The sequence below is a fragment of the Haematobia irritans genome, chromosome 1 (assembly GCF_050003625.1).
Source record: "Haematobia irritans isolate KBUSLIRL chromosome 1, ASM5000362v1, whole genome shotgun sequence".
Taxonomy (NCBI): Eukaryota; Metazoa; Arthropoda; class Insecta; order Diptera; family Muscidae; genus Haematobia; species Haematobia irritans.
The window spans coordinates 202,438,280-202,576,654 of record NC_134397.1 but is presented as its reverse complement, the minus strand read 5'-3'; the positions used below and the strand labels follow the sequence as shown (position 1 = coordinate 202,576,654).

At 30.2% G+C, this 138,375-nt stretch overlaps 7 protein-coding genes, 2 long non-coding RNA genes and 1 other non-coding gene across 12 annotated transcripts in view; 3 read left to right on the top strand and 7 right to left on the bottom strand.

The window, feature by feature from the left end:
* Ppcs (phosphopantothenoylcysteine synthetase) overlaps positions 1 to 3,926 on the bottom strand; it is a 90,827-nt gene extending 86,901 nt beyond the window's left edge. The window contains exon 1 of the mRNA XM_075292585.1: positions 3,772 to 3,926. The gene's annotated coding sequence lies outside the window, so the exon portion shown is untranslated. The remainder of the gene's footprint in view (positions 1 to 3,771) is intronic.
* A 593-nt stretch (positions 3,927 to 4,519) lies between these two features.
* LOC142222445 (uncharacterized) lies at positions 4,520 to 8,216 on the top strand. Its single transcript, XR_012718313.1, has 2 exons — positions 4,520 to 4,613; positions 7,736 to 8,216. It is a non-coding gene; the product is annotated as an uncharacterized LOC142222445 (long non-coding RNA).
* Positions 5,962 to 6,409, bottom strand: LOC142219412 (uncharacterized). The gene is made up of 2 exons (XR_012717560.1): positions 6,249 to 6,409; positions 5,962 to 6,181 (listed from the first exon to the last, which is right to left on the bottom strand). It is a non-coding gene; the product is annotated as an uncharacterized LOC142219412 (long non-coding RNA).
* LOC142222443 (uncharacterized) lies at positions 7,990 to 46,422 on the bottom strand. The gene is made up of 4 exons (XM_075292586.1): positions 45,882 to 46,422; positions 34,739 to 34,833; positions 9,497 to 9,861; positions 7,990 to 8,585 (listed from the first exon to the last, which is right to left on the bottom strand). The coding sequence occupies exons 1-4, from the start codon at positions 45,943 to 45,945 to the stop codon at positions 8,447 to 8,449; spliced, it is 663 nt and encodes a 220-aa protein (XP_075148701.1). The 5' UTR covers positions 45,946 to 46,422; the 3' UTR covers positions 7,990 to 8,446.
* A 228-nt stretch (positions 46,423 to 46,650) lies between these two features.
* On the bottom strand, positions 46,651 to 46,734 carry TRNAL-UAA (transfer RNA leucine (anticodon UAA)). The gene has a single exon. It is a non-coding gene; the product is annotated as a tRNA-Leu (tRNA).
* A 1,350-nt stretch (positions 46,735 to 48,084) lies between these two features.
* Positions 48,085 to 51,617, bottom strand: LOC142222437 (uncharacterized). Its single transcript, XM_075292580.1, has 5 exons — positions 51,126 to 51,617; positions 49,715 to 51,060; positions 49,260 to 49,650; positions 48,406 to 48,929; positions 48,085 to 48,339 (listed from the first exon to the last, which is right to left on the bottom strand). Exons 1-5 carry the CDS (start codon positions 51,354 to 51,356, stop codon positions 48,177 to 48,179), a joined length of 2,655 nt encoding a protein of 884 aa, XP_075148695.1. The 5' UTR covers positions 51,357 to 51,617; the 3' UTR covers positions 48,085 to 48,176.
* An 8,944-nt stretch (positions 51,618 to 60,561) lies between these two features.
* LOC142222444 (ATP synthase subunit s, mitochondrial) lies at positions 60,562 to 61,548 on the top strand. Its single transcript, XM_075292587.1, has one exon. The coding sequence runs from the start codon at positions 60,746 to 60,748 to the stop codon at positions 61,361 to 61,363; it is 618 nt and encodes a 205-aa protein (XP_075148702.1). The 5' UTR covers positions 60,562 to 60,745; the 3' UTR covers positions 61,364 to 61,548.
* A 318-nt stretch (positions 61,549 to 61,866) lies between these two features.
* On the bottom strand, positions 61,867 to 63,739 carry SerRS (Seryl-tRNA synthetase). Its single transcript, XM_075292583.1, has one exon. The coding sequence runs from the start codon at positions 63,619 to 63,621 to the stop codon at positions 62,116 to 62,118; it is 1,506 nt and encodes a 501-aa protein (XP_075148698.1). The 5' UTR covers positions 63,622 to 63,739; the 3' UTR covers positions 61,867 to 62,115.
* A 1,344-nt stretch (positions 63,740 to 65,083) lies between these two features.
* Positions 65,084 to 66,423, top strand: LOC142222440 (uncharacterized). Its single transcript, XM_075292584.1, has one exon. The coding sequence runs from the start codon at positions 65,215 to 65,217 to the stop codon at positions 66,310 to 66,312; it is 1,098 nt and encodes a 365-aa protein (XP_075148699.1). The 5' UTR covers positions 65,084 to 65,214; the 3' UTR covers positions 66,313 to 66,423.
* Positions 66,424 to 70,599: 4,176 nt separating this feature from the next.
* On the bottom strand, positions 70,600 to 136,342 carry jar (Myosin heavy chain 95F jaguar). 3 transcript variants are annotated; one of them, XM_075292577.1, is made up of 20 exons: positions 135,960 to 136,342; positions 99,512 to 99,700; positions 85,834 to 85,907; positions 85,570 to 85,699; positions 85,307 to 85,468; positions 84,979 to 85,241; positions 83,068 to 83,474; positions 82,270 to 83,011; positions 81,559 to 81,991; positions 81,249 to 81,490; positions 81,083 to 81,181; positions 77,483 to 77,604; positions 77,191 to 77,421; positions 76,820 to 76,864; positions 72,842 to 72,883; positions 72,354 to 72,474; positions 72,166 to 72,283; positions 71,991 to 72,095; positions 71,822 to 71,917; positions 70,600 to 71,233 (listed from the first exon to the last, which is right to left on the bottom strand). In XM_075292577.1, the coding sequence occupies exons 1-20, from the start codon at positions 135,994 to 135,996 to the stop codon at positions 71,088 to 71,090; spliced, it is 3,804 nt and encodes a 1,267-aa protein (XP_075148692.1). In that variant the 5' UTR covers positions 135,997 to 136,342; the 3' UTR covers positions 70,600 to 71,087. The 3 variants fall into 3 exon arrangements, with proteins under 3 accessions (XP_075148692.1, XP_075148693.1, XP_075148694.1); XM_075292578.1 differs by lacking the exon at positions 72,842 to 72,883 and having other exon boundaries at positions 135,960 to 136,341; XM_075292579.1 differs by lacking the exons at positions 72,842 to 72,883; positions 76,820 to 76,864.
* Between the last annotated feature and the right edge of the window lie 2,033 nt (positions 136,343 to 138,375).

Genomic DNA, 138,375 nt, shown 5'->3' with positions numbered 1-138,375 from the left:
TATATATATATATATATATATATATATATATATATATATATATATATATATATATATATATATATATATATATATATATATATATATATATATATATATATATATATATATATATATATATATATATATATATATATATATATATATATATATATATATATATATATATATATATATATATATAATATATATATATATATATATATATATATATATATATATATATATATATATATATATATATATATATATATATATATATATATATATATATATATATATATATATATATATATATATATATATATATATATATATATATATATATATATATATATATATATATATATATATATATATATATATATATATATATATATATATATATATATATATATATATATATATATATATATATATATATATATATATATATATATATATATATATATATATATATATATATATATATATATATATATATATATATATATATATATATATATATATATATATATATATATATACATATATATATACATATATACATATATATATACATATATATATATATATATATATATATATATATATATATATATATATATATATATATATATATATATATATATATATATATATATATATATATATATATATATATATAGGTTTTTTTTTTGGTGGTTCTTAATCATTTCATTTTAAATTTATTAATTTTCGGATGTAAATAACTGACGAGTACTAAATAAGCAAAAAATGTATGCAATTGCGATACACATATTGCATTTATTTTTTTTACAAAAAAATCTACATTATGGTGTACCACATTACCTGCACATTTTATGAATCCGTGCTTAATGTGTATTTTAATAAATTCGCAAATATATCCGAAATTATGGGTTTATAATTTTTCGCTCATAGTTGCGTGGATGGCTAACACTAGTAAAATGAATGTGGTAAAATCTTAGCCTCGTCGGAGAAAAACAAAAAATTTGGCTTTCGAAAAACAAATGGGTATACCACATTTGCTGCACTTACCCTATATTAATAAATGAACTAAAATATGAAATGGTTCTCATGCCTATTTTTACTAATAGACAATGATGAACTCTAATATGAAGTAGATATAATTCTATAATTCTTTAGTTATTTTCTGTATTATACATTTTTGCAAAGTAATTTCTCAGTATTAGTTTTTCCTATTATTTATCTATTTATAATCATTTAATCCTATATTCTCATTTCTAGACTATAAGCTAAGTAATGTTGAATGGTTATTTTTGTCATTATTTTATTACTTTTTTTATATCATTGTAATTCTATTTATATTCTATTATTTTAGTAAATTTGTTTGTAATATCAATTAATCGAGACTATAGAGTAGCCGGCGAATCTTTTTATTATATTTTTTATTCTAATTAATGTTATAAATTAAGTCAATTATTCAAAGAATTGTGTAGTTTTTGGGTCATATATGGTCTAGCGACTTGACTCTTTATGAAATAAATAAATAAATACTATCGGACTTAAATTCAATTTTTATTTAAACTTCTTATCAAATAGAACTGCGTTGCCAAAATTTAAATTTGTATGTTTTAAGGTTAAGGATATATCGCGAAATGAAAATATTGCGATTCCGAATGACGGAACATAGCCCAATAACAACGTTTTTATGTTCAGCTATTGCATTTGAAAATAGTACTGGCTTTATCAAACCTATAAAAAATCAAATCTCAAATCTAACAAATCGTTGTATAAATACATATGCCTTTATTCAAAATTCTGCTTTAAGTAATATAGGCGTTTACGAAGTGGACAATTTAAACACTCAATTTTATATCCTTTATTAGGGCCATTATCCCTAAATCTGAATATCATTTTAAAGAATTCATGATTTTCTTTAAAACTACCATGGAGCAAATTCGTATTGAATAGATTTCCCTTATGCCAATTCAGAAATTTTTAGTACAAAACTATCTGATCACACATGGAGAACAGTATTCTTTAAAAGGCATGTGATATGCATGATTTCTTTAATTATCCTGTTGCTTCAAGAAATTTAAACATTTAATTTTATATCCTTTATTAAGGTCATTATCCTTTAAAAAAAAATTGAAGATCATTTTAAAGAATTCATGGATTTTCTTTGAAACTATCTTCGAAGAAATTCGTATTTAAACGCTTTCCCTTATGCCAATTCGGTTGTGAATCAACTAATCCATATCAACATTAATACCTCCATTACTCATTAAAAGCATTACACTTTGATCTTACATGCATTTATTAATAATAAATAAATAAATAAATGCATTTTTAAAAATTGTATGGCTTTAAAAAAAATTATAAAAAAAATTGTTTAGCAAACATTGTTCCAATGTTAGGAATTTCTGGCAGGGATTTTCTTTACTTGATGATTTTGATTATTTTATTAATATTAGAGATCAGCTTGAGTTAATGTTCAATAAAATTGAATTCATTAGTTGTATAAGAAATATAAACGATTTTATCCAACATCCATGTTAAGAGCTTTGGAAATTTTCATTTTGCCATTTTAACTCTAATATCTCATACACATTAGGCTCAAAATCTTTTAATAGTGGATTTGAAATCCCTTATTTATAAGGCAAATGAGGATAAGTGGATTTTGGAAGTGTATTGTGAATGAGACATAAGATTATAAAATTAAATTTTTAGTAAACTAGATGCCTTTAATGCCGAGTTTTTCGTTATAAGAAAGTAAATCCTTTAGATTTCGAATATCGGACCATGAGGAATATCCACATATTATTTTAAATAAACATATGTTCTTCATAACAATCAATGATAGTGACGTTCTCTTACCGTTTTCCTATTTTGAATTTTATCCAGTATAGAATATTGAAGACTTGTTCCAAGTGTTGACGTGATGGACAACACGTGATAGCGATTCTAATGGTTGACTATAGCTATACAAGCGAACACATATGAACTAAACGATACATTCATCTGTTGTCCAATGTCAATCGTTGATATAATCCCATACAATTTCAAGAACAAAGGATAAACCACACCGCAATATCTACATGCAACCAAATATGAATTCAGTTTTACCGATACATAAAAGGGACAGAATGATTTTTGGTGGCATGAGATGTAGATAATAATTTTTATTATTAGTAAAACCAAAAGACCACCATTAAATTATTCACTGACCTATGCGAATCCTATTACTTGAAATCGGAAATTATAAGATCCAATATTTAAGAAATACCGACAAACCGACAACACATTGCTTTCAACAACTTAGTTAATTTTCGGATTCAACCGAGAACGTATATTGTATTTTTAGTTTAACTACAATACCACACGACGAGTATAGAACACCTTAAGACAAGAGCCAACTGATAACTGACCGAGTCGAATAATGTAGACAGTGAAATAGAATGCACAAAACCCGAAGAGGAAATGTAATTCCAAAAACCTATGTTGATGGGGTTGGTTGATTAAGGTTTGGAGCAGGTTGATTCATTGAAGACGACGACGACGACGACGCAACAACAAAAACCGAAAATGAAAAAAAAAACACTTCTATTTGGGAACAGTTTGCATTAGTACCATTGGGAAATCCAATATCTTGTGGGCCAAGCACAACAACAACAAAACATGACAAGCGCATTGCCATAGATAGCTCTCTTTTTTCTCTTTGGCCACAAGTTCAAAGTTCCCATCCAGAAATTATCAATGAAATGGAAAATCCTAAATAATTATAATAAAAGTGAAATAAAAGCTTACCTATAGCGGTCTCATTTGCAAAGAAGGCCACCAATAAGAATTTCAAATATATTTGACCACGAAAAATTCCACAATAATGGAGAAAGATATTGAAAATGGTAACAAATGATGCGGTTGGTTTCGTTTTGTATGTGTGGATTTTCCCAATGTCACTGTCAGCTGGATACAAGTGATACCACATCGTTGCATTATGAATACGCACCTGTTACATCTTAATAATAACAAGATGGCAACCACGAGTGCGTTTATTTAAGAGAGAATGAAAAGACAAGAGGACGAAAATTTCTCTTCTACAAAAACAACAAATATCAACCGTATAGATGTCGCACAATGCCTACAGCTATGGTATTACCGACGTTGCGGTCGAAGCGCTGTTTTGATAAATTGTTTATAAAGGCATCGGCAGTTATAATTTCAAATTGTCTGCCAAAAATTTAATGGAATGAAAACATGTATAAAAAAGAACATTTGTTACTACAAAGTAGTTTTTAAATCATATTTTCTTTAAAGTCGGCAGAGAACTGAACTGGGTGTAGCCGACGCAAACTGTATGATATTTGAGAAAAGGGCCGACAAAAACTGCATGATATTAGAGAAATTTTCCTCATGGCTGCCATCTACTGACGCAATTTCGCTTCACAGTTTCGTTCTCTTGTGTATTTATTCTCTCTGTTTATTTCAAACTATTATTGCCACGAAAATTGTAGAGGTTGAATTACATACCATGCGTTCAATGGTTGGGTTGATTTTTTTCTGTTTGTGGCAGACTGTTCGAGCTTCTGATTTCGAAGAGAAATGTCAACTCTTCAATCATCAGACGCGTAGTACGCATTGAACGCATGGTATGTAATTCTACCTTAATGTATTTAAGTACAAATTTGTGTGTCTCCTCCAAGTAATTGACTATTATTTCATGTATTTGTGTTAAAAACTCATTGTAAACTATTTGTTCTTTTCATCCCCAATTGGATACACACACCTACTACACAAACACAAAAAGTCGACCGACGGAAACAAGGAAAATCGCGAACTAAAACCAAATTGTAGTTTGTATTAAGATGTAGATTTGTCATTGCGAAATTGAACCGCTAGATGTCTCGACAACAACATTTCATGAAATTTACTTCGATGTGGCCCCAAATGTTTTTCAACTGCGTCGAACGTTTGAGTGCTTGATAAATTTCTGAATTAAAACCCACAAAAACAACATGAAAATGTTGACGAAAAATGAAAATAGAATGTGTGTTTAATAGAGGTGTGCACGTGATAAATATTTTACTCACGCACACTCACGACGGAGATCTCTTATTCACGCACGATATTTTTGGTAGGACTCAAGCTCACGAAAAGACACTTTGTACTCACGCACACTCACGCTCGAAAATCTTTTAAATGTCGTGACTCACGAGAAACCTCGCGACTCACGAATAATTTTTGAGTAATTTACCCATAGAAACTGACTGAAAATATGAGTATGATTAAAATCGAGAGCGTTATAAAACTTTTAACACCTAGGATGTCACTAAAATTATATATGAATTGAACTCGTAAGCATTTTGTGTTTGTAAGCGGGATTATTTTCGTGATCGTGTTTTTCCGAAATTTTCCGAAATTCGTCACGTGTGAGTCACGAAAATTTTCGTGAGTCACGACAATTTCGTGTCACGTGCACACCTTTAGTGTGTAAGGTGAATATTATCTATCCCCCTTATTCTGATATTCGGAATCGCAAACCGCAAGAATTTAGTTTTCTTATAAAGAAAACAATTTAGATTATATAGGGCTTAAATTCAATTTGTGTTTGAACTTCTTATCAAAGAAAATTAATATTTGTATTATCCCCAAATGAAAATTTTGGGATTTGCGATTCCGAATATCAGTTATGTTTGAAGACATAATCAATACTGCAGCTGGTTAATGGGATCGATAACACATTTATCGATATTTTACTTCCCTGCCAACATTTTTTGAATTTGGGGGCGCTTCTGAGAATCCCCAGTACGTTGAAAACAATCATATACGATATCAAAAACTCGCCGGAAAAGCGCCGTCACTATTGAGAAGTTGAACCACGCCAAGTTACTACAAAAAGGTTTCGCATGAGTGCAATTATTAGGTGCCTTTATAGATCAATTTAGAACGACGCCAATAAGAGACCCTCCAAACAATCAGAAAAAGCACATTTTAAGATAGTGGTAAAAGAATCATTGTGGTCGAGTAAAACACGTTTGTTTAGATATTTAATAATTTGATTAATTATTTACAAATTCTTAAAAATATAACATTTATACCACTATCACATCACATTTAACATAATTTTTTGCATTAATGATGAGGTAGAATTACAAGTAGCGAGTTACATGTTGCAGCGTCTATCAGCCAGTGTTTTTATTCGATGGAGGCAGCGTGTCTGTAAAATATTTGAAAAACAATCACTTTATTCCATTTGGAAAATCAAAAATTGTTCACCAATATACCTTTCACAATTTTAAGCGTAAAATCTATGTTTTCAGAACTTTATTTTCGTTTTTATTTAAATAAAATATAACAAGCTGGTTGCGCTTGGCGTTTCACAAAAAATAAAATGGCTTTTGTAAAAGTAGTGATGGCAAAATACATGTATGAAGTACATTTTGTACTTTATGATATGCTGCCCCCCATCACAGTAGGATGGTTGTAGTGACATTTACGAGTCTGTGGTAGCGATGAAGATGAAATGGAACTTTGTAATGCTGGCAGGGGCGTTTCACAAAAAATAAAATGGCTTTTGTAAAAGTAGTGATGGCAAAATACATGTATGAAGTACATTTTGTACTTTATGATATGCTGCCCCCCATCACAGTAGGATGATTGTAGTGACATTTACGAGTCTGTGGTAGCGATGAAGATGAAATGGAACTTTGAAATGCTGGCAGGGTTACCGCCTAGATTTTTGAAAAATTGTTTTGGTTTGATTGTGGTTGGACGGTTCAAAATATTATCCGAAAATGCAATTATGAATATTTTTTACCGATTCAAATCAATATTTTTGATTAATTTGCGGCTAAATTTCTATAATAACGAAATTACTGTAGAACTTTAGTATTGAACTAGTGTGGTAAAATTATTATTATTTTATTATTTATTATTTTGGAGCAGCATCGGAATCCATTGTTAAACGGAAAAAATCCCCTATTATTGTTTTATTTGCATTCTCCATTTGTACCGCAATATTCCAATTGACCCGTGTAATGAAAAGTAAATTCGGATGAATTCCTGAATGAGTGAGAGCCACCTGTTATGCATTTTCTACATCTCAAGTTCTGCATCTTGGGAAAATTTATGTCTTTGATTTTAATGATATCGAAGACATACACCAACTGCAATGGGTAAATATATTAGTTGATAGGTGGCTTCTATAGCAAAGCGACATCTCAATGTCAGGTTATATAATGTATTGTTTTATAAGTGATAAAAATGAAGCATATTTTAAGGGTTGCCTACATTTTTTGTACTAAAGACAATGCCCATCAAACATTATTATAGTAGTAGTGAGCTATATAAATGGAGTAAATGTATTTAGTGCCACTAGAAAAAAGACCTTTTGGAAAAATGGTAGAAAATTATACATATAATTTAAAACAAAATTACATTTCATACACGAGGAAAATATTAATCTTTGAGATTGAAAACAAATATTATGATGCTTGATGAGAACATACTCATATAAAATTTAATATGAGAATACAAAAAAATTTCTTCGCGTATGAAATTATATATAACTTTCGACCATTTTTCTTAAAGGCCTTCCTTCTAGTGGAATTATTTAAAAAAAAATTTCTTAGGTAAACCACAAAAGAAATGTTAATTAACTAAATTTGTCAGCTATGAAATCTAAGGATCGTTTACCCTGAATGAAGGGCTTCGATTTATTATTAAAAATCCAAAAACCCACAAATTTAATAAATTGAAATTATTTTTTCAGGATCCAGAAAAACGGGGATTCGAAATAAAAAAATCCCGAGGTCGGGTGACATCTCTATTGTGTTTGAAGAAAAACTTATTAAGTGGTTAATCCTGGAATGTGCAGTTTCAAGTAAAAGTATATTTGAAATCTCGTTGAATTAAAATCATTTTCAAATGTTTGTATTTATTTGGCAGATTGGAAATAAAAGAAAATTTGTTTTATTAAAAAATATGTATGTATATATGAATCATAAGTAAAAAATATAAAAGAAATATAAAACACATGTTACAAAAAATCTTTATTGTCATTTCTTTTTTAAATATTGCATTCCGGTTAAAACTAAGCACATAAAGCTAATGTGAAAGTATTTCAAACTACGTAAAAACCAATATTCAAGCACATATAAATTATATCACAGACTTACAACTAATTGAATTGACTTGAATTTTCCCAATCAAATCGACTGAGAAAACGATAAAAAATGTGATTCTTATGAAAACTTACTTAACCAAAAACAATTATCGTATCAGAATAAATTATCGAACTAGAAACTAAACTATTTTATAAACAATGGGATTTTTTTGTTTTAGTTTTTTACTTGTATTGTGGTTTTTGTGAAATTGTGTGATTTTTTGACTAACTGCATAAAGTTTCCGTCTTGATGTGACTTGAAGCAATGAAATAATTGCATTTCAATTGCAATTACTATGGAATACAGAGTAAGATACTCTATGCACTTGAATGTTGTTGTTGTGATGAGGAGGACGATGAATGGTGTTGAGACGGGAAACCTGAATCTGTCATATGTTGAGGCCAATAATCTTGATTATCGTTGGTGACTAGAAGTTCGCGCATGCCATAACGTTGCCTGCAATAACGTATAAGAAAAACAAATACGATAAATTAAATTTAATTAATATCAATTAGCAAATCAACAATGAACGGGATTTGCCAAGTGTCAAGCACAAGGTCCAGTACACTGAGAAAAAAAGCTGTATACAATTTTTTTTTCACTAATATTGAGGAAATGAAATAATTTCATAGATATAATAAACAAACATTTAATTTCGTACAATTAATGAAAATATTCATAGTCTTAATGAAATGTGATCTTTAAGTGGGTGGTCCGATAACTCCATAGACCTGAACTATAGATGCTCTCATATTTTATGTTATTTGTGCCTGACAAGTGAATTGTTTTAGTTTGTGCCTAATCTTGAATTCAACGTTACATCGGCTCAATAATTTTTGATAACACAATCCGGCAGTCCATGTGAACTAGTGTGTCCAAGCAACCGGTTTTTTGAAAAGGTGGTTTTATCCGAAAATCCCAACTTTTTAAAAATTGGTTTCCAGTTTTTATTTTTCCAAAAGCGGTTAATCCGTTAAAACCAAAAAAGAAAATTAGAAGGAAGAAACTTATGACAATATAGATAGAAATGTCATTGTCATACAGAAAACCGGTTAGCCGATGGTCAAAACCCGGTTTTTGCATTTCACCGAAATGTCAATTTTACGGTTTGCTTAATTGAATCCGGTTAACCGCTGTTGGATTTGGACACCCTAATGTGGACTTATTAAACCAAGAAAACTGTGGTCATAAGCTTTCAGACGAATGGAAACAAACTGAGCAATATTTCGGTAAAAACAAACTGAGTGAATTTTCAACGATAGCAATATAGTTTATCGAGACAAACTTGGAAATCTTCATTGTCTTAATTTTAATGAATTTTTCTTTGCATGTAATCTATACCACATTCCCCCATTCGGATAACTTACTCAATATGACTGCGCCACATGACCAAGGCCGCGTATAAACTTATAGATATCAAGGCAATAACTACTAAAATAATACTGAGAATCAAATGTGTATTGGCCAAAGCTTCTTTATCGGCTCTTTCTTCATCTGCATTCATTTCGATATTTTCATTTATAAATTCATCTGTGTTGATAACAATGGCTGGACCCCGATAACGTTCTTCGATTTCATTGTCTTCTTTCTTTGCCAAATTCTCATTTGATTCCAAAATTTCAACATCATATTTGAGATTTTTGAAGACAGCTGTCATTTGGCCATTATCCAACATATCTTCATCACGATGATTGTAACTGTTGCGTTGCGAGTCCAGCATGGATGATGAGTCCTAAAACGGAGAAAAATTAAATATTAATTATTTCTCATATATCTTGTGTTTAGCATTTGACTAAAAGTTTTTAATTATTTGTGTGCCCATAGAAACTTCTCTGGGAGATATAGCAGTTGGCATTTGCTGTTATTTTTTGTGTAATTTTCTGTCTAGAAAAGAAAATAGTTAGGTTGTAAAATACACCCAACGGATATTCAAAACCTAACAAAAGTTTTTCTTATCTTGCAAAATTTCTATAGAAATAAAATTTTGAGAAAATTTTCTATAGAAATAATTTTTTGACAAAATTTTCTATAGACATAAAATTTTGACAAAATTTTCTATAGAAATAAAATTTTGACAAAATTTTCTATAGAAATAAAATTTTGACAAAACTTTCTACAGAAATAAAATGAAAAAAAAAATTATCTATAGAAATAAAATTTTGATAAAGTTTTCTATAGACATAAAATTTTGACAAAATTTTCTATAGATATACATTTTGACAAAATTTTCTATAGAAATAAAATTTTGACAAAACTTTCTATAGAAATAAAAATTTAAAAAAATTTAATACAGAAATAAAATTTTGAGAAAATTTTCTATAGAAATAATTTTTTGACAAAATTTTCTATAGACATGAAATTTTGACAAAATTTTCTATAGAAATAAAATGTTGACAAAATTTTCTATAGAAATAAAATTTAAAAAAAAAATTTCTATAGAAATAACATTTTGAGAAAATGTTCTATAAAAATAAAATTTTAACAAAATTTGTTATAGAAATAAAATTTTGACAAAATTTTCTATAGAAATAAAATTTTGACAAAATTTTCTATAGAAATAAAATTTTTTCTATAGAAATAAAATTTTAACAAAATTTTCTATAGAAATAAACCTTTGACAAAATTTTCCATAGAAATAAAATTTTGACAAAAGTTTTTATATAAATAAAATTTTGACAAAATTTCCTATAGAAATAATTTTTTGACAAAATTTTCTATAGACATAAAATTTTGACAAAATCTTCTATAGAAATAAAATTTTGAAAAAATTTTCTATAGACATAAAATTTTGACAAAATTTTCTATAGAAATAATTTTTTGACAAAATTTTCTATAGACATAAAATTTTGACAAAATTTTATGTCTATAGAAATAAAATTTTAACAAAATTTTCTATAGAAATAAACTTTTGACAAAATTTTCCATAGAAATAAAATTTTGACAAAAATTTTTATATAAATAAAATTTTTGCAAAATTTCTATAGAAATAGTTTTTATATAAATAAAATTTTGACAAAATTTCCTATAGAAATAATTTTTTAACAAAATTTTCTATGGACATAAAATTTTGACAAAATCTTCTATAGAAATAAAATTTTGAAAAAATTTTCTATAGACATAAAATTTTGACAAAATTTTCTATAGAAATAATTTTTTGACAAAATTTTCTATAGACATAAAATTTTGACAAAATTTTCTATAGAAATAAAATTTTGACAAAATTTTCTATAGAAATAAAATTTTGACAAAATTTTCTATAGAAATAAAATTTTGACAAAATTTTCTATAGACATAAAATTTTGACAAAATTTTCTATAGAAATAAAATTTTGACAAAATTTTCTATAGAAATAAAATCTTAAAAAAATTTTTCTATAGAAATAATATTTTGAGAAATTTTTCTATAAAAATAAAATTTTAACAAAATTTTCTATAGAAATAAACTTTTGACAAAATTTTCCATAGAAATAAAATTTTGACAAAAATTTTTATATAAATAAAATTTTTGCAAAATTTCTATAGAAATAGTTTTTATATAAATAAAATTTTGACAAAATTTCCTATAGAAATAATTTTTTGACAAAATTTTCTATAGACATAAAATTTTGACAAAATCTTCTATAGAAATAAAATTTTGAAAAAATTTTCTATAGACATAAAATTTTGACAAAATTTTCTATAGAAATAATTTTTTGACAAAATTTTCTATAGAAATAAAATTTTGACAAAATTTTCTATAGAAATAAAATTTTGACAAAATTTTCTATAGAAATAAAATTTTGACAAAATTTTCTATAGACATAAAATTTTGACAAAATTTTCTATAGAAATAAAATTTTGACAAAATTTTCTATAGAAATAAAATCTTAAAAAAATTTTTCTATAGAAATAACATTTTGAGAAAATGTTCTATAAAAATAAAATTTTAACAAAATTTTCTATAGAAATAAACTTTTGACAAAATTTTCCATAGAAATAAAATTTTGACAAAAATTTTTGCAAAATTTCTATAGAAATACAATTTTGAAAAAATTTTCTATAGCAATAAAATTTTGACAAAACTTTCTATAGAAGTAATTTTTTGACAAAATTTTCTATAGACATAAAATTTTGACAAAATGTTCTATAGAAATAAAATTTTGACAAAATTTTCTATACAAATAAAATTTTGACAAAACTTTCTATAGAAATAAAATTTAAAAAAAAATTGTATAGAAATAACATTTTGAAAAAATTTTCTATAGATATATAATTTTGAAAAAATATTCTATAGCAATAAAATTTTGACATTCGTTTTGTTTTTTATTATTGTTTGTTCTTCAATCAGATTTGTTGTTTTGATCTCAGCTTTTGCGTTGACTAAACTACAAGCAATTGCGTTGACTAAACTACAAGAGTAGCTTAACCAACAGAGGAAAAGAATGTTTGTCAAAATTTTATTTCTATAAGAAATTTTGTCAAAATCTTATTTCTATAAAAAATTTTGTCAAAATTCTATTTCTATAGAAAATTTTGTCAAAATTTTATGTCTATACAAAATGTTCTGAATTTTTTTTTTCTATAGAAAATTATGTAAAGATTTTATTTCCATAAAAATTTTAGCCAAAATTTCAACATTTTATTTTATTTTTATACAAAATTTATGAAGTACCTTTTAGTTGGAGAGGAATATTTTGCAACATCTACCAAAACATCATGGATTGTACCAATCTACCCAACACTAAAAAAACTACCATTTTTGGTCGAATTCTACCAACTGTGGCAACCGTGTTTAAGATGTCATCAATATATAAAAATAGTTTCCAGCTAAACCAGGCAAGAGTTACAAATACATATTTTATTTTTTCCAAGAAAGTAAAAAAGATCACAGATTTCCCAAAACCACAATGATAATTATTTTTGTATTAATAAACATTTTACCTTTCGATATAAATCAAATTATTCACTTTCTTTAATCGTTCATTGTTAACATGGATGTTTTGTTGTTAATTCCTTGCAATAAATTAAAAGGTTTCGTAATAAAATCCTAAAGCCATGGGTGCATTTTTGCATGCATTTTATGGATGGCTGTCCTCTTTGCAGACAATTTTATTCAATATTTCTCATTTTAAGACATTTTTATCTTATCTTAAATGTGGCAAGAGAGGTTCATGCAAATACAAAAGAATGCTTAACCACCAATGATATTGTAAAACAAAAAAAGAGCCAGACAGTGATTTACAATAAACTTTACCCAGTTTTAAATATAAACATACATTTTATGATCATTCATTATGGAATGTATAAGGAATAAGTTGTAATGTTAAAAAAAAGTCTATACGGCCAGGCCGAAGCTTATGTACCCTCCACCATGGATTGCGTAGAACAATGTTTCTTAAACTAGGGGTCGCGACCCCCAAAGGGGCCGTGAAAAAATTACGAGGGGTCGCAAGAAACAGGATGTTATTACTTTTAGTAATTGCATGATTCATCGCGAAGCATTGGTGGCCAAGATGCAGTTAGGATCATCAACTTTATTATTTGGCACATATATTCGAGAAACTGAACGAACTAAATTTGTCTCTTCAGAGGACGTACAAATATTTTTAATTTGGGCAATAAAATCCAAGCATTTGTGGAAAAAATAAATGTATGTAAAAGTTTTATCACAAATTACAGATTTGAAAAGTTTTCATACACGAATGATTTTGCTACTGAAAATGATTTGGATTGTAATTTTATCATTTGGAATCTTTGGAAGAACAATTCAAGAAATATTTTCTGCCAGATTTTGATTGGGTGCAAAAACCACTCAATGAATCAATTCAAAACATCACACATATTCCTTTAAAAGCTCAAGAAGAATTCGCGGAACTTTCGAGCGATACAAATTTAAAGCTAGAATTTGCTCAAACAAACTTAAATACTTTTTGGATCAAGGTTAAAGGCGAATTTCCAATACTGTCCAACTTTGCGATCAAGATGCTACTGCCATTTGCTACCCCATACTTGTGCGGATCAGCGTTTTCAACGCTTGTTGCAATTAAATCAAAAAATCGTTCTTGCCTTACTAATGTTGAAACAGCCCTGAGACCTGCGCTATCTGAAATAATCCCGAGTTTGGATCTACTCTGTAAATTAATGTAAGCACACCCATCTCATTAATTATATACTTTTTTGTTTTTCTTCTGAATTTTGAACTAAATTTTAATTTTTACATGGACATTCATACGCATTTTTCGTTTGGTTTCTGAAGTTTGATATTAATTTTAATTTTTTGTAATATGAAATTTATAGCAAATTAATCTGAATACATTCTTATTATTTTAAATACATTCTATATAAAATAATTAGAACCCGCATTTTCAAAATTAAATTATACTTTGTTGGGGGTAACTAAAAATTTCGTATTACGAAAATGGGTCACGTAACAAAAAAGTTTAAGAAGCCCTGGCGTAGAAACTGATTCTAAACACTGCCATCCACAATCGACTTACTTGAGTTGCGGTAACACTTGCCGAGTGCAAGGTATCTTAAAACCTCCTAACACCGTCTTCTAAATTGTAAGTATTTTATTTCAATAGAAATGCAATTTTAACAAAATTTTCTATAGAAATAAAATTTTAACAAAATTTTCGATAGAAATGAAATTTTGACAAAATTTTCTATAGAAATAAAATTTGCACAAAATTTTCTATAGAAATAAAGTTTTGAAAAAATTTTCAATAGAAATGAAATTTTAACAAAATTTTCTATAGAAATAAAATTTTCTATAAAAATAAAATTTGCACAAAATTTTCTAAAGAAATAAAGTTTTGAAAAAATGTTCAATAGAAATGAAATTTTAACAAAATTTTCTATAGAAATAAAATTTGCACAAAATATTCTATAGAAATAAAGTTTTGAAAAAATGAAGAAATGAAATTTTAAAAAAAAATTCTATAGAAATAAAATTTCAACAAAATTTTCTATAGAAATAAAATTTTGACAAAATTTTCTATAGAAATAAAATTTTGGTAGATTATTTTTGGCTCGAGTGGCAACCATGGTTATGAAGCGATATGGACCAATTTTTGTGTGATTGGAGATCGGCTATATATAACTATAGAACGATATGGACCAATTTTTGCATGGATGTTAGAGACCATATACTAACACCACGTTCCAAATTTGACCCGGATCGGATGAATTTTGCTCCTCCAAGAGGCTCCGGAAATCTGGAGAACGGTTTATATGGAGGCTATATAGAATTATGGACCGATATGGACCAATTCTGGCACGGTTGTTAGAGACCATATACTAACACAATGTACCAAATTTCAATCGGAATTTGCTTCTCTTAGAGGCTCCGGTGGTCAAATCTGGAGAACGGTTTATATGGGGGCTATATATAATTATGGACCGATATGGACCAATTCTGGCACGGTTGTTAGAGACCATATACCAACCTCATGTACCCAATTTCAGCCAGATCGGATGAAATTGTTTTCTCTTTGAGGCTCCGTAAGTCAAATCTGGAGATCGGTTTATATGGGGGCTATATATAATTATGGATCGATGTGGACCAATTTTAGCATGGTTGTTAGAGACCATATACCAACACCATGTACCAAATTTCAGCCAGATCGGATGAAATTTGCTTCTCTTAGAGGCCTCGCAAGCCAAATTTGGGGGTCCGTTTATATGGGAGCTATACGTAAAAGTGGACCGATATGGCCCATTTGCAATACCATCCGACCTACATCAATAACAACTATTTGTGCCAAGTTTCAAGTCGATAGCTTGTTTCGTTCGGAAGTTAGCGTGATTTCAACAGACGGACGGACGGACATGCTCAGATCGACTCAGAATTTCACCACGACTCAGAATATATATACTTTATGGGGTCTTACAGCAATATTTCAATGTGTTACAAACGGAATGACAAAGTTAATATACCCCCCATCCTATGGTGGAGGATATAAAAACTAAAAAGTAAGACATTTTAATGGATAAAATTATAGACAATAGAATACAACTCAATTGGAAAATCTATTGTTACAAAAAAGTTTAGAATTCAAAAAAAATTTTCTTAATGTCCCACATACTCCCAAGAAAGTATAATATTTCATACATTTTATATATGGGAAGAGAAATTTGTGTTAGTGTCACAAAGTACCACAATGTATTGTAATCTGATTTCAATAGATTGAAAATCGGATAAAAGTCATCATTAATTCATTCTCTATCCCATTCACTTTGGAAAAGTCGTGCTAAGCCTTTTTTCATGCGTTACTCTTTCGACCCACTAATCCATGGAACAAAGGGAAATATAATCAAAATATTTATATGTATTTTAAATAAAGCAATACGATATGTTTTATCTAAATCAGTGTTATCGCACTGAGTCCGTGGGCTTTTTTTTGTTTGGGTTTTAAGATTGCTTTTGTAATTCTGGCTTAGGAAGTAAATCTCTGATTACTTTGTAACGAAAATGGAGGTGTTATTTGATGTCAAGTCAAATTTTTGTTAAGATTAAAATTGAAAATAATGTTTGATCAGGTGTGCAATAAAAATAATTACATAGCGGCCATGCGACAAATTGAGATATATCGAGATTTAAATTTATGCATACAGTGAAACCTCTCAAACTTGGACACTCTGAAAATCGGACACCTCCCAGAAGTGGACAGTTGTCTGGGGATGTTTACCATATTAAAATTAAACTCGCATAACTGGGTACTGGCTCTCAAATGTTGACAAAATAGGCGTATTCTAACATTGTCATTTCGTTTGTAGCACATCGAAATATTGGTCTTATACCCCATAAAGTAGATAGTAGCGTGCAAAACAGAGCATATGTTTTTTAGTTGATGTGCCTATAAAAATATTACCAACCAAACTTAGGGCTTTTTCGTTGTTACATCGAAAATATCCCATAGAAAATTCGTGATCGATTCTGAAAGACGGCTAAGAAAATGTCCACCAAAGGTTACGGCAAATTTGCGGAATCGATTTTTATAAATCCCGAAATTCAGGATTTCAAAATATTGGATCCCGGGATTTTCCGGAGTTTTTCGGGATTCTTTAAATATTCTCAGTAATAACAATATACAGCATTAAAAAATTGTAGCCCATCAAGCAAATTTGGTTGAATTCAATTTTATTAACAAAAACAAAAAAAAATTTATCAAAACATACGAACACAAAAATAAATTGAAAGACTACTTCATATTGCTTTCGTACTAAAAAAAAATTAAGAATTTTCTTTCATACTTCATCGTTTTAAGTAACCTCTTAAAAACATCAAGACATTCAAAGTTTAATCAGATATAGGCGATTCTGAATGAAGACACTAATTTATCAAAAACAAGTAAGGAAAGTATAAAGTCGGGCGGGGCCGACTATATTATACTCTGCACCACTTTGTATTGGCGGAGTTAAAAATTGGCCTCTGTGGTCATATGAGTGTAAATCGGGCGAATGCTATATATGGGAGATATATCCAAATCTGAACCGATTTCAACCAAATTTGGCACGCATAGTTACAATGCTAATTCTACTCCCTATGCAAAATTTTAACTAAATCGGAGCAAAAAATTGGCCTCTGTGGGCAAATGAATGTAAATCGGGCGAAAGCTATATATGTGAGCTATATCTAAATCTGAACCGATTTGGCTGATATTTTGCAAGTTTTTCGAGACTCATAAAATATTCGCATGTACGGAATTTGAGGAAGATCGGTTGATATACACGCCAATTATAACCAGATCGGTGAAAAATATATATGGAAGCTATGTCTAAATCTGAACCGATTTTTTCCAAAATCAATAGGGATCGTCTTTGAGCCGAAACAGGACCCTATACCAAATTTTAGGACAATTGGACTAAAACTGCGAGCTGTACTTTGCACACAAAAATACATCAACAGACAGACAGACAGACAGACGGACATCGCTAAATCGACTTAGAATTTAATTCTAAGCCGATCCGTATACTAAAAGGTTGGTCTATGATTACTCCTTCTTGGCGTTACATACAAATGCACAAACTTATTATATCCTGTACCACAGTAGTGGTGAAGGGTATAAAAATCCTACAAAGCTGCAAATTTAACAAATTTAGATTATTTTTTCGGGACCACGAAACATCCCGGAATTAAGGTTAAATCCCGTCCCGAAAATCCCGGAATTTCGTGACTGGATTAATTCCTACACCAAACATGTTTCAAGAGCAAAATGTTACCAATTATTTCACTGCAAGAAATTTGAGGATAACTGCCAACAAATCCTAAGCCAAATCCTGAGGATTCTCGGGATCACATTCGACAGTCTTTCAAGCCGTCTGCCCATTCCATTGCAAATTCAACCACCTCAAATCGTTTGCTGGCAGAACTTGGTGTGCGGACAAAGAAACGTTCTTGACTACCTATAAGGCAATGGGCCGGGCAGTGGTAAACTATGCAACGCCATTGTTGACACCTAAGACAAGCGAATAACTTACAGACCTGTCGGAACGCTGTCCTTAGAACTGCGACAGAATATATCCACAGTACACCCTGGATCACCTTTATTTCTATTGAAAATTTTGTTAAAATTTTATTTCTACAGAACATTTTATCAACATTTTATTTCTATAGAAAATTTTGCCAAAATTTTATTTCTATAGGAAATCCTATCAAAATTTTATTTCTATAAAAAATTTTCTCAAAATTTTATTTTTATAGAAAATTTTCTCAAAATTTTATTTCTATAGAAAATTTTCTCAAAATTTTATTTCTGTAAAAAGGTACTCACACAAATGTTTTTTCTGATTCGATCACGAAATTAATTGATCCAATTAATTTTTTAATTGAAATGTCTTCAATAACAGAAATGAAATGGTATCAATTTAAAAATTAATTCAATGCCAATTGAAACATTAATTGATACTATTAATTTTTGTGATAGATTTTTATTTCAATTAAAAATTTTATTGAATCAATTAAATTTTTAATTGATTTTTTATACCATCCACCATAGGATGGGGGTATATTAACTTTGTCATTCCGTTTGTAACACATCGAAATATTGCTCTAAGACCCCATAAGGTATATATATTCTGGGTCGTGGTGAAATTCTGAGTCGATTTAAGCATGTCCGTCCGTCCGTCCGTCTGTTGAAATCACGCTAACTTCCGAACGAAACAAGCTATCGACTTGAAACTTGGCACAAGTAGTTGTTATTGATGTAGGTCGGATGGTATTGCAAATAGGACATATCGGAGGAGCAAAATTCATCCGATCCGGTTGAAATTTGGTACATGGTATTGGCCAACATCGGTCCATAATTATTTATAGCCCCCATATAAACCGATCCCCAGATTTGGCTTGCGGAGCCTCTAAGAGAAGCAAATTTCATCCGATCTGGCTGAAATTTGGTACATGGTGTTAGTATATGGTCTTTAACAAACATGTACAAATTGGCCCACATCGGTCCATAATTATATATAGCCCCCACATAAACCGATCCCCAGATTTGGCTTGCGGAGCCTCTAAGAGAAGCAAATTTCATCCGATCCGGCTGAAATTTGGTACATGGTGTTTGTATATGGTCTCTATCAACTACGCAAAAATTGGTCCACATCGGTCCATAATTATATATAGCATCCATTTGGTACATTGCGCTAGTATATGGCCGCTAACAACCATGTCAAATTTGGTACATATCGGTCTATAGTTATATATAGCCGATCCCCAAAAATAATCTACCAAAATTTTATTTCTATAGAAAATGTTGTAAAAAATTTATTTGTATAGAAAATTTTGACAAAATTGTATTACTATGCACAATTTTGTCAAGATTTTATTTCTATAGAAAATGTTGTCAAAATTTTATTACTATACAAAATTTTGTCAAGATTTTATTTCTATAGAAAATTTTGTCAAAATTTTTTTTCTATAGAAAATTTTGTCAAATTGTTTTTTCTATAGAAAATTTTATCAAAATTATATTTATATAGAACATTTTGTCAAAATTTTATTTCTATAGAAAATTTTGTCAAAATTTTATTTTTATTTTATTTTATTTTTTGTAAAAATTGTTGTAAAAATTTTAATTGTATAGAAAATTTTGTCAAAATTTTATTTCTATAGAAAATTTTGTCAAAATTTTATTTCTATAGAAAATTTTGTCAAAATGTTATTTCTATAGAAAATTTTGCCAAATTTTATTTCTGTAGAAAATTTTGTCAAAATTTTATTTCTATAGAAAATTTTGTCTAAATTTTATTTCTATAGAAAATTTTGTCAAAATTTTATTTCTATAGAAAATTTTGTCAAACTGAATTATTTACGTATTTAATCGGCCTTTTGTTTGTTTAATATATACCCCGTATGGACTAACTTACAATTGAGAAGACGGTGTTAAGAAGTATTAAGATACCTTGCCATCGGCAAGTGTTACCGCAACCCAAGTAATTCGATTGTGGATGACAGTCTTTAGTACAAGTTTCTATGCAATCCATGGTAGAGGGTACATAAGATTCGGCCTGGCCGAACTTACGGCCGTATATGCTTGTTTTTAACTCATTTAAGAATTTAATTGGAAAAATGTTCTTAAAATTTTTTTCTGTGTAGTTGGAGATGAATCTTTTACAAAATCTACCAAAACATCATGAATTTTACTAATCTACCAAACAGTAAAATATCTACAATTTTGGTAGAATTCTACCAACTTTGGCAATAGTGGTAATAACACAATACTCTGATGCAACAACAACAAGACTATTCACGAAGGTGGCTCTGCAGTATTTTGGCCCACTCCCGGCAAAGTGCCGTCTTGATATGATCAACTACTCAATTTGTTGAGAGAATCCATTGTCGTCGACGAAAACCAAATAGTTTGCCTAGCGGTTTAGAATTGGTTGCAGTACTTATCAGCCACACTGTTGATATATATATATGAGGAATGTGAATCATCGGAAAATTGAAAATACGATACCAACTCATTTTTATTTCGAAATTATTTCCTCAGAATTGCACGGGGATTCTTTTAAGATTTTCATTTGTTTTGAAATATTTTTGGTTAAGCAGACAGGTAGTATACCATGTCTGTTGAAATTTTAATGCTTAACGTTTTTTTAATGAGTCATTAATACTAAATACTGATGATTTTTACGCACAAAATATGAATCCATGCATTTAGCCAGCGAATCATCTTCACTGTAAGAAATGTATTTATTTTTTTTTAATTTTGGTTTTGATGCATATGTCATTTGTTCATCCAAGAAGTATGAGCAATATGTACATTAAGAATGGTATTACCATCAGATTAAAATTAGCATACGCGTAAATCGACATTTATATACCCCATCTATAGTACATTGAACTATACATTACCTTGTGGTTAGGGCTTTGTGCAAAGTAACAGGTTGGCTGATAAGTCCCCGGTCTGACACATAGATGGCGTCGCTGGTATTAAATGCATATTATTTTTATATAGTACCAACCTTAAAATGATTCGTGTCAAAATTTGACCTCTGTAAGTCAATTAGTTTGTGAGATAGAGCGTCTTTTGTGAAGCAACTTTTGTTATTGTGAAAAAAAATGGATAAAAAGGAATTTCGTGTTTTGATAAAATACTGTTTTCTGAAGGGAAAAAGTACGGTGGAAGCAAAAACTTGGCTTGATAATGAGCTTCCGGACTCTGCCCCAGGGAAATCAACAATAATTGATTGGTATGCAAAATACAAGCGTGGTGAAATGAGCACGGAGGACGGTGAACGCAGTGGACGCACGAAGGAGGTGGTTACCGACGAAAACATCAAATAAATCAACAAAATGATTTTGAATGACCGTAAAATGAAGTTGATCGAGATAGAAGAGGCCTTAAAGATATCAAAGGAACGTGTTGGTCATATCATTCATCAATATTTGGATATGCGGAAGCTCTGTGCAAAATGGGTGCCGCGCGAGCTCACATTTGACCACAAACAACAACGTGTTGATGATTCTGAGCGGTGTTTGCAGCTGTTAACTCGTAATACACCCGAGATTTTCCGTCGATATGTGACAATATTTGAAACATGGCTCCATCACTACACTCCTGAGTCCAATCGACAGTCGGCTGAGTGGACAGCGACCGGTGAACCGTCTCCGAAGCGTGGAAAGACTCAAAAGTCCGCTGGCAAAGTAATGGCCTCTGTTTTTTGGGATGCGCATGGAATAATTTTTATCGATTATCTTGAGAAGGGAAAAACCATCAACAGTGACTATTATATGGCGTTATTGAAGCGTTTGAAGGTTGAAATCGCGGCAAAACGGCCCCATATGAAGAAGAAAAAAGTGTTGTTCCACCAAGACAACGCACAGTGCCACAAGTCATTGAGAACGATGGCAAAAATTCATGAATTGGGCTTCGAATTGCTTCCCCACCCACCATATTCTCCAGATCTGGCCCCCAGCGACTTTTTCTTGTTCTTAGACCTCAAAAGGATGCTCGTAGGGAAAAAATTTGGCTGCAATGAAGAGGTGATCGCCGAAACTGAGGCCTATTTGGAGGCAAAACCGAAGGAGTACTACCAAAATGGTATCAAAAAATTGGAAGGTCGTTATAATCGTTGTATCGCTCTTGAAGGGAACTATGTTGAATAATAAAAATTTTGGCAAAAAAATGTGTTTTTCTTTGTTAGACCGGGGACTTAGCAGCCAAACTGTTATGTAACGCCATTGGCTCTTTTTTATGTCAGTCCGTCTATCAATATATTTTAGGTTCCGGAAACAAATCCCTTTAAAATTTGGAATATGACATTTGCAGATGGTGTCAGCAACCGAAAGTTACGGAAGACTCGTACCACTTCCTGTGCCAATGTTCAGTATTATCCTGCGCTCTCTTCTCTTTCAGGCGCACACCGATCTGCGGGAATGTAGTTTAAGGAACTTACACACCTTTATCAGGACCTTTGGTTAGATGTTTTAAGCAACTTTATATTACATGTTAGCCTGATACCGAAACAGGCAATTGACGTCCAAATGCATTATATCTAATTATACAATTATTTTTCGAGCTTTATGGACAGATATAGATTAAGGAACATGGTTAATAGAGCCATTGAAAAGAAAACGCCAGATACAAATCTATACACGCCTGGACTGTACATGTTTCGGTTCGGGCGAATGTACCTTTCCACAGCCTTTAGTATAGATCTGGCTGGGAGAGATAACTCAATTTTGGGCCCTTTATGCTAACTCCTTATGGAGAAAACATTTGGGAAATTTCCTCTTACAAATTGAATCATCTTTTCTCCCACTGTACATCATCTTTTAAGCAACTTTAAGAAAGACGGATAGATGGAAGGCCTTCAACGATTTTAAAGCAAGCCACCAAGTTGAGAAGAACCGAAAGTTCAAATGCCGTACATGCCGACTTGTTTATAAAAGAAGTCTCTTGTCGTTGGCCTAAGCCAACGGCCTGGCACTATACCTAACCTAACCTAAGAATGACTAAAAACGACGTAATCCGCACTTCATTTCATCCACACAATGGCCATCCAATTCACCAGATATCAATGGATTATTAGGCGATTTCGGAATGCAAGTAGAAAAAATTCCAATATGAATGTACAGCGTAAAACCTTTGTACGAGAATTGGCAAATAATTCCGGCAGATTATGGCCTTGTAGCTTGAAACTCAAATCAAGCAAAAGTGAATGGATTTTTAAATTGTTATGAATTGTACAAATATTTGTCATTTTAATCTATTAATAATATATGGTAATTTGTATCAGAAACTCCGCATATATTCTAGCGGAGTAAATCAAATAAATTTCATTATTATATTGTATGTTACACCTTAATGGCAATGTTCCTCCTTTCCTCCCAAGTAAAAATTCTCCATTTGAATGTTATAATATGTGTTCAACAATTTTCAAGTCACGATTTGTCTCATTTTGGAATATGAGTCTGTCCTCTCAATTGGGAATTGATTTCAAACAGAAGCTTAATTTATCAAATGAGTTTTTATTTAAATTTGTTGCATCATTTGTTATAATTAAAAATATACAAATTCATATTTGTATTACTCAATTGCATTATGACATAAAGGATAGTGAAAACTAGAAGAAGAAATTTGTAATAACTTGTTGGCAAATATTTTATAAGTTACAGTACTTCACAAATTTTCTCGAGGAATAAAATGTTGACCAAATATTCTATAGAAATAAATGGCAAAATTTTCTATAGAAAAAATGTTGCCACAATTTTCTACAGAAAAAATTTTTGACAAAATTTTCTATAGTAAAAAATGTTAATAAAATTTTCTATAGAAAAATTGCAAAATAAGTTTTTTTTTATTTGGTACTATTTTGGTAAAATTTTTATCAAATTTTGGTAGATTATTTTAGGATCGAGTGGCAACCATGAGCACCATACCGCTCCGCCACATGTTGCAAACCCCGTAAAAACTTATTTATGATATACTCAAATGGGAAGTCCCTCCTCACGCACCATGTAGCGTAGAGATTGGTCCTCGATAACACATAACCTGGTTCTTCAACAAATGATCATTCCTGCGTTTTCAACAGAACTTGTTAGTTTTAATCTGTTACACTTCGGAGATGATATGTAACCACATGCATACATGGTGGTTTTAAAACCTCAGTGTCATTTGTTTCAGAAAAATTAGTATTATATTAGTATTGGATGTGAATCAATGGATTTTCTATCCAAGGATATTTGAGAAATCAACAAATAAACTTCCATTCTATGTCAAATTCTTCAGAACTTCATTGGAATTGCTTTGAGTTCTCGATGTGGAATTCATTTGTAGTGATGAAGTGTTAATACTTAACGCTTGCGTACTCACACTGCACTTAAACTATCTAATTAATGAGTCATTTGTACTGAATGCCTTGGAATTTTATGTGTAAAAATTTATTCTCATTTTGAAGAGCAAAAAATCTCATTTGTAGTGAATGGAATGGGTGTTAATGATTTCAATAATGAGGAATTCCCTCCAAAGCAAATGAATTACAATTTAACAAAAATTGTTAGACAAGGTTGATTTAAAAAAGTGGCTAAAGTGATAGTTAACTAAGAACGTTCAAATATCATTTAAGTTCACAAAAAAAAATATTTTTTGTTTTCAATCACGAAATTAATTGACCCAATTAATTTTTAATTGGATTGTTTTCAATCATAGAAATGATAGTATCAATCACCAAGGTCAATTAAAAAATCAATGGATACTAAAAATTTTTGTGTTTGATTTTTGTTCCAATTAAAAAATTTGTTGAACCAATTAAATTTTTAATTGAATATTTTTAAAGCTCGATTAAAATTTTAATTGGAAAAAAAATTCGTGATATTTTTTTCTGTGTATATATTAAATGTGGCAGAAGAATTTATTGCCAACCTCTTATTGGTAGAGAACAGTTCAGCACTGTAGTATCATAATGGGATGCCACTAGACTTAAACTAATTTTGACAGTTCATCCATACACTGAAAAAAATATTGTCGTGAGGCCAAAGATTTCATGCCCCTAAAATCCGAATGAAAATTTTTCTTAGAATAAAAGACGCATTTCTCTAATATAAAGTTTTTTTCCTTGTGCAAAAGTCGATAAACTTTTCAATGAAGTCGTATTGTCCTTATAATTAAGTGCTTTTACTTAAAAATAGGTATCATAATATGAAAGAAAAAAATTTTGGGGTAAGGTCAACTTGACTTCAATAATTCAGAAAAATTTTTTAAAATAATGAAATTATCTTTAAATTTGTTGTTTTTTTGCATCTTGACTACAAAGCAAAAAATCGTTCAATAATAGGACATGTTTTTCAACACTTTATTTTAAGGATGTTTTTTACTTGAGACATAGCATAATTTCTACTGGAAGTCGAGGCTGAATTTGGAAAATAAAGTTATCGTTAACTCGTTATTAAAGGACTTTGATAGCATATGAAGAAAAAAATCTGAAAAAACGAAAAATCAAAATTTGCTTCCTAGAAGCAAGTACACAAACCCCAAAAAAGAGAATTGTGTCTTAAAAGTATCCTTATTTGTATTCTCCGCTTATTTGGATCGGAATCAATACCAAATTTTTTTAAGTAAAGACAAAATCTTTGGAACAGCGCATGCTTTTTTTTCAGTGTAGAAAAAATCATGAACGGCGTGGTCATTTCGAAACGATCCGGTCATGAAAATGAATCAACACACATGTGTTGTCAAACTGAGAACAGATGGGTTAAATTTGACAAAATGAAACCATACGTTGTCAAAACAACAACCAACGTTTATGATCTGAAAACGTAATGGTTACGAATTTATAAACAAAATTTAAAAAAAAATTTCCGCTAAAGTGACTCAAACCTGTGTTGCCTGCACGATACGCGTTATCAGCAAATTGCACCAACGGCGTAGTCGCCATAACAACGTCTAACGATTATTTTAAGAGTTTTCAGGCCAAAGAAAAACGAATGCCGTTAATGAAATCGTGAACGTCCGTGGAAGAAATCGTGAACATTCCGTTTTGATTTTTTGTGAACGTTTCCATTTCATTTTGACAACGTCCGTTCACGATTGTAAAATGCAATTTTTTCTATTAGTGTTGCACCTACTATTTTTTGGGAGTTGTGTCACCCGGCTAATTGGATAGACGCAATCGAATTATGGCAGATGTAACATTGGTTGTGTTAACCGTTGAAATTGGTCATTGCTACCTTCTTCATTTGGTTCTATCATCCAAACTTAATAACAAATTTGATTTCATGAGTGTCATGGAGGAAGAAATTTCCTCCGATCCTGTTAAGATTTGATAGTATGATGTCAGTATATTGTCTCTAAATACAATGCATAAACGAGTATGAATAGTTTAAGCATTATTTCATAATAAATAGATACATTTCCCCGCAAAAAAATAATTCTTCCTTCCCAAACTAAATTTTAGACAAACAAAGTTCGTTTCTCATTTGCTTTTCGCTGTAAGGAAGTGTATTTGGGAGAAAAGTATATACTTTTTGTGATAAACGTTTATTCTTTTCCAATTTCATAAAGACAAACTCAGAAGCAAAAAAAAACATTGTTTTCTTGCTAATTGCATTTTCCCTCACATCCACGACGTTTTTTAGTTCTAAGCACCTTTTTCCTGTAATACCAACAATGTAGAAGAAATTATACGATTTTATAAATTTTTAAAATTTTTTTACCTTTCGCCTGGACGGAGAATCGAACCGCGGACCATGCACTTTGTAAGCCAACACACTAACTACTGAGCTATGTACCTGTTATGGTCATCAATAGATAAATATTCATATAAGTTATATTTATATAGCATAGCTTGCGGCGCCCACGAACCGAATAAACAAAGTTTATTTAACAGAAACAAACACTTAGTTTGGCACCGTGGAGCAGTGGTTGCTACGTCCGACTTGCATGCCAAGGGTCGTGGGTTCGATCCCTGCTTCGACTAAAGTTTTTTTTACATGTATTCCAGATATGTTCGATATTTTTTCGGAATCTTCCTTCAACATTACATTGTAGTATATTAAATTTTGAACTGTAAAATGTGTCTTATTAAAGACCTAAAGTCAGAAAAGAACAGTGTTTGATATAAACGAAATGAACTGTGTTGTTGTTTCAAAAATAACTTTTTTTATTGAAAAAATAAAAATATTGTAACCAAAGAATTTTTTTGGTGATAAAAGTTTAAAATTTTCGAAGCAATTCAAAAAACTCTAACAAAAGAAAAACGTTTTCCAAACATTTTTTTTCTTTGCGTGTAGAAATGTATAATATATATTTTTTCTTCAATCACGAAATTAATTGATCCAATTGATTTTTAATTTGAATGCCTTCAATACATAGTTGCCCCTCGAGCCAAAAATAATCTACCACATTTTTAAGAAAAATTTTACCAAAAAACTACCAAATAGAAAAATTTTATCTCGCAATGTTTGTTAAAATTTTTGTGGTTATAAGTCAAAATTTTATTTCTTTTATAGATAATTTTGTCAAAATTGTATTTCAATTGACAATTTTGTCAAAATTTTATTTCTATTGACATTTTTGTCAAAATTTCATTTCTATCGAAAATATTGTTAAAATTGTATTTCAATAGACAATTTTGTCAAAATTTTATTTCTATCGAAAATTTTGTTAAATTTTTATTGCTACAAACAATTTTGCAAAATTTTATTTCTATAGAAAAATTTGTCAAAATTTTATTTGTATAGAAAATTTTGTCAAAATTTGATTTCAATAGAAAATTTTGTCAAATTTTATTTCTATAGAAAATTTTGTCAAAAATTATTTCTATAGAAAAGTTTGTTAAAATTTTATTTGTATAAAAATTTTGTGAGTACCTCTTAGTTGGAAAGGAATAATTTGGAACATCTACCAACACATAAACAATTCTGCCAATCTACCGAGCAGTAAAAAATCTAAAATTTTTTGGTAGAATTCTACCAACTGTGGCAATCGTGCTTCAATCACCAAAGTCAATTAAAAATTTAATCGATCCAATTAAAGAATTAATTTTGTGATTGATTTTTGTTTTAATTAATTTTTTTTTAATGTGGTAAATGGATATTTCTAAAGATAAAAACAGCGGTTGGGCTTCTCTGTATAAAAAAAAAGATTAATTCAAGTCAAGGAAAAACAATTAACAATAACAATAAAGAAAAAAAAATATATTCTCAAATTTGAACAAATGATTTCAAACCTACTATTAATAGAATATTTATGTTGACTTTTCTTGGAACAAAGTAGTTTCGTAAACTAGTTTTCCAACAGAATGAATTCATTTTTTAATTGCATTTTTTTTTTTAAATTTAAGTAAAATTTTAATTGGAAAAATTTTGTTGATATTTTTTCTGTGTATGTATGTAGTTGAAAATTGTAGTTGTAAGAGTTTAACAAGAATTAGTTAAAAAAAATTACCAATAACCCCTGGACTATTAAGATACCTTGCAATGGGCAACTGTTGCCACAGAACAGAACTTTGTGCGCAGTCCCCGGTTGAGAGTGCATATTTTCTTTTTCTTTTCTTTTATTTTCTTTTTTTTTCAAAAGAGGGACATTTAGTTAGAACTTCTTAATCAATATATGTGTAATATTAAGAAAAATCAGGCTAGATGTTCCTGATTTTCCTTCTATATGTGTTAAATATTAGTAATTCTGTATTAGTCTTATGTCCCCATTTCAAAACATCTATTACCTTTACTTATTCAATAATCAAAAATTTACATTTCCTGAAAAGTTGAAGTTGTTGAGTAATGGGAGGCCCTTCTACGAACGAATAACAAGAATTTTTTATTTTCCTAAAAATTTTAAATAAATAGTTTCATCCGCTTCCAAGATTAAATATTATATTTTTATTAAAGTAATTTTCTAAGAATTACATTTTGAACAGTTATTTGTCGTTTTGTGACATCCGCGATGGTTAATTTTAAATATTTTTTGTATTAATAATAAACGAATATTACGTGAGATTCCCACGGAAGTTAAGACCAGTTAACATTTCGTAAATAAAAACGGCATCATTGTCTCGGCACAAGTATTCATTATGAATGACAATGTACGTACTTATTAAAATTACAATAATTTTTTTTTTGTGCTGAAATAAACTGATCACAATATAGCATTCAATACACACGCATTATTTTTATTTTATGCAGTGAAAGTTTAAAACGTGCTGCACATTGGTTGTGGAAAGTTATTGCTTGTTAAAATTTTGAATATTTTTGTATACACTCAAAGAAGTTTTTCATTTTCAATGAAAAACGAAATTCTGGTTTGTCAAAAAGTGTTAACTTAAGGACCAGATAATGTTAAATTTATGGAAATCAAACCAGCCTTACTTGCCCTAAACGAAATAATTTTGAACACACAAAAAAAATTTGTGTTCGATCACGAAATTAATTGATCCAATTAATTTTTAATTGAAATGTCTTAAATCACAGAAATGATAGTATCAATTAAAAAATTAATTGAAAATCAATTAAAAACTTATTTGATCCAATTAAAAAATTACTATTAATACTATTAATTTTGGTGATTGATTTTTGTTTCAATTAAAAAATTTGTTGAATCAATTAAATTTTTAATTGAATATTTTTAAAATCTCAATTAAATCTTTAATTGGAAAAAATTTCGTGAATTTTTTTTTTCTGTCAACTTACGCAGAATATAAAAAAAAGTCTTTCGAAACAACATTTTTGACTAACGAAGCAGTAAAGAATCTAACAAATGGAAAAAATTAAGGACTTTTGAAAATTCTGAAATGTTGTTACGAAATCCTTATTAGACATGAGTTTCGGATTGACAGAATAATTCCTTGCCACACCCGGAGGAGGAATATGAAAATGGGCCATATCGTATAGCCCCCATATAAACCGACGCTCAGATTTGGCTTGCGGAGACTCTTGGAGGAGCAAAATTCATCCGATCCAGTTGAAATTTGGTACACTAATAGAAAAAATTACGTTCCATAGTCGTGAACGGACGGTGACAAAATGAAAAGTCTTAAAATAATCGTTAGACGTTGTTATGGCAACTCCCCCGATGGTGCAATGTGCTAAGGCGATGTTAACGAGTATGGTGAGAAAACACGGGTTCGAGTCACGATAGCGGGAATCTTTTTTTTAATTTTGTTTATAAAGTCGTAACCATAACGTTTTCAGATCATGAACGCTGGTTGTTGTTTTGACATCGCATGGTGTCATTTTATCGTTGTCAGATTGACACCGCCTGTTCACAGTTTGACACCACATGTGTGTTGATTTTTGAAATGAGCACGACGTGCATGCTTTTTGCTATGAGTGTACATGGTGTTTGTGTATGGTCTCTCACAACCCTGCAAAAATTGGTCCAAATCGGGCTATAATTCTATATAGCCCCCATATAAACCGATCCCCAGATTTGGCTTGCGGAGCCTCTAAGTGAAGCAAATTTTATCCGATATGGCTGAAATTTGGTACATAGTACTAGTATATGGTCTTTAACAAACATGCAAAAATTGGTCCACATCGGTCCATAATTATATAAAGCCCCCATATAAACCGATCCCCAGATTTGGCTTGCGGAGCCCCTACGAGAAGCAAATTTCATCCGATCCGGCTGAAATTTGGTACATGGTGTAATTATATGGTCTCTAACAACTGTGCGAAAATTGGTCCACATCGGATCATAATTATATATAGCCCCCATATAAACCGTTCCCCAGATTTGGCTTGCGGAGCCTCTAAGAGAAGCAAATTTCATCCGATCCGGCTGAAATTTGGTACGTGGTGTTATTATATGGTATCTAATAACGATGCAAAAATTGGTCCATATCGGTCCATAATTATATATAGCCCCCATATAAACCGTTCCCCAGATTTGATCTCCGGAGCCTCTTGGAGAAGCAAAATTCATCCGATCCGGTTGAAATTTGGAACTTGGTGTTAGTATATGGCCGCTAATAACCATACCAAAATTGGTCCATATCTGTCTATAGTTATATATAGCCGATCCCCAATCACACAAAAATTGGTCCATATCGGTTCATATTCATGGTTGCCACTCGAGCCAAAAAAAAATCTACTAAAATTTTATTTCTATAGAAAATTTTGTCAAAATTTTATTTCTATAGAAAATTTTGTCAGAATTTCATTTCTATAGAAAATGTTGTCAAATTTTTATTTCTATAGAAAATTTTGCCCAAATTTTACTTCTATAGAAAATGTTGTCGAAATTTTATTTCTATAGAAAATTTTGTCAAAATTTTATTTCTATAGAAGAAATTTTACTTCTATAGAAAATGTTGTCGAAATTTTATTTCTATAGAAACTTTTGTCAAAATTTTATTTCTATAGAAACTTTTGTCAAAATTTTATTTCTATAGAAAATTTTGTCAATATTTTATTTCGATAGAAAATTTTGTTAAAATTTTATTTCTATAGAAAATTTTCTCAAAATTTATCAAATTTAATTATATACGTATTTAATCGGCATTTTTTAGTTTAAGAAGACGGTGTTAGGAAGTTTTAAGATACTTTGCCATCGGCAAGTGTTACCTCAACCCAAGTAATTCGATTGTGGATGACAGTCTTCAGTAGAAGTTTCTACGCAATCCATGGTGGAGGGTATATAAGCTTCGGCCTAGCCGAAATTACGGCCGTATATACTTGTTTTCCTTCAAACTACAAAATTTTCTTTAACAAGTGAAAAATATTATTTATGCCTAATAAATTTTCTTGGATTTGTAGAAAAATATTTACTTATTTTTGTGATATCGACGTGATGCCAGTGTTTGTAATACTATTTAATTAGAATTTTCTAAAAATATTCAAAATTTTCTAAACTTAACCAAAAGTTTTCTTCGTAGTGGGTTCACTGTTTTTTCAGTGTAATAACTCTTTAATCGAGGCACTATTTAGATAAAATTCAGATATAGTTTATCCAAATCTATCAATTAGAAAATTATATTTGAGGCCATTTTACTCAATATCAAAAGTCGATTACACAGAAAAAAAAGTCCTTGCTAAACAGAAGCTTAAACTAACTCATTTATCTAATTTTACAATTATTAATCGAGCTTTATGGACAGATTTAGATTAAGGAACATGATTAATAGAGTCATTGAAAAGAAAACGCCAGATACAAATCTATACACGCCTGGACTGTACATGTTTCGAATCGGGCGAAACATAATAATAATTTTACAATAATTACGCGATTAATAATTATAAAATTAGATATAATGCATTTGGACGTTAATTGCCTGTTTCGGTATCAGGCTATCATGAAATATAACTAATTTATTTATATTAAAAAAAATATTTTGTTTTAGTATTTTTTTTATTTTTTAAGTAATTTTCCCTCAGCCCAATGAAGTTTTCTTTATTTCAAGTATGTCTCAGAAATTTGAATATAAATGTGAATATAAATTTCAATGACCGTACAAATAAGTTCAAACCCTACTAAAGCAGAAGAAAATGTTTGTACACTTCTCAAAAATAGTTAGAATGACATACGGCGTGTTAATATAATCTGGCACCAATATTTTTTCTTTATTTATACTTCATTTTTGCTTTTATGAGGAGGAAGAATTTCGCACTCAAAACAAAGTGAACCCTATATTTCACTAAATTTAAATTCTATTTTAGTTCATGGAATTATAACGTTTTAAGAAAGTTTCCATGACATTATTAATTTTCTGCGTACGTTAGTTAAATTAACTAAAACAGAGGAAAAAATTTGTTATACACAAATGAAGCCTAAAAATTGACTAAATTCGTGTCTCCCACAAAATAGTTCAGAATTTTTTAATATTTGTAAATTTTACCAATAATGAGACCATCTTGAACTTCGTATAGCACTAAAGACATTTCTGCAATTTTGAACTCCAATTTTTTCCGTCAAACTACGAAATTTTCTTTAATAAGTGAAAAATAATAATTTTGTCCAATAATTGTTCTTGAACTTGTGGAAAATTATTTACTTATTTTTGTGAAATCTGCGTGACATATGCACTGAAAAAACAGTGAACCCATCAGGAAGAAAACATAGTTATTTTTAGAAATTTTTTAATATTTTTAGAAAATTTTATGTAAACAGTATTACAAACGCTGACATCGCGCCGATATCACAAAAATAAGTAAATATTTTTCGACAATTCAAGAAAATTTATTAGACATAATTAATTATTTTCACTTTTTAAAGAAAATTTTGTAGTTTGAAAGAAAAACTTGGAGTTCAAAATTGCAAGAATGTCTTTAGTGACATACGAAGTTCATGATGGGCACATTTGTAATAAAATATAAATATAATAAAATATACAAATTTAAAGAAATAATGAACTATTTTGTGAGAAGCACGAATTTAGTAAAACTTTTTACTTCATATGTGTATAATTTTTTCCCGTTTTTTAGTTAATTTAACTAACGTAGGCAAAAATTTATTAGAGTAAAGGAAACTTTCTCCATATATAATAATTCCATGAACTAAAATAAAGTTAAATTGGCTTTAGTGAAATAGAGAGTTCACTTTTTTTTGAGTGTGCGTTTCTAATACAGTTTTTTTAATGAATCTAATGTTTCTAAAATTAACTACAATTGTTTTTCTTAGTGGGTTCACTGTTTTTTTCAGTGTGTCTATTTTAGAAACGAATTATGGACATCTAAAAAAAGAAGAAAAAAAGTTAAATTTTCACAAGAGACAGTTTATTCTTCCCAATTCTTTTTTTTTTTTTTTTTGAATTTGAAGATTTTTCTTTGTGATAAAAGAAATGGATTGGTCTAAAATTCAATTTTCGACTTTGTACCCATAAGCAGAGGTTACATTTAAATATTATGGGAAAGGCATAATGGCTACTATAACTTCTTCAGAATTAATAAAATCGTCTATATTTTTTTTTTTTGGTATATTGCCTAGAAAATTAAAAAGCTTTCAACACTTTCTTTTAGAGGCAATTTTTACTTAAAACATAATATAATTTCTACTTAAAGTCGAGTCTGAATTTGACTGGGAATCAACACCAAAAACATTAACGTAAAGACAACTAATTTGAAATCGGGCAAAATTTTGTTCAGTGTAGAATATCTTATCAAAATCACGTCATAATTCATTATTTCTATAAAATAAATAGTTTACATCTATTTCCAATACACTTGATCGTATCACGATTCTCATATCTTACCCTCAATATAGCACTTTCATTTAAATCATTAAGTTCCTCCAAACTTTCTTTAATCGGATCATCTTTCACAACTGTCGTGGTAGGACCAGCAAGACCTGTAACAAATGACAGAAAAAATGAGTATTATAATATATATAAATAATAAAATATCACAAAAAAAAACAAAAATGATCCAGACAAAAATATTTCTTGTAAAAAAATATACTTAGTTGGTATTTATAAGGAATTCCTTCTCATGATTAAAGTGAAATGAAATAAACACATATGGACGAACATTCATATACATTTCACTTAATTTATAATATTATAATACTAAGCAGTATTATGTAAATTTTAATTTTCTTGAAATGAAAGCAAAGATAAATAGATAACATAGACGACACAATGTGAATGGGGTTGAGAATTGGAAAATACTATAACACATTTGTTTAAATTTATTGCATATATATTCTAAGCGATGGCGTTTATTTTAAAACTAATTGGTATTCAAATGTTCTCCCATAAATGGGGATTGAAATGTTCATTAATATGATTTCGATATGGAATGATAGAAATTATGCGAGACATCATGAGGAATAAATTATTGTTGTTTTTATACCCTCCACCATAGGATAGGGGGTATGTATATTAACTTTGTCATTCCGTTTGTAACACATCGAAATATTGCTCTAAGACCCCATAAAGTATATATATTCTGGGTCGTGATAAAATCCGGAGTCGATCTAAGCATGTCCGTCAGTCCGTCCGTCTGTTAAAATCACGCTAACTTCCGAACGAAACAAGGTCGGATGGTATTGCAAATGGACCATATCGGACCACTTTTATGTATAGCCCTCATATAAACCGACGCTCAAATTTGGCTTGCGGAGACTCTTGGAGGTGCAAAATTCATCCGATCCGGCTGAAATTTGGTACATGGTGTTGGTAACAGGTTGGCTGATAAGTCCCCGGTCTGGCACATAGATGGCTTCGCTAGTATTAAATGCAAATGATTCGTGTCAAAATTTGACGTCTGTAAGTCAATTAGTTTGTGAGATATATCGTCTTTTGTGAAGCAACTTTTGTTATTGTGAAAAAAAAATTGAAAAAAAGGAATTTCGTGTTTTGATAAAATACTGTTTTCTGAAGGGAAAAAATACGGTGGAAGCAAAAACGTGGCTTGATAATGCGTTTCCGGACTCTGCCCCAGGGAAATCAACAATAATTGATTGGTATGCAAAATTCAAGCATGGTGAAATGAACACGGAGGACGGGGAACGCAGTGGACGCCCGAAAGAGGTGGTTACCGACGAAAACATCAAAAAATCCACAAAATGATTTTGAATGACCGTAAAATGAAGTTGATCGAGATAGCAGAGGCCTTAAAGATATCAAAGGAACGTGTTGGTCATATCTTTCATTAATATTTGGATATGCGGAAGCTCTGTGCAAAATGGGTGCCGCGCGAGCTCACATTTGACAAAAAACAACAACGTGTTGATGATTCTGATGATCGTAATACACCCGAGTTTATCCGTCCTATGTGACAATGGATGAAACATGGCTCCATCACTATACTCCTGAGTCCAAACGACAGTCGGCTGAGTGGACAGCGACCGATGAACCGTCTCCGAAGCGTGAAAAGACACAAAAGTCCGCTGGCAAAGTAATGACCTCTGTTTTTTGGGATGTGCATGGAATAATTTTTATCGATTATCTTGAGAAGGGAAAAACCATCAACAGTGACTATTATATGGCGTTATTGGAGCGTTTGAAGATCGAAATCGCGGCAAAACGGCCCCATATGAAGAAGAAAAAAGTGTTGTTCCACCAAGACAACGCACCGTGCCACAAGTCATTGAGAACGATAGCAAAAATTCATGAATTGGGCTTCGAATTGCTTCCCCACCCACCGTATTCTCCAGATCTGGCCCCCACCGACTTTTTCTTGTTCTCAGACCTCAAAAGGAAGCTCGCAGGGAAAAACTTTGGCTACAATGAAGAGGTGATCGCCGAAACTGAGGCCTATTTTGAAGCAAAACCGAAGGAGTACTACCAAAATGGTATCAAAAAATTGGAAGGTCATTGTAATCGTTGTATCGCTCTTGAAGGGAACTATGTTGAATAATAAAAACGAATTTTGACAAAAAATGTGTTTTTCTTTGTTAGACCGGGGACTTATCAGCCAACCTGTTATATCGACTCAGGAGCCCACCCTGAGCATTTTTGCCAAAGACACCATGTGTCTATCTCGTCTCCTTCTGGGTGTTGCAAACAGATGCACTAACTTATAATACCCTGTTCCACAGTGTGGCGCAGGGTATAAAAAGTTTGATACATAGCATCTCTGCTGATCACCCTTAAAGAAAATTAGTTTTTATTATTAAATATTTTTATATTATATTTTATATTTTTATTATTATTTTATATTACAAAAAATATTTTTACTATGGTAGTTCTGGGACTTTTCAAGTGGCATGTGAAATGTTAATGCAATTCTAATTACTATCACCCCAAAAACTATTTGGTATATTATTGTTAGTTTTAATAGGTTAATATTATGCAAATTCCATAGGAATATCTACGGTATTTGTTTTAATAAAAACAAACTGAAACGTCATTTTATAGTTTGATTTTATCGATTGAAAAAAAAAAATGACGATAGGTTTAAACAAACACCTGCGGCATTTCTAATATACCTGCCCACAAAACTTGAGGTATAACCATAACATTTAATATTCCATGAAGATTATGTGCTACGGTATTTCAATTTTAACATGAAATCGTTAAAGTGATAGCAACATTTCAGTGTAAATTTGAAAATAATTTGTGGTGAGAGAAGTTTTCAAAAAAAAACTAAAAAACAGAATAAAATGTTTTGATATGACTCATTGGGCACCCGCTTGGTTGACAGCTAAATGGCTTCTACTTTATGGTTTTTATGTTTGAAAAGGCTAAAAGGAAATTTTGTTATTTGTCATATTGCTAAAATTATCATTACATTCATTGTTTTTGATTAAAATATCAACGCATACAGAATGGGGAAATAGACTCTTGTTAAATAAAAAAAAACACACATATTATGATTGATAAGATTTCAGTAGAGAACAAAGTAGATTTTATTATAGGCTAGACATATTCGATATGGAATTTCTTATCAATTATTTATCGAGAAACTTTTGGAATTTACTTAGTCTTATATTAATGAATACAACTGAAATTGTTCTATGTATGTTAACAACCTTTGCTTCTTCTGACCATTTCATGGCGGCTTCAATACCATTGGGATTGAGACTTTTTTAGCGAGTTCTTCAGCAAGAAAGAACAAAGAAGGACGGTAAAATAAATCTGAAATCCCAAAACTCCTGGTGGTATTTAATTTTAGTTAATGATGATCACTATAAATGATGTTTTTATCCGTCTGTCCATCATAGTAACCATGGCTAGCCATTACATTTTTTTATGGCCTCAATGGTTGTATCTTATCTGAATATGGGGTGTTGTAATGGAGCAGGTTTGTTTACTTTGGTGTTCTTCTTGCAGCCAAGTTAAATGTCATAAAATAGTCAAAAGGAATACCATTAAAGTCTTAATATGTCGTTGTTGTAAATTTCGCCATTAAAGACTACAAGATGATGGTTTTATAACACGGATTTAACATGCAAGGCATTTTAAAAATAGATGCCAAAGTAAAAGAGTTCTAGAGGAGCAGAACTTTTTTTTGTTTATGGCCATTTAAATTTTAGGCTACACTAAAAAACAAATTTGATTCATACAAACATATATGTGAAGCAAGAGACAGCTACACACAAAAAAAAAATAATTCTTTGGTTCGAAACGAAATTTTAAATAAGCGAAATTTTCATTTATTGCTAAAGTTGTTTTTTTGTTTATTATACCCTGCGCCACACTGTGGAACAGGGTAATATAAGTTAGTGCATATGTTTGCAACACCAAGAAGGAGGCGAGATAGACACATGGTGTCTTTGGCAAACATGCTTAGGGTGGGCTCCTGAGTCGATATAGCCGTGTCCGTCTGTCCGTGATCACATTTTTATAATCAAAGTCTAGGTGGCAGTTTTAGTCCAATCGACTTCAAATTTGGCACAAGTATGTGTTTTGGCTCAGAATAGAGCCCTATTGATTTTGGAAGAAATCGGTTTAGATTTAGATATAGCTCCCATATATATATTTCGCCCGATATGGACTTATATGGCCCCAGAAGCCAGAGTTTTACCCTAATTTGCTTAAAATTTTGCACAAGAAGAACAATTAGTACTATAGTCAAGTGTGCCAAATTTTATTGAAATCGGTTCAGATTTAGATATAGCTTCCATATATATCTTTCGCCCGATATGGACTAATACGGTCCCAGAAGCCAGAGTTTTATCCCAATTTGGTTGAAATTTTTCACTACACACAAAAAAATTTTACGAACATTTTTTCAATTAAAATTTTAATTGAGTTTTAAAAAATATTCAATTAAAAATTTAATTAGAAATTATTACAATATTTATTCGAGCTTATTGGACAGGAAGATTAAGGGAATTGACATCATTAAGTTACTGAAAAGAAAATGCCAGATACCCATCTCGCAAGCCTGACTATACATATATGTTTCAGTGTTGGCCACTACACATTTCCATAGTCTTTAGCGAGATCTGGCCGGGTGAGATGATTCAATTTGGTTCTTTTATCTTAATTTCTTATGAAATTTACATACGAGAATTATTCTTCCCAAATTTAACCATTTTTCACCCGCACTGTGCATCATCTTTTCGTATAACTTTACAATCCCTTAATCTTATTTTTAGATTTCGATTTGTTACTACACTAATGTACCAACAAATCGAAATCTATTTTTAAAGACATTGCTGAATTCACCTGATTGGCGAACGATCACACAATGTCTCGTTTCTAGTCAACAACAATTACTGTGATAACTATATGAAACTGGTTTCTAAGGACACAACAACAATTCTAACGACAATATTAGTAATGTTTTTTTCCTTATTTACGACGGGCTCCTCGTAGCTTACTATTTTTACGTTAGCCTGATATCAATGCAGGCTGGTTCAATGTACAAATCATTTAAACTAGAAATTATTACAATATTTATTTAATTGATTCAACAAATTTTTTAATTGAAACAAAAATCAATCACAAAAATAATAGTATCAATTAATTTTTTAATTGGATCAATTAACTTTTCAATTAATTTTTTTATTGATACTATCATTTCTGTGATTGAAGACATTTCAATTAAAAATTATTTGGATCAATTAATTTCGTGATTGAATCAGAATTTTTTTTTTTTGTGTAGGAGTACAATTAGTAGTGTAGTCAAGTGTGTCAAATTTTATTGAAATCGGTTCAGATTTAGATATAGCCCCCATATATATCGATTGACTACAGTGGCCAATCTTTTACTCCGATTTAATTGAAATTTTGCACAGGGAGTAGAATTAGCATCGGTTCAGATTTAGATATAGCTCCCATATATATCGTTCGCCCGATTTACACTCATATGACCACAGTGGCCAATCTTTTACTCCGATTTAATTGAAATTTTGCACAGGGAGTAGAATTAGCATTGTAGCTACGCGTGCCAAATTTGGTTGAAATCGGTTTAGATTTAGTTATAGCTCCCATATATATGTTATTCTGATTTCGACAAAAATGGTCAAAATACCAACATTTTCCTTGTAAAATCGCCACTGCTTAGTCGAAAAGTTGTAAAAATGACTCCAATTTTCCTAAACTTCTAATACATATATATCGAGCAATAAATCATAACTAAACTTTTGCGAAGTTTCCTTAAAATTGCTTCAGATTTAAATGTTTCCCATATTTTATTACTAACATTGTGTTCCACCCTAGTGCATTAGCCGACTTAAAATTTGAGTCTATAGATTTTGCAGAAGTCTATCAAATTCTGTCCAGATCGAGTGACATTAAAATGTATGTATTTGGGACAAACCTTTTTATATAGCACCCAACACATTTGACGGATGTGATATGGTATCGAAAATTTAGATCTACAAAGTGGTGCAGGGTGTAATATATTCGGCCCCGCAAGACTTTAGACTTTCCTTACTTGTTTTTTATTAGGTTTGTTTATCACAATGTTTGTTTGGGGGGAAAGAAATTTATATGAAATGAAAACTTCGTTAGTCTAAAATGTTGTTACCCATAAGAGAAAATCGGGTTTTAATTAAATACACTGGTAGAAAAAGTTTCGTTAATACGATGAATTTCTATGTTGTATTAACGAAATTCTTCATTAAAAGTCAGCCAACGTAGCATTTCGTTATAACAACGTAATTTTACGTTATATTTACGAAACTCTTTATGGAATACATTTCTTAGTATTAACGAATAATTACGTTGCTATTACGTAGCGTTTTCGTTGTATTATCGAATATTATTCATTGTATGAATGAAATTTTTTCATTGTATGGATGCAGCTTATACGTTGTATGAATGAAATTCATTAATTGAATGAATTGCGAACGTTGTATAAATGAATACAAACGTTATATTAATGAAACCTAAGCAATTATTGCATTTGAGTGTAGTCATCGGTAGTGTATTTATTTTTTTTTTTTTTTTGACTTTCACTTAAGAAAAACGTGTTTCATTAATATAACCAAAAACCAAAACACAAAATTGTCTTTTAACGATTGATTTCGTTGTATTAACGATCACTTTCGTTCTTATAACGAAAACTTTCGTAATATTAACGAAAAATAATCAACGAAGCCCGTTCGTTAATAGTACGAAACATTTTTCTATCAGTGTAAATATTTCATTTTAAAATGGAATTTGTTTTTCTTTTTATTTATAATTAGTAAGAAAAGCATATAAGTTTTTTGCCACATAACTTTTTAACAAATTGGAGTAATATCGATAAACCTGAATTTGTGATAATCGTTTCAACGATTGTCTCTAAATTTTTTTATTTGTTTTTAAAGAAAATTTTATACACTAATAGAAAAAGTTTCGTTTTATTAACGAAATGTGTCGTTAAAAGTCAGCCAATGAAACAAATTCGTTAATACAACAAATTTTTTCGTTAATATACCGAATTTTCTGCAAATCAACGTAACGTTTCGTACTATTAACGAATATTTTCATTTTATTAATGAAAACGTTTCGTTATATCAATGAACATTTTTCGTTGACTGACTTTTAATGAAATTTTCTTTGTGTGTAGCGTCAAAAATTAGCTTGTCTAAAAATTCGTTACCCAGAAACTAAAAACAAATTAAATAAAGAAATACGCCCGATCACATTATTAGAGGAATATTTATGACGCACAGGAAAATTTTACAACTTCAACGGAACTTCTTTGTATTTTCAAATAAGCAATTGCGTACTTTTTATGAAGAAATTTTAACGCAGAATGTTTCGTAATAACTTCTTAACAAAAATCATGAAAAAATTCATTACAAAAATTAATGAAAATTTCTTTGTGTTAATGAATAATCTACAAAGACTAGTTAATGAAGTAAGTCTCGTCAAATTTATGAAGAGAATTCTTCCGATGTAGCCACATTTGTGAAGACTATCGACAACACTTTTCAATTTTAACTAATACCACAGAAATATATCTTGCGCCAAAGATAAAAATCTTATTTTGCAAAATTTATTTCTATAGAAAATTTTGTAAAAATGGGAATTCTACAGAAATTTTTATTTCTATAGAAAAATTTGTCAAGATTTTATTTCTATAGAAAATTTTTGTCAAAATTTTAGTTCTATAGAAAATTTTTTCAAAATTTTATTTCTATAGACATTTATTTCTATAAAAATTGTGAAAAACCTGTTAGTTGAAGAATATTTTGAAACATCTACTAAAATATCAAGAATTCTACCAATCTACCATACAGTAAAAAAATGAACCATATTTGATAGAATTCTACCAACTGTGGCAGCCGCGTTTGGTACCTAGCAAAAAAAGAGCTTCCAAAAAAGTAGTTTGAATCTCCAACTTGTGATCCGGAAGTAGTGCAAACGTGGATACACAAAAACAATTTTACGAAAATTTTTCCAATTAAAGTCTTATTTTAATTTAATTTTAATATTTTTTAAGACTGTTAAATAAAAAATTTAATTGATTCAACACATTTTTAATTGAAACAAAAATCAATCACAAAAATTAATTGATTTTTAGTTGGATCAGTTAATTTTTTAATTGACTTTCAATTTAAAATTTGATCAATTAATTTCATGATTGAAGACGAAAAATATTTGTTTGTGTGTAGTCTCCAATGAATTTTACATGGGCTTGTCATGGGACGGAAGTACTTTATTTTCGGATCCTTTGAATGAGAAAATTAAAAAAAAAAATTAAAATTAAAATTAAAAAAAAACAAGCAAAAAAAATTTCGCCGAATTTCACTTTTTAATTACACATGTTTTATTACACTTCTATATTCTAATATGATCGTAATATGACACCAAGGCCTAACATTCTAACTACTTCTCGAGATGTTCTTTACTAGTATTAAAGAAAAAATAAAAAAACGGTTCAAATTTTTTATCAAATATTATTTTATTCATAAGACTTTTTTTGTTTTTTACATCGTTTTTATTTTATTATTTATAACTTTCAGTGTATATATTTGTAGAAATATATATTTTTTTAACTCAATAAATAAATTGAAAATGCTAATAATTCGCAAACCCTTCTCAAAAGAACTTCCATGGAAGTGGAAAAGTCAATAGGTACAAATTCGAATACCCACGGGTGTGAAATTTTCCATTTTATTTTCTTTATTTTTTTACTTTTTTGTTAATTATCTATTCATTTTGCAAAATTTAATTGTAAAAATTTTAAATTTTCGCGTTAACCCGCAAAATATCTTATTTTCTAAGACTGTGTCAAAAGAACTTCATTCGAAGTGGAAAAAATTGATAAATAATCCCGGGGGACAACTTCCAATTTTTCGCTGGGTATTGATTCTGAGCCAAAAATGCAGCTTATTTAAAATAAAGACATTTGTACAAAAAAAAAATATCTACCTTTAAATCTAGGCTATATAAATTTAAAATTGGGATACACATCCGATTTATCCAATTTTCGTTCACTTTTTGATTAACAAAGGTATTTATGTATTTATACCAATAAAAATCCAAGTTATAGCAGATAATTCAAGGCAATACATGGTTTTTTATTAAAAAAAATTAAAAATTAAATTAAAGATGCAGAAATTCTCAAAATAAGTATTAACCTATTTTTGAAGTTTTTTTTATTTTTAATCCAAAGATTGAATATAGCAGTTAATTTAAAGATTATTTCTTAAATGAAAAACTTGTGTTTTACTTTAAGGCAGGGCTGCCATTTTGGTTTGATGGGACCAAACTTGGTCCAAAAAAATTATTAATTTTTAAATTTGGTCCAATGGTCGGACCAAATGGAATTTGGTGGATTTTAGTCCATTTTCATTCAAATCGGTAATTTTTTTTTAAATTTTCTATGGAAATAAAATTTTGACAAAATTTTCTGTAGAAATAAAATTTTGACAAAATTTTCTATAGAAATAAAATTTTGATAAAATTTTGACAAAATTTTCTTTAGAAATAAAATTTTGACAAAATTTTCTATAGAAATAAAATTTTGACAAACTTTTCTACAGAAATACAATTTTAACAAAATTTTCAATAGATATAAAATTTTGACAAAATTTTCTGTAGAAATAAAATTTTGACAAAATTTTCTGTAGAAATAAAATTTTGACAAAATTTTCTATAGAAATAAAATTTTGACAAAATTTTCTATAGAAATAAAATTTTGACAAAATTTTCTGTAGAAATAAAATTTTGACAAAATTTTCCATAGAAATAAAATTTTGACAAAAATTTCGGCTTAAATCTACTTTAGTACAAGTGGTCCGATTGGTCCAATTTTTGGTCAGCGTGTAGACTTTTCGATTCTAAACACAAAATGTAATATATACCACTTTTTGGCGGAAAGGCCAATTTTCGGAGTTACGGGCCCCTAAAGTTTCATTGCCACGTATAATGGATTTAGTATCGCACATAATCATCCTAAAAGTAATATATTTAGAATAACATGGACCCGGAGAGGTCCTGGGTTCGCGTTAGCCCACTTTGGACTCTGTACATAGGAGAAAGTCTCAAATCCGGTTAGACCACTTTGGACCCTGTCCATAGGAGAAAGTCTCAAACTCCGGCCGAAGGTCGGCTACCTATCCTCTTTGGGTTCGCGTTAGCCCACTTTGCACCCTGTCCATAGGAGAAAGCCTCAAATCCCGGCCGAAGGTACGCTCTTCCCACAAAATTTTTACTTAATATTTTCTGCTTAAAATGTACTATTTTTACCAAATACGCAAAAAAACTGAATTTTGTTCATTTCATGAAAAATTGCTGTCAGAATTAAGAAAATTATAAAGGATTTTCAGATGTCGATATCTCGAAAACTAGGCTTTTCCGCCAAATTTTTTACTTTACATTTTCGATTAAATCCCTTCTCCTACACTCAAAAAAAATTTTTTGTTTATTTTTAACAACTTGTGCTAAAGTAGATTTGTTCCAAATTTTCTATTGAAATAAAATTTTGACAAAGTTTTCTATGGAAATAAAATTTTGACAAAATTTTCAATGGAAATACAATTTTGACAAAATTTTCTATAGAAATAAAATTTTGACCAAATTTTCTATTGAAATAAAATTTTGACAAAATTTTCTATAGAAATAAAATTTTGACAAAGTTTTCTGTAGAAATAAATTTTTGGAAAAATGTTTGTCCAAAATAAAAATTAATTGTGGCAACGCTGCTTTATGGGCATGTTTGTAGCAACCATGTTATTTTCTCGGAAATACACCATTTCCGAGGATAACATGGTAACATAACAAGTATTAAAAATCCGTGGCAACACTGTGTCGTTAGCCGCCAAAGAACAAAACTTTGATTATTTTTGGGTTTCACAAGGCGTATACCAACAGACGCGCTATGGCAGTGTATTTCCGTGGTGCTAACATGTTTTTTTTTTAGGTTATATACTGCATTGCTACGTTTTGTTCTGTAATTTTTGCAAGTGTACTACAAGATTAATCGATCACACCGTAATTGATTCGTTAGCACTATGATAACATATAAATAAACAAGGAAACAAAAACAAAACAAAAGTCAACTTACCACTTTCAATTGAGAAAATAAATAAGAATGAAAACAAGAAAATATGTGCGAACCTCCAAATCATATTGAATGAGCTTAAAGCAATATATTATAAATCAATAATCTTAAAAAAACACACAATCACACACACAATTGTTTCACAGATTGTTTTGAAACACCAGGGACTAGATACTGTTAACGAAATTTTCAATTCCAACGGATATATGAATCGCCGCGATATGTGGTAGCAAAACCACAATGCTTGAGTTGTGTTGTTGCCCGCCGCACCCGCTAGCAAACTCCTTAATTTTTTTTTCAACCTCAACAAAGTAGGTATTAAAACGTCAACTTTGCACGCAAAAAAAATTGATTATTTTTAACACTGTCTGAGTATATTTTGGCTCTTCTTTTGTTTAAACAAGTAAATCTAGATATTACGATGATAAATGGTCGGAAATAATTTACGTGGAGTGCGCCAATAAGAATGAAATCAAATAACGCAATGTGTTCTCGCTTTGCCGAACAAGATAATTAAAACACAACCGTTATGATCGAATGTAAATATACAACTAACAATGTTCATAGAGCGAGATCAAGAAGTTTTCGTTTGTTTGTGTTTTTATCTGGAATTACTCTTAAGATAATTTACCAAACAAATGAATAAGCTCCACTCATTCTCTCACTCAATTGTTTGGGGGGGAATCCACGAACATTTTTTGTACTAACATGAAAACACTTAGCCCCCATATAAAAACGACTAACAAAAAATGCTTTAAAAAAAGTTTTCTCTTGTCAGGTGTGGGGTTCGAACCCACGCTCCCTCTCGGGAACCAGAGCTTAAATCTGGCGCCTTAGACCGCTCGGCCAACCTGACTTGTAATCGACGTATGCACAATCATCAATAAAAGTCAGAGGCTAACACACATCACATACAGATAGATAGCTGTGTGCGTCACATCTAAACAAAACGAATACGCATACAGAGAGAATGTGTTTTCCTACTCTCTGGCGCATCAGTGTTGCCATTATATGAGGAAGCTAAAAATAGACTATGCTTGTGGTGTTATAAGTTGTTGAGGTATCCGGTTTAAACAGAGGGCACTAGTAAGTAGACACAAAATGTGTCTTATGGAAGTTATATTAAACATAAGGGTGGGTATTTATATCGAAGTTAACCCTTAATTTATGAGGTGAATGTTTTTTAGCACATCCAAAGAGGTGGTTATAAATTTTACAGTTTGTTGTTACTAACTTACTTACTTAATAAAATCGATTAACACTTAATTTCCCTTGGATTGTGTCTCTTAAAGAAGAGAATGCGGAAATACGAATAAAAATTTTGTTTTTATTTTTTATTTTTGGATCAAAATTGTATTTTATACACCTCTACTGTCCATGATTTATTGCTAAATTATTATAGAAACGTATTATTCAATTAGTTTCTTAGCTGAAAATAAAACAATTAAAAGTAACCCAATAAACACAGGATGAGCGTTTTTCAACTGCAACAACTTTTCAGTTTGAGGGTATATGGAAACTTGTTTGTAAGATTGGTTGTATAACAAATCTCATTACAATTCGGAAAATTTTAAATTGATTTTATAATGGATATTTGTACGCTGCCGAATAGACAAATTTATGTTGGCCATCAAGCCGGCGGAGGCAATAATTTAGTGTCAGCCGTCGCCGAAAAAAATGGATCGGCTTCATTCTCAGTTTATGAATTTTTCATCCAAGTTGAGCCAACATATAATAGAAATATGTTTTTATTTTATTTTAAATTAATACCCCGAACTGTTTTTAATGCGATAACTGAGAAAAGAAATACAAAAATTCTTTACCTAAAATGCACTAGTAGTAGTAGTTGTATGTTCACTAGGAATGATAACTAGTGAACATACAACAAAAAAATAAATGATCAATATAAAATAATTTTGTCCAAATTCCATTATACCCAAAAATGATCCAAATTGTCATGTTAAGAATAAAAAATCATAGCGACAAACTCATAAAAAATTCTCGACAAAAGACAAGTTTTTTCAAAATTATTAAAAGTAAAATTTTTAATTTCGGTTATAATCCCTAGTTAAAAACTAATAAAGGAAAAATATAGGCTTGGTTTGATCGCTAGATAAATATCTGAATAAGATCAATAAAAAATGTTAGTTTTTCCTGCATGTAAAACATACTGATACAGGTTTTCTAAGTAGAAATAATTACTAAGTCATTACAAATATTTCAATTTCTATTTACTATGTATACCAAATTTCAAAATGTTTAGCCTAATGAAGTTAATGCAATTCATACGCTAGTTATTTATATAAAATTTAAATTTAATTCATCTCTATTTGGTGTATAATCGGGTAGCAATTCCCATATCTTCATACGCCATCGTTGTCTTCTCTCTTCAGTCTCTTTTTCCAGTTGCAAAATTTGTGGCAAACGTTGCCAACAATCCAATACTTTCCATTTCAAATGCCTAGAAAAACAAGAAAAAAAGCAAAAATTATCACTGAATATATTATGGTTACAATTTAATTCCTACCATTCATGATGTAATGTGGCCTGTTTCATTTTTGTGTCTTCAATCGCCCGCATACACTTGGTGTAGCTAAGCCATTTTTTAAAAGTCGTTTCTGTCAACTTTAATTCAAAATAGTCCACAGCCACATTATGTTTACTTCGTTCCTGCTCCGTATAGTAGATCCACAAATGAATATATCTACGTTTCAATATGCGATCATATAATTCATCAGCTTTTTGACAGCGACGTGCCTTCGTAATGCGATATATACTGAACCAAGCTTGAAAATAAGTCCTTTTGTATAGAGTTCGACGTAATTGTTCACATTTTTGTATATTATCTTTTTTACGCCGTAAAATCCTTTTGAAACCCTCCATTCCAATACGTTTCAGAAGCATGCGTCGATAGAACTCTTGAGCTTTACGCAGATTTTCAATATAGCGTTGACGTTCACGTTCTTTAATAATTTTAGCCATTTTCTCTTGTCTCCGTTTTTCTTTCAAAGCCTCAATTCTTTGGCGTTTAGCTTCTTCGTCCTCAAGGCGCTAAAAATATTTGATTAATAAATGAATTCAAATAAATTATCAAATTATTATAAAGATTATCCCTCATGTTCCGAAATTCTGAATCGCAAAATTTTCATTTGGCCATAATTTCTTAACCGTCAAACTTATAAACATAAATATTGGTAATACAGTTCTTTTTAAGGAGAAGTTGAAATCAAAATTGTATTTGAGTCCCAGAGCATCTCTATTTTTTCGTTACAAGAAAAATAAATTCTTGCGAATTGCGATTACGTTTATCGGAACATGGAGGTATATAGCTCTTTTATAGATTTCAAAGGAGGTTACTTTTTTATTATTCTAAAAAACTACCTTTGCTTCTTCAGCTGCCAATTTCTGAGCTTCTTTTTCGGCTTCCTGTTGAAGACGACGTTGTTTAGCCTGCTCATGTTTTATACTCCTTTCCAAAGCTCTTTCTTGCATTGTTTGTAGGAACTTTGGCATTAACATGGCCTTGCATTGGAGATTATCTAAACGTTCGTCTTCTTTGTCTCGAAGATTTCCTATCAATTGAAGACATTTTGCTTTGGCCTTAGACTTGGCATCTCCCGAACGTATAACAGACTTTAATTCATCTTTAAGCTCCATGCGAGCTTCCCTAGCTTCTTCGGATAATTTACTAAGTTTCAATTCCATTATAATACGTTCCTGTCTTTCCAATTTAACCCGTTGTAGATCAATAATATCTTGTTGAATTTTAATCCTGAATAGAAAATATTTGAGATTTTACATTGAAATTTTATTAGAAAATTTTAACTATGACTTACTTGTTTTGATATTTCTTATTTATGCGTATATTTCCTGCTGCATCTTTTCTATTTGTGGTCTCAACGTCTGTGCATTCTCCATCGCCATTTCCCATCTTTTGTGCCTTTTGGCATTTTTTCTGTCGACTCTTCTCAATGCGTATTTTGTCTAGGAATATATTGATTCGTCGCACTCGATCTGCATGTGAATCTGCGTGCTCCCTTTCGATTTTCTCTACATGGGTGAAATGAACCCACTTCAGAAAATATTTGCGTAATATTGGAATCCTTGGATAAGACTTTTCTTCAAAAAGTTCTTCTATGATTTTATTCTGCTCTTGACTAGATGATGTTTCATCTTCAGTGGTTGTAGAAATTACAGAAATATGAGATTGTTTTCGTTGTACTGGAGAAGGAGAACGAAGTCTAATAAAAGTTTTAGGCATTTTCCCTCTTACTTCCAATATGTCACTATTTTCTTCGCTGGGAATATGTTGGAATCCATTTCCTTTCCCAACTAAAGGCTCATCTTCCTTTTCCTCTTTAGTAGAAATGTTCAAGAGCTGCATTGTTATCTCGGCTTCATTTTCAGGTATAGTTGATAACCTTGTCTCCTCTTCTTCAATTTGTAATTCTAGTAAAGCTTCCTCAGCCAATTCCGATATTACAGAATCAATGCCATCGCTAGTATTTGAGCAAGTCGAATTTTCCCTTTGAAATTGACATACACTGACTTCTTCATCGAAACGTACACAGCGCAATTGTAGGCCATTATTCTGTTCAATATTTTCTCGCAAAGGCTTTAAAACCTCATCAGTATCGGCCAAAGGACTGGGGGTATCTTTACGCGGAGAACTGGAGCCACCTCTCTTATCATTTTCAACAAATAAACGCATTTCCGGAAATCTTTCAATGATATCATCCATTTTATCACTAAGCGATACTGAAACAACACTCAATATTTTCTCTGAGTCCACAGTAGAACCCTCGGATTCTTTCAATATATTGGAACATTCTGTTTTGATAAATTCTTCTCTTGCCAATTGTTTTAATTCTTTCTCGACTTCCTGCTTAAATAAATCATTGACCTCATTTAATGCGTCCATAGGTGTACTATAGAAATCCTCTATGTGCTTGTGGGATGATTCCAAACTTTCCATTATACCTTGATTGTCTATTAGTAATGAATGTACCTTTTTCTCAGATATGCGATTAAGTTTACTTTGTTTTTGTAAATGTTGGCGAAATTGCTGGAGTTGATTCTCAATGTAGCGTTCCTCCACAGCCACATTGTGAGATTTACAAGTATCTATGGTTTTGCTAAACGCCACGGTAGCCAATGGCAATTTACGAGGTATTTGTTTAAACTGTAGATACGGAAGGAATATTACAATTGCAAAAGATTTTAACATTTCCTATCTACTCAACTCACCATTCGATGTCTCATATCCATAACCATTACTGGATCTAGATTTGTTTCAGGTTTTATTTCGCCGTTTAAAATGTTTTGTTGATGTTTATCAATATAATCGATTTCTATGAAACGTTTTACAGTTTCACTTTTGATTTTTGCAGAATTTCCACTGCCGTGTCGTTTACGTATACGATCCCAACGAGTATCCTTGGTTTGAGATGATGCTTTTTCTCGTTTTATGTGTGTCATTTTAAAAGTTTTTTTTTGTTTTTTAATAATATTCGATTGAAATTTTTAATAAAGCTTGTCTGCTTGTCGTTTAGTTTCTTTGGACAATTTTTTTTTTGAATAACAAATGCCGTTGCTAAGGGTGACATTATCATGGAAAAAACTAAGGGAGTTATGTGTCAAGTGAAATGCTAACACACATATTGCTTTGAAACCCACAAATGACCATTCAATGAACATATTTTTATCTACAGGCCGGTACTATGTTCGATTTCCGCTGTTAAATCCCATATAAAATGAAAACTTAATACTTAATACCCACCTTTAAGGTGAGTACTAACATAAGTTTGAGTTTAGCCGCTAAAATCAAAAATAAATCTATTACAGCAGAGTAACATAATAACTTTTTTGGTAAATTTTTTTATAACTTAAGGCCGGTACTATGTTCATTCTTGCGAAAAATTTTTAAGGAAACCATTATTTCGCACATAGAAAGCGGCGTTTTTTTAGGTAGCTTGGAGCGCTATTTTACAGGGAGCGATATTGGATTAAGTTGGTGGTTGTTGCTTGTTTTTACAAAATAACATATTATTTTTCCTTGGGCAATTGATCTGCTATTCCTTTGATCCTTTGTATAGTTTCGGAACAAAAATGTGGTCCGTGTTTGATTTATAAACCCGCCCAAATAGTTTTTAATAAATAAATTATTTCATAATTCACATTGCAAATGGCGCCGTGCTATAAACGTCAGTTTTTCAACACGAAAAAACAAAGTATCACAAATGGAAAAAATTTCGCAAATTTTTCGCATTTTTTGGTTTTGTATGGAGTTTCAACGCGAAAACCGAACAGAGTACCGGCCTTTAAGGTGAGTACTATGTTCGATGTTTTCACCAAAACACTAAATTAAAAGTACAAATATATTTATGAAGACGATTATATTTTGATCAAGTCTTACCAAATAATGGATGGAAAAGATCCAAGGAATTGATTGCAACTAATTTTATATTTCTAAATTAATTAATTAAAAAAGTAACCGTGAAAACAAGCTGGTTTTCAGCTTGAAAACTGAACATAGTACTCAGCTTTAAGGCCGGTACTATGTTCATTCTTGCGAAAAATTTTTATGGGAACCATTATTTCGCACATAGAAAGCGGCGTTTTTTTAGGTAGCTTGGAGCGCTATTTTACAGGGAGCCATATTGGATTAAGTTGGTGGTGTTGCTTGTTTTTACAAAATAACATTTTATTTTTCCTTGGGCAATTGATCTGCTATTCCTTTGATCCTTTGTATAGTTTCGGAACAAAAATATGGTCCGTGTTTGATTTATAAACCCGCACAAATAGTTTTTAATAAATAAATTATTTCTTAATTCACATTGCAAATGGCGCCGTACTATAAACGTCAGTTTTTCAACACGAAAAAACAAAGTATCACAAATGGAAAAAATTTCGCAAATTTTTCGCATTTTTTGGTTTTGTATGGAGTTTCAACGCGAAAACCGAACAGAGTACCGGCCTTTAGTGGGGAAATATCCAAAGCAACAACAGTTTATTTTCTTTAAAATGAATTATTAAAGAAAAGTAATCGCGAAAAAATGGCTGTCTTAGCGCGATAATGCCAACTTAATACTGGCCTTTAACCCTGCCAGCATTTCAAAGTTCCATTTCATCCTCATCGCTACCACAGACTCGTAAATGTCACCACAACCATCGCGAACTGTGATGGGGGAAGCATATCAAAAAGTACAAAATGTACATGAAAGTATTTTGCCATCACTACTGTTAGAAGAGCCATTTTATTTTTTGTGAAACGCCAAGCGCAACCAGCTTGTTATATTTTATTTAAATAAAAACGAAAATAAAGTTCTGAAAACATAGATATTACGCTTAAAATTGTGAAAGGTATATGGTGAACAATTTTCGACTTTCCAAGTAGAATAAAGTGATCTTTTTTCAAATATTTTTCCAGGCACGCTGTCTCCATCGAAAATAAACAAACTGACTGATAGACGCTGCAATATGTAACTTGATACTTAAAACTCAACATCATTCTTTTATTAATGCAAAAAATTATGTTAAATGTGATGAGATAAACCGAAAAATGTTATATTTATAACCCTTTCCGACCTATAGCCGATCCACGTGATAGATTTTCCTAAATTTTTGAATTCTGTTATTTATGTGTACATAGAACATTTTAAATTAATAAGTTTGTTCAGTTTGATCCTGTATCCTGTTTTTTCAGGATACGCACAATTGTTGCCGTCCGGTAAATTCCGGTAAAAGTCCGGACGTAAAAATATCAAAAAACACAAAATAATCACGAAGTTACTGTTTGCATACAATATTTAATATGTTTTCTTATTGAAAACAGTTGTTTGATGAAATATTCTACAACTTAAATAATTTTAATTTATTTGCAAACTTACATCTTCCACTAATTTTTACAAATGCGCAAAGTACACTGCTGAAACTACAAAATTAATATAAAAAACAAACATTTATAACGGTTTTTCACATTCTTAGACAAAGAGAGAGCATATACAATTATTTTTTTGCCGCTCTTATCGCAGTACGTCATATATTAAAGAAATTATAGAGATTTAAACTTACCCGCACAATTGTGCGTACACGGTCGGAAAGGGATAAGAAATTATAAATGTTTAATCAAATCAATAAACATCTACACAATCATGTTTTACATGACCACAATGATTCTTCTACAATTACCTTAAAATGCACTTTTTCTGATAGTTTGCAGGGGTTCTTATTGGCGTCCTTCGAAATTGATCTAAATAGGCACCTAATAATTGCACTGATGAGAAACTTTTTCGTAGTAACTTGGCGTGGTACAACTTCTCAATAGTGACGGCGCTTTTCCGACGAGTTTTTGATGTCGTATATGATTGTTTTCGACGTAGTGGGGATTCTCAGAAGCGCCCCCAAATTCAAAAAATATTGGCAAGGAAGGTGGGTATTAAGTTCGAGTTTAGCCGCTAAAATCGCTAAAGTGAAAATTAAATTAGTAAGAAAAATGCATGAAATTATACATATTTGTTGCAAATTTTATTATAACTTGATGGGGAAAAGCCCAAAGCAAATTTTCACAAAGTTTGTATTCCTTAAAATGGATGATTAAAGAAAAGTAATCGTAAAAAAAAGTCGTTTTTAGCGGCTAAACTCGAACCACCTTTAACTGGTTGGTCTAGTTTAGATCCATTTGTTGGATGTAAAACCAATCCCAATAAACACAAACGTTTGAAAAATGCTAAATTTCAAAAATTGTTCAAACATTAGTGTAATGGATTAGTGTAATATTCAAGTTGAGAAATTGTTGAGAAAATCGCGTTCTCAACAAAAAACAGACATTACCCTCAACAGCAAAATTAAACACATTAAGGTGGGTACTATGTTCGGTTTTCGAGTTGAAAATCACTTTATTTTCGCGATTACTTTTCCTGAAATAATCAAAATTATAAATTAAAACCAAAATATTCCTGTAAAGTCTTATCGAAATCTAGGGGAACAAGAAACTGCGCATCAATTGAATTAATTTATCTGCTTCATATTGAACTGTTTTATTAAAGTAACCGCGAAAATTTCAACTCGAAAAGCGAACATAGTACTTACCTTTAAGCGGTACTCTGTTTGTTGGTGCGAAAAAAGTTCCACTCAATCCTTGTTTCGCGTTGAAAAATGATAGTGTTGACAATATATTTTGAAAAAAAAAACAGCCATTTTGGAACTTTTTCGCGTTTATTTCATCGAAATGTATTGACAACATCGCAAAATGTCACGAAATGATTACATATACATAGGCAACTAGTGGCTCGATTTACACACATACACGCATACATAATAATTAAATTGAAAAAGAAGAAGCAGAAGTTATTTTACTTTGGATTTAAAAAATCTAATTTTACAATGCTTTACAATTTTATTTTTTGGACATAGCAATTAATTCTTGTGATTCCATTCATTGCTACCCCTGTACTATACATGTTGGTTAAAGTTCTAATGCTTGGTTGGTTGAAGTCAATTGCTGTACTCCTTTTGTTAACATTTTGTTTTGTGTTTGTTATCCCGATGCCCAGTACAAATGAAACGATTGTAAAATATAATTCACCAAATAAAGCTTTTATTTTGTTAACATTTGTGATTAAATTTCATGTTTTATACATTATTAGGGATGTTTTCTTTTTGCACTGGATGCAACATTTGTATGGGCTATCCAGAACATCGTTGCACTGGTATTCTATCCAGAACATCTCATCAGTGCAAGTCGCGCCGATGTTGCCAGATTGTATTTGGATAAAGTGACGCTTCTTCGATTCACAATAGCAATTTATTGTGACTATTTTATCGAAAAACATGAAATTCAAAGTGATACAGTGTCATAAATAATCGCAGCATTATATATTTATTACTAATTGGAGCATTTCATACATTAAAAATGCAAGATTTCACTTCTTTTCTGTGATTGTTTTTAAACAGCTGATGACAGTGTTGCATATATTTGGAGATGTCCTGGATAAACGAGTACGCTGTTTTCTTTTAGTCCTTAACGGCTTAGCATATCCAGTGCTAAAAGAAACCAGCCCTATTTATGTTCTACAAGCGGCTAGATGTTGGTTGCTAGTTTATTACGGAAATACAACTCCATGTTATACTTTGTTTTCTCAATCGATCAGATTACATTTTTAAATAATAATCCGATCCACTTTTGCATTATAAATTCACCAAAATCAGTTTAATAAATAAATTATTTCTTAATTCACATTGCAAATGGCGCCATGTTATGAAAATACTGACTGATCGATTTACGTCAGTTTTTCAACTCGAAAAAAAAAACAAAGTATCACAAATGGAAAGAATTTCGCTAGTTTTTCGCATTTTTTGGTTTTGTATGGAGTTTCAACGCGAAAACCGAACAGAGTACCGGCCTTTAGCAATAATTTCTCAAGTGTTATCCTCAAATTGAAATGCATCGCTACTCAATAATTTTCGATGCGAGTCAAATTAAAAATTAACATCCGTTGCAAATACTTTTCAACCAAACTTTGTATGAATGATATCCCCACTTCAAATTGAAAGTCAAAGCCAAAATCCTATGAATTTTGTATAATTTATGAATTTATCATATAATAATAATGAATTTATCATTATCATACACTACAATACCAATTATTAAACATATCAACAAATAATAATAAAACAACAAAACTTTAAAAATCTTAAACATTATTTGTAAACACTTTTGCATTGATAAATCGATTTCCTTCCTGTTGGTGTCATAAAACAGCATTAAAATTTATTAATATGCGGGCAATTTGAAATTAGGAACGTACTGGACCGCGTGTTAGAATATATTTCCAGCAGAATGAATTCACAAAATATCCACTTTAAAATGATAATAGGATATAGATAAAACTGCCGATGTCCCCTGCCAACATTTTTTGAATTTGGGGGCGCTTCTGAGAATCCCCACTACGTCGAAAACAGTCGTATACGATATCCAAAACTCCTCGGAAAAGCGCCGTCACTATTGAGAAGTTGTACCACGCCAAGTTACTACAAAAAAGTATCGCATGAGTGCAATTATTAGGAGCCCTTCTGGATACATTTAGAAGGACGCCAATAAGAGCCCCTTCAAACAATCAGACCAAGTGCATTTTAAGATAGTTGTAAAAGAATCATTGTGGTCAAGTAAAACACGATTGTTTAGATGTTTATTCATTTTATGAAACATTTATAAATTCTCATAAATATAACATTTATACGACTATAGGCCGGTACTCTGTTCGGTTTTCGCGTTGAAACTCCATACAAAACCAAAAAATGCGAAAAATTTGCGAAATTTTTTCCATTTGTGATACTTTGTTTTTTCGTGTTGAAAAACTGACGTTTATAGCACGGCGCCATTTGCAATGTGAATTAAGAAATAATTTATTTATTAAAAACTATTTGTGCGGGTTTATAAATCAAACACGGACCATATTTTTGTTCCGAAACTATACAAAGGATCAAAGGAATAGCAGATCAATTGCCCAAGGAAAAATAAAATGTTATTTTGTAAAAACAAGCAACAACCACCAACTTAATCCAATATCGCTCCCTGTAAAATGCGCTCCAAGCTACCTAAAAAAATGCCGCTTTCTATGTGCGAAATAATGGTTTCCATAAAAATTTTTCGCAAGAATGAACATAGTACCGGCCTTATCACATCACATTTAACACATTTTTATGCATTAATAAGAGATTGATGTTGAGTTACAAGTTGTAAGTTAAATGTTGTAGCGTCTATCAGCCAGTACTTTTATTCCCAATGGAGGCAGCGTGCCTGGAAAAATATTTGCAAAAATTATCACTTTATTCCATTTGGAAAGTCAAAAATTGTTCACCATATACCTTTTACAATTTTAAGCGTAATATCTATGTTTTCAGAACTTTATTTTCGTTTTTATTTAAATAAAATATAACAAGCTGATTGCGCTTGGCGTTTCACAAAAAATAAAATGGCTCTTCTAACAGTAGTGATGGCAAAATACTTTCATGTACATTTTGTACTTTTTGATATGCTTCCCCCATCACAGTTCGCGATGGTTGTGGTGACATTTACGAGTCTGTGGTAGCGATGAGGATGAAATGGAACTTTGAAATGCTGGCAGGGTCCCTGCCAACATTTTTTGAATTTGGGAGCGGTTCTGAGAATCCCCACTACGTCAAAAACAGTCGTATACGATATCCAAAACTCCTCGGAAAAGCGCCGTCACTATTGAGAAGTTGTACCACGCCAAGTTACTACAAAAAAAGTATCGCATGAGTGCAAATATTAGGTGCCCTTCTGGATACATTTAGAAGGACGCCAATAAGAGCCCCTTCACACAATCAGAGAAAGTGCATTTTAAGATAGTTGTAAAAGAATCACTGCGGTCAAGTACGATTTTTTAGATGTTTATTAATTTTATTAAACATTTATAAATTCTCATAAATATAACATTTATACCACTGTCACATCACATTTAACATATTTTCATGCATTACTAAAAGATGTTGAAAGACATGTTGTAGCGTCTATCAGTCAGTGCTTTTATTACCAATGGAGGCAGCGTGTCTGCAAAAATATTTGAAAAACTATCACTTTATTCCATTTGAAAAGTCAAAAATTGTTCACCAATATCCCTTTCACAATTTTAAGCGAAATAACTATGTTTTCAGCATTTCATTATCGTTTTTATTTAAATAAATTGTAAAAAGCTAGTTGCGCTTGGGGTTTCACAAAATATAAAATGGCTCTTCTAACAATAGTGATGGCAAAATACTTTCATGCGAATAGTGATGGCAAAATACTATCACAGTTGGCGATTTTTGCAGTGTCACTTACGAGTCTGTGGTAGCGATGAGGATGAAATGGAACTTTGAAATACTGGCAGGGGTGATGCACATTTTCAACCACAAGTTGTTGATTTTACCAATTTGTTGTTTTTAACATTTTTAATTGGTTGCACTTTGAAATGTTTCTGGAAACTTTTTCTTGTCGATAAGCCACTCATTTTTCATTGGTCAGCTTTTTAATGTTTGCAAGAATGTAGCATCCAAAGATTTTAGTTCTCTGCAAAGAGATTTAAACTTAGTGACTCCTCTAAAGTGTTAATTTAATTTTTCATATTGACTTACCAATTATTATAAACTATTTGAAGCAGTTCCAGTTATTTGTCTAACATTTTTTCATCGGTCAGCTTTTTAATGTTTTCAAGAACATAGAATAATTTTAGTTTTCTGTGAAGAGTGACTTACTTAAAGTTTTATTTCATTTTTTATTTTCACTTACCTATTATTATAAACTATTTGGGGCAAATTCAGTTATTTGTCTAAAATTTTCCAATTTTTGTATTTCTTCCAATTGATTACGAACTTCGTTGCACAAATAAGTATTGAAAACCACATGTTTTTTCGTTGCATTTTAGGGCAGTATTTTTCAAAGTTTTCTCATGTTATCTTCAACACCTTTTCAAAGATTTCGTCACCATTTTTGCAAATTGGGAGTAATTCGCAAACAATTTGAAGATGTATAGAAGATGAGCTGTTTCAAGTCAAGTTGAATTTATGTTAAAAATTATATTTACCCTCAAACTGAAAAGTTGTTGCATTTGAAAAACGCTCATCCTGTGTTTATTGGGATGTGTTTCAGGTCGAATAGGCTTTAAATGTTTATACCTCATTCACATTACACTTCCAAAATCCACTTTTACTAGATTTCAACTGTCATTTGCCTTATAAAAAGTAGATTTCGAATCTCGAAAATGTAGATTTCCAACGTAAAGGCCGGTACTCTGTTCGGTTTTCGCGTTGAAACTCCATACAAAACCAAAAAATGCGAAAAATTTGCGAAATTTATTCCATTTGTGATACTTTGTTTTTTCGTGTTGAAAAACTGACGTTTATAGCACGGCGCCATTTGCAATGTGAATTAAGAAATAATTTATTTATTAAAAACTATTTGTGCGGGTTTATAAATCAAACACGGACCATATTTTTGTTCCGAAACTATACAAAGGATCAAAGGAATAGCAGATCAATTGTCCAAGGAAAAATAAAATGTTATTTTGTAAAAACAAGCAACAACCACCAACTTAATCCAATATCGCTCCCTGTATAATAGCGCTCCATAGTACATAGTACCGGCCTTTAAGGCCGGTACTATGTTCATTCTTGCGAAACATTTTTATGGAAACCATTATTTCGCACATAGAAAGCGGCGTTTTTTTAGGTAGCTTGGAGCGCTATTTTATAGGGAGCGATATTGGATTAAGTTGGTGGTGTTGCTTGTTTTTACAAAATAACATTTTATTTTTCCTTGGGCAATTGATCTGCTATTCCTTTGATCCTTTGTATAGTTTCGGAACAAAAATATGGTCCGTGTTTGATTTATAAACCCGCACAAATAGTTTTTAATAAATAAATTATTTCTTAATTCACATTGCAAATGGCGCCGTGCTATAAACGTCAGTTTTTCAACATGAAAAAACAAAGTATCACAAATGGAAAAAATTTCGCAAAATTTTCGCAATTTTTGGTTTTGTATGGAGTTTCAACGCGAAAACCGAACAGAGTACCAGCCTTTATGTGTAGAGCCTATTAGCAAATTGTACGAGTGCGCCATCTACTTCGTACCGGTAACACTAATAAAACAAACAGTTCTCCTAACATCTGCTCTTTGAGCTCACTTGTGAAAATATTATTGCGTTCTAAAAATGCATCTGACATTTGGATTGGAAATAATAAACAAACAATAATAGAAGAGTGACGAAATTCAGGAAAGTTCTCAAAAGAGAACATTTGGTTTAGACAAATCTTGCTTTACATACGAACAAGAAAACTAGTAGGAGAAACATACTCGAAGGAAAATGATACTTGCAAGACAAATCAAACTTCTCAGGAAGGCCGTTCTTCCTATGTATATGCAGGACACGAAATATGTGGAATCGTCAAGATTACTTTGGGGATATGTGGCCATAGCATTTAATCGTGTGGATCTGGAGCGTCAACGCCTGGTTGGAGCAAATAGGCTATGTGCGGAATGGGTTATAAAAAATGGTGGTGCGATTTGTACAATTGATGCCCCGAAACGTTTGGTTAGAGATTATAATACACTTCCACCTGAACATTATCGATTCAAAATTAAGGTGGTAGATGGCTCGGGAGCGTCACTTATGAAAATCGGATTGGAACATTTCAAAGGATGTAATCACATAGATACAGTTGTCTTTCATCAGTGTAAACATTTGGAAGCTGATGGCTTGGATGGTTTACTTCACCTCAAACAAACTCTAAATACTCTTCAAATATCCGAATGTGATAATATCAGTGACGATGGTCTGACAATTATTGAACATTTGGAAAATCTCAAAATGCTACGTATATTCAATATGCGTTATGTAAAAGATTTGGATGGAGTTATCGCAAAGTTGAAAAAAGCATTGCCAAATTGTAACATGGAGAAAGAAGCAGCGAGCAACGGATAGCTTCACAAGCAAAACCTTGTACATGTATTTATTTTATATTTATTTCATTTTCGAAAATATGTAATATTCTTGTATTAATATCGAAAATGTCGAGTAACTGTAAGACTGGATATATGCCCTCAAAAAAAATGTTTTATGAAAGTAAATTTACGAATAAAAAGTTTTAATATGCATTAAAATATTAACTGAATGGTATTTTTAATTCATCCGCTATTGCTATGGAATATTTTGGTTTTATATATATTATAGCCTAAACATATAGGATAAACCAAAGGTTATTTTTTTTAATTTTATGGCAAATTTGGTTCTTTAATAAGTTTTTTGAGTTATATTTTGAAAAATTTTAATTCTATAATTTGTTGTTCGCTGAATATCAAGAAAACTAAGTTGTCTCTAAACCATTCATTTACCATACATGACTGTGTCTGGGAGGAATATTGCTCTAGCAAATGCTTTATCACATATTCGTTACACCAACTAACATAGATCATATCCAAAGCACATTTTTTCGTTTACTGGAGGATCACTTTATTTGCTGTATTTATTATGTATGTTATTTGTAATACTAAAATGTTGACGTAATGAGTAATAAATTAAGAATGTCTACATAGTTAGTTCCATAAAAAAAAAAAATCCAAACCGATTCCTCCCAATCTTATTAAAGCCGATTCTCGATAGAATTACGTTAAGCGTATGTAAAAAATGCATTACCGTTTTAAATTGAACTTAAAACTATGTTCGTATTGACTATCTTAAGCAGCTGCAGCATCTTTCTTGTTTCCTTTACCGCCAGCTTTCTTGCTGTTGGCAGCGGCTGCCTCTACATCAATAGGTGCTGGCTTGACAAAAGGAATTTCATCTTGATATTTTGGTGGCATGAATTTCTTTAGAGGTTCTGGAACTTTAACTCCTGTTTCAGTTTGATGAGTTTCAAGAATGGCGCAAATAACACGAGTAGTGGCACACATGGTGGCATTCAACATATGGACATAGTCGACAGCAGCATTCATTTTCTTGGTTTGACCATAACGCACCAATAATCGTCTGGCCTGGTAGTCTAGACAATTTGAGCAAGATACCAATTCACGGAATGCCCCACTACCAGCAAACCATGCCTCCAGATCCAACTTTTTAGAGGCCGCATGATTCAGAGCTCCAGAAACAATGTTAACTATACGATATGGAATGCCCAGTGATTGGCAAAAGTTTTCTGCATTACCAATCATTTCGTCCATCATCTCCCACGATTTATTGTCATGGGGCGAAGTCAACACAAATTGTTCTACTTTTTCGAATTGATGAACACGGAAGATGCCACGAGTATCACGACCATGGGAACCCACTTCTTGGCGGAAACATGTAGAAAGACCAGCATACTTAATGGGTAGTGAAGCTTCAGGTAACCATTCGTCACGATGATAAGCAGCAATGGGTTGTTCGGAAGTGGCAATCAAATACTTTTCATCAGTTCCACCTTCTTCGGCCTTTTCACTGCCTTTGCCAACAACCTTATAGAGTTCTTCATCGAATTGCGATAATTGGGCTACTTCTTGCATAACTTCCTTGCGCATAAAGAATGGAGTATACAGTGGCGTGTAGTCCTTGGCATAAAGCAGATGTAAGGCATGTTGAATTAAAGCCTGTTCCAAGAAAACTGCTGGCCCTGTTAAGAAATAGCCACGTCCTCCAGATACAACAGCACCCTTTTCAGCATTCATGCCGTCAATCATTACGATAAGATCAACATGTGAGTATTTATTTTTCTTGGTGCAGTCACCAAAAGTTCTTTCCACTTTGTTCTCCTCCTCGTCATTGGAAACGGGCACGGATTCGTGCAAGTGATTACCGACTTCTCGTAGGGCTTGATTACGTTTCTGTTCAGCCTCTTGTAGCAGCCTTTCATTTTCGACCATGGCTTGGTCTATTAGCACACGGACTTTCTTAATTTGGTTGACTGTAAGCTGGCCCAATTTTTCGGCATTCAATTCAGTCAACTCTTGTTGGATTTCAGCAGGAACTTCTTCGGCCTCATCACCTTGTGGTTCCTTCTTCTTCATCTTTTCACCAATCACCTTACTGCAAACATTTTTTACCTTATTCAGGTTATCAGCTCGATGACGTCTTTGTCGCCACTCTTGATCTTGGTTAATGACAGTCTCAACAAGAGCCACGTCTTTGAATCGTTTTTCCTGATTCTTACGTACAGCATCGGGATTACCACCCTTGTCACTGCGGAAGAGATCCAGATCCAAAACCATTTTTATTTAGAAAAGATGATGAAATCGCTAATATCCTTTTAAAATCGTAAACACACTGGCGTTCCGTCGTTTGTGTCGGTGATTCACAACGTGGCTAGCAAGCGAATCAATTTTTTTGCACAACATATGACGAAAGTATTACCAGACCATTTTGAATTTTGTTGGAGATGAGACTTTCAATTTATTCGATTACCCGGATTATGCAATCCAAGCGGCGAATATAATTTATTTGTACAAAATAACTGTGCTTTTTATTGAAATTTTTGCTATAGACATTTTCGTTGGGGCAATGTTATCGATCGTTTATATATCTCACGAAAAACCGGTTGTAAAAAATTCGTATTTCACATGTGGAAAGCAAGAATAAAGATTTCCTTTGCAAAACCAGACACATTTTATAGGGAATAGAGCAAAGTATCAATATAAATGATTTCCATTCTCCCAAATAACAAAAAATTAAACTGCCCGACAGAATGCTAGCTGTTTGTCGCCAAAATAAAATATATTCTAATTCCTTAGCGGAAATGTGATAATACCAAAATTTTTAACTTCATTTTTTAGTACATAATAGGGCTGCCATTCGGGATCGATTTTTATAAATCCCGGGATATGTTCGACACGAGCACTGTCGTCCGAAATAACTTATAATCTGTAAAGCACATTATTTATTGCTTTTTATTTTATGCGCCTTACAGACTATCAGCTATTTCGGACGACAGTGCTCGTGTCGAACATATCCCATATATCGGCCACATTATAAGTTAAATCCGAAGGCATAATCGATACTGCTGCATGTTTATGGGATCGATAACACATTTACCGATTATTTAGTCATCGCCGTCAAGTCGTATCGGTTCGATACACTGTAAGATTCTTTACAAACACCCGACATCCCGTCCGGAATAACTGATAGTCTGTAAAGCGCTTTATGTTGCACGAATTCTATTTCACATAAACTCAGGACCTTATCGTTTACTTCTCTTTTTGATGAAATTCTGCTTCTTATAGTATACCTCACTTCTCATTTAAGGTGTTTCATTAATGTTTATTAACTCAAATTGTCGGGTATGAAGACTCCAATTTATTAATAAATAATTCTAAAAAGCCACATATTTAACAAATTGGAATTATTTTTTCGGGATCCCGAAAAATCCCGGAATTCAAAACAAAAAATCCCGGGATTTCGGGACGGGATTTATCCCTGTTGACAGCCCTAGTACATAATGGCGATTTTAACCAATTCGTAGTAAATGGCAACACTATCTCATTTTCCGATAATTAAAAAAGATTTCAATAATATTTTTTCTTCACAAATTTTAGGCTTCCAATATTACATATACGTAAATAAGTTTTCGCCTTACGTCTATCGCTATGATTGTGTTTACACACGAATAAGATTTTGTTGTCGATGGGTGCTGGCAATATGGCACCACTTAAAGATAAGTAACGGTTACCCGTGACAGTCGAAGGAAAATATTTGTATGGTAAAACCATATGTTGAGGTATCATCATCATCAAAAGGACTTTCTCCTTTTGCTCCAATAAATACATAAATAATTGTTTCAAACATTTCCATCAACCTCCCACCAGATTATGAGCATATCTGAATTTGAAATAGATGAAGTACGCAAACTTTGTGAAAATGTTGTACCAAACTCTAAAATAATTGCATGTACCACACAACTGTTGAGAGTTGATATTCAAAACTCCCAGTACTATCGTCAATTCACAATTTGTCTTCGTTTCCCCAGCGATTATCCCAAACAAGGAATTCTGATCGAACTCAAGAGTAAAACTCTTTCGGAGAAGTTTCTTCAGGGTCTGACGGGTTTGTGCGAGAAGCAGATTAAACAGGAATACATTGGAAAACCGCACTGCATAAAGGTTCTTCAATTTTTACAACAGTATGTCCAAGACAATAGTTTGTGTGTTTGTTACGATGAAATACAACAGTTGCGCAAGGACTTGGGAGTCGATTCATCAACTGACCACCTGAAACTAAAGCAAAAATCAAATTCCATTCATTTCACTGCTAAGGGTGGCGAATATTACTATCGCTTGAAGGCAACGATACCCGATGATTATCCCCAACACTGTGCGGAATTTCATCAACAAGAGACTAATCTTCCAACGGTACTATTGCGTTACCTCAATGGGCAGTCACGTGAAATTGCACGTCAATGTGTTGAGCCACCTTTGCGAATGCCCAAAGGAAAGACAGCGGCCGATTTTCAACCCGTCCCTTCACTTTACAGAGCATTGAAGTTTTGCCTAGAAGCCACAAAAGGTTTTCACACAGAAGAATGTCCCATTTGTTCCAAGTTGGTATTGCCCCATAACCCTGCAGACCTTGAAACGGACGACAATAAAGATGCATATGTGGAACGTGTTTATTGTGGCCATCTATTTCATCAAGGATGTTTGAAATTGTATCTATCCGAACCTCCCTTCCCCAAAGGCGGTAAACTTTGTCCGGCAAAAAGACGTCATTTACGTACAGACGCCACTTATTATATGGGTGGTGTGCAAGGATCTAAAATTCCCACCATTTTGCCAGATAAGGGAGGCGCTTGTGGTATACGATTGGCTCATGATCGATGGGTGGTTAATGTGAAAGTGGCAGAAAGTCGATGGGCACAAAAGCAAGCACGCCAAAGAGAGCTAGAAGAGGTAGTGGACTTTTTAAAGTGATAAACGTAACCTAATTTACATATTTAGTATATGCATTTTTTACTAAAATGGTATTTGTTAATGGATTTTAGCAGAAATAAAAAAGATATAATAATGCCAAAAAAACATAAATGGATTTTAATACCTATATTACATATAGAATGTACCCTAAATGCTAAGAAGTAGTAATTGAAGAAATATATTTATATCCTGTTCCTGTGTATCGAACGAAACCCCAGCACGGTTGCCACTCGAGCCAAAAATAATCTACCAAAATATGAAGAAAATTTTATCAAAAAACTACCAAACAACACAAAAACTTATTTTGCAAAATTTTATTTCTATAGAAACTTTTGTCAACATTTTATTTCTCGAAAATTCTGTCAAAATTTTATTTCTATCGAAAATTTTGTTAAAATTTTATTTCTATATAAGATTTTGTAAAAATTTCATTTTGATAAAATTTTTTTTGCCAAATTTTATTTCTTTAGGAATTTTTGTCAAAATTTTGTTTCTTTAGAAAATTTTGTCAAAATTTTATTTCTGTAGAAATTTTTGTCAAAATTTTATTTCTGTAGAAAATTTTGTCAAAATTTTATTTCTTTAGAAATTTTTGTCAAAATTTTATTTCTACAGAAAATTTTGTCAAAATTTTATTTCTATAGAAAATTTTGTCAAAATTTTATTTCTATAGAAATTGTTGTCAAAATTTTATTTCTATAGATAATTTTGTCAAAATTTTATTACTATAGAAATTGTTGTCAAAATTTTATTTCTATAGAAAATTTTGTCAAAATTTTATTTCTATGAAAATTTTGTCAAAATTTTATTTCTATAGAAAATTTTGTCAAAATTTTATTTCTATATAAGATTTTGTAAAAATTTCATTTTGATAAAAAATTTTTTGCCAAGTTTTATTTCTTTAGGAATTTTTGTCAAAATTTTGTTTCTTTAGAAAATTTTGTCAACATTTTATTTCTGTAGAAAATTTTGTCAAAATTTTATTTCTTTAGAAATTTTTGTCAAAATTTTATTTCTACAGAAAATTTTGTCAAAATTTTATTTCTATAGAAAATTTTGTCAAAATTTTATTTCTATACAAAATGTTGTGAAAATTTTTTTTCTATAGAAAATTATGTAAAGATTTTAGGCTAAGATCTAATGTAATTCCATATGTTGTTGCCAGATCCAATAAATAAATCATTCCTGATGAGGCTGGAAATAATCCCAGCGAAACGTTGGATGGAAATAATGGAATAATTCAATTCTTGCTTTATTTGCATTTTAAAGTGACCTTGAAAGCCCATTAAAAAACAAAAACTAATAATTAAGGAAAAAGGTCGATAAACTATAAACTCCTCCAAGTGGCTCCAAAACCAAATCTCGGGATCGGTTTATATGGGGGCTATATATGATTATTGACTGATATGGACCACTTTTGGCATGGGTGTTAAATATCATATACTACCACCACGTACCAAATTTCAACCAGATCGGATGAATTTTGCTTCTCCGAAAGGCACCGGGGGTCGGTTTATATGGGGGCTATATATAATTATGGACTGATATGAACCAATTCCTGCATGGTTGTTGGATACCATATACTAACATAACATCACGTACAAAATTTCAACCGAATCGGATGAATTTTGCTCTTCCAAGGGGCTCCGAAGGTCAAATCTGGGGATCGGTTTATATGGGGGCTATATATAATTATGGACTGATTTCGCCCAATTTTTGCATTGGTGTTTGAGGCGATATATTAACACCACGTACCAAATTTAAACTGAATCGGATGAATTTTGGTCTTCCAAGAGGCTCCGGAGGTCAAATCTGGTGATAGGTTTATATGCATTCGTTCTGAACGTTTCAAAGTTTCTCTAAGTGGTTTCAATGTAGGCTTTCGACCTCGGCTAAAGATCCGATGCCTTTGTGCTAAAAGTACAATCGGACACCACTATTTGATAAGACAGAAGTTCATCATCTTTGGTATCTCTACTAAGGCTGAATAGCCTAAGAGAGTATAAAATAACCACCACTGCCACTGCACCTAAACTAACCATGGGGAGACGGGTGTCGCTAATCATTTCATGTTGTGGGACGATTTTTACATTACATTTAAGTTACCATACAAATCCATAATACCTTGGTTGGTGTATTTCTGGCCATTTATTTATATATACATCATAAGAAAACTGATAGTCATTACAATATTTAAGTTATTTAGTTCATTAAGGGATATTTGCTTAAAAAAAAAAACCAAAAATTTTCTTAAGTTCTTTCTACTAAGTAATTAATTATAATATCAACATAAGTTGTAGTGATATCATATATCATTACTATAAAAGTAAGTGCAAGGACACTATGTAGGGCGGAAAAAGTTAATGAATTAGAAAAAAATGAAATGCATTCTGCAAAGAACCATTGAATTTTAGATAATTAGATAAAATTACAAGAGATATCCATAATAATAAAACCTTTAATTTTGCTTAGGTTTCTTCATATACTTGGTCATCGACAAGAGTCGTGGTGGTGGTGTTCGCGATTTCTTCTTACACGGCAATTGAATTGACACATATTTATTGGTCGCACTATTATTTGAGTTCAATGTGGAACTCAGAGTACAAGAACTATTATCTTTTACTGTTGGTGATTTAAAGATGTCAGGTTTTTCATCATTTCGAGAACCTTCATCAAAAATACCATAAGGAAGTGTCGTTGATGTATCCATTATAGAGAGATTCACATTGGAGTCGTGTTCATTGTTTTGCCTTTTGTTTGTCATTAATTCATTTAATCGTTTTATTCGATTGTGTTCGAGTTCAATCTTCCTTCCAAGAGCTATCTGAATCTTTATCAAAGTTTCTTTTTCTTTCTGAAGCCTCTCGATTTCATCAAAATTATTAATGGCCAGATGAGTTACAAGCATTCTTTCTTGTTCACAATAAAAATGCATTACCTTCTGATAGTGACGATAGTGTTTAATGGGATCCTCAAAATATTCCTTCATCGTTGGTGGCATGTTTTTTTGTATTACTGTGCCATTGTACGGCTTGGAACACAATGGACATATTTCCATAAGGCATTCATTGCATAGTATATGACCGCAACGAGATATATTGAAAATACGATTTGGTTCGATCGATTGACGGCAAAAACATTTATTGCAATGCAAAGGAAACATTTTCGTGATATACTCCAAATGTTGTTACGTAAACTACACAGGTTCAATAAAATTGAAATTGCATAGTATAACGGTAAAACAGAGTTGCCATATATTGTTCAATATGCAAACTTAACAGATGTGCTATATGAACACATCTCTTTATGTGCCTTGCAGACTATAAGTTTAAGCGGACCTTAGACGGTCGGATAAACAGGTTCGCCTCACACTGCACGAACAATTATGATAACAACACGAAGAAATCAGAAGAAGTATAAACACAAACAATGAAGATGGACGAAAACTTAGGTGTAAAGCCGTTTTTTAGTAAAAATGGAAGAAACAATAAAAATTCCAAGCTGAATTAGCGATCCCTCATTAATTTCATTGCAGAAATGCTTGTTTTAATTATGAAAATAAATTTGTTTTTGCTAATGTTTGGCGAACATCCCCTTACACATGAAGATTTGTGCCTCCCAACCGGAAAAAATCAAAGTTGTTTTGATTTTATGCCAACACGTCCCCGCAACACGCGAACATGATAAGGTGTCCTTTATCCGGACGACAGTGGTCGTGTTGGACATATTAGCACCAGTAATGCTGGTGACATTTCTGAGGGTTTCAAAGCTTCTCTAAGTGGTTTCACTGAGAGAAGCTCACCAATGTGGTATCACAATGGACTGAATAATCTAAGTGAGCCTGATACATCGGGCTGCCACCTAACCTAACATATCCCATGTATTGGCCACATTATAAGTTATGTCCGAAGGCATGATCGATACTGCTGCATGTTTATGAGATCGATAACACATTTATCGATTGAGTCATCAACGAATTGTCGTATCGATTGGACACAATGTAAGATTCTTTACAAACTCAGACATTCCGTCCGGAAAAACTTATAGTCTATAAGACGCATTAGTAAATCAAATATTTCCCTAATGCGCCTTACAGACTATAATTTAAAATATTCCCTGAGGAAGCCATATTTGATTATGATTGTGTATATGAAGGCTATACTTAAATAGGGTCCAACATATCTTCTTTCATTTTGCATATTTTTATTGAACGTTATTTTAAAAACATTATAATCTAGTCTTGAAAGCTAAAAAAGAAAACTTCGCCATTCTTACTTCGTAATCCAATTGTTTTTGTTTTTATTGCATTACACTTTATTATAGACATACGAAATATAGTATTATAAAATTATTCAGTTAATAGGGATATAGTATGTATGGAAGTTAGTGAAATCTTAATACATGTATATTTTGGAGTCTATGTTATACTTAGGCATATAGGGTGTGGATGTGATTTGCAATCAAAACCATTGTAATTGGACATTATATAATTTATTTGAATAACTATAGGAATAAAAGTGGATTTGGGTAAATATTCTATCTACTCATTTATCAAGTTTTTTTTTTGTTTTATTGCATTCGTATTTCATTCAAATGTATGTAAAAATATTCCATTGATTTGATTTGATTTTTGTTTAGTTTTATTTTTCACATATAATTTAGATATAGAAATTTTATTTATATTTTTATAATTTCAAATTATAAATTTTATAGTTTATGTGTGTGTGTGGGGGGACTTAATAATATTATTAAATATAATATTAAATAATTTTGTTTTATTTAGCACCTAAATTTTTGTATGGTTTGCCACCATGTTTTTCCCATTCACGATTAAATTCATGTTCCAAAATTTCAGCTCCACGTTTGCGTGTAAGACCGGTCTCTTCTAAACTGAGCTCACACATTTGCATGTCATCAATACCTGTAAATAAAAGTAAGGGTAATATTCCTAATCAATCCGGCGATACATATGTAAGATACAGAAGACGAGGATGGTAGGTTTGGTTTCTCGCAATTTTTTCGTGCTCATAGAAAAATATTCTGAACAACCAGATTCAAGAGTAATTCTTCGCTCGGGTACTCCCGAAAAATATTAAATATGCTCCGATGATATGTATCCCTGCCAGCATTTCAAAGTTCGACAAAAAAAAAAAAAAACAAAAAAAAAATGCTGTTGGGGAGTTGGTATCTAAATCTCAATCAATACAGCTGATATTTCACAGCTTTAGAGGGTGGAATAAGACCGGCTAATAAATGACGTTAATATTGGCATATTTCTCTATGCAAGATTTCATGAAACTTCGATAAGAATATCGACCTCTATTTTACGAACAGAAAATGAAAATTGTATTAAAAATATCGAACTCTATCTTATGAATAGAAAATATGGCGGATAGTATGCCTTTAGCAGGGAACTGAAATTTGATTATTATTATTTGCGAATATGTTTTCTGAGACCTGTGACTGGGAGATTGTTGTCAATGTCAATAGCATAAAATATCTATCTTACCTGCTGTTAATAAAATTGGTGGTTTATCTGCATGTAACTCCATTTGTCTTGCAATCCATTGCCCATCAAAATGAGCATACCATAAACCTCGTTTAGCTAGAAATTGTTCGAAAACATTCATAAAAAGTTAGTAATACATCTATGTGATATTTTAGTTTCTTACACTTACTATTTTCTGGTGCATTGGCTCTCATAAACGGTATTCGGAAATAACGATGTTGGGCAGTTGCAACGATTTCTTGTTTAGGTTGTAGCAATGGTGGTGCCTTGGAAGCTAAGTTTTTCAATTCAATAGGTTATTAACATACATGAACTTTTCATTCTAAAAAATATAGCAAACTTACCAGCTTCCATAACACTTTTTGGGGCACGTTCATTCTCATCCATTGTGGTACGTTTACGGTTCTTTGCCTTCCAGGCATGATAGACCTTCAAACGGCGATGGAATTCTTGGCGACAAGCCTGGAATAAATGAAAAAATGTAATTAGTGATATAAAGGTGATATATGGGTTTTGTGTGTGCGATATTTACCTCAAGCAATTCAATATCACAGGAAGTGTTTATCGCATCACGTAACTCTGAATATTTCCATTTTGATAAATCATATTTCTGTTTACCCAAAGCTTGTTGTTGGGCTCGCACATTTTCAGATCTTTTTTGGGAAAAAAGATATACATTAGTTTCAGATTTTTTAACGAAAAAAAAGATCAAACAAAAAATGGTTATGTATTTATGATAGAAAAATAAATAAAAAAAACCTCAACCTTTATTTGTTGGTTAATAAATATACAATCTCCTAAAAATTTAAATTCAAACAAAAATTAAATGTGGTGGTTATATACAATTGAAAAAAAAAACATATTTTTCATCTATCAATGAGTTAGAGTTAGGCTAATACAAATTATACATTATATAGATTTCTACTTTTAACTGAATGACTTAGTGAAATTATGTGATCGATTTTTAATAAAAAATCTACAAAGTCTACTGAAAAATTTTGTGGATAAACCTGAACTCACTTCTGTTGCAAATAACGAGAAGCTATACTCGAAACACTGAACCTTTTTGCGTTATTATTTTTTTTTTGAAAATATTTGCAAAAATTTTTTTGTATATTTTAGTTGATTAAAAAGAAAAGAAATTTATAAAAATAGGGATTAATACATTAGTTATGATTTCCTTGATTCCTTATAGTGCTGCCGTCGTATAATAGTGAATGGTACTCGATGTTGACAATAGACTTTCCATGTGGGACCAACTATTATCTATTTCTATTTTCCAAGTCTTGGTCATTCGATGATAAGAAGGAAGATTGTCGACTATACCATCCTCTTAATTTGAAAAAAAAAAAATAAAAATTTTTTAAGCTAAACATCAAGTGAAAGAGATCATGTTAAGAGGCTGATAAATGAATTTGTTTACATAAAAGTAAGGATAGTAGTACTTAGCAAACAAAAAAGCGTTGCAAAAAAAAAATGTCATGAAAATGTTGTTTTTGGATCCGGAATTGGTGTTAAATTGGCCAAAAGTAATGAATTTTACATGGCCTTGTCATAGGGCGGAAGTACTCTTTTTAACCCTTTCACTACCGATGTCCACCTAGGAGGACATTCGAAAACGACACCAACCTCTATTCCCTGTGGATTTATTTCTAGATATTTTTTTAAATTAGAGTCTTTAATCTAAATAAGCTATAAATATTTTCAATATTGGTGAGTACTAAAATGCATTTTTATAAACTTTTTTAACAATAAACGAAAAATACGAAATTTTAAGTCCATTTTTCTACTGTATGTCTCTAATAATTGGACATTTGTATAAAAACTATAGCTGATATTTTTCGGGTTATTTTTTGTATTTTTGTCACACTTCGATAGATATAATAGGTCCCACTTCGATAGATATAATAGGTCAGCTATTTGGTCACAATTCAAGAATCAAGTTTTCAGAACACGCGCTCGTGATAACTATGAACATTTTTCATCGCAGTTTTTAGGTTGTTCGTTTGTATGGTCTTCCGTTGTATCTTGTGAATTCTATCACCTTTTTGTCCACCAGTAGAAATACTCAAGTTCTTCTTGAGCATTTCTCCCATTTGGTACTTGAACGGTCATACTCGGTGCGAGTGGCAAGATTATGGAATTCGCTGCCACATCACCTGAAAAATTTTTCAATTAATCCTTCATTATTCAAGCGCAAATTACTTTTATATTTCTCAGACATGGAATGATCTGTCTATGGTCATCATACTGACAATCGATCTTTTGTATATAATACTTAATTTTTATTAAAAAATTGTGTGCTAGTATAGGTTTAATAGTTAGTTTTAAGTCAATTTTTCCTGAATTGTACTAAATTCTATCAACATGTTGTCCTATAGGGCGTTGGTTGGTTAAATAAATGAATAAATAAATAAACTCATATAGCTATTGAAGTAATTGAGGTAGGCCCTCAGAATTACAATTTTTATTCTACATGCTGCTAATACAAGAAAAAAACAGAAGAAAAATTAAAGTTTGTAACATTAGGTTTATTTCGGTAGTGAAAGGGTTAAACATTCGATGCATTGATTTCGCATTAGTTCTTCAAATGTGATGCTATTTCAGTATTTTCGGAATCATAAATAAAAATAAAATAAAGTTTTTCACAACATTTCGATGTTTACCTCAACTATATCGTCCTCTTAATCTGAGAAAATATTTACAATTTTATTTTAAGCTAACCAACAAGTGAAAGAGAACATGTTAAGGGGCTAATAAATGAGTTTTGGGACGTTCATATAAAAGTAAGGATATGAGTACTTAGCAAAAAAAAAAAAAAAACGTTGCCAAAAAAGGCAATGAAAATATTATTTTCGGACCCGGAAGTGATGATAAATTGGCTCAAAAATAATTAATTTTTCATGAGATTATCATAGGGCGGAAGTTTTCAATAATACCGGCAAATATTTTATCGCAAATCACGTCTGCCGAGAAATGGATCGGACACATCTATTTTTATGGAAATTTCGAGTTCTTTTTCCTTACAATCTTTTATGCACAGTAAAATTTATTACAATACGCAAAACAAATAATTTTTATATATTAGCTCATATGAACTTATTGTGAGGTGAAAATTAAATCCATCTCTACACACAAAAAAATTTCACGAAAATTTTTCCAATTAAAATTTTAATTGAGTTTTAAAAAATATTCAATTAAAAATTTAATTGATTCAACAAATTTTTTAATTGAAACAAAAATCAATCACAAAAATAATTGTATCAATTAATTTTTTAATTGGATCAATTAACTTTTTAATTGACCTTCAATTAATTTTTTAATTGATACTATCATTTCTGTGATTGAAGACATTTCAATTAAAAATTAATTGGATCAACTAATTTCGTGATTGAATCAGAAAAAAATTTGTTGTGTGTAGAAGACATTCAAATTTCAATTTTTTTCTGTATACTAAAATACGAAGATTAAAGCCATCATCTACGTAGGGAAAAATTTCTAAATACTAAATTAGAGATTACATATAGAGTCCTCTGAACAATAAGCGAGGGAGATTTGTATAGAGGAACTTGCAAAGACTGAATCAGTTATGCATTGCCATAGACGTACGATTTTCGCATTTTTTAGCCCTTTTACATAGGTGGCTATGAAATTCGTTTTAGTGAGGGTGCAAAATAACTCGAAGAAATTGGACTTTAAGCGCAATATCGAAGATAATGCCAAATGTAGCAACCCGAATTAATTATAGTTTAGGCGATATTTTTCCACGACAGTAAATTTAAAACCCTTATTAAATTTCTACGTCGATTGTTCCAAAATCGATGGGGAATTAGGGTTTGTGTCTACTCATACCTGTTTTTGGACTCTTGCCAATATTTGATGAAATGTTAACAACACAAAATTATAATAGGTCATGAAGAGGCAGATGTGCTAGCTGATAAAGGCGCATGGGACACAAAAATTGTTATTATGTTACGGACGTTTTTCCTTCGCTATCTTCACACAAAAAAATTTTTTTTCTTCAATCACGAAATTAATTGATTCAATTAATTTTTAATTGAAATGTCTTCAATCACAGAAATGATAGCATCGATTAAAAAATTAATTGGTCCAATTAAAAAAATTAATTGAATTTTGTTTCAATTAAAAAATTTGGTGAATTTTAATTGAATATTTTTTAAAACTCAATTAAGATTTTAATTGGAAAAATGTTCGTGAAATTAATTTTTGTGTCAATGAGGACGTATGAAAACGTCGTTTGGCTTCGTCTGTGGGCTGGAATGTTAATATTGACGCGCATAGAGAATTTTAGACATTTAGTAGGCATTATCACAGGACATGAGAAACATAGGAAAACACAGGGTAAGTGTTGACTTAATAAATGTGGATAGTTCTAGATTGAGTCTCAACCCGGAGGTTACGGAATATTCCTACCATTGGCTGTGCCAGTGTCCGGCATTTTCATTTAGAAGCAACAAGATACTGGTTACTTTTTTCTTTTTGGCTGTTACTGATTTGCGACACCGCAGTAAAGCCTTCATAAAGGCTTCTGGGGGAGGGAGGATCTAGATAAACTAATTAGAGTGAACGCAAATCTGGTGGTATTAATTGTAATGGAGTAGAATAGAAGAAAAATTAGTTGGATGAATCATAATGGATCAATAAGGTCTAAGTGGACGCCAATTAGATTTTACGGATTTGTGTCATCCTCTATAACCTATCAACACTATAAAATAACATAATAAAAAAATCTCTAATACTGAACAATCGCTGATTTCACTTCTGATTTCTAGACTTAAATATAAAGCCAGCAGGAAAACACAAATGATAAAATGACAAAAGTCAATCGTCGATTAACCGATTTACCATTCACTATTATATCACAGTATGCTAATTGGTTATTGGAATAGTTTTGTTGTTTTAGGTGCATTGCATAGAGAGTGCAGTAGTAGAGTATGCTAGTGTTTAGTTTTGCTTTTTTTTTTTTTTCAAATATACCTGATCAGTTTATTTGGACCCATGGGCGACATATCCGTTTGACCACTGTTGCAAAGAGAAACCAAAATAGTACATAATGTGGAATTTTGTTTTTGATTTGTTGGAATTTGTGTAGGGTGAACCAAAAGAGAAAGAGAGAATATACAATATATGCATATATAAAAAAATATTAAAAATAATACGATTTGGACAAAATACAAAATTTAATCAAAGATTTCTAATATGAAATATACATAAGACAATTCACAAGTGCATTTGTTGACGAGTTTCTTTGCTGCTGTTGTTGTTGTTGTTGTTGTTGTTGTATTTGCAACAAAAGCTATATACAAATCTAAATTCCACAATGCCAATTTACTTTATTTTGTACTTACTTTCTTATCATTGGCGGACTATCTTCCACTTGACCATTCGATTCGGTGGCTAATCTTAATGCCAATTCATGATCACGACGTTCTTGTTCTAATTGTTGTCTATATTTGGCATCATCAATTGCCTCTTTCTCTAATTGTGCTTGCAAAGCTAATGCTGCTCTTCTATCTTCTTCTTCTTGTTTCACACGTTGAACTTCTTCAGCCTTGCGGCGTGCTTCTATTTCAGCTTTCCTATAGAATTGCGTATACAAGTGAAAGAGAGGTAACTTGTTTTTGTTATGGAATAACTTACAGTCGTTTATTATCCTCTTCTTCACGCAAACGTCTTTCTTCTTCTTCTTTAGCTCGGCGTTCAGCTTCCAAAGCTTCTTGAATTTTGCGCAGGCGTTCCTGTTCCTCAGCTTGTTGTTGTTCCTTGAAAGTGAAACGAATATAATGATAATGAATGTTAGCTTTAGGCGTTCGTATTAAGAACTTTTTTAATCGAAACCCCATCATTTTCCTAATCGAATAATTGATGCCCTTTAAAGGCGACTTGTCGATTTTTATGTTGTTCAAAATCGAAGTTCGCTAGAATGTACTTTCAATGCTAAAAACGAGACAACAATTAAAATCGACCACATCGACCCAAAAGTCAAATTTTCAATGGTCTCAGAAAGCTAAAAACATTTTCACTTCTCGGAGTGTTAAAATTCGATTGCCATAATTAAAACGGAACTCAGGCATAATACGTGAGTTATGGGTAAAAATGAAGATTCGTAGGGGAAATTAACCATGAAAAAATAAGACAAACGACTACACAGAAATTTTTTTTTTGTCAATTAAAAATGTAATTGATCCTATTAATTTCTGTCATTTCTGACGATTTATCCTTCAATTAAAAAATTTGTTGAACCAATTGAATTTTTAATTGGAATTTTTTTAGAATTCAATTAAAATTTTGACTTTTTCAAAATTTTGAAAAATTGGGGTTTCGACTTGTTTCAATATGAAAAAAATCGATCTCTAAAAAAAATTTAAAATCTACTTTTTAAATTTAGAACTCAATTTTTCAACGTTTTACAATTTAAAAAAGCCGACTATCACGGTTGCTGCAGTTGGTAGTATTCTACCAAATATGGTAGATTTTTTACTGTTTGGTGGATTGGTGGATTGGTTGAATTTTTGTTTTGGTAGATTTTGCAAAATATTCCTCTTCAACTAAGAGATACTTCACAAATTTTCTATAGAAATAAAATGGTGACAAACTTTTCTATAGAAATAAAATGTTGACAAAATTTTCTATAGATTTAAAATTTTAACGAAATTTTCTATAGAAATAAAATTTTGACAAATTTTTTAAAAGAAATAAAACTTTGTCAAAATTTAAAAATTTTGAAATAAAATACAATTTTTACATTTTTAAGAAATAACATTTTGACAAAATTTTTAAGATATAAAATTTTGACAAAATTTTTAAGAAATAAAATTTTGACAAAATTTTTAAGAAATAAAATTTTGACAAAATTTTTAAGAAATAAAATTTTGACAAAATTTCTAATGTAATAAAATTTTGACAAAAATTTTAAACGAAATAAAATTTTTAAAACGATTTTGAAAAGAAATAAAATTTTGACAAATTTTTCAAAAGAAATAAAATTTTGACAAAATTTAAAAATTTTGAAATAAAATAAAATTTTTAAATTTACAATAAATAAAAGTTTAACAAAATTTTTAAAAGAAATAAAAGTTTACATTTTTAAAAGAAATAAAATTTTGACAAAATTTTTAAAAGAAATAAAATTTTGACAAAATTTTCAAAAGAAACAAAATTTTTACAAAATTTTCTATAGAAATAAAATTTTAACAAAAGTTTTAAAAGAAATAAAATTTTACCAAATTTTTGATGAAATAAAATTTTCTATTGAAATAAAATGTTAACCAAACTTTCTATAGAAATAACATTTTAACGAAATTTTCTATAGAAATAAAATTTTGACAACATTTTCAAAAGAAATATAATTTTAACAAAATTTTCAAATGAAATAAAATTTTGACAAATTTTTTAAAAGAAATAAAATTTTATCAAAATTTTTAAAAGAAATAAAATTTAAACAAAATTTTCTATAGAAATAAAAGTTTACTAATAAATTTTCTATAGAAATAAAATTTTGACAAAACTTTCTATAGAAATAAAATTTTGACAAAATTTTCAAACGAAATAAAATTTTGACAAAAATTTTCAAAAGAAATACAATTTTAATGAAATAAAATTTTCTATAGAAATACAATTTTGACAAAATTTTCTATAGAAATAAAATTTTAATGAAATTTTCTAAAGAAATAAATTTTTGACAAAATTTTCGATAGAAATAAAATTTTCCACAAAAATAAAAGTATGTAAATTAAAGTTTTAAATTTTAACGAAATTTTATATAGAAATAAAATTTTAAGGAAATACTCTATGGAAACAAAATGTTGACAAAATTTTCAAAAGAAATATAATTTTAACAAATATTTCAAATGAAATACAATTTTGACAAATTTTTTATAGAAATAAAATTTTGACAAAATCTTCTATAGAAATAAAATTTCAACAAAAGTTTTAAAAGAAATAAAATTTTACCAAATTTTTAATGAAATAAAGTTTTAATGAAATAAAATTTTCTATAGAAATAACATTCTGACAAAATTTTCAAAAGAAACAAAATGTTGACAAAATTTTCTATAGAAATAAAATTTTAACAAAAGTTTTAAAAGAAATAAAATTTTACCAAATTTTTAATGAAATAAAATTTTCTATTGAAATAAAATGTTAACCAAACTTTCTATAGAAATAACATTTTAACGAAATTTTCTATAGAAATAAAATTTTGACAACATTTTCAAAAGAAATAAAATTTTAACAAATTTTTTAAAAGAAATAAAATTTTATCAAAATTTTTAAAAGAAATAAAATTTAAACAAAATTTTCTATAGAAATAAAAGTTTACAAATAAATTTTCTATAGAAATAAAATTTTGACAAAACTTTCTATAGAAATAAAATTTTGACAAAATTTTCAAACGAAATAAAATTTTGACAAAAATTTTCAAAAGAAATACAATTTTAATGAAATAAAATTTTCTATAGAAATACAAATTTGACAAAATTTTCTATAGAAATAAAATTTTAATGAAATTTTCTAAAGAAATAAAGTTTTGACAAAATTTTCGATAGAAATAAAATTTTCCACAAAAATAAAAGTATGTAAATTAAAGTTTTAAATTTTAACGAAATTTTATATAGAAATAAAATTTTAAGGAAATACTCTATGGAAACAAAATGTTGACAAAATTTTCAAAAGAAATATAATTTTAACAAATATTTCAAATGAAATACAATTTTGACAAATTTTTTATAGAAATAAAATTTTGACAAAATCTTCTATAGAAATAAAATTTCAACAAAAGTTTTAAAAGAAATAAAATTTTACAAAATTTTTAATGAAATAAAGTTTTAATGAAATAAAATTTTCTATAGAAATAACATTCTGACAAATTTTTTCCACAAAAAAAAAAAAAACAAAAATTATGTAAAATAAAGTCTTTTTGTTTGATAATTTTTTGGTAAATTTTTTTCCAAATTTTGGTAGATTATTTATGGCTCAAGTTGTAACCGCGCTATCAACTTTTACGATTCTTTAAAATTCGACTTTTGAAGAGGCAACTTTAAACGATAAGCTATCAGCAAACAAAGAACTACATTGTATTATTCTTCAAGTCAATGTTGACTTTTAGACTTTTTTGTTAAAAGTTGGTTGATCGAATTCGATCACTTTTAAAAGGTAGTTGATTTGACTCGAGTAAAACACAATCAAAAGTAGAATTTTGAAGATTACACAAAGTCGATCTACAGTTTTTTCGTATCTTACCTTTAATTTTGTATTCAAGTCAACCGTTATCTTATTCATGTTAGCCATTACATTGGTATAAAGGCTATCAATTTCACGTGGTGCAATTTTTTCATTCATCTAAACAAACACAAAAAATAATACAATTAGAATATTATGGTCAGAATTGTAAATCTATATAAAATACCTTAATTTTTCGAATCGTATCATCAATTTGACGATTTATATCGGCAACTTCATTTAAAATTTCCTCACGACCTTTCTTTAAACCACCGGCAATTTCTACGGTTTTTTGAGCATTCAAACGAATCTTATTGATTTTAGCAATACCTTGGTAACGAGGACGATGATGTTTACGAGCCAAGAAACCACGCACAGTACTTTGTATAACCAAAACACATTTGTTGCGATATTTTATACGATTGCGTACTATAATAACCAAAAATTATAAGGAATTAGTAGATAGAAATGGTGCGTTTCAAAATGGGATCACTTACATTTTATTACACACACAGCACCCAAAGCCGATTTTACCCATCTGGATCTGATTAACCATTTTTTGACCTTAGCCACTATGGCCAATAGATTTTCAGGATCTGATTTCATAATACGATCGAATTCTACAAATTTACCCGGGCGGAAAAATACTTTTGTTATGCCAAATTTAAAATCTTTGGAACTCAAATTCAAAGATTGCAACATAGCTTCACAGAAAGTGCGTGCTGGTAGTTTGGCTAATTCAGGAGGCAAGAATGATTTATACATATTATAGAGATCGGCAAAGGGTACACGTGAAGGATAACCATGTTCCATCAACTCCAGAACTGAAATGGTTCCCGAACATTTAAGCTGAGCTAAGGCCAAACCACCTTCGAACTCACGATCAATCATTTTGCTATTAGGTTTGATACAACGAATAAAGTTGGTACCCTAGAAAGAAATTAATAAAATAAATATCAAAATAATAAATAAATCCAATAAACTCCTATTAGAATTGTAATGATATGTAAAGTAATTAATTTGGACGAAAAACCAGCCTGCATTGACATCAGGCTAACATAAAAATAGTAAATTTGAATGAATTAATTAAATTGAATCAATTAAAGCTAAATAAATTAAATGATTTGAATCAATTAATTGATTAATATATTTGGAGTTAGGAGATTAAAGTTAGATTTTCCATATTCAATGCCATTTTCTTTACTTACATTCTTCTCTAATTTATCCATAAGTTCAGCTAATTGAGTTCTGAATTTCGAGCCCACTGATATGAAATTTAGCTTGCCTCTTGACGAACTTGTACCCGAAGGAAATAGCGATTTCAGTAGGGGATTTTCACATTCTTGCACAAGACCTTCGAGTGAGGCATGCAATGCATCATTGTTCTTTTCAATAAACTGTTCGGTATTATAGCATACAGCGCCTGCAAAATGACGCACAAGAAAACCCTCTTCATCACGTAATGTACGATGAGCCTTAAGACGTGATGATCGTGGCAAACCCAAACGATAATGACTTGACCAAGCATTATGCACTTCACTGGTGAAATGTACGGGCGATGGTTTAGGCAGTTTACTCTCCTCATCCAACAAGGTGAAGATACCATTCGATTTATTTTCAATTAATTCTATAATATCTTGATTATCGGTGAATGTAATTTCAGGAACATTAAGACCTTCACGCTTATACAATTCTTGTTCATTTTTCAAAATGTTATCGTTGAAGAATTTTTGCAATTTTTCATTGCAATAATTAATGCAAAATTGCTCAAATGAATTGACCGTGAAATACTCAAAACCAGCAATATCCAAAACACCAATATAGAAGTTGGAAGCTTGAAAGGGTATACTTTGATTTATTAGAGCAACAATGCGATCGAATAGTCGGCTATAAATAGCTTTGGCCAAAGCATCACGAGCATTGGAGGCCTCATACATTTTCAAGGGAACCCTATAAAAAAATATTAGTAATTATCGTAGTTTCAATTGCAATTGATTTTATGTTACATTATCACTGTTCCTTTGAAGCCACCTCCTTTACTTTGCATAACTCTGGAGACCAAGGCCTGCCTTAGCTCATCTGGATCTACACCAAGTAGACGGCATGTTGTTGTTAACGATTTTTCCGATGATTGCGAAACTTGACATCCTCCTCTTACATCATCTGGTATTTCCTCAAATGATATGTTGCCCAAATGCAATACTGCTGCTACTAAGGAATAGATTTCCAATTTTTGTACTTCACTTAAACCCAAGCGTCCCAATGCTTTATCCAAATTTTGAAAATGATTGTAATCATCTATAATTGGATCCTTTAGGGGTCCATTTTTCATATGATCTGCCGACTTTTGTGTCGATGGTATAAGTTGTTCAGTTTTGCCATTTGCAAAGTACTGTGTGCAACCGGAAAGGTACTGAAAGGAAATACAAAAGAAATAAAAATGATTTTTTAATTGGATTGCCGTTGTAATTTCCGCAATAATAATACAATTATATCTTGTTGATTTAAACATAACACAAAAAAAAATCAGATTCAAACACGAAAGTCACAGAAATTATAAAATTTTTATTTCTAGTCAAAATTTTATTTCTATAGAAAATTTTGTCAAAATTTTATTTTACTAGAAAATTTTGTCAAAATTTTATTTCCATAGAAAATTTTGTCAAAATTTTATTTCTATAGAAAAGTTTGTCAAAATTGTATTTCCATAGAAAATTTTGTCAAAATTTTATTTCTATTGAAAATTTTGTCAAAATTTTATTTCTATAGAAAATTTTGTCAAAGTTTTATTTCTATAGAATATTGTGTTCCAAAGAAAATTTATTTCTATAGAAAATTTTGTCAAAATTTATTTATATACAATATGTATGTTCTGTAGAAAATTTATTTCTATAGAAAATTTTATTTCTATAGAAAATTTTGTCAAAATTTTATTTCTATAGAAAAGTTTGTCAAAATTTTATTTCCATAGAAAATTTTGTCAACATTTTATTTCTATAGAAAATTTTGTCAAAATTTTATTTCTGTAGAAAATTTTGTCAAAATTTTATTTCTATAGAAAAGTTTATCAAAATTTTATTTCTATAGAAAATTTTGTCAAAGTTTTATTTCTCTAGAAAATTGTGTTCCAAAGAACTTTTATTTCTATAGAAAATTTTGTCAAAATTTAATGAAATGATAGTACCAATAAAAAAATTAATTGAAAGTCAATTAACAAATTAATTGATCCAATTAAAATATTAATTGAAACTATTATTTTTTATTTCAATTAACAAAATTTGTTGAATCAATTAAATTTTTAATTGAATATTTTTTAAAGCTCAATTAAGACACAGACAGATCGACTTTGGATTTCTCCAAGATCAAGAAAAAAAATTTTATATGGAGCCTGAGACCAATATTTCCAAGTGGTTAGTATACAATTGTATCATGGAGAAGGGTAAAAAAATGAACATGACATTTTTTAATTCCCCGGTATCTAGAAGACATGGAATTCCACAAATTTGCAATATCTTTTATTTGAACTTTGTAGTAGAAATCCAACCCAACTAAATGTATTTTTTTTGTTACATAGATAAATTTTCGTATAAATAAAAAGTCCAAAAAATAAAACATTGAGATGACCTCGTTGAAATCACTCCCATTTGTTAAAATATGTGCAAACACAATTTAACACAACAATTATCTAAAATTAGAGACAACGTTCACTATCACTATCTTAAATTCAAGTTAATCAAATAGTTTATAATGTAACCATTGCCTCCACCTACAATTAGGTCCCTCAAAATAGAATAATTTGTGACGCAAAAAAGTAAACACACATCATCAACAACATGTGGTGTGGAGATGTTACGGAAGAGATAACAAAATGATGGACTTGGATGGAAGGCAAATTGTATTCTCCATTCTACACTTACCCGATAATCATCTGGTTTGCCCAAACTTAATTTATCACGCAATTGTTGTGGCGCCCCAGCCAAAAGCATATAGAATACATGATAGTTACGTTCCTCAGCACTCTGAGAACAAATACGACTTTTCTCAAGCAAATAATGGGATATGTAACCACCGACCAACCGACATTTGGCATCGTAATGCACTTCAATAAATTTGCCAAAGCGTGATGAGTTGTTATTGCGTGTGGTTTTGGCATTACCAAAGGCTTCCAACACAGGATTGGCTAAAATGGAAAGTTTCGGGAGAAATGAATATAGGTAAACATAGCAAGGTCGTGTAGTGACTTACCATCCAAGATTTTTTGTTCTATGGGACCAGCACTGTCATGTGAATGACATAAATACTTTAATAGGTATTTTGTTGATTCGGTTTTACCGGCTCCTGATTCACCAGAAACAATTATCGATTGAGATGCTTTGTATACACGCATATCACGTATAGCCTTATCGGCTGAAAGTACGAAAAGAGAAAATATTAAATAATATAAAATTGTAATTGTTATATGAAAGTAAATATTTTGTTTATTTATTTTGTTTTTTAGTTTTCCTTACCTATGGCAAACACATGGGGTGGTAATTCACCCAAGGAACGTCCATTATATTTCTTTATAGTCGCAGGTGCATAGAGATCTGTTATTTCACGATATGGATTTATGGCTATTAAAATATTTGCCACAAATGTCTGAAAAAGGGGAAAATAATTCAAAATGATTTTGTGTTTTCAAAATCTTTAGATAAAGAATTTAGAGTTTAACCCTACATAATGAAATATTTCTATTAGTAAATAGTGCCTATCGCTAGGGTTAAATTACTTACATAGATTTTGTCTTTGTAATAACGTGTTTTTAAATTATCCAGAAATGTGGCTTCATTTAAAAGCATTAGTTCGCCTGCAAGTAAAAAAAGAAAATAGAAAATTGCAATTAGTTCTCTGTCATGGAAGGTATAAAATATCCGCTTGTAATTGTAGGAAAAACGCTTCATATTCGCAATGTTTCAGAAAAATTTTATTATACTTTAATTTGAATGATTGCTGATAACTTGAACCAACAGAATAGTGAATTTCGATCTATCAATTTAGCTATTAATTTTGATGGCCAATTTTAGCGGCTACTTCTAACGAAACAAAAGCAAAAGCCAAACCAATCAAGTGGACCTTTTTTATACCCACCACCATAGAATGGTGACGGGGGTATAATAAGTTTGCCATTCCGTTTGTAACACATCGAAATATCGATTTCCGCCTATATAAAGTATATATATTCTTAATCAGGGAGAAATTCTAAGACGATATAAGCATGTCCGTCTGTCTGTTGTAATCACGCTACAGTCTTCAATAATGGAGCTATCGTCCTGAACTTTGGCACAGAATCGAAGATGGGCTATATCGGTCCAGGTTTTGATATAGCTCCCATATAAACCGATCGCCGGATTTGAGGTCTTGACCGTAGTTTTTATCCAATTTGCCTGAAATTGGAAATCTAGAAGTATTCTATGACCATAAAGAGTATGCCGCAAATGGTGAGTCTCGGTCCACGTTTTGGTAAAGCCCCATATAGACCAATCTCCCGATTTTACTTCTTGGGCTTCTATAATCCGTGGGTTTTATCCAATTTTCCTGAAATTGGAAATCTAGCGGTATTCTAGAACCATAAAGAGGTGTGCCGAAAAGTGTGAATATCGGACCATGTTTTGGTAAAGCCCCCATATAGACCGATCTCCCGATTTTACTTCTTGGGCTGATAGAATCCGTAGGTTTTATCCAATTTGCCCGAAATTGGACATCTAGCGGTATTTTAGAACCATAAAGAGGTGTGCAGAAAATGGTGAGTGTCGGACCATGTTTTGGTAAAGCCCCCATATAGACCGATCTCCCGATTTTACTTCTTGGGCTTCTAGAATCCGTAGTTTTTATCCAATTTGCCTGAAATAGGAAATCTAGAGGTATTCTAGGACCATAAAGAGGTGTGCCGAAAATGGTGAGTACCGGCCCATGTTTTGATATAGTCCCCATATAGACCGATCTCCCGATTTTAATTCTTGGGAAATATGAAATTTTGAGGTATTCTAGGAGCATAAATAGGTGTGCCGAATATATTCTGTATCGGTACAGTGTTTTATAACCAGTTGGCTGATAAGTCCCCGGTCTAACAAAGAAAAACACATTTTTTTGTCAAAATTCGTTTTTTATTATTCAACATAGTTCCCTTCAAGAGCGATACAACGTTTATAACGACCTTCCAATTTTTTTATACCATTTTGGTAGTACTCCTTCGGGTTTGCCTCAAAATAGGCGTCAGTTTCGGCGATCCCCTCTTCATTGCAGCCAAATTTTTTCCCTGCGAGCATTGTTTTGAGGTCTGAGAACAAGAAAAAGTCGCTGGGGGCCAGATCTGGAGAATACGGTGGGTGGGGAAGCAATTCGAAGCCCAATTCATGAATTTATGCCATCGTTTTCAATGACTTGTGGCACGGTGCGTTGTCTTGGTGGTACAACACTTTTTTCTTCTTCATATGGGGCCGATTTGCCGTTTTCATATGGGACCGTTTGCCGCGACCTTCAAACGCTCCAATAACGCCATATAATAGTCACTGTTGATGGTTTTTCCCTTCTCAAGATAATCGATAAAAATTATTCCATGCGCATCCCAAAAACCAGAGGCCATTACTTTGCCAGCGGACTTTTGAGTCTTTCCACGCTTCGGAGACGGTTCACCGGTCGCTGTCCACTCAGCCGACTGTCGATTGGACTCAGGAGTGTAGCGATGGAGCTATGTTTCATCCATTGTCACATATCGACGGAAAAACTCGTGTGTATTACGAGTTAACAGCTGCAAACACCGCTCAGAATCATCAACACGTTGTTTTTGGTCAAATGTGAGTTCGCGCGACACCCATGTTGCACAGAGCTTCCGCATATCTAAATATTGATGAGTGATATGACTAACACGTTCCTTTGATATCTTTAAGGCCCCTGCTATCTCGATCAACTTCATTTTACGGTCATTCAAAACCATTTTGTGGATTTTTTTGATGTTTTCGTCGGTAACCACCTCTTTCGGGCGTCCACTGCGTTCACCGTCCTCCGTGCTCATTTCACCACGCTTGAATTTTGCATACCAATCAATTATTGTTGATTTCCCTAGGGCAGAGTCCGGAAACTCATTATCAAGCCAAGTTTTTGCTTCTACCGTATTTTTTCCTTTCAGAAAACAGTATTTTATCAAAACACGAAATTCCTTTTTTCCATTTTTTTCACAATAACAAAAGTTGCTTCACAAAAGACGCTCTATCTCACAAACTAATTGACTTACAAACGTCAAATTTTGACACGAATCATTTGAAGGTTGGTACTATATAAAAGTAATATGCATTTAATACTAGCGACGCCATCTATGTGTCAGACCGGGGACTTATCAGCCAACCGATAGCTACAAATCCCTTAATTTTGTTTTTTGTTTGTCGAAATCATTATATTTCATTCATCAATCAATTAATTCTGGTTGCTTGTATCCAAGCTAAATATTTTTTTGGAGCTTGACCATTGGGGTCGGTCCTACACCCAAACGTCAATATTTACATAATACATAAACCAATTCTCCTAGAAACAAGTACCCATCATTATTATGTTGTTGGCAACCAATCAAGAGTATTCAATCGAAAACCTAAAACAGTCTCTTAAAGGAAGTAATATCCTTTAAGCTCTTGCAAACAAAGGGGAAATGCCATGACCATAACCAATGTGGTTGGTTTTGCATATGTTGGATGATTTTCCTAACTTATTTTAGTCCTTTCAATAGTAGAGTAAAAGTGGAGTAGTAGTTTTGTACTCCTTAATCCTTATAACATATGTAGTACAATATGTTTGCAGAGATTGTTAAGACATAAAACTTACTCAGGTCAACTAGCACGAGTAAAAAGACAAAACCCTTAACAATGAAAGCTACAAACAACTAACTCCACTACTCTAAAAGGAATCATGGATGACATTCCACACAATGCAACGACATAAAAAATCGTTGAGCTGGAAGGGAATACGTGACATTTGTACAAGTCAAGAACTATGTAAAAAAGGAAGGAACAACTATAACGTTGAAGAAACCCAAGCATGCAGCAAATTATTCATTAAGAATTCATTGACTTTTTTCCTAGTCATACCCAGAGATCGTATTCATTGCAGACACAGACAGTCAGTTTGTCGTCGACAGGCAGACAGACACTCGTTTCCAGTTTCAATTTCTTCTAAATAAAAAATAAAAAAAAAACAAAATCACTGAAAGAAATCATCAAAAATGGTTATAAATGAAAACGTGATCTACATAAACCTATTTTTGAATTTAGAAATTAAAAAAAAAAAACTTAAATTTCTTCAACAAACAAAGCAGAGATATCAACAGTCTTTCCGTCATTCTGTCTACTTCACGTCTATACTCGTACGGCGCATACAGATTTCTAACCTCCTTCTTAAGAACAAGTAAATCTATTTAATTTAAGCATTTATTTATTACTCGACCAAATGGGGTACGATTTGTTAGCACAATGGAACCAGAAGCAAATCATTGTGTGACATTTTCATAAATTGCATCAATGACATCAAAATTATATGGAAATTTATGGGCATAATTTTTGTTTAAAATGGGTTAACTATGGTAATGGAGATTGACTGTTTATTTAACTACTTGTAGGTATACAATTTTGTATATTATCTTCATGGCATGACATTTGAAACATTTGCCAAATCTTCATTCAGATTTTTGAAAATCGATTTCTATGTTGCCACATACACAGAAAAAATATCACCAAATAATTCCAATTAAAAAATTGATAGATGTTTGAACAATTTGACGGCTACAATTAACTATTTACGCCCATTTTCATGAAGCTCCGTTAGTGCTCCGTTAACTAACGAAGTTTTAAAGCACATTATGGGTATAGCTGTCATCTTGCTTATATATTCCACATGGCAGTTAGGAACTTAACTGCCGAAATTTTTTCAGTTAAAGTTAACCGGAGAGAAGATATTTGGAATTTACTTTCTGTTACACGCAAAGAAAAAAAAAAAAAACGTTATGAAAACGTGTACCGAAAACGTTTTTCTTTTGTTAGAGTTTTTTGAATTGCTTCGAAAATTTTAAACTTTTATCACCAAAAAAAATTCGTTTGTTACAAAGTTTTTATTTTTTCAATAAAAAAAAGTTATTTTTGAAACAACAACACAGTCCATTTCGTTTATATCAAACACTGTTCTTTTCTGAATTTAGGTCTTTAATAAGACACATTTTACAGTTCAAAATTTAATATACTACAATGTAATGTTGAACATTTTTTCGGAATCTTCCGAACATATCTGGTATATATGTAAAAAAAAAAAAACAAAAAAAAAACTTTGGTCGAAGCAGGGATCGAACCCACGACCCTTGGCATGCAAGTCGGACGTAGCAACCACTGCTCCACGGTGCCAAACTAAATGTTTATTTCTGTTAAATAAACTTTGTTTATTCGATTCATGGGCGCCGCAAGCTATGCTATATAAATATAACTTATAATTTTAAAAATTTATAAAATCGTATAATTTCTTCTACATTGTTGGTATTACAGGAAAAGGTGTTAAGAACTAAAAAATCTCGGGGATGTGAGAAAGATGTGAGAGAAAATGCAATTAGCAAGAAAACAATGTTTTTTTTTGAGTTTGTCTTTATGAAATTGTTTCTACATCCTGGAAAAGAATAAACGTTTATCACAAAAAGTATATACTTTTCTTCCAAATACACTTCCTTACAGCGAAAAGCAAATGAGAAACGAACTTTGTTTGTCTAAAATTTCGTTTGGGAGGAAAGAATTATTTTTTTGCGTGTAACTGGCAGTTAAAGCCTAACGGAGCTACATGAAAATGACCGTTGATCAAATAAAATCAAAAGTCAATTAAGCAAAGTAATTGCAAAATTTAAAATTTTTAATCAAAATATAAACTACTTTTCCATTTTTATTGAATAAAAATAAACATTATTCCAATTGAAAATTTTGTTTGGAAATAATTAGTTTCATTAAATTTTGAGCCAAATCTTTAAAAAAAATCTAACTATAATTATAATCGGAAAATTCATAACATCTTGTCAAATAATAAAAAAAATATTTAATTTAAAGGAAACCTAATTATAAACAATAATTTGGTCAAAAACAAAAATTTGGCCAAGGAAAAATCAAATTAAATTTCTTTTTCTCAAGTTCAATTAGTATAAAATTCAGGAAAAATATTCAGTTAGGCTTTCGCTTTTCCAAATCCGAATTGCCGGGCCTCACGCTTGACACCTGCCATCAGATTTTGTACAGCACCCTTGTCCACCTTCTTCGCCGCAGAAAGCCAGTTTGCCTTGAACTGCTGCTCGTCCTTAGCAGTTTTTTGGTCTTCTTTAGGTTCCGCTTGACAATAGCCCAGTATTTCTCAATTGGGCGTAGCTCTGGCGTGTTGGGAGGGTTCTTGTCCTTGGGAACCACCTGCACGTTGTTGGCGGCGTACCACTCCATGGCCTTTTTACCGTAATTGCAAGATGCCAAATCCGGCCAAAACAGTACGGAACAACCGTGTTTCTTCAGGAAAGGCAGCAGACGTTTATTCAAACACTCTTTCACGTAAATTTCGTGGTTGACAGTCCCGGAAGCTATGAAAATACTGCTTTTAAAGCCACAGGTACAGATGGCTTGCCAAACCAGATATTTCTTAGCGAACTTTGACAGTTTTATGTGCTTGAAAATATCTGCTACCTTTCCCCTTCCTTTTGCCGTATAAAACTCCTGTCCCGGAAGCTGCTTGTAGTCGGCTTTGACGTAGGTTTCGTCGTCCATTACCACGCAGTCAAACTTCGTCAGCATTGTCGTGTACAGCCTCCGGGATCGCGCTTTGGCCGTCGCATTTTGTTTATCATCGCGATTTGGAGTCACTACCTTCTTGTAAGTCGATAGTCCGGCTAGTTTTTTGGCTCGATGCACGGTTGTAGACGATACACCCAGCTTATTTGCGGCATCTCGGAGAGAGAGGTTAGGGTTTCGCTTGAAACTACCGGCAACTCTCTTCGTCGTCTCAGCGGCTTCCGGTTTTCGATTTCGCCCCGATCCAGACTTCCTGGCTGTCGACAAACGTTCCCCAAACACTTTAATTACATTTGTAACGGTTGATTTGGCAACTTTTAGCGAATTTGCCAGCTTTGCGTGCGAGTAGCTCGGATTTTCGCGATGCGCGAGCAAAATTTTGATACGCTGCTCTTCTTGCTTGGACGGCATTTTGACAACTGAAGAGTGAATTCCAAAATCAAAATAGGAGCAACATTCTACACACACACACCTTCAAAATGAGGGGTGTTCAGGTTTTTTAAATGCAAAATTGAAATAAATACGTCAAGTTTATATTGACCAAATTTTGACCGTATCACCCTTTACTATAAATAATTAATTGCCTCAAATAAAACTTTAATTGAATTTTGAAACCAATTAAATTTGTAAATGAACCAATTAAAACATTATTGAAAGTCCCGAAATTAAGAAATCAATAAAGCTTTTAACTTAATCAAGTTATTTATAAATCTGTTATAATTAAAAACAAAAAAATTTCGATCAATTATTTAAAATTACAATATAAGTATTTTAGAACCATGACAATATAAGAATTTGTACAGTATAATTGTTTTAGAATAATTTCTGTCTTACTTTTTTATTTACGATTATTGTCTTTTCCTAATAAAAAAAAGTACGGAAAGTCTAAAGTCGGGCGATGCCGACTATATTATACCCTGCACCACTTTGATCCCCATTTTCGCCATATCAAAAACCAAAGACAATAAACTTGAGGAAGATAGGAAATTGGCTTGCGTCATACCAAATGTTGCATTTACCATGTCAGTTCCATACATGTTTGTAATTTTTTTTATTTATTTTTCGTTTTTATTTTTTAAATGAAAAACTTAATTTTCTTAATGAAACAATGTTAAATTTTAGGCTACAACAAAAAAATTACATTTTCCCCTTTATGGAAATTTATTTCGTGCACTTAATTTATTTTTATTTGCATTTTAATGCTATGTCAATACTTGTCGTATACGCGTTTGGTTCGAGTATGAAACTAACACGGTAAATGGTTTGATCTCCTCAGTAGCCAATTTCCTATCTTCCTAGAGTTTATTGTCTTTGTCAAAAACAATGTTAGTAAACAATTATGGAAAACATTTAAATCTGAAGCAATTTTTAGGCAACTTTACAAAAGTGTATTTATGATTTATCGGTCAATAGCTATGTATTACAATATATATATATATATATATATATATATATATATATATATATATATATATATATATATATATATATATATATATATATATATATATATATATATATATATATATATATATATATATATATATATATATAGAGTGCAAATCGGGCGAACGATATATATGGAAGCTTTATCTAAATCTGAACCGATTTCAATTAAATTTGGCACACTTGACTACACTACTAATTGTACTCTTAGTGCAAAATGTCAACCAAATTAGGGTAAAACTTTGGCTTCTGGGGCCATATAAGTCCATATCGGGCGAAAGATATATATGGGAGCTATATCTAAATCTGAACCGATTTCAATTAAATTTGGCACACTTGACTACTCTACTAATTGTAGTCCTAGTGCAAAATGTCAACCAAATTAGGGTAAAACCCAGGCTTTTGGGGCCATATAAGTCCATATCGGGCGAAAGATATATATGGGTGCTATATCTAAATCTGGACCGATTTAAATCAAATTCGGCACACTTGACTATAGTACGAATTGTTCTCCTTGTGCAAAATTTGTAAATTTTACTACAAATGCGCCCACACACAAAGAAAATTTCATTAATAGTCAGCCAACGAAAAATGTTCATTGATATAACGAAACATTTTCATTAATACAATGAAAATAGTCGTTAATAGTATGAAACGTTACGTTGATTAACAGAAAATTCGTTATAATAACGAACAATTTCGTTGTATTAATGATTTTGTTTCATTGGCTTACTATTTATATTTATATTTATATTTATATTTATATTTATATTTATATTTATATTTATATTTATATTTATATTTATATTTATATTTATTTTTATATTTATATTTATATTTATATTTATATTTATATTTATATTTATATTTATATTTATATTTATATTTATATTTATATTTATATTTATATTTATATTTATATTTATATTTATATTTATATTTATATTTATATTTATATTTATATTTATATTTATATTTATATTTATATTTATATTTATATTTATATTTATATTTATATTTATATTTATATTTATATTTATATTTATATTTATATTTATATTTATATTTATATTTATATTTATATTTATATTTATATTTATATTTATATTTATATTTATATTTATATTTATATTTATATTTATATTTATATTTATATTTATATTTATATTTATATTTATATTTATATTTATATTTATATTTATATTTATATTTATATTTATATTTATATTTTTATATTTATATTTATATTTATATTTATATTAACACTTTGTATTATATTTAAATTGATATTTCAGCAGAAAGTGCAATTTTAACAACCCTATTTTCCATATAAAATTTTACGACCTATCCATATAAACTCGATTGACCTAAAATCGCCAGTGGCTTGTTTCAACTAACAATGGTCTTAGTGGAAAATCTCTGCTTTCAGATGTGGCCAAGTTGGTCTTTATGTCGTCCCTTTTGCTTTCTATGACTATGGGATAACAACAATTACCGGATAATCATGTTTGACTGCAGGAGTTTTTTATTGTTTATTTCGTTTTTATGTTTTCTTCTTTTTTCCCTATTTCCTGCTCTAAGCACTTTTGAATTGTCATCCGACCATTGCTTTGTTGAAATTTTAATTCAACTACCATCCATATTGTATAGTTTTTTTTTTCTTCTTATAAATGACTCCATATTTTACATCAATTATTTTATGTTTTCTTTATGTATATCACTTTTATTTGATTGCTTTCTAACTGTGGAAAATGATTATGATCATAATGTCATGTTATGCACGAATTTCTTTGGTGTTTAAAGTTTTCTTAACAATAAAAAAGTCAATATCTGCTAACCATTATGCAAATTAGTGCTAAAAAAATTTTCCATAATCTACATTGATTGATGTATTTGGGATTGGTTTATGGTTTTGAAACCTTAGGCCCATTTGTAGAAAATGGTTAATAATTTAGCGGAATAAAAAAGTTTACAATTGTTTTTCATTCCGTAAATGGTCTAATGAGATATATACACTCAAAACACAGTGAACCCTCTATTTCACTAAAGCCGTATTTTTAGTTCATGGAATTAAATCTCAAAAGATGGAGTACAAAATAGTTCAATTTTCGGGCGAGGTAGTTCATTCTTCCTATAAAATAGTTTACTTTTTTTCGGTGTAATGAGTTGTTAATCAAAAAATACCATGCACTGACATACGTGTTTGACAAATATAACAGTGAGATCATGTATAACAGTGAGACCAGTAATAGTCAAATTAGTAAACTGCATTTGATGATCGAGCTCTGAAGAAGGCGAAAACTTTCCCATCGTCTAGAGAGATGATGGCGACATTTTTATGGGCTTAACAAGAAGTGATCCCACACCCTCACAAAAAATCGCTTCTGTAACATATACTCCCAAACATATTTTGCTTCAAGCATATACATTTTTGGGTATTGCCCAAACATTTATATGTTTGATCTCTTCCAATATATAATATGTTTGAAAGCATATTGGTCTAAACAATATATGTTTGGGTAGTCTAAGTTCCAAACATTTTGTATTTTTGCATCCAAATTCAATAATGTTATCTTCCAAAAAACAATATGTTATTATGTGACCATATAATATGTTTGGAAGCATTTTGCACCCAAAAATATTATATGCTTAAAAAAAATTCTCCCAAACAATATTGTGCTCAAAATTTTATTTATTTATTTATATATTTACAATCATAATGAATTATGAAAATAAACAAGTAATATAGGTGCTAACAACATAGGTTTTCGACCTGAATGCTCAAAATTTTGTTTCTAACCAATTGTATATTCCCCGACATCTTTCTCACTTCCACGAGATTTTTTAGTTCTTAGCACCTTTTTCTGTAATACAAACATTGTAGAAGAAATTATTCAATTTTATGATTTTTTATTTTATTTTAATTTTACCTTTTGCCGGACGGGGATTCGAACAGCGGACCACACAGTTTGTAAGGATCAAAGAAGTAGCTGATCAATTGCCCAAGGAAAAATAAAATGTTAATTTTGTAATAACAAGCAACAACCACCAACTTAATTCAATATCGCTCCCTGTTAAATAGCGCTCCAAGCTACTAAACACATATATGTTTATAGGCTATTTCTAAATTAATATATGTTTGCATTCAAGCATATTATATTTACAAACATTTTATGTCCCAAACATAATATGTTCTAACATATTAACATATATGTCCCAAACATGTTATGCTAGTTTATGAACATTATATGCTTGCACTCAAAAATATTGTGTTTAAAAAATTGTGTTCCAAACATATAATGTTTATAGCCAAACATATGAAAAACAGTCTTTTTCAACCGTGCATAAAGGTAAAACGACCATGGGTATATAAACAAAAAAGGAAATTGTTTTATGGGGAAAATGATCTACCAAACCAAACGAACTGTACTTCATTCGAACTATTTTTGAGAATTCTCTTCTGTTTTAGCATTGAACACAAGGAAAATTTCATTAAAATTTTTTACTACCAGTGTATGCCCTAAGGTGAAACATAATATGTTTGAACAATACAAACAATATTTTGTTTGGACCAATCCTGAAAATATATAAGCTTGAAGCAAAATGTGTTTGGGGCATATGTTACAGAAGCGATTTTTTTTTTGAGTGTGTGTCTGTCCATGTATTTGTTGTTCACAGGATTCCGGTCGCAATTATTAACCGATTTTGATCAAATTTGGTATATGGCGTTTTTTTGGCACAAGGACGAACGCTATTGAATATGGAATTTGAAATTCGGATCAAATTTAGATATAGCTCCCATATAAAGGGTGATACGGCCAAAATTTGGTCAATATAAACTTGACGTATTTCTTTCAATTTTGCATTTAAAAAACCTGAACACCCCTCATTTTGAAGGTGTGTGTGTGTAGAATATTGCTCCTATTTTGATTTTGGAATTCACTCTTCAGTTGTCAAAATACCGTCCAAGCAAGAAGAGCAGCGTATCAAAATTTTGCTCGCGCATCGCGAAGATCCGAGCTACTCGCACGCAAAGCTGGCAAAATCGCTAAAAGTTGCCAAATCAACCGTTACAAATGTAATTAAAGTGTTTGGGGAACGTTTGTCGACAGCCAGGAAGTCTGGATCGGGGGGAAATCGAAAACTGGAAGCCGCTGAGACGACAAAGAGAGTTGCCGGTAGTTTCAAGCGAAACCCTAACCTCTCTCTCCGAGATGCCGCAAATAAGCTGGGTGTATCGTCTACAACCGTGCATCGAGCCAGACTATCGACGTACAAGAAGGTAGTGACTCCAAATCGCGATGATAAACAAAATACGACGGCCAAAGCGCGATCCCGGAGGCTGTACACGACGATGCTGACGAAGTTTGACTGCGTGGTAATGGACGACGAAACCTACGTCAAAGCCGACTACAAGCAACTTCCGGGACAGGAGTTTTATACCTTTTGCCGTATACGGGAAAGGTAGCAGATATTTTCAAGCACAAAAACTGTAAAACTTCGCAAAGAAATATCTGGTTTGGCAAGCCATCTGTACCTGTGGCTTGAAAAGCAGCATTTTCATAGCTTCCGAGACTGTCAACCAAGAAATTTACGTGAAAGAGTGTTTGAATAAACCTCTGCTGCCTTTCCTGAAGAAATACGGTTGTTCCGTACTGTTTTGGCCGGATTTGGCATCTTGCCATTACGGTAAAAAGGCCATGGAGTGGTACGCCGCCAACAACGTGCAGGTGGTTCCCAAGGACAAGAACCCTCCCAACACGCCAGATCTCCGCCCAATTGAGAAATACTGGGCTATTGTCAAGCGGAGCCTAAAGAAGACAAAAAAAAACTGCTAAGGACGAGCAGCAGTTCAAGGCAAACTGGCTTTCTGCGGCGAAGAAGGTGGACAAGGTGGCTGTACAAAATCTGATGGCAGGTGTCAAGCGTGAGGCCCGGCAATTCGGATTTGGAAAAGCGAAAGCCTGGCACAAGGACGAACGCTATTGAAATTGGAATTCGGATCAAATTTAGATATAGCTCTCATATATGTATATGTATCGCCCGATTTTCCCAAATTTGGCTATAATACCCTATTTTATCAACCGATCTTACTCAAAGTAGGCTTACTCTAATCTTCTGTAGTACTAACTATATGTGCAAAAAATCATGGAAATCGGTTCAGATTTAAATATAGCTCCCATATATGTATATGTATCCCCGATTTTATAAAATTTGGTTATAGTACCCTTATTTATTAACCGATCTTACTCAAAATTCAGCACAAGGTAACCTTCTATGATATCAAGCAAACCTGCAAAATATCATTTCAATCGGTTCAGATTTAGATATAACTCCCATATATATGTATCGCTCGATTTTGCCAAATTTGGTCATAATACTCTTATTAATATCCCATGTTACTCAAATTTCAAAGTTTGATCTATAAGCCGATCGTATTTAGACTTACATGTAGCTTTTATATAAATATATTTCCCAATTTGGATATATCACCCACACTAATTGAGCGATTTCCTCTTTTTTAATAATGAACTCAATATTAGTCAGATATTTCTGTTCAAATTATGAAAAAAAAACTCTCATAGGCATGTACCCCTTAATGTTCCTAAATATGGAAATGCGGTCTCTCCCAAACCTATACAATTGATACCTCCCCGGGCCCCTCCCAACTTTCTACTTTACTTACTCGTTTATAGATAACTTCGTTGGGAGATGGAGCAATTTTCTTAACAAAAATTAAATATGAATTAACATCCTTTTCCTCTGTTGGTTTAGCTACTCTTGTAGTTTAGTTAACGTATTGTTTCAAGTTGAAATAAAAACAATAATAATGAATAAAAAAGTAAAATTTTATATCCTATTATGATTTTTATAAGTCCTTTAGCAATGTTTCCTAAAAACATTTATGATTATTTAATAATGTGCAAATTTTTCAAAATATTTCTAGAAAATAGCTAATACGAAACTTAAATACAGTTATCGACTTACTTTTAACATTTTTAACCCACCGATGGTCCTAAGTTCCCTGTGGACTTTTCTGACTTTTATTCATGCATAAATCTGTCGGAGTTTTGAAATAATAAAAGTCAAAAACTTCCACGGGGACCTTACCACTCATCGGAGGGTTAAGACCATAAACATCAGACCTAACAATAGAACAAACGACTAAAGTAATACTTACAGTTATCATCATGATCTTGAGGTCCATCACACGATGAGAAAATATCATCCATGTGACATGATCGCTTTGGATATTTACGATCGAGTGGAGTTACTTCGAAATCTTTAGCACCAATCTCCGAGATTCGGCACTGTATGTAGCCCTCGATGGGATCACGGGCCCACACAAGTTGTGTGTCCATTTTGCGAACTGAAATTGAAAAAGACAAAACAGAACATTACAAAAGATATTAAAACAACACATAAACTAAAAACACAAGTTTAAAATATAATTAGAATTGTTAAATAGACATTTTGTTGACTTATAAAAAAGAAGCGAATACAAATTGTAATCTTATCAGAGAAGAAAGGGGATAAACCCTTTCACATTTGTATATAATTCGTATTTGAGCAAAAGTAAATTTTAGAATGACAGTTAATAAACAGGTGACGAATCAACACATTAGTAAACAATATCTAATTTCCTATGAGCTAACTCTCTATCTCTCGCTGTACTATTTTGCATACGTTAGATCTCTCAAACACTCATACAATTCAATGCACTCACCGGTAATTTAGTAGTGTTCTCTTCTGATTAGATGTTTGTTAATAGATAAACAAAAACAGCGAATACACCCAAACATAAAACAATAGAGTTGTTATTTTTTTTTAAAGAAAATTCAAATGAAATTGTTACCGGACGAACGTTCAAGTTAAGACTAAATGAATGTACAATTTCTGAAGTTCGAATAACCCACCACCACCTTCTCCATCGGGTTGAAATGAGTTGTGTTTTAACGTCAGAGATAAGGTTGGTATGTTCTAACCATGGGTTGTAGTAGAGTTGCCATCAACAAATAAAATGGACGAGAAACAATAGTATAAGAGACCTTTAAATCGGTGATAATTAGGTTATGTTTCATAAATGAAACAGGCTAAAGGGTGATACGGTCAAAATTTGGTCAAGGGAAAACGCGTGTAAATCGGTGAAATCGTTTATTTAAAAAATCAAATTAAATTTCTTTTTCAAGTTCAATTAGTATAAACTTCAGGAAAAATATTCAGTTAGGCTTTCGCTTTTCCAAATCCGAATTGCCGGGCCTCACGCTTGACACCTGCCATCAGATTTTGTACAGCCACCTTGTCCACCTTCTTCGCCGCAGAAAGCCAGTTTGCCTTGAACTGCTGCTCGTCCTTAGCAGTTTTTTGGTCTTCTTTAGCTTCCGCTTGACAATAGCCCAGTATTTCTCAATTGGGAGGAGCTCTGGCGTGTTGGGAGGGTTCTTGTCCGTAGGAACCACCTGCACGTTGTTGGCGGCGTACCACTCCATGGCCTTTTTACCGTAATGGCAAGATGCCAAATCCGGCCAAAACAGTACGGAACAACCGTGTTTCTTCAGGAAAGGCAGCACACGTTTATTCAAACACTCTTTCACGTAAATTTCTTGGTTGACAGTCCCGGAAACTATGAAAATGCTGCTTTTCAAGCCACAGGTACAGATGGCTTGCCAAACCAGACATTTCTTTGCGAACTTTGACAGTTTTATGTGCTACCTTTCCCCTTCCTTTTGCAGTATAAAATTCCTGTCCCGGAAGCTGCTTGTAGTCTGCTTTGACGTAGGTTTCGTCGTCCATTACCACTCAGTCAAACTTCGTCAGCATCGTCGTGTACAGCCTCCGGGATCGCGTTTTGGCCGTCGTATTTTGTTTATCATCGCGATTTGGAGTCACTACCTTCTTGTAAGTCGATAGTCCGGCTCGTTTTTTGGCTCGATGCACGGTTGTAGACGATACACCCAGCTTATTTGCGGCATCTCGGAGAGAGAGGTTAGGGTTTCGCTTGAAAATACCGGCAACTCTCTTTGTCGTCTCAGCGGCTTCCGGTTTTCGATTTCCCCCCGATCCAGACTTCCTGGCTGTCGACAAACGTTCCCCAAACACTTTAATTACATTTGTAACGGTTGATTTGGCAACGTTTAGCGATTTTGCCAGCTTTGCGTGCGAGTAGCTCGGATTTGCGCGATGCGCGAGCAAAATTTTGATACGCTGCTCTTCTTGCTTGGACGGCATTTTGACAACTGAAGAGTGAATTCCAAGATCAGAATAGGAGCAACATTCTACACACACACACCTTCAAAATGAGGGGTGTTCAGGTTTTTTAAATGCAAAATTGAAAGAAATACGTCAAGTTTATATTGACCAAATTTTGACCGTATCACCCTTTAGTGGGGTGGAATCAATTATTTTACATCCTCCACTACTATTTAGACCAACATTCTCGTTCCAATCACAGAAAAAAATATGATTTGATAGTGTAATTAATTGATTCAATTATTTTTTTAATTGAAATTGCTTCAATTACGAAAATGATAGTATCAATCGCAGAATTAATTAAAAAAAATTATATTTTACTTATTTATCAATTATTTAATTTAATTATTTTTTAATTGGTCCAATTAAGAATTTAACCGATTTTGGTCGCATGACTCAATTAATTTTTTAATTTAAAATTTATTTATTGTTTTATTGCTTATTTATTTGCATAAATTTTCTTGGAAGTTTATACGAGGTTTGGACAAACAAAATCGTTTAAATTCAAATTAAATTTTCAATTAGATATATTTTTTATTCAATTAAAGTGTTAAATGGGATAATTTAATTAGATTAAAACGTTAATTGTATCAATCATTTTTTTAATTATTTACAGTTTCAATTTCAATCAAATTTTTAATTGGAAATATGTTGGTGATTTTATTTTTTCTGTGCAATTAAAAAATTATTTAAAATTTTTTAATTGTACATTAAATTTTGACTCAACTATAACGAAAAATCCAAATATAATTATAATCAGAAAATTCTTAAGAAAGTATAAATTCTTGTTAAAATTATTAATATTTTTGTAATCTCAAGGATAAAGAATTATAAATAAATAAAAAATAACACAATAAATAGTTAATTGCCTCAATTAAAAAATTAATTGGATCCACTTAATTTCCTGATTGAAAAATTGTTTTCTGTGTGGAAATATTTTTTTAATTAAACTGTTAATTGGGAAAATTAACGTTTTGATTAAACATTTAAAAAAATTCAGTCGTTCTTTTAAATGTATTTAATTTTCAATTTTTATTTAATTGATTTCGAGTTTTTAATTGATTACGTTTTCTGCTTAAATTTTTAATTGGAAATATTTTCGTGATTTTTTTTCTCTGTACCCTTTAAATGGTAGCTATCGTGTCTAAATCTGAACCAGCGGTGCCACAATGAATTTTTATTTTGGACCAACATTTTTCCAAAATTGGACCAAAATTGCTACCAGCGGACAATTTTTCCAAATAACATTAATATAATTTAAAAGTTAAAATTTTAACAAAATTGTTTTCTTCGATAAAAAATTTTGTCAAAATTTTATTTCTATAAAAAATTTAGCCAACATTTTATTTCTATAAAAAATTTAGCCAAAATTTTATTTTTATAGAAAATTATTGCAAAATTTTATTTCTATATAAATTTTTGTCAAAATATAATTTCTTTAGGAAATTTTGTCTATAGAAAATTTAGTCAAAATTGTATTTCTATAGAAAATATTGTTAAAATTTTATTTCTATAGAAGTTTTTGTCAAAATTTTATTTCTACAGAAAATTTTTTCAAAATTTTAAAAATTGTGAAAAATTACCGATTTGACGAAAATGCACCAAAATCAACCAAATTCGATTTGGTCCGACCATCGGACCAAATTTAAAGTTTAATAATTTTTTGGACAAATTTTGGTCCGATCGGACCAAAATGGCAACCCTGATCTGAACTGAATGTAACGAGAATCAAAACGTCGACTATTCCATTTTATAAGAATTTAAAAATGTCTAGGTTTAATTTGAAAAAGTCTACTTTCGATTATGTTGATATTTTGACTTTTAATCTATTCAAAATATTTCAAAGACATTGGAGTTTTGCGATTATTGAAAAGACGATTTTTCACCGATCTCCTGATTTTACTTCTTGACCCTCCTGGAGAAGCAGATTTCAGGCCAGGCCGAACTGACGGCCGTATTTACTTGTTTTTATTTTATTAAACTAAAATTTATTTATATAAGTTAATTCCATAACTTATATTTTTTATGGAATCAATCAAAAAATAAATCGAAACGTCATCTTTTCAAAATTGTGAAAATCGAGTTTCGCAGTTTGGAAAATTTTTGTTGGGAATTTTCAAATTAAAAAAAATCGGAGCTTAGCTTGGCCAACTGCATTAGCTTAAAGGGAAATTTTATAATGACCCAATAAGCTTGATGATTTGAAATTTAAATAAAACACATGTCAAATTATGATATGCCCAAAAAAATCATTTGGATGGATTATCTGCATAATAAACCTCATAATTTTGCTCTTTTAATTCTAATTAGATTTTTTTTCATTAAAGTTCCATTAGTCGATTTTGCTAGCTATCAAAGTTCGATAACCGTTTTTGGTCACTGTCAAAATTCTATTTTTCTATTTGTCAAAAGTCAATTAAACGATTCATTCCATTTTTCAAAAAAATATATATTTGAAGATGGTAAAAAAGATCGATTTACGATCCAAATAAATTTATAGAGTCTATTACCATATGCAAGGTGTATTTATATCTAATAAGAATCAAGAGATCGATTTCGACCAAAAAAACTTACTGCTGAGAAATTTCACCAAATGAGAAAGTCGATTGCACTCAAAATAAAACATATACAAACGTATAAAAAAATTGAATTTTCATATAGTTGTCACTTCTGTTTATTGTACATACTTCGGTCCCCATTTGGACATTTTAGATTTTTTGAAACTTGATCTCCAACTCAGAGATTACTTGTTAAAGTTCTTCCTATGTCTCTTATTAATATTTTTGGATTGCATCAAAAGCTTCATCTCTATTTTCATATTTTGTTTTTAAAATAGAATTTGGTATAGAAACACATAAAAACTATGACAACCCTGGATTGTTGTCTACAACAGGTGTGTAGATAAAAATAATGAGAATATGAGAGTATAATTGGGAAATGCATTTATTTTTCGTAAAGAGTTAGCTGCACATGGATTTCGATGGCTTTTAAATACGACAAACATTTTTTCGAGTGTTATTAATTGCTGTAGATATAACTTACTATATAATTATAAATTCATTGTCAAATCTGTCGGATAAAGATTTGACACTAGATCTAGCCATGACAAGTCAAGTTGGATATATTATTATTTATTATTATATATTTATTATTATATATTTATTATTATATATTTATTATTATATATTCATTGGTATCTCACAAACGTATCTATTGGAACCACTGTCTGTTTTTTTTATTAGGTTTTGTTTTTTAATAATAACATTATGGTCGAATAAATTACTCTGAGTGGATAATTTCTTCATTCGGTTTTGTTTAATTTTTTTCGTAGGCATATTTACATTTTCATCAATGGCTTATATGTAAAATTAAAGAACAAATTGTAGTAATTAATAAATGTTTAAATGTCGTATTTTAATACGTTTTTATTTAAAATTTAAACAAAAGAGCATATTACCACTTTCAATTCGGTAACAAAACAATTGTTAGAGAGTTAAAATTCGAAGATATTCACCTCACACGTCACCTAACTACCGTAGATAGGACGACATTGATGATGATTCATTTGAATGTTCCGAGACTATATCTTGACGTTTGTACTACACTGGAAACCCATTAACAGGCCGTTGTTTTATATGATAAGACATTTTCTGAAATAGAGTAAAAACTTTTCCTGTTGTTTGGTGATATTGTTTTTTTTTTGTAATATTATTTTGATATTGTTTTTTAATTCTGAAGCGGTAAATAATATTTTTGGCAAATGTAATTTCTTTTTGTTGTTGTTATAATAAACTTTTTACCACATAGAAATTAATGCAAATTAAGTCAAATCGATGAACAGAATCATTTAAATGTAATAGATAATTCACTGTGTATACTGAATAATTGGCTTTGTGGACAAATTTCATTTGAGCTATACAAGTTTTTTTTCTGAAAAAAAGTAGTAGTTGTAGTAGGCAAATAAAAATTATTAGTTCCTGTCATATGTTAGCCCTAACCTTCAAAAAAGCGTGTATGCGAGGGTTGCATTTATATTTCGTTTTTCTATTAGAGCGATATTTGTATTGTTAACAGCAACTTAAAAGATTAATCTCACCCAAAAAATGGAATTAAATCGTAAACTTTTTTCTTCGATTAATTTTTTTTAATTTTCGACGTCGATTAATTCTACAACAGTGCATCGATGAATTTGATTAAATTTTTGGTGGTAAAACTCCGTCAATGACCAGTGTTTATCGATGGTATGGTGAATTCAGCAGAAGTCTTAGTTCACTCTAAGACGATAGTTGATCTTGAGATTGAGACAATCTAAAGCATTAGTGGAACCAGCATACATTCAATATTTGCTCGTCAACAATTTTTCACCTTGGTTTCCACAAAATTTGTCAATCATTCATAAAAGCCAAATCCAATAAAAGTTGCTCGTGCACGAAGCACTAATTATCTATTTCGGAAAGACTGGACGTGTCGCTATCGTCCAAATAGTCCTGACTTGGTACCGAATGACTTCTTATTATTCACCTACATAAAAAAAATAAAATGAGAGCCCAACGTTTTTCGACAACTGAAGAAGCGGTTGATGTATTCAGAATGTATCAACCAGAGTGGCAAAAGTGCTTCGACATTTGCTTCAAACGCATGCAAAAGTGATCTTTAATGGAGAATATTTTAGTTTTATAGAAGGTTAGGTTAGGTTAGGTGGCAGCCCGATGTATCAGGCTCACTTAGACTATTCAGTCCATTGTGATACCACATTGGTGAACTTCTCTCTTATCACTGAGTGCTGCCCGATTCCGTGTTAAGCTCAATGACAAGGGACCTCCTTTTTATAGCCGAGTCCGAACGGCGTTCCACATTGCAGTGAAACCACTTAGAGAAGCTTTGTAACCCTCAGAAATATCACCAGCATTACTAAGGTAGGATAATCCACTGCTGAAAAACTTTTGGTGTTCGGTCGAAGCAGGAATCGAACCCACGACCTTGTGTATGCAAGGCGGGCATGCTAACCATTGCACCACGGTTTTATAGAAAATGTAGTCGATATTTTATATAAAAATATTGTGGATATTTTATTTTCATAAAAATGCTTCGTCGGTATTTCGTGCTTTTTAGAAAATTTCATCGATATTATATTTAATAGGTTGGTTGATAAATCCCCGTTCTAACAAAGAAAAACATATTTTCTTGTCAAAATTCGTTTTTATTATTCAACATAGTTCCCTTCAAGAGTGATACAATGATTATAACGACCTTCCAATTTTTTGATACCATTTTGGTAGTACTCCTTCAGTTTTGCCTCAAAATAGGCCTCAGTTTCGGCGATCACCTCTTCATTGCAGCTAACTTTTTTTCCCTGCGAGCATCCTTTTGAGGTCTGAGAACAAGAAAAATCGCTGGGGGCCAGATCTGGAGAATACGGTGGGTGGGGAAGCAATTCGAAGCCCAATTCATTAATTTTTTCCATCGTTCTCAATGACTTGTGGCACGGTGCGTTTTCTTGGTGGAACAACACTTTTTTTCTTCTTCATATGGGGCCGTTTTGCCGCGATTTCGACCTTCAAACGCTCCAATAACGCCATATAATAGTCACTGTTGATGGTGTTTCCCTTCTCAAGATAATCGATAAAAATTATTCCATGCGCATCCCAAAAAACAGAGGCCATTACATTGCCAGCGGACTTTTGAGTCTTTCCAAGCTTCGGAGACGGTTCACCGGTCGCTGTCCACTCAGCAGACTGTCGATTGGACTCAGGAGTGTAGTGATGGAGCCATGTTTCATCCATTGTCACATATCGACGGAAAAACTCGGGTGTATTACGAGTTAACAGCTGCAAACACCGCTCAGAATCATCAACACGTTGTTGTTTTTGGTCAAATGTGAGCTCGCGCGGCACCCATTTTGCACAGAGCTTCCGCATATCCAAATATTGATGAATGATATCACCAGCGTTGCCAGAATTGTTTCACCAAAAACCGCTAGATTTGCCCAAAAAAATAGCTAAAACAAGTATATACGGCCGTAAGTTCGGCCAGGCCGAATCTTATGTACCCTCCACCATGGATTGCGTAGGAACTTCTACTAAAGGCTGTCATCCACAATCGAATTACTTGGGTTGCGATAACACTTGCCGATGGCAAGGTATCGTAAAACTTTTTAACACTGTCTTCTAAATTGTAAGTTAGCCCATACGGGGTATATATTAAACAAAAAAAAGGCCGATTAAATACGTATATAATATAGTTTGACAAAATTTTCTACACAAATGAAAACTTGACAAAATTTTCTATAGAAATAAAATTTTGACAAAATTTTCTATAGAAATAAAAACTTGACAAAATTTTCTATAGAAATAAAATGTTGACAAAATTTTCTATGGAAGTAAAATGTCACCAAAATTTTGTACAGAAATAATTTTTTTACAAAATTTTCTATAAAAATAAAATTTTGACAAAACTTTCTATGGAAATAAAATTTTGACAAACATTTCTATAGAAATAGCCGTTTGACAAAACTTTCTATAGAAATGAAATTTTGACACAACTTTCTATAGTAATAAAATTTGACAAAAATTTTCTATGGAAATAAAGTTTTGGTAGATTATTTTTGGCGATATGGACCAATTTTTGTGTAATAAGTCATCGGCTATATATAACTAAAGACCGATATTGACCAATTTTTACATGGCTGTTAGAGGCCATATATTGACAAAATGTACCAAATTTCAACCGCATCGGATGACTTTTGCTATATATAATTATGGACCGATATGGACCAATTTTTGCATGGTTGTTATATACCATATACTAACACCATGTACCAAATTTCAACTGGATCGGATGAATTTTGCTCCTCCAAGAGGCTCCGGAGTTCAAATCTGGGGATCGGTTTATATGGGAGCTATATATAATTATGAACCGATATGGACCAATTTTTGCATGGTTGTTAGAGACTATATACTAACACCACGTACTAAATTTCAATTGGATCGGATGAATTTTGCTCCTCCAAGAGGCTCCGGAGTTCAAATCTGGGGATCGGTTTATATGGGAGCTATATATAATTATGAACCGATATGGACCAATTTTTGCATGGTTGTTAGAGGCCGTATACTAACCTCAGGTACCAAATTTCAACAGGATCGGATGAATTTTTCCCCTCCAAGAGGCTCCGGAGGTCAAATCTGGGGATAGGTTTATATGGGGGCTATATATAATTATGGACCGATATGGACCAATTTTTGCATGGTTGTTAGAGACCGTATACTAACATCAGGTACCACATTTCAACCGGATCGGATGAATTTTTCCCCTGCAAGAGGCTCCGGAGGTCAAATCTGGGGATCGGTTTATATGGGAGTTATATATAATTATGGACCGATATGGACCAATTTTTGCATGGTTGTTAGAGGCCGTATACAAACATCAGGTACCAAATTTCAACCGGATCGGATGAATTTTGCTGCTCCGGGAGGCTCCCCAAGCCAAATTTGGGGATCGGTTTATATGGGGGCTATACGTAAACGTGGTCCGATATGGCCGATTTTCAATACCATCCGACCTACATCAATAACAACTACTTGTGCCAAGTTTGAAGTCGATAGCTTGTTTCGTTCGGAAGTTAGCGTGATTTCCACAGACGGACGGACAGACGGACGGACGGACGGACATGCTTAGATCGACTCAGAATTTCACCACGACCCAGAATATATATACTTTATGGGGTCTTAGAGCAATATTTCGATGTGTTACAAACGGAATGACAAAGTTAATATACCCCCATCCTATGGTGGAGGGTATAAAAAGCTAAAAAATGCTAAAAAAATAGCTAGAAAAAAAGCTAAATTTTTTTGTATCAAAAGTCACATTTTTGATTGAAATTTAACAAACTTAAAGGCTTTATTTCACTTACTATGCATATTATTTTCATTTTAATTCCACTTCTGTGAGACTGTAACAATATCTAAGGCATATTAGCTCTGTTTGCGTATTCGATACATTTTGATTACTATCACAAATTTTTTACTGGAAGTCCTTCGTTTTGTGGGAGCTACCTTCCCAACACCTCTATTTTATTTACTTGTTATTTTAAAATATTAAATGATCTAAGCATGCTTTGGATTTGGTAAAAAAATGATTTGTCATTTTTTTAAATAAAATTTTAGTTTGGATTTGAAATTGTGAAAAATTCGAAATACATTACATACTTTTATTTAAATTGTAGAAAATACCTACAGTTTACATTTCCCAGTAAAAACATTTTCCTTTTCTTCATGAGCTATCAAAGTGCTTTAAAAACGTGCTAACGCCAACTTAAATTTCCAAATTCAGACTCGACTTCAAGTAGAAATTATTGTATATATACGTTTTTAAAATAAAGTGTTGAAAAACATCTTCTATTTTTGAACGCTATTTTGGTTTGTGGTTAAGATGCAAAAACTCCTCACATTTAAAGACTATTTCATTAATTCTTCCTTCTTTCATGAAAACATACCCATTTTTAAGTTGAATCACTTAATTATAAGGACAAAACGACTTTATCGTCTTTTGGACAAGGAAAACAGTTTATATAAAAGAAATTCACAAATGCTATTATAACCAAAATTCGCGTTCGTATTTTAAGGAGACGACAATATTTTTTCAGTACACAAAGCTATTCACATCTACTATTTTAATTTAGTAATATCGTAATAACTTTAGAATATTATAATAACATAAAAAGGATAAACGAGTCAAATGATAATATCCCCAATAATTTACTGACAGTTTATCTAACAAACTTGTATGGCAATAGTAGATTTAAAGTTTACGATAACTTTTATGTATATAATGAAAAAACTTTACAACAAGGTGTATTTGCTACAAAAATGCCCGCATAATGGCTGGACTCATTATTAATGTTTCAACTGAGCTTTGAAATATGTGGAAACCCTTATACTTGCAGCAAGGCTTAGATAAAAACGCCGATTTATCCATATTTCAATAGAAACATGTCGAAAATAAAAAAAGCCAAAAATAGCTAAAAGGGTCATGAAAAAAAGCCAGAAAAAAAGCTAAAAGCTAAATGCATTTTTCCCCGCTAAACGTCTTCAAAAAAAGCCAAATCTAGCGGGAAAAAAATCTAAATTGGCAACGCTGGATATCACCAACACGTTCCTTTGATATCTTTATGGCCTCTGCTATCTCGATCAACTTAATTTTACGGTCATTCAAAATCATTTTGTGGATTTTTTTGATGTTTTCGTTGGTAACCATCTCTTTCGGGCGTCCACTGCGTACCAATCAATTATTGTTGATTTCCCTGGGGCAGAGGCCGGAAACTCATTATTAAGCCAAGTTTTTGCTTCCACCGTATTTTCCCCCTTCAGAAAACAGTATTTTATCAAAACACGAAATTCCTTTTTTTCAATTTTTTTCACAATAACAAAAGTTGCTTCACAAAAGACGCTCTATCTCACAAACTAATTGAAGGTTGGTACTATATAAAAATAATATGCATTTAATACTAGCGACGCCATCTATCTGATTCAATCACGAAATTAATTGATCCAATTAATTTTTAATGAAATGTCTTCCATCACGAAAATGATAGTATCAATCACAAAGTAAGTGTAAGTGCCCAACAAAGTAAGTGTCGTCAAAAAAAGTAGTGAAAATGTTCTTTTTGGATCGGGAAGTGACGTAAAATTGCCGCCGAAGCGATTAATTTTACATGGACTTGTCATATACACACAAAAAAATTCTGATTCAATCACGAAATTAATTGATCCAATTAATTTTTAATTGAAATGTCTTCCATCACGAAAATGATAGTATCAATCACAGATTTAATTGGGTATAATAAATACTTGATTAAAAAATTAATTAATTTCATTAGCAAATTTCAATTAGTTTTTTAATTGATACAATTAAAATATTAATTAATGTTGGTTGCGAAACTCAATTAATTTTTTATTAAAAAAGTAACTATTTTCAATTACTTTCTGTATTGGCTTAGTGTTTTTTGTTTGATTAACAATTGATTGTTTGAAATAACTGACTTAGTCTTCCGAGTTTGATTAAAAAGTTAATTGAATCAATTAATTTTTTAATTAAAAATTTTAAAATTATTAATCATTGACTTAATTAACTTATAATTTCTATCTTGATTAAAAAGTTAATTGTATCAATTAATTTATTAATTGAAACCTTTTTCAACTTCAATCAACATTTTAATTGGAAATATTTTGGTGATATTTTATTCTGTGTAGGACGGAGTCTACCATTTCAACAGACGTTGCGCTGGATTTGCATCACTTCTTAAGATGACATCCGAATTCAGTGTTTTGGACGTGAATTAAAAAATTTTACCAAATAAATAACTTTTATAATTTTTAACACATTCTAACGCTGGTCTGAAACGTTTGACTTCAAATATTTTAAATGAATGCAATTTTTCTAAATTTTATTAATTCTTACTCTGTTTTTAATCTATTTGAAACAAAAAATTTTAAATTGCCTATTAAAAATATAAAACAAGCGAGTTAAAAAAATTAATTAAAAGATCTTCTTCTTAATATAAAGAATATCATTGGGATGACATTTTTGGAAGTGATTTTAAATTTGTACCTTCACAAGAATTTTTTGCTGGGTGAATATTAAACAAATCTAATGAAAATGACTATATAATGGATACGTTCTGCAAAACATTTTAATAATTAAATAGCAAAGTAATTAAATATATTTTTTAACATTTTTTTTATTTCACAATGTCTCCTTTGAAATTCAATGCACAATGATTTACCCTAGTAAGACTTCAACCTATGTAGTCAACTAATGACCATCGTTTGGAAAAGGTGAATACCAAACTAATCTCTGCAAAATTTAACAATGCAGAACCATGAAAACAATGTCGCAAGAGTTTATTTGCGAGTTTTCTAATGGGCTGTAAGTGATCTAGTACCAAAGACCTTGTAACCCCTCCACATCCACTCTTCTCATGAAAAGCTTCAAAGATTAAAGATATCTAATAACCAACTGACATTTAATAGTTTTATGCATGCATGAACTGTCTTTTTCTTGGCCACGATATGATTTTTTAAAACAAAAGAAAATCCATAAGCCATATAACCAAATATTATTATGGAAAGTTTAAAACTGCAAAGCCTTGTCCCGCCACTACATGAAGTTGACTTCATTAGTCACAAATGGGGTCGAAAACTCCAGTTGCAGTTATAATACGATTTACATTGACACTCTAAGGTTTAAATTACAAATGGTATGGACAAAACTAATTCATTCCGTCTCGCAAGGCCATAAGAGAATGAAACCTAACCCCCATTCAGTATATGAACGAATGCAATTTTAGGTAAAAAAGTTTGTGTTTTTCTTTATGCCAACAAAAATTTTTAAAAGATACTTCTATAAAAAATGTTTTTAAAATTTTATTTCTATAGAACATTTTGTCAAAATTTTATTTCTATAGAACATTTTGTCAAAATCTTATTTCTATAGAACATTTTGTCAAAATTTTATTTCTATAGAAAATTTTGTCAACATTTTATTTCTATAGAAAATTTTGTCAAAATTTTATTTCTATAGAAAATTTTGTCAAAATTTTATTTCTATAGAAAATTTTGTCAAAATTTTATTTCTACAGAAAATTTTGTCAAAATTTTATTTCTATAGAAAATTTTGTCAAAATTTTATTTCTATAGAAAATTTTGTCAAAATTTTATTTCTATAGAAAATTTTGTCAAAATTTTATTTCTATAGAAAATTTTGTCAAAATTTTATTTCTATAGAAAATTTTGTCAAAATTTTATTTCTATAGAAAATTTTGTCAAAATTTTATTTCTATAGAACATTTTATCAAAATCTTATTTCTATAGAAAATTTTGTCAAAATTTTATTTCAAAATTTTATTTCTATAGAAAATTTTGCCAAATTTTATTTCTATAGAAAATTTTGTCAAAATTTTATTTCTATAGAAAATTTTGTCAAAATTTTATTTCTATAGAAAATTTTGTCAAAATTTTATTTCTATAGAAAATTTTGTCAAAATTTTATTTCTATAGAAATTGTTGTCAAAATTTTATTTCTATAGAAAATTTTGTCAAAATTTTATTTCTATAGAAAATTTTGTCAAAATTTTATTTCAAAATTTTATTTCTATAGAAAATTTTGCCAAATTTTATTTCTATAGAAAATTTTGTCAAAATTTTATTTCTATAGAAAATTTTGTCAAAATTTTATTTCTATAGAAAATTTTGTCAAAATTTTATTTCTATAGAAAATTTTGTCAAAATTTTATTTCTATAGAAAATTTTGTCAAAATTTTATTTCTATAGAAAATTTTGTCAAAATTTTATTTCTATAGAAAATTTTGTCAAAATTTTATTTCTATAGAAAATTTTGTAAAAATTTTATTTCTATAGAAAATTTTGTAAAAATTTTATTTCTACAGAAAATTTTGTAAAAATTTTATTTCTACAGAAAATTTTGTCAAAATTTTATTTCTATAGAAAATTTTGTCAAAATTTTATTTCTATAGAAAATTTTGTCAAAATTTTGTTTTTTTTTGTTTAATTTTGTCAAAATGTTGTTTCTACAGCAAATTTCGTCAAAAATTAATACCAAGTTTAGGTCAGTTCTATGTTCGCATTCCGCGTTGAAATTTCCGCGGTTACTTTGTTAAAACAGTTCAATATAAAGCAGATCAATTAACTCAATTGATGCGCAGTTTTTGTTCCTCTAGATTTAGGCAAGACTTTACAGGAATATGTTTGTTTTCATTTATAATGTTAATAATTTCAGGAAAAGTAATCGTGAAAATAAAGTAATTTTGAACTCGAAAACCGAACATAGTATCCACCTTTATCTCGAAATTTTATTTCTATAGAAAATTACGTGGATATTTTTATATGAAAATTTCGTCGATAATTTATTTTTATAGAAAATTTACTCTATATTTTATTTTCGTCAACATTTACTTTTAAGTTAATGCATTTTTATAACAAATTCAGTCGATATTTTATGTTTATTGAAAACTTTCTTCGATAATTTCTATCATCTTCATTCGATTATTTCATACAAAATCTGTAAGAAAACTTCGTCGATATTTTATTATTGTAGAATATTAAACAAATCTAATGAAAATGTCTATATAATGGATAAGTTCTGCAAAACATTTTAATAATTAAATAGCAAAGTAATTAAATAGTTTTTTTTAACATTTTTTTTTTTCAATTTACAATGTCTCCTTTGAAATTCAATTCAATATTTCTATAGAAAATATTGATAGTTAAGTTTTATAGAAAGTTTTGTCGATATTTTATTTTTATAAAAAAATTTCGATATTTTTTTATGGAAAATTTAATCGATATTTTGTTTTTAAAGAAAATTTTGTCGATATTTTATTTTTATAGACAATTTTGTCAATATTTTATTTCTATAGAATGTGTCGTTGATATATGATTCCTATGGAAGATTTAGTTGATATTTTACTTTTATAGAAAATTTCGTCGAAACTTTTACAGAAAATTTATTCGGAAATATATTCTTATATATAATTGCGTCGATATTTTATTTTTATAGAAAATTACGTTTTTATTTTAATTTAGTCGGTAATTTATTTCTATATAAAATTCTTCTGTAGAAAATTTCTCCGCAATTTTATCATATGATAATGTCGACGAATTATATACACAATTTTTATCATTCTATTTATACAAAATTCCAATAGAAAATTTGCAAGATGTTAATTTCATAGAAAATGTCGTCGAATTTCATCGAAATTTTATTTTTATAGACATTTTTGTCGAATATGATTTTTATAAAAAAAATTGTCGATATTTTATTTTTACACACAATTTAGTCAATATAGGATACTTTTATAGAAAATTTCGTGGAAGCATTTTATTTTTGTTAAAAATTTGATCAACATTTTGTTTTTATAGAAAATTCTTTAATTTTTATTTTATAGATTTGTCCACAATTTCCATACAAAACGCCTAAAACCTGACCCACTCAACAGTTAAAAAAGGGTTTTTCTTCATTTCAAGAAAAGCTTTTAAAATTTACAATTAAAATAAAAAAATTCAAAATTTTTTCGATGGAAAATTCCAATAGAAAATATTCAAGATGTTTTATAGAACTTTTTTCTTTTAAGAAAAATTTAGTCTATATTTTATTTCTATTGAACATTTTGTCGTTATTTTACTTTTATAGAAAATGTAGTAGATTTGTAAAAAAACCCATTTTTTTATAAAAAAATTGTGTTTATACTTTATTTATAGAAAATTTTGCCGATAGAAATTGCATCTACATTTTATTTGTATAGAATATTTCGTAGAAAAATTGTACTTTTTGAACCATAAAAATATTGTTCGACTTTTTAATTTGATTGGAAATTTTATAAATTTTATTTTTAAAGACTTGCCGACAATTTATCTATACAAAACTACTTCGAAATTCTAAGCAAACACTTTGGTTTATTTTAATTCGTATGGTTGCTCAAATATATATTAAATACACTTGTTTTGGAATATCCCATATTATTGTGAAATTTATTAATGAATACATTATACCATTCATGCATGTGTGTAATTTAAACTTCCTCAAACATTGTTTGCAATTAGATCACATTCATATTTTATATTATAGCGATGGCAATACAAAATTTATTCCATTTCTTAATTTCATCGGAATTTGATCATTCTCCCATACATGTGAGAAATGTCGTTAATTTAAAACGCGTGAGAATCCATAGCCACAATATTCCACATGGACCTGTGTATGGCTGGTGGAACGGACAAATATATCAATGTTCTGAGAGCACTTGTACTTGTTTCTTCTCAACTCCTACATGGTCCATTTGATAGTTTCATTCGTGATTGCAGTTTTGCAAAACATACATGGCAAATATGAGACTACATATGCTGTGGGATTCCTACGTCATACATCGTTGGATTTGTTGTTTGCATGTAGCAAAAAGTGATGTTGTATGTGGTCATGCAAATTAATCCATGGATGTAGTCATCCGTAGATATTACAATGGGAGAAGACGATATGACATAGCAAATTGAACATTGTAATAAAATTTCGATGAAATTTTCTATGGAAATAAAATTTCGATGAAATTTTCTATAGAAATACAATTTCAACGAAATTTTCTATGGAAATAAAATTTCGATGAAATTTTCTATGGAAATCAAATTCGAATGAAAATTTCTATATAAATAAAATTTCGATAAAATTTTCTATAGAAATTACATTTTTGATTAAATTTATTGTAGAAATAAAATTTCGACGAAATTGTTTATAGAAATAAAGTTTCGCCGAAAATTTCGACGAACTATTCTTTAGAAACAAAATCTCGACGAAATATTCTATACAAGTAAAATTTCTATGGAAATAAAATTTTGATAAAATATTATAAAGAAATAAAATTTTCTATAGAAATAAAATGTGAACATATTCTATAGAAATAAAATTTTGATAAAATATTCTATAGAAATAAAATTTTCACAAAATTTTCTATAGAAATAAGATTTTGACAAAATTTTCTATAGAAATAAATTTTTGATGTAATTTTCTATAGAAATAAAATTCTGACAAAATTTTCTATAGAAATAAAATTTTGACAACATTTTCTATAGAAATGAATTTTTGACGAAATTTTCTATAGGAATAAAATTCTGATAAAATTTTCTATAGAAATAAAATTCTGATAAAATTTTCTATAGAAATAAAATTTTGACAAAATTTTCTATAGAAATAACATTTTGACAAAATTTTTAGTGGAAATAAAATTTTGACAAAATTTGCTATAGAAATAAAATTTTGACAAAACTTTTAGTGGAAATAAAATTTTGACAAAATTTTCTATAGAAATTAAATTTTTGACAAAATTTTCTATAGAAATAAAATTTTGACAAGATATTCTATAGAAATAAAATTTTGACAAAATTTTCTATAGAAATAAAATTTTGACAAAATTTTCTATAGAAATAAAATTTTGACAAAATTTTCTATAGAAATAAAATTTTGACAAAATTTTCTATAGAAATAAAATTTTGACAAAATTTTCTATAGAAATAAAATTTTGACAAAATTTTCTATAGAAATAAAATTTTGACAAAATTTTCTATAGAAATAAAATTTTGACAAAATTTTCTATAGAAATAAAACTTTGACAAAATTTTCTATAGAAATAAAATTTTGACAAAATTTTTTATAGAAATACAATTTTGATGAAATTTTCAATAGAAATAAAATTTTGATGAAATTTTCTATAGAAATTAATTTTCCATGGAATAAAACTTTGACAAAATTTTCTATAGAAATAAAATTTTGACAAAATTTTCTATAGAAAAAATTTTTATGAAATTTTCTATAGAAAAAATTTTGATGAAATTTTCTTTAGAAATAAAATTTTGACAAAATTTTCTATAGAAATAAAATTTTGACAAAATTTTATAAAGAAATAAAATTTTGACAAAATTTTCTATAGAAATAAAATTTTGACAAAATTTTCTATAGAAATAAAATTTCGACAAAATTTTCTATATAAATAAAATTTTGACAAAATTTTCTATAGAAATAATATTTCGACGAAATTTTCTATGGAAATAAAATTTTGACAAAATTTTCTACAGAAATAAAATTTTTACAATATTTTCTATAGAAATAAAATTTTTATAAAATTTTGTATAGAAATAAAATTTTCACAAAATTTTCTATAGAAATAAAATTTTTACAAAATTTTCTATAGAAAAAAAATTGGACAAAATTGTTAATAGAAAAAAATGTTGACAAAATTTTCTACAGAAATAAAACTTCGACGAAATTTTCTATAGAAATAAAATTTCGAAATAAATAAATTTTCGACGAATTTTCCTATTTGTTACAAATAAAATTTTGACAAAATATTCTATAGAAATAAAATTTTGAAAAAATTTTCTATAGAAATAAAATTTTGACAAAATTTTCTATAGAAATAAAATTTTGACAAAATTTTCTATAGAAATAAAATTTTGACAAAATTTTCTATAGAAATAAAATTTTGACAAAATTTTCTATAGAAATAAAATTTTGACAAAATTTTCTATAGAAATAAAGTTTTGACAATATTTTCTATAGAAATAAAATTTTGATGAAATTTTCTATAGAAATAAAATTTTGATAAAATTTTCTATAGAAATAAAATTTTGACAAAATTTTCTATAGAAATAAAATTTCGAAATAAATAAATTTTCGACAAAATTTCCTATACAAATAAAATGATGACAAAAATTTCTATAGAAATAAAATTTTGATAAAATTTTGATGAAATTTTCTATAGATTTAAAATTTTGGTGAAATTTTCTATAGAAATAAAATTTTGGTGAAATTTTCTATAGAAATAAAATTTTTACAAAATTTTCTATAAATAAAATTTTTACAAAATTTTCTAATAAATAATATTTCGACTAAATTTTCTATGGAAATAAAATTTCGACATTTTATATAGAAATAAAATTTCGACGAAATTTTTAATAGAAGTAAAATTTCGAAGCAATAACATTTGTGTGTTACACACGGAATGGCAAACTTATTATACCATGTGTTACACACGGAATGGCAAACTTATTATACCCCGCATGCTATGGTGGAGGGTAGAAAACAAAGGCTGAAAAAAATTAAATCCCCTACTGTGAATTCATTAAGCTTTTGTGTACCTAGGAATATGTAAAAAATATGAATGTGTAGCGGTTGTCTACAGCTACTACACAGTGGCGAATATAATGAACCGCCGCTGCTCTCCGTTGTTAAAATCGCATGAGAGAAGAGTACCCAAAGTCTAAGTACTTTGCACTTATTTGGCCCGTATAACAAATTTCATGGTCAGTGTCTAACTCATGAGTACTTATTGCCAGTGTAGTACAATTCTGTGAGGTGAGTTATTGTAGGTTTACAACTTGTACTTCTCATCTCTTTAGGTGTTACACCAGATTTGCATGAAAGCAGATATAAGGGAATATAATCGTCATATATTCCGAATGAATTTGTGAAGCCCTATTTTTGGCACTAGTGTGAGATTGTATGTGGATAGACAGGAATCAGATGTTAGTGATATACTGATGGCAAACTTGTTAATTGAAAATGATTCTTATAATGTTTTTTATAAAAAGAAAATTTGAAAATGTCGAAATTTTTCTTAAAGTGTAGAATAGTGTAGTGTTTTTTGGTTAATATTTAAATAAAGGCAACTTTTCATCCTTTTCGTATTGTCTTCTTAATCTTTTCTTCATTCTCTTTTATAGCAACCTATGGTTATAGAGCTATGTTTGCCTCTTAAGATACTATGGGGAATCCGTTATTATACCGCCTACAATAATAAAACTGGCGTTTTAATCTGGCATCTTTTTTTCCTGAATTACAATACACGACATTTGTATTGCAATGCAGGCGAAGATACTTTAGTACGTGTAAATGGCACTAAATCATTTCGAGTTGTATGTTTTTTTTTTGACACCATTCATTGTGCATCACCAACTTTAACGTCAACAAAACTAAAATCGCTTTATATTCGTGCATTATTTTGTAATGAAACAGTTTTCCATGAGCAAACATATGACCGCCTGTTCCTGTTTACCCAACAAAATACAAATGACAATTTTTTCTCCCAAAGAATATAAAATCTAGAAAATAGAAGAATAACAACAACGGCTGTAGAAACTGGCGGCATGTCATTGTCAATGTCGACGCCTCAATGACGTCTTGAAAGTTTTAGCAATAGTTTGAAAAGAATTAGGGATGCTAATTGGGAAAAATGCGGAGATTTCTCATTGGAGAAAATCTATGTGAACAAATATGCTTTTCTAGAGCAACTGTTTTTGGATGGAGAACATGTAACATGTTTGTCGCAACCATGTTATTTTCTCGAACATTATGTATCTGATTTCGCAACAATTTTATGCTTGGCGATAAAACAACATTGTTACGATAAAAATGTTCCATGTTATCCTTCCAAAAATAAGATTTGGTTCTAGGAGGTGTTCTTTTTCTTTTTTGGTTCTTTTTCTGCGTGTAACTGTAGAATATGGATGCAAAATTCGAAAAGATATACAATAGGGATACAAAAGTCGATAATCGTCTTTTTTTTTAAGTCAAAGTCGGGTTTTTTGGTTATCTTCAAATACGAATTATGGAACTTTTCTGTCAGTCAAAATCGACATTTGATAGAGACCAAAGACGAATAATCGACTTTAAACTGAAAATTAAAAAAAAAGATACACAAAAAAAAAGATACACATCGTCAAAAGTCGACTTTTCAATAATCAAAATTAAAAAAAAAAATGGAAAATCTATTCTTCCAATTTATGAAAAGTCGACTTTTGCAAAACTCGATCTTTATGTTAACTTAAATTTTCGCTATGTAAGTTTTCGACCAAACGACATTATAACCATAAAAGTCGAAGTTGGTTTTTCGTTATTTTCAAATATGACTTATCGAAGTTTTATGTTAGCCCAAAATCGACTTTTGATAGCGACCAAAATCGACGAATCGAACTTTAACGAACATTAATTAAGTCGAAAATTGAATGATATGCTGAAAATTCATCAAAAAGTCTAACGTCGCAATGACCAAATTGGATTTTTCAACAATCGCAAAAGTCGAAAGAGAAGTTTTGGAAAATTTTAAAAAGTCAAGAAATCCACTTCTTAAATTTGGAAAAGTTGACTTTTGCAAAATTTGAATTGTCGAAAGTCAAAGATACATTTCATGTTGCTATGTACACTGAAAAATATATTTATGTGGTCTTAAAGATTACGCAACCTAAATTGTAGAATGCCTACTTTATACAATATTGAGGACAAATTTCTTTAAAATAATGAAATTTTAATTTGGAAAAGATGAAAGTCAAATAAAATTTAATTATACAATTATTTTTCGAGCTTTATGGACAGATATAGATTAAGGAACTTGGTTAATAGAGCCATTGAAAAGAAAACGCCAGATACAAATCTATACACGCCTGGACTGTACATGTTTCGGTTCGGGCGAATGAACCTTTCCACAGCCTTTAGTATAGATCTGGCTGGGAGAGATAACTCAATTTTGGGCCCTTTATGCTAACTCCTTATGGAGAAAACATTTCGGAATTTTCCTCTTACAAATTGAATCATCTTTTCTGCCACTGTACATCATCTTTTCATATAACTTACAAGTCCCTTAATCTTATTTTTATTTCGTTTTGTTACACAGTTTTTATTAAATTTTGGAAATTTTTTTAACGAGGAGACGTTAAAGTCTTATGTCTTTGAACTAACGAAAATGTTCCTTAAAGTAAAGAAAATAATTTTTGATTTAAATCGTCCTTAAATTAAGTGAAATATTTAATCTTTAGATTCAAGAGAAAAAATTATCAAATATAGGCCAAAACTAAATTTAGAGAATACCTTGATTTTTTACTTTAAAGTATCTGTTACAATTTGGATTTTAAAAATTTGCATTTGTTTGTACTTGAATAGCTTTATTAATATATCGCAAAAAGAGAATGAAAATGTCATAAATGCACAAAAAAAAAATCCGATTCAATCACGAAATTGATCCAATTAATTTTTTTAATTGAAATGTCTTCAATCGTGAAAATGATAGTATCAATCAGTTTTAATTGGACATTAAAAAAAATACTTGTTTAAAAAATCAATTGATTTGATTTAAAAATTTGTATTAATTTTTTAATTGATTCGACTAAAAATTCAATTGATGTTGTTTGAAAAAAAAGCAATTAAAGTTTTAAATGATTCAGTTAAAAATTTAATTGATGTTGTTGAAAAAACAATTATTTTTTATAATTTAATTGATGTCGATTGGATAACTCAGTTTTTAATTGATAAAATTATTTTTTTAAACTTTTTAATTAATTAAATTGAGTTTTGCAATAAACACCGATTGATTAATTGACTTTGTGTTTTTATTTTGATTAAAAAAAATTATTGTATCAATTAATGTTTTTATTAAGAATTAAAACAAAGCAATAACTTTTAACTGGTTCAGTCTTTCGAGTTTGATTTAAATTGTTAATTGTATCAATAAATTTTTTGAATTGAAAAGAGAAAAAATGGTTAACATCCATAATTTTCAAATTCTACAAATCGAGTTTTTAAGCCATTTAAAATCGACTCTAAGCAAGATTTAATGTTGGTCAAAGTCGACTAATTGTCTTTTATGTTTGTCAAAATCGACTACTCTACTTCTATGGTGGCCAAAACTGAGTTATCGACAGTTGATGTTGGCTGAAATCGGGTAATCGATTTTTCATCCGTAAAAAGTCGTCTCGTCAATATCGATTTTTATGTCGATTTATTTGTCTATTTTTGACTAATCGTTATTTTCTTGACATACCCCAATATCTTAAAGCATTGTCCAGTTTGTCATTCCTATTTGTAAGAAATTCTATACAGTAGTTTATTATCCACTAGGCATACAAAAAGAAAGTCAGTGTCACATAGAAAGACTATGAAGTCTATGTATAAATGAAGTGCTGCGCTACATGAAACATGCCCGCTGAAATGCAACATAATCACTTGTGATGGTGTTGATGATGTAGCTTTTTAATATACATTTTTTTGTTATTTATATTTTCCTTTTTTTTCTTTGCTTCACTCCTATGAACAATATTGCCTTCGGCGAAGGCATACAAGGAGACCGTATAGAATGTCATCGCTCTGTTGAACTCGAGTAGTAGTAGTAGCATCATCATCATCGTAGTTCACATAAATTTATGATGTGAAAGGAAATATGTATAAAGCAAGGAGTTGAGTTGAAGTCATTCTAGAAAATCCTCAAAAGCATCATGATAGGCATTAAAGTATGTTTGCTACTTGTGGTATAAATTTCAGTATTGAGTTGTAGAGAAAAGGAAGTTTCGATGTCATTATGATTTTTATTTCACTAGTCTGAATATCTATCAACACTCAAAGTAAACGTTTAATTGGATCCAAAGATTTTGATCCATAAGGATTTTGGTATCGATTCCGAGACAATGATGCGGCTCTTTTAAATTAAAGACATTTTTTTGGCGATTTAAGTGCTTTAAATCTAGAATAAAAAAAAAATAAATTAGGATAGAGATTTCATTTATCGAATTTTTATTTTCTTTTTGCAATATACTAATAAAGCTATTCCCTTACAAATGCCAGATGCAAAATACAAATTATAACGGATGGTTAGGTTAGGTTAGATGGCATCCCGCGATGTATCAGGCTCACTATTCAGTCCATTGTGATACCACATTGGTGAACTTCTCTCTTATCACTGAGTGCTGCCCGATTCCATGTTAAGCTCAATGACAAGGGACCTCCTTTTTAAAGCCGAGTGCGAACGGCGTTCCACATTGCGGTGAAACCACTTAGAGAAGATTTGAAACCTTCAGAAATGTCACCAGCATTATGTTACTGAGGTGGGATAATCCACCGCTGAAAAACTTTTTGGTGTTCGGTCGAAGCAGGAATCGAACCCACGACCTTGTGTATGCAAAGCGGGCATGCTAACCATTGCACCACGGTGGCTCCCAAATTATAACGGATACTTCAAAATAACAGGTTGGCTATTTTTCATATGTTTGGCTATAAACATTATATGTTTGGAACACAAATTTTTAAACACAATATTTTTGAGTGCAAGCATATAATGTTCATAAACTAGCATAACATGTTTGGGACATATATGTTAATATGTTAGAACATATTATGTTTGGGACATAAAATGTTTGTAAATATAATATGCTTGGATGCAAACATATATTAATTTAGAAATAGCCTGTAAACATATATGTGTTTAGTAGCTTGGAGCGCTATTTAACAGGGAGCGATATTGAATTACGTTGGTGGTTGTTGCTTGTTATTACAAAATTAACATTTTATTTTTCCTTGGGCATTTGATCAGCTACTTCTTTGATCCTTACAAACTGTGTGGTCCGCTGTTCGAATCCCCGTCCGGCAAAAGGTAAAATTAAAATAAAAAAATCATAAAATTGAATAATTTCTTCTACAATGTTTGTATTACAGAAAAAGGTGCTAAGAACTAAAAAATCTCGTGGAAGTGAGAAAGATGTGGGGGAATATACAATTGGGCAGAAACAAAATTTTGAGCATTCAGGTCGAAAACCTATGTTGTTAGCACCTATATTACCTGTTTATTTTCATAATTCATTATGATTGTAAATATATAAATAAATAAATAAAATTTTGAGCACAATATTGTTTGGGAGAATTTTTTTAAGCATATCATATTTTTGGGTGCAAAATGCTTCCAAACATATTATATGTTCACATAATAACATATTGTTTTTTGGAAGACAACATTATTGAATTTGGATGCAAAAATACAAAATGTTTGGAACTTAGACTACCCAAACATATATTGTTTAGACCAAAATGCTTTCAAACATATTATATATTGGAAGAGATCAAACATATAAATGTTTGGGCAATACCCAAAAATGTATATGCTTGAAGCAAAATATGTTTGGGGGTATATGTTACAGAAGCGATTTTTTGTGAGGGTGTAGGTCCATATCGGTCTATAGTTATATATAGCCCTGAGATAAATAGATACCCAATCACACAAAAATTGGTTCATAATTGTATATAGCCCACATATAAGCGACCCCCATATTTCAATTCTGGCTCTCTACGTACCGTGCAAAGTCCATATCGATTCGTAATTATTTGTAGACTTACCTACACCCAGAGAAGGAATATGATCACCTCAAACATGTTTTAAGAGCAAAATGTTATTTTTGGGTGGTGACCACGTAACATGTTTTTCGCAACCATGTTATTTTTTCGCAAATCATGTATCTGATTTCGGCAAGCAGGTTATATTTGACGAGAAAATAACATTTTAGTGACAAACATGTTACATGGTCATCATATAAAAATAACATTTTGCTCTTGAAACATGTTTGAGGTGATCATATTTCTTCTCTGCGTGTACACATACCTTTTTTGTCCAATATATACCACGTATGGACTAACTCACAATTTATAAAACGATGTTAAGAAGTTTTAAGATACCACAACCCAATTAATTCGATTGTGGATGACAGTCCTTCGTAGAAGTTTCTACGCAATCCATGGTGGAGGGTACATAAGATTCGACCTGGCCGAACTTGTGGTCGTATATACTTGTGATATTTAAAACTGACCCGATTTAGACAATATTTGTCAGACTTCTACAAAATCTTCGGCACAGCTAATGCCTTGGGCACAGTGTGGCGCATGGTTTAAATATGGGAAATATTAATAATATTTAGGCAATTTTTCCAAAATGCATTTATGATTCATCACTCGATAAATATGAATTAGAGGTATAGGAAAATTTGAGTAATTTTACAAGTTTTCGTCTTAGCTGTGAGTATCAGTGAGCATGAGTAAGAAATAAAATATTGAAAAAATTTGCTATGAAAATAAAATTTTGAGAAAATTTTCTATTGAAATAAAATTTTGCAAAATTTTCTATTAAAATTTTAACTACATTTTTTTTAAGAAATACAATTTTTAAAAATTTTTCTATAGAAATAAAAATTTTGACAAAATTTTCTATAGAAATAACATTTTGGCAAAATTTTCTATAGAAATAAAATTTTGACAAAATTTTCTATAGAAATAAAATGTTGACAAAATTTTCTATAGAAATAAAATTTTCTATAGAAATAAAATTTTTAAATTTTATTTTTGAGAAAATTTGCTATAGAAATAAAAATTTTACAAAATTTTCTATAGAAATAAAATTTTGATAAAATTTTCTATCGTAATAAAATTTTGACAAAATTTTCTATCGTAATAAAATTTCGACCAAAATAGCTATAGAAAGAAAAATTTTACAAAATTTTTTTATAGAAATAAACTTTTTAACAAAATTTTCTATTGAAATAAAATTTTGACTAAATTTTTTATAGAAATACAATTTTGAAAAAATTTTCTATAGAAATAAAAATTTTACAAAATTTTCTATAGAAATAAAAATTTTACAAAATTTTCTATAGAAATAAAATTTTGAATACATTTTTTAAGAAAATTTGCTATAGAAATAAAAATTTTACAAAATTATTTATAGAAATAAACTTTTTAACATAATTTTCTATTGAAATAAAATTTTGCAAAATTTTTTTATAGAAATAAACTTTTTAACAAAATTTTCTATTGAAATAAAATTTTGACTAATTTTTTTATAGAAATACAATTTTGAAAAAATTTTCTATAGAAATAAAAATTTTACAAAATTTTCTATAGAAATAAAATTTTGACTACATTTTTTAAGAAATAACATTTTGAAAAATTTTTCTATAGAAATAAAAATTTTACAAAATTTTCTATAGAAATAAAATTTTGACAAAATTTTCTATCGTAATAAAATTTCGACCAAAATGTCTATAGAAAAATTTTACAAAATTTTTTATAGAAATAAACTTTTTAACAAAATTTTCTATTGAAATAAAATTTTGCAAAATTTTCTATAGAAATAAAATTTTGACTAAATTTTTTATAAAAATAAAAGTTTGAAAAATTTTTCTATAGAAACAAAAATTTTACAAAATTTTCTATAGAAATAAAATTTTGACTAAATTTTCTATAGAAATAAAATTTTGCCAACATTTTCTATAGAAATAAATTTTTGAAAGAATTTTCTTCCAATATTCGACATATGTACATAGGCATATGGTCTTAAAATAAAATCGATTGCTAGAAATATTTTAAATAAATGTTTATGGTGGTGGGCATTAAAATGTATCGATGCAGCCCATTTGCTAGTCTAACATTCTAGGAAATTTCCAATTACATTCCGTAATTGAAAGTTACTTTTAATTTACAGTCATACTGTACATTGATCGAATGAATAAGGCAATGGAAACTAATTTGCGTAAAAACTTTTTAGTTGCAAAAATGTGAAGTGTTTTAAAAAATTTAGTTTAGCAGGAGTCGGAATCGAGCAAAATTTTTACGACCCGACTCCGGCAAAATCTTGAGACTCCGACTCCACAGCCCTGACGGAGATATTGAATTCTATAATATTTTAATTTTTTTTTAGAAATTTGTGATCTTGGAAAGTATCATCATCCATTATGCCCTATTGTTAAGATTGTATTCTTTCAACTAAAGTATCTGCCTAATTGTTTCGCATGCCGCATGTATTATGCTTCCTTTATGCTTTTACCATCAAATGAAGTCAAGTACATACTTCCAGTATTTTAGACACTGCAGCCTTTAGCACGTCCTCACTTCATTCCATTACACAAGTGTAAATGTCGTTCCTCATCAAAAAATATATATACACGTTGAAGATGAAGACAACATTCATCTCCTCGTCTACTATGTAAGGACAATAAAAAAAAAAACTCCAAGACAATCAAGATTATGTTAAATTGTCTGTAAAAATGTTCCCCCCTTTGACTTTTGCTAATTTTCGTAGGGAGCAATTTTTCTTCGTATCACCTCCCTTTATCATAATGGGATGAAAAAACTTATGATGATTAACATGCAAAGATTCCACTTTAACAGAAGAATAATAAAAAGAATATGCATGCATTAGCTTTGATAATGATAGGTTACTTTTCTTTCTCTTTAATTTTATTTTAATGGAAGAAAGAATTATTTTTGGCCTCAAAGTAAAATCGTTCATGTTTTGAGAAATGAAAGTTAGTACGTACAGAAACTGTTTTAAGGAGTGCAATATGCTGTAAATGTTGCAAAAAGTATATACAAAGAAATTTTCATTTCTTATAAACAAACGAAAAAGTAATTACAGTGAAACCTCTCAACCTTGGACACTCTGAAAAGCGAACACCTCTCAAATGTGGACATTAAAATTAAAATCTCATAATTGGATACCTCCCAAATGTGGACAAAAGTTTGTTGACTGCGGGTATCCACTTGTGGTTCACTGTTGTAAGTAAACAAAAATTTACACCCTCAAGAAGTGAAGTCGGTCTATATGGAGGCATTACCAAATGGACCGATAAAAACTTAATCCGATACACGTTTTTGTGAGCCTAAAATACCAGAATATTTACAATTTCAGGCAAATCAGATAAAAACTACGGTTTCTAGAAACCCAAGGAGTTAAATCGGGAGATCGTTCTTATGGGGGATATACTAAAATATGGACCGATACTCACCGTTTTCGGCACACCTCTTTATGACCCGGAAATACCTCTAGATTTCCAATTTCAGGCAAATAGTATAAAAACTTCGGATTCTAGAAGCCCAAGAAGTAAAATCGGGAAATCGGTCTACATGGGGGATACACCAAAATATGGACCGATACTCACCATTTTCGGCAAACCTCTTTATGGTCCTACAATACCTCTAGATTTCCAATTTCAGACAAATTGAATAAAAACTACGGTTTCTATAAACCCAAGACCCCAAATCGGGAGGTCGTTTTATATGGGGACCATACCAAAACATGGACCGATATAGCCCATCTTCGAACTTGACCTGCCTGCAGACAAAAGACGAGTTTGTGCAGAATTTCAGCACGATTGCTTCATTATTGAAGACTGTAGCGTGATTACAACAGACAGACAGACGGACCTCGTTATATCGCCTTAGAATTTCTCCCTGATCAAGAATATATATACTTTAAATGACAAACTTATTATACTCCCGTCACCATTCTATGGTGGTGGTATAAAAATCATAACGTAACATTTAATGGCTAAAAATTATAACATAATGAGGTTGGCAATAAATTCGGTTGTCTGAATTCACTGTACGTGACGACTCAGTTCGAACTTTTATTTTAAGAGGAATTCTATAACCTTTAGTGTGGAACATTGCTATTAACAGTTATACATACAAAGAAAAATTGCATTAAAACTAAACCAACAAAATGTATTCTTCTACATAACGAAACCTCTTCATTAGGGCTATGAAAATGTTCATTAATAGTATGAAGTGTTTCAATATTAGGCTTATAAATCGCTGCATAACGAACAATGTACTTACACATTTTTTTCGTTGCCTCTAGAATAAAGACATATTTCGATAATATTGCGAAGATTTTTGTACCAGTGTTGGTAACAGTACAATTAAGGATATAATTCAGAGAGCCCCCGTATTTTTATATACTGCCAAGAACGTAAGAGTCGCCCTGGCGAATGATTGAATGAGGTTCCAAAATCAAGACAAAGAAATATAAAACAAAAAAGTAAAAACACCAATGCTCTAGGCCCTATTAGCTGAAGGAATATTATCCAAAAAAAAAATCTAAACAAAGCAAATGACCAAAAAATTATCATAATTCAAAAACAATTCAATCAAAATATATTATTGAAACGTATACTAATTTATTTTGATTGCATGATATACCATAAACAAAAATTTGTTCGTTTTAGGTTTTAACAAGTACATACGGCCGCAAGTTCGGCCAGGCCGAATCTTATGTACCCACCACCATGGATTGCGTAGAAACTTCTACGAAAGACTGTGATTTAGTCCATACATGGTATATATTAGACAAAAAAGTTATGTATAGTTAAGTGTACAAATAATTGCGAATCGATATGGATTTTTTGTACGTAGAGAGCCAGAATTGAAATATGGGGGTCGCTTATATGGGGGCTATATACAATTATGAACTTGATATGGACCAATTTTTGTGTGATTGGGGATAGATTTATCTGAGGGCCATATATAACTATAGACCGATATGGACCTAGTTAGGCATGGTTGTTAACGACCATATACTAGCACAATGTACCAAATTTCAAATCACTCGGATGAAATTTGCTCCTCCAAGAGGTCCAAAACCAAATCTCGGGATCGGTTTATATGGGGCTATGTACGATTATGGACTGATATGGACCACTTTTGGCATGGTTGTTAAATATCATATACTACCACCACGTACCAAATTTCAAGCAGATCGGATGAATTTTGCTTCTCCAAAAGGCACCGGAGGTCAAATCTGGGGATCGGTTTATATGGGAGCTATATATAATTATGGACTGATAGGAACCAATTCCTGCATGGTGTTTGGATACCATATACTAACATCACGTACCAAATTTCAACCGAATGGCAAGAATTTTGCTCTTCCAAGGGGCTCTGGAGGTCAAATCTGGGGATCGGTTTATATGGGGCCTATATATAATTATGGACCGATATCGACCAATTTTTGCATGGGAGTTTGAAGCCATATATTAACACCACATACCAAATTTCAACTGAATCAGATGAATTTTGGTCTTCCAAGAGGTTCCGGAGGTCAAATCTGGTGATCGGTTTATATGGGGGCTATATATAATTATGAACCGATGTGGACCAATTTTTGCATGGTTGTTATAGACCATATACTAACATCACGTACAAAATTTCAGCCGGATCGGATGAAATTTGCTTCTCTTAGCGGCCTCGCAAGCCAAATCGGGGGATCGGTTTATATGGGGGCTATATATAATTATGGACCGATGTCGACCAATTTTTGCATGGTTGTTAGAGACCATATACTAACACCATGTACAAAATTTCAGCCGAATAGGATGAAATTTGCTTCTCTTAGAGGCCTCGCAAGCCAAATCGGGGGATCGGTTTATATGGGGGCTATATATAATTATGGTCCGATGTGGACCAATTTTTGCATGGTTGTTAGAGACCATATACTGACACCATGTACCCAATTTCAGCCGGATCGGATGAAATTTACTTCTCTTAGAGGCCTCGCAAGCCACATTTTGGGGTCCGTTTATATGGGGGCTATACGTAAAAGTGGACCGATATGGCCCATTTGCAATACCATCCGACCTACATCAATAACAACTACTTGTGCCAAGTTTCAAGCCGATAGCTTGTTTCGTTCGGAAGTTAGCGTGATTTCAACAGACGGACGGACGGACGGACGGACATGCTCAGATCGACTCAGAATTTCACCACGACGCAGAATATATATACTTTATGGGGTCTTAAAGCAATATTTCGATGTGTTACAAACGGAATGGCAAAGTTAATATACCCCCCATCCTATGGTGGTGGGTATAAAAACGTCAACCATTTTATGGGTTCATTTTCCTTTCACAGTTAATTTTATCTGTATCAACAAACTCTTATAATTGACCGATAAAGGATGGTGCTATAGATAAAATACAAAAACATATAAATTATACAAGTTGATTAACTTTAAGGTCAAATATAAGCTAAAATAGGAAGCAAAGTTGAGCAGAAGGTGTTCGGGGTGCAAATCGAATAGCTCTAAAGAGGACACTTTAAAATAAGATTATCTTAGCTTCGGTATAAAGTGGTTGCCAATATGACTGCGATCATGCAATACATACCCAGCAAAAAATACTTCAGCTGTAAGAGTTTAGTTGCGCTTTTTGGTATATAATAAAGTAGGCAGGTCATCCACACTGCATGAATCGGTGGCAATAACGTAAACGAGTAATCAAATTAGTTTATGATCATTCGTTTACATTATTGCAACCAATTCATGCGGCATAGATGCATGAAAGGTAGTGCTGTTTTCCTTCACGCCAACAATGCTATACTCTAGATTTTATATCACTTCTGAGCAATATTTCTATTAAAATGAGCAATTATATCAGCGCAATGTAGAAGCTGCTCTAAATCGGGACATCGCTCACAAAAATCAGCGCTGATTCGGTTGTTTCGTAAGTAGTTGGTACTGCCTCTCTCCCTTAAAAAACCTGCTGAAATAGTGCTCCATTTTTTGCTGGGTAATGTCATTTTATCAAAGTATTGAATGTTTAGGTTACTTATAGGGATCCTCCTTACTAAAACCCAGTCCGAGTGTGTTTTACATTACACATTCAAAAAAAGTGAACCCTATATGGCACTAAAGCCAATTTAATTTGACTTAGTCGAATTACTTAATTGACTTAATTTTTGAGAAAAATTCCTTGACTTTAATAATTTTTAAGGTACGTTAGTTAAATGGACCAAAAAGAGGGGAAAATTTTTATCAATAATATGCCCATCTTTAACTTCGTATGACACTAAAGACATTTTTGCAATTTTGAACTTAATTTTTTCCCTTCAAACCACAATTTTTTTTTTAACAAGTGAACAAAAAAAATAATATCAAATAAATTTTTCTAAATATGCCGAAAAATGTTTACTCATTTTTGTGAAATCGGCGCAACATCTGCGGTTCTAATAGAGTTTAGTTAAAACTTCATTAGTCAAAATTATCCTTCCTGGTGGGTTCATTGTTTTTTTAATGAACGCTTATGGAAAAGTTTATTGACCTCAATTTTAATTTTCTTGTTTCTGTGTGGGAAGTTCTTTTTATATCTTCTACATACAAATTTTGCTCACGTTTTTTCAATACTGCATGCAAAAAAAAATTTCCTGTTTAAATAAAAGCACAATGTGTTGGCCCATTTCCAAGTCTTTAATTATTTTCTTCAGCTTTCCACTCTATTGTATTAATGACAAAAATAGGAAAATAGAGTATAGTGTTGATCAAGGAGTACACTTTGATAAAGGAAATTGTTTTTTAATTAAAATATATATGGAAGTCAAAGATGAATAAATAAATGTGAACGCGATAACTTGACAAAATTCCCCATAGAAATGAAATTTTTAAAACATTTCCTATAAAAATGAAATTTTGACACAGTTTCCCATAGAAATGAAATTTTGACATAATTTCCTATAGAAATTAAGTTTTGACAAAATTTCCTATAGAAATGAAATTTTGACAAAATTTCCTATAGAAATTAAATTTTGACAAAATTTCCTATAGGAATGAAATTTTGATAAAATTTCCTATAGAAATGAAAATTTTAAAAAATTTCATATAGAAATGAATTTTTGACAAAATTTCCTATAGAAATGAAATTTTGACAAAATTTTCTATAGAGATGAATTTTGACAAAATTTCCTACTGAAATGAAATTTTGACAAAATTTCCTATAGAAATGAAACTTTGACAAAATTTCCAATAGAAATTTGGACAAAATTTACTAAATAAATGAAATTTTTACAAAATTTCCTATAAAATTGAAATTTTTACAAAATTTCCTATAGAAATGAAATTTTTACAAAATTTCCTAAGAAATTAAATTTTTACAAAATTTCCTATATAAATGAAATTTTTACAAAATTTCCTGTAGAAATTAAATTTTTACAAAATTTCCTATAGAAATTAAATTTTTACAAAATTTACTATAGAAATGAAATTATGACAAAATTTCCTATAGAAATGAAATTTTTATAAAATTTCCTATAGAAATGAAATTTTTACAAAATTTCCTATAGAAATGAAATTTTTATAAAATTTCCTATAGAAATGATTTTTTTACAAAATTTACTATAGAAATAAAATTATGACAAAATTTCCTATAGAAATGAAATTTTTATAAAATTTCCTATAGAAATGAAATTTTTATAAAATTTCCTATAGAAATGAAATTTTTACAAAATTTCCTATAGAAATGATTTTTTTACAAAATTTCCTATAGAAATGAATTTTTGACAAAATTTCCTATAGAAATGAAATTTTGACAAAATTTTTTATAGAAATGAAATTTTGACAAAATTTCCTACTGAAATGAAATTTTTACAAAATTTCCTATAGGAATAAAATTTTGACAAAATTTCCTATAGAAATGAAATTTTTATAAAATTTCCTATAGAAATGAAATTTTTACAAAATTTCCTATAGAAATGATTTTTTTTTACAAAATTTACTATAGAAATGAAATTATGACAAAATTTCCTATAGAAATGAAATTTTTATAAAATTTCCTATAGAAATGAAATTTTGACAAAATTTCCTATAGAAATGAAATATTGACAAAATTTTCTATAGAAATGAAATTTTGACAAAGTTTCCTATAGACATGAAATTTTGACAAAATTTCCTATAGAAATGAAATTTTTATAAAATTTCCTATAGAAATGAAATTTTGACAAAATTTCCTATAGAAATGAAATTTTGACAAAATTTCCTATAGAAATGAAATTTTGACAAAATTCCCTATAGAAATGAAATTTTGACAAAATTTCCTATAGAAATGAAATTATAACAAAATTTCCTATAGAAATGAAATTTTGACAAAATTTCCTATAGAAATGAAATTTTGACAAAATTTCCTATAGAAGTGAAATTTTGACAAAATTTCCTATAGAAATGAAATTTTGACAAAATTTCCTATAGAAATAAAATTTTGACAAAATTTCCTATAGAAATGAAATTTTCACAAAATTTCCTATAGAAATGAATTTTTTACAAAATTTCCTATAGAAATGAAATTTTGACAAAATTTCCTATAGAAATAAAATTTTGACAAAATTTCCTATAGAAATGAAATTTTGACAAAATTTCCTACAGAAATTAAATTTTGACAAAATTTCCTATAGAAATGAAATTTTTATAAAATTTCCTATAGAAATGAAATTTTTACAAAATTTCCTATAGAAATGAAATTTTGACAAAATTTCCTATAGAAATGAAATTTTGACAAAATTTCCTATAGAAATGAGATTTTGAAAAAATTTCCTATAGAAATGAAATTTTGACAAAATTTCCTATAGAAATGAAATTTTGACAGAATTTCCTATAGAAATGAAATTTTGACAAAATTTCCTATAGAAATGAAATTTTGACAAAATTTCCTATAGAAATGAAATTCTAACAAAATTTCCCATAGAAATGAAAGTTTAACAAAATTTCCCATAGAAATGAAATTTTGACAAAATTTCCTATAGAAATGAAATTTTGACAAAATTTCCTATAAAAATTAAATTTTAACAAAATTTCCCATAGAAATGAAAGTTTAACAAAATTTCCCATAGAAATGAAATTTTGACAAAATTTCCCATAGAAATGAAATTTTGACAAAATTTCCTATAGAAATGAAATTTTGAAATCATTTCCTATAGAAATGAAATTTTTATAAAATTTCCTATAGAAATGAAATTTTTACAAAATTTCCTATTAAATTTTTAAAAAATTTCCTATAGAAACGAAATTTTTAAAAAAATTCCTATAGAAAAGAAATTTTTTAAAAAATTTCCTATAGCAATAAAGTTTTTAAAAAATTTCCTATAGAAATGAAATTATTAAAAAATTTCCTATAGAAATAAAGTTTTGACAAAATTTCTTATAGAAATTAAATTTTGAAAAAATTTCTTTTAGAAATTAAATTTTGAAAAAATTTCCTATAGAAATGAAATTTTTAAAAAATATTTTTGGCTTCCGTCGTTCAAACTGGAACGACGGTTGGAAATTTTTTTGGTAATTTTTGATTAATAGAAATGTGGATTTGGCAACATTGGCTTCAATTGCCCTATATACATTTTTTACTCCGCTATTTAAGGTTCGATTATTAAACTGTAGCATAATAGAGATATAATATTTGGTAAATAAAAATAAAAAAACTTACCATCAACATTTTTCGGTTTATTTGTATAGAAATCCATTTTGTTGTTTGAAACCTTAGATTGACTTGAGTTACCTCGACGTAGGTTTAGTTAATTAAATCGATGTAGTGCAATTGATTAAATTGCATACACAAGCAAACAAACACACATATACACACGTCACACGATTGACACTCGTTCGTTAGATAATGACGTTAACGTGCACAGTAGTTATAGGTCGATCGATACGTATCACTTCGATACGATATAATTTGTGTTAAGCCCTTAATAAACCATTTAGTAGTTGTGACGTAGTGACCACCAGCCTTATCCGAATGGATGGATAGGTAGGTAGAAAAATAAATTTATTTCTGGTTATTCCTCCTCTCTCTATGTGGATTTTGGAGAAGAAAATCAATATAATGCACTTTCCCAAAAAAAAAAAAAAAAAAAAACAAAAAAAACAAAACAATAAAGAATGAATACCCAAACATATGCACTGACACATGGCACTGCACCGTTGGCGGAAATAAGAGGGTTGTTGTCACATACAAGTATGGATATCAAACGATATAGCAGTCGCACACAACAAGAATAATAACAACAACAGAAATATTTCGCCCTAAACAAATAAACAAAACACGTGGCTGGGGGGTGGTGAAGGTAGGGTGCTGATGGAAGGTGAATGCCCTCTCTGAATATCTCTTCTATTGGAGTGGGAAATATCGAACAAACAACTGGTGTAGTGTATTATTTGATTGCCAAGGGGATGGGAATAAAACTATTCGCATTTATATGGGGTGCACTTTTCTTGTGTATTTTTCTTTTGCCGGTTTATTTTCTGGGAAACAATAACTGAGATATCTCTCTATGGCTCCTGGAAGATAAGTTTTTAGTCCTTCATTTATTTATACAAAACTTGAGACAATGCAATATGTAAACTGGACTCAATGTGGATTTACCACTCTACACAGAAGAAAAATTTTGTTGTAAAACTGTTGCTAAAATTAACTAATATTTATAGCAAAAATTTTATTTTGTTTTAGTTTGCTTTTAAACATTTTAGAAGAATTTTTCCCAGCCCAACGATTTTTTCTTCATTCCAAGTATGTCCCAAAAATTTTATGAACTAATTGGCAGTAATATTTCAATGACATACAATTCTAACTAAAACAGAAGAAGTTTTTCGTACACTTCTCAAAAATAGTAAGAATGAACTACAACGTGGTTAAAATGGGAATGATCTGGCGTCTAAGATTTTTTATTTATTTTTGGTTCATTTTTGCTTTTCGAGAAAGATGCATTTGGTAAATGGTAGTTGAAAATCCAAAAATGTGGGAACATTTTCGTTTATTTAATGAATCTCATAATTTGGAATACAATTTAGTTCAATTTTCGCAAGAGATAGTTAATTTTTCCCATAATGTAGTTTACTTTTTTTATTATAAAGCTTTTTGAAAAATAGGTAAATGTTCACAAAAATTTTCTATGGAAACTGGTTGAATTTAGTTACATTTTCTTATGTTCGATATTCGTACAAAATAGTTCATATTTTTCTATAATAGGCAAATTCTACTTAAATTGTGTTAATATTTTTCTAAACTGAGTATATTTTATTTAACTTGGGTCTGTATTGAACTTCCATATGGGGCTAAAGACATTTTAAATATTGTTTTGGGAATTTTCTTAAACAACAGAATAAAATAATTTTTAATAATTTTTTTTTTTAAATTTTACAAAAACTATTAACTTATTAGTATCACGTTTTAATTAGTAAATATTTTAGTTAATTTTTTTTAAAATATTCTTTCATATTTTGTATTCACTTTTTAGGATGTGTGAAATATTCTAAATTATAATAATTTTGAAAAAAATTTTGAATTTTATGAAAATTCTTGTTGAAGAAAATTCTTATAGAAATTTTCTATACAAATTTTTTCATGAAAAATTTTTTCTAATTTTTTTTTCGACAAAAAATTTCTATAAAAATTGTATTCATTTTTTTTGGTGTGTGAAAAGTTATAAATTTCTCAAATATTAAATTTCCAACAAAATAAGAAAATATATTTAAAAAATACTTAAAAAATTCGCCTTGAAGAAATTTTATTACAAAAATCTTTTCTTACAGAAATTTTCTATAAAAATTCCTTCTTGAAAAAATTTTTTTAAAATTGTTTACCAAAAAAAAAAAAAAAAATATATATATATATATATATATATATATATTATATATATATATATATATATATATATATATATATATATATATATATATATATATATATATATATATATATATATATATTATATATATATATATATATATATATATATATATATATATATATATATATATATATATATATATATATATATATATATATATATATATAATATATATATATATATATTATATATATATATATATATATATATATA

What these genes read in the sequence shown, in the direction of transcription:
- LOC142222443 (XM_075292586.1), bottom strand. Translation starts at nt 45,945, where the DNA reads ATGATTTGGAGGTTCGCACATATTTTCTTGTTTTCATTCTTATTTATT. An exon ending in TATTTTCTCAATTGAAAGTG is followed by an intron (nt 34,834 to 45,881) that starts GTAAGTTGACTT and finishes CATTTGTTACAG; the next exon opens with GTCTTGCTGGTCCTACCACG. An exon ending in ATGAAAGTGCTATATTGAGG is followed by an intron (nt 9,862 to 34,738) that starts GTAAGATATGAG and finishes TCTCCGTTTTAG; the next exon opens with GACTCATCATCCATGCTGGA.
- LOC142222437 (XM_075292580.1), bottom strand. Translation starts at nt 51,356, where the DNA reads ATGACACACATAAAACGAGAAAAAGCATCATCTCAAACCAAGGATACT. An exon ending in AATAAGAAATATCAAAACAA is followed by an intron (nt 49,651 to 49,714) that starts GTAAGTCATAGT and finishes TTTTCTATTCAG; the next exon opens with GATTAAAATTCAACAAGATA. An exon ending in GCCACATTACATCATGAATG is followed by an intron (nt 48,340 to 48,405) that starts GTAGGAATTAAA and finishes TTGTTTTTCTAG; the next exon opens with GCATTTGAAATGGAAAGTAT.
- LOC142222444 (XM_075292587.1), top strand. Translation starts at nt 60,746, where the DNA reads ATGATACTTGCAAGACAAATCAAACTTCTCAGGAAGGCCGTTCTTCCT.
- SerRS (XM_075292583.1), bottom strand. Translation starts at nt 63,621, where the DNA reads ATGGTTTTGGATCTGGATCTCTTCCGCAGTGACAAGGGTGGTAATCCC.
- LOC142222440 (XM_075292584.1), top strand. Translation starts at nt 65,215, where the DNA reads ATGAGCATATCTGAATTTGAAATAGATGAAGTACGCAAACTTTGTGAA.
- jar (XM_075292577.1), bottom strand. Translation starts at nt 135,996, where the DNA reads ATGGATTTCTATACAAATAAACCGAAAAATGTTGATG. An exon ending in ATACGATTCGAAAAATTAAG is followed by an intron (nt 81,182 to 81,248) that starts GTATTTTATATA and finishes GTGTTTGTTTAG; the next exon opens with ATGAATGAAAAAATTGCACC. An exon ending in ACTTGAATACAAAATTAAAG is followed by an intron (nt 77,605 to 81,082) that starts GTAAGATACGAA and finishes TTCACTTTCAAG; the next exon opens with GAACAACAACAAGCTGAGGA.